At 47.8% G+C, this 107,095-nt stretch overlaps 7 protein-coding genes and 1 long non-coding RNA gene across 14 annotated transcripts; 3 read left to right on the forward strand and 5 right to left on the reverse strand.

Annotated features, from left to right (window-relative positions):
* Nucleotides 1–2,667: 2,667 nt before the first annotated feature.
* Nucleotides 2,668–24,257, reverse strand: C2H14orf93 (chromosome 2 C14orf93 homolog). 2 transcript variants are annotated; one of them, XM_036841246.1, is made up of 7 exons: nt 24,234–24,257; nt 12,029–13,046; nt 9,628–9,948; nt 5,122–5,183; nt 4,650–4,753; nt 3,702–3,814; nt 2,668–3,412 (listed from the first exon to the last, which is right to left on the reverse strand). In XM_036841246.1, the coding sequence occupies exons 2-7, from the start codon at nt 12,626–12,628 to the stop codon at nt 2,993–2,995; spliced, it is 1,620 nt and encodes a 539-aa protein (XP_036697141.1). In that variant the 5' UTR covers nt 12,629–13,046; nt 24,234–24,257; the 3' UTR covers nt 2,668–2,992. The 2 variants fall into 2 exon arrangements, with proteins under 2 accessions (XP_036697141.1, XP_036697144.1); XM_036841249.1 differs by lacking the exon at nt 24,234–24,257 and having other exon boundaries at nt 12,029–13,204.
* Nucleotides 24,258–36,179: 11,922 nt separating this feature from the next.
* PSMB5 (proteasome 20S subunit beta 5) lies at nt 36,180–42,148 on the reverse strand. The gene is made up of 3 exons (XM_036844439.1): nt 41,597–42,148; nt 40,558–40,864; nt 36,180–36,687 (listed from the first exon to the last, which is right to left on the reverse strand). The coding sequence occupies exons 1-3, from the start codon at nt 41,792–41,794 to the stop codon at nt 36,401–36,403; spliced, it is 792 nt and encodes a 263-aa protein (XP_036700334.1). The 5' UTR covers nt 41,795–42,148; the 3' UTR covers nt 36,180–36,400.
* A 4,866-nt stretch (nt 42,149–47,014) lies between these two features.
* On the forward strand, nt 47,015–48,187 carry PSMB11 (proteasome subunit beta 11). Its single transcript, XM_036844749.1, has one exon. It carries the CDS (start codon nt 47,110–47,112, stop codon nt 47,983–47,985), a length of 876 nt encoding a protein of 291 aa, XP_036700644.1. The 5' UTR covers nt 47,015–47,109; the 3' UTR covers nt 47,986–48,187.
* A 3,655-nt stretch (nt 48,188–51,842) lies between these two features.
* On the reverse strand, nt 51,843–62,198 carry CDH24 (cadherin 24). Its single transcript, XM_036842028.1, is given in 23 exon segments — nt 51,843–51,930; nt 52,021–53,037; nt 53,561–53,809; nt 54,170–54,281; nt 54,365–54,486; nt 56,868–57,023; nt 58,226–58,280; nt 58,282–58,335; nt 58,337–58,447; nt 58,450–58,478; nt 58,841–58,871; nt 58,873–58,932; nt 58,934–59,028; nt 59,198–59,225; nt 59,227–59,274; nt 59,276–59,317; nt 59,319–59,368; nt 59,449–59,568; nt 59,760–60,054; nt 60,235–60,318; nt 60,321–60,389; nt 60,392–60,541; nt 62,000–62,198. Coding segments are annotated over 22 exon segments (2,535 nt in total). The 5' UTR covers nt 62,075–62,198; the 3' UTR covers nt 51,843–51,930; nt 52,021–52,537.
* Nucleotides 62,199–62,292: 94 nt separating this feature from the next.
* Nucleotides 62,293–67,644, forward strand: LOC118889591. The gene is made up of 4 exons (XR_005018579.1): nt 62,293–62,565; nt 65,324–65,433; nt 66,851–66,975; nt 67,606–67,644. It is a non-coding gene; the product is annotated as an uncharacterized LOC118889591 (long non-coding RNA).
* On the reverse strand, nt 63,610–95,936 carry ACIN1 (apoptotic chromatin condensation inducer 1). 3 transcript variants are annotated; one of them, XM_036841427.1, is made up of 19 exons: nt 95,576–95,936; nt 94,097–94,162; nt 91,997–92,108; nt 91,455–91,574; nt 84,227–84,315; nt 81,709–82,971; nt 80,983–81,198; nt 80,371–80,486; nt 72,769–72,910; nt 69,269–69,311; nt 68,227–68,357; nt 67,980–68,096; nt 66,827–66,968; nt 66,341–66,486; nt 65,848–65,955; nt 65,600–65,707; nt 65,042–65,366; nt 64,831–64,931; nt 63,610–64,102 (listed from the first exon to the last, which is right to left on the reverse strand). In XM_036841427.1, exons 1-19 carry the CDS (start codon nt 95,885–95,887, stop codon nt 63,776–63,778), a joined length of 3,984 nt encoding a protein of 1,327 aa, XP_036697322.1. In that variant the 5' UTR covers nt 95,888–95,936; the 3' UTR covers nt 63,610–63,775. The 3 variants fall into 3 exon arrangements, with proteins under 3 accessions (XP_036697322.1, XP_036697321.1, XP_036697323.1); XM_036841426.1 differs by having other exon boundaries at nt 67,980–68,132; nt 68,227–68,360; nt 95,576–95,927; XM_036841428.1 differs by lacking the exon at nt 91,455–91,574 and having other exon boundaries at nt 67,980–68,132; nt 68,227–68,360; nt 95,576–95,925.
* C2H14orf119 (chromosome 2 C14orf119 homolog) lies at nt 95,689–98,792 on the forward strand. Of its 4 annotated transcripts, none has more exons than XM_036841432.1 (2): nt 95,689–95,760; nt 97,635–98,792. In XM_036841432.1, the coding sequence occupies exon 2, from the start codon at nt 97,636–97,638 to the stop codon at nt 98,062–98,064; it is 429 nt and encodes a 142-aa protein (XP_036697327.1). In that variant the 5' UTR covers nt 95,689–95,760; nt 97,635; the 3' UTR covers nt 98,065–98,792. The 4 variants fall into 4 exon arrangements, with proteins under 4 accessions (XP_036697327.1, XP_036697328.1, XP_036697326.1 ...); XM_036841433.1 differs by lacking the exon at nt 95,689–95,760 and adding an exon at nt 96,009–96,222; XM_036841431.1 differs by lacking the exon at nt 95,689–95,760 and adding an exon at nt 96,232–96,611.
* A 177-nt stretch (nt 98,793–98,969) lies between these two features.
* LMLN2 (leishmanolysin like peptidase 2) lies at nt 98,970–106,510 on the reverse strand. Its single transcript, XM_036842029.1, is given in 20 exon segments — nt 98,970–99,180; nt 99,828–100,008; nt 100,181–100,268; nt 100,271–100,316; nt 100,318–100,421; nt 100,794–100,897; nt 100,900–101,065; nt 101,171–101,267; nt 101,336–101,408; nt 101,593–101,752; nt 101,828–101,886; nt 101,889–101,957; nt 102,100–102,184; nt 102,388–102,510; nt 103,200–103,367; nt 103,573–103,624; nt 103,716–103,809; nt 103,934–104,166; nt 104,168–104,188; nt 106,401–106,510. Coding segments are annotated over 20 exon segments (2,244 nt in total).
* Between the last annotated feature and the right edge of the window lie 585 nt (nt 106,511–107,095).

Below are 107,095 nucleotides of genomic sequence, written 5' to 3' on the forward strand. Positions count from 1 at the left end.
CAAATATTTCAGGTGACTGGGGATAGAAGGCCCGGTTTTAGAGCTAGCGAACGCCTCGCCCTTGGTTGGCCCACAGTAGTTGGTGATAAAGAATAAGTACTAACTTAAAAGGGAGAAAAAGAAAATGTCATTTAGAGGAGATAGCAAGTGAAAATGATCAAGGTGGAAAAGGAAAAGAGGCTGATCGTGGCCATGCTAGAAGGATCAAGAATAAGGAAAAGAGGAAGCCATGGCTGAAGCTGAACATGCCTAATTAAATATCAGCCAACTGATTTTGCCCAGACTAGCACATGGCGGGGGAGAGGGGAATGGAGAAAGAAATGACTCCTTTGTATTTAGATAGTAAATTCGTATGAAAATTATACGCAAACAAATCATGCATATTATTTTCATCTCAACATTTTGAACACCTTTATAATTTAGTGTAGCCTTAGGGAATGGGGGAGGAAAGGAGGTTAATATCTTTGGGGAAATTAATTTGGCACAAACTATTTGGCTTCTCTGTCCTAGCTGCATTGTCTCCCTGACCTCATCTCTCCTGAGAATCAACCTCTCTGTTTCCCAGGTCAGGCCTACAGCTTTTCCCTGATCCAGAGGAGAGTTTACTCTCAGATTGGAAGCAGGGAGGACTGAAAGCATTAGTAACCAAGGGGAGCTATCAGGTTGCATCCAGAACCTGCTGTGAGCTATGTCTTCAGAATCAACCATAATGTTCTCCCTCCTTTCCTGTTTCCACATGGGGAAGGAGAACTCGGATTCTTCCTTCCAATTACTTACATCCTCTAATATTTGGGAACTTTGCTCCTTTGGGGTTAAAGTGGGAGAGTAAATCTTCTGAAAAGTTGAGATGCTGTTAAAGGAGGCGCATCCAGGAGTTGGTAGTGGCAGCAATGGGCACAGTTGGGATCAACAACCTGTGTTTTCAGGGGATTAACAGGAAGGAGACGAAAGTGAAGGGGGTGTGGTGCACTGACAGCGCATGCTCCAGTAGTGCTCACGCCCTCTGGGTAGCCACTCCATAGTCTGAACTGGAGCTGGGAGCTCCACAGGCCCTATTCTCCATTCCCAGGACCTTAATTAGCCTCTGTGTACACAGGTGACTCCCAAATCCATATTTCTAGCCCAGACATTCTTGGACTTAAAAACTCAGCTGACGAATAGCATCTCCACTTGGTTGTCTCAAAGGCACACAACACCCTGACCTCACCTTCCCTGCCTCCCAAAACTGGCTCCTCCAGCATTTCCTGAGTAAATGGCATCATTAACCACTTAGCTACTTAAGCCAGAAACCTGAACATCAACCCTATGTCCTCCTCCCTTAACCTCAAATCCAAGCAAGTCCTATCAGCAAGTCCTATCAATTCTGCTTCCAAAATATCTTTCAAATCTGTCCTTCCCTCATCATCACCACTACATATATATATATATATATATCTATATATATATATATATATCTATATATCTATATATATATCTATATATATCAGGCCATCATCTTTTCTCTCCTGGACCACTGCAAAAGTCTCCCTGCCAAGGCTTTCTCCCTCTCATCCATCTTGAACCCTGAGGTCAAGTTATTCTTCAAAAACACAAAACTGATCATCTTATTTCCCTGTTTAAAACCTGTCAGCGATTTCTCACTGTCCTTTAACTAAGTCTATACTCTTTAAGGTATTTTACAGAGTCTGTCTATCTCTCCAGCCTCTTCTCTCAGCAACATCCCTTCCCCAAATGGTTCTGCAGTAGAACTGCACCTTGTCTGTGCTCTCTCTTGCCTCTGGACTTTTGTACTTGCTATTCCCTAGGTTTGGAACGCTCTCTTGGCTTCCCCTTCCCTCCTGGTTAACTTCTCCCCCTCCCCGTCTTTCAAGCATCAGTTTAAACACTCTCCGCGAAGACTTTTCAGACCGCCAGAGTAAGTTAGTTACCCCTGTGGTACATAGCCATGGTAGCTACCTTCCCCCATCATCACACTTATCACAGTTCATTTCATTGCCTACTTAAATGCCTGGCTTCCTGACTAGACAATAAAACTTCTGATCAGTATCTAACCTGTTCAACAGTTTATCCATAGCACCTAGCACAGTACCTGACACCTAGTAAGCAATCAATATTTGTTGTATGATTGACTGAGTGACGAGAAAGCCATGTTTACTTCTCAATCCATCCAAAAAGGCACAAATTTTGTGTGTGTATATATATTCTGCATGTGTGCTTGTGTGCGCACACACACATACACACACACACTCACCTTCCTCAAAATACAGCTTGGCTGACAGGACTAAGAAATAGCTACCAAGCCACGTATACTGCTTGGTCACACGGTGGGAAAGCAGCTACTGGTGAGACAGGGGAACTCTTTAAGCCTTAACTTCCTCATGTGTACAATGGGAATAATAAAATCTTCCTTATATAATTCAATAAACAATAGCTATTACATCTAGATCCCAATCCCCAAATACGGATGGAGCCTGTGTTCTGCTCAGAAGAATGAAGCCCATGACTGAAACTGTCCACCAGGTGGCAGTATTACCCTGGCCTGGTCCTGTGCTGCTTCCACTGCAGAGCAAGACCAGCAGTCAGGGGAAGAAGTAGAAGGTATAACCAAGCGCCGCTTCCCTAGAGCTTTGAGTGAAACCAGAAGAAAAAACAACTCAGAGACCAGGGCATACGTCAAGAAGGCCTCCTGTTTCTTGGACCCATCCTCCTCCTTGTCTCATCCCAGGCTCCTCCGAGGCACTGTTATGCTTAGGAATAAGCATTTTCTGGCCTGTCGTTCACAGCAGGGGGAGTTTTTCCCCCTTGGAGATAAGTCCTTTTATCCCACCAGAGCTGCCAGCTTCCACTTCCAGTGGAGACTGTGTTGAGAAGAGAGGCAGATTTGCTTTCTCAGACTGCAGAAGACATCTCGTTATTCTGGGAAGCCCTGTGGCCACCCATTTTGAGGACATGGGAAGAGGCGGATGCCAGAGTTATTCTTGGTTTATAGATTTCACTCATCCTTTTCCACCTTGATTTCAATGAACGAGTTCAAGTCAGGACAGCAGGTTTTGTGGGGTTGGTCAAAAGATGGGGAGACAGGTCCATTCTCATCACCTCCCTCATCCTCCTCCTCTTGGAAATTAGGATTGTAAAGTTCTGGTGGAAGGAGCTGGGCCTCAGCAGAAGGTAAGCGGTCTGAGGGAGGTCCGTACACACGGTTGGCTTTGGTGCCATGCTTAGAGTTGGCATCCAGGTGGTAGCAGAGCTGCGTGAGGCGCTGGGCCCGGAAACGGGGAGGCCGGGCTACCCAGACACCTGGCTCGTTAAGGCTGTCCTCTTCATCTGACATCAGCTCCTCTGTCACATCCTTCCACAGGCGTTGGTCCTCAGGGCCAAAATGCCTCATGATGCTGGATCGGTTGGCAAAAAGCTAAGGTAGGAGCCCAGGACAGAGATTAGGAAGAGCAACAAACCATGCATTAGGTTTGGGGAAAGGGTTTGGGTGGAAGGGAGGCTGTGTAAAATCTGTGCCTGAGAGAACCAAGTTCTCAAGAGAACCCAAGTCAGATCTTAGAACTGGCTCCCTTCCTCCTCCTCCTCTGCTCCATTCCTGGATCTCAACTCTTTTCTCAGATGCCACGTCCCCTGGCCCTTCCCACTGTGACTTATTTATTAGAGTTTAGAGTTTAGCATCTTGAAAGGAAAGACTAGAAACCTACCCGATATCTGCGACTTCGAAGTTTCTTCTCCTCTTTTTCTTTTAGGCCTTTAAAGGGGTTCAGGGAGTTGCGGTACTCACGCCTCTTAGTAAGGAAGTAGGCTACACAGGCTCCTGGTGGGGAGGGAGAAGGCAGGCAGCAAAAAGCAGGGTCCTCAGCCCTTTTTTTTGCCCTAATACTACTGGATGGGAGAGGGGTGAACCACTGTTTAGACGATGGGCTTTCTGGGTATGTCCATCAGCATCTATTCATTCCTCTCTGGTTTAGCTCCCTCTGCCCCTCTCCGTCTCCAACAGGAACTCCTCCCACTATAAAAAGACAACTCCAGGGAGGGAGGGAGACGCAAGAGGGAAGAGATATGGGAACATATGTATATGTATAGCTGATTCACTTTGTTATACAGCAGAAACTAACACACCATTGTAAAGCAATTATACTCCAATAAAGATATTAAAAAAAAAAAAATACAACTCCAATGCTTCTGTAACTCCCTTCCCCCACTCCCAGTTAAACCTACCCCCATTCTACTCAGCTGGCAGCAGATTACAAGTACTTTTTCAGCAGAAGCTTTCTTAGTGCTACAGACAAATAACAGAAGAGCAAGGAAAGTAGAAAACCCAGGACATAATATTTAGGGACAAAAGGGCAGGGCTGGATTCTGACCTCCTTTTCATAACACCCTAGATTCAGGCTCTGCATGTAAGTGTCATGCATGATGGTGTTCTGGCCCTTTCCTTCTCCCATTTTCATTTCAGACTGAGTAGGGGAATAAAAAGGCAATTAGAGACAATCCTGTGTATATTGTGGGTGAAAAGAATAACCAAAACCAATTTTTTTAAGTCCTCTATTTTCAAAACCACCTAAATCATCTCCATATGCCTCTTCTCCTCTGGCCAGGAACAGGGGATGAAGAAAGGATGGGACGGGAGTTAACTTAGTTTTTCTTACCTTTCAGCTCCTTGTCAGTGTAATTGTGGGGACTGGTTACCAGCTCCTGCTTGAGCTTTTCCAGAAGGAACTTCACTACTGAAATATTCCAAGAGGACTTGATGCTACCACAAGAGAAGAGAGTGAATAAGGCAGTCAGCATTTTATTTTATTTATTTATTTTTTGGCTGCACCACGTGGCTTGTGGGATCTTAGTTCCCCAACCAGGGATGGAACCCGTGCCCCCTGTAGTGGGAGGGTAGAGTTTTAACCACTGGATCGTCAGGGAAGTCCCTCGTCATCATTTTAAAAGCTAGACAGAGATTCCCAGCACTAATCAACTTCGTGGCAAAGTCCTCCATGGCCTAAGACAGTATACAAGGGGCAATGGTGAGATGGAAGCCTTAGCCTCACTGTTATACTGGAGCAGCCCCCTCTATTTCCCTCTCCTTGGCAAAGTTCCTTATGATCTTTTCCCTCAAGAGGATCGTACCTTTCAGACCCATTGAATCTCTTGTCATTGGTGATGTGGTTATGCACATTGTGGACCAATTTCTAGGGGAAACAAACAAACAAACACAGAATCAAGCCAGGAGCAAATATGATGAAACCCTCCTCTGGTCCCTAGGCACTGTCCCTATGGGGTTCTCTGCCTGAATGCTGCCCATAGTCTAGGTACCATTTCTGTTGATGTCCTTTCTTAGCCATAGAGCCGATCCAAGTTAGTATTTCTAATGAACCCTCCCTTTCTTTCCTTTTCATTTAATTTGTGTGGAGTCTCCAGGATTACCCCTGGTCTTACTTCTGCTCCCAGGGAATATGATCACTACAGTAGAGGGTTTCAAACACTTCCACAAACATACTCCTAATAGCAAGGAGAGAGCAAATATACATCAGGGCTACTGCAAGTGGACATTTCTTTTTTTTTTAATTTTAATTTTATTTATTTATTTTTGGCTGTGTTGGGTCTTCGTTGCTGCACGCGAGCTTTCTCTAGCTGCAGTGAGCGGGGGCTACTCTTTGTTGTGGTGCACGGGCTTCTCATTGCGGTGACTTCTCTTGTTGCGGAGCACGGGCTCTAGGCGTGCGGGCTTCAGTAGTTGTAGCACGCGGGCTGCAGAGCGCAGGCTCAGTAGTTGTGGCGCATGGGCTTAGGTGCTCTGCAGCATGTGGGATCTTCCCGGACCAGGGATCGAACCCATGTCCCCTTCATTGGCAGGCGGATTCTTAACCACTGTGCCACCAGGGAAGTTGCTACCTTTGCTTATACTCCTTTAATGATGGGTTCTCACTAGTTTTTGACTCAGCTACTATTGAACATCTCTAATTGTTAAAAAATTTTGCCTCAGGGGCTTCCCTGGTGGCGCAGTGGTTAAGAATCCACCTGCCAATGCAGGGGACACGGGTTGGAGCTCTGGTCCAGGAAGATCCCACATGCCGCGGAGCAACTAAGCCCAAGCGCCATAACTACTGAGCCTGCGCTCTAGAGCCTGCGAGCCACAACTACTGAGCCCACGTGCCACAACTACTGAAGCCCGTGCGCCTAGAGCCCGTGCTCCGCAACGAGAAGCCACTGCAATGAGAAGACCATGCACCGCAATGAAGAGTAGCCCAAGCTCATTGCAACTAGAGAAAGCCCGCGCACAGCAACCAAGAGCCAGTGCAGCCAAAAATAAATAAATAAACAAATTTTTAAAAAAATTTGCCTTAGATGCTCCAAAATCTGACCCCAGTTTTGCCCTAACAGCACCTGAAGTATTTGAAGACAGCTTCCATGTACTCCCCAAGTCTTTTCTTATCCCGTCTAAACACCAAGTCCTTCAACCATTCCTCATGACATAGTTGTCAGACAGACTCCTCATGAAACTATGTGCCTCTCTGGTTTGCCAGTGTCCCTCTTAAAACATGGCACCTGGAACTGAATCTAACTCATCTGTTGAGGTCTGGCCAAAGGGAGCATTACTTCCCCAAGTAGAACTCTATACTTCTAGGAATGAAACTCAAGATGCTGTACCTCTCTTAGCAAGCCCATCCCTACTCTCAGTGTCACAGGGCTCATTCATAGTGAGCTTGTAGTCAACTCAAGTCCATTTTTCACATGGATTACTGTCTCCACCATTCTGCAACTGTTTTTTGTGTTTTTTAAAATTTTATTTATTTGTTTATTTATTTATGGCTGTGTTGGGTCTTCGTTTCTGTGCGAGGGCTCTCTCCAGTTGCGGCAAGCAGGGGCCACTCTTCATCGCGGTGCGCGGGCCTCTCACTATCGCGGCCTCTCCTGTTGCGGAGCACAGGCTCCAGATGCGCAGGCTCAGTAATTGTGGTTCACGGGCCCAGCTGCTCATGGCATGTGGGATCTTCCCAGACCAGGGCTCGAACTCGTGTCCCCTGCACTGGCAGGCAGACTCTCAACCACTGCGCTACCAGGGAAGCCCTTTTTTTTTTTTTAAACTTTAATGTAGGATTTTACATTTCTTCCTATTAAATTTAGTTTTGTTGTTTCTCATTATATTTTCAGCCCAAGGTCCTTCAGTCAATGGAAATTACCCAGTCCCAAACTGATGGGATGCTGATCTCAGGATTTCAGCTTCATATTAAAAAATGCCCAATTTACACTCCTACCCCTATGGCTGACTGACCATATCAACTTAGGAAATTACTGTTAACTCTTTATGGCTAGGGTCTCCACTCTGTAAAAAAGACTGTTGTACTAGCTTCATATTTGATATAGTTATTTTACCTCTTAGTAGTCCAAACTTGAAAAATCACAAAAGATGGGTAAATGCTTCAGAAAGAATTTGAAAGAGTTGCAGAAAAAAAGAAAAGAGAAAAAAGTAGGGTGGGGGAGTTGCATAGCTTCCAATTCAAGTGGCTTGGAAGAGATCAGCTGATAAAAATCCAACCAAGCTTGAAGTGGAAAGGGAAAATACTCTAGACAATAATAAGCATTAAGACTGTAAAGGCTGCTGGCTCACCTACCTCCTGAGTGAGCTAAAAATGAATAATTTCCCCAATGGGTGGCTGGGATCTGCAGCAGTCCAAGGAATTAAGATTCCGATTTGGTTCTTTTGGATCCCTAGCAGCAACCCACAGCAGCTTCATCAGATTGGAGAGATGCCTCTCTCATTCCTTCCCAGAGCTAAAGGTTGGAACAGTGAAGATCTGCAACTATCCCTCTCCCTCTAAACCCACAGACTAACACAAGAACGTTTTATATCTTTCTCTGTGACGGGCAGCAAGACTCCCTGACTGGTCCTCTCGCTCCTCTTCAAGCACTATAACACAGAGCAGGATGACTGAGAATGCTGTCCTCCCAGAAGGTCCAATGCTGAGCTCTCCAAAGGGCAGGAAGAAGCCAGGCCTCATCACTAGACCTCTCGCTGGAGGCAGTAGGCACTAGAGGAATGGGACTGATCAAAAGTCCTGATTTTATGCAAATTTTAACTATCACACATTTATTCACAATTTAAGCACTATGAATTTTTGGGAAATCCCTTGAAATGTACTTCTAGGTATAAGCCTCCATTTCTATCACTGGCAACAACAGTGCCCTCTTGGGCCAGAAATCCATGACAGAGCAACTAAACCTAGTCCTTGTTCTTTTTTTTTTTTTTCTTTTAATATTATTTATTTGGCTGCACCTGGTCTTAGCTGCGGCACACGGGATCTTCATGCGGCATGCGGGATCTTTAGTTGTGGCATGCAGGATCTTTTTTTTTTTTTTTTAGTTGCGGCATGCAAACTCTTAGTTGCAGCATGTGGGATCTAGTTCCCTGACCAGGGATCGAACCCAGGCCCCTTGCTTTGGGAGCACGGAGTCTTAGCCACTGGACCACCAGGAAAGTCCCCCTATTCCCTGTTCTTGATAAGTGACATGTCACTGAACATAACCAAAATTTGAAATGAAGGTTAGAAACCAGTTGATACTGATTATGAATTGTGTCTTCTGGAAGGGAAAAAAAAAAAAAGAATCTGTCAATGTAAAAACAAATCAAATGAAAGGCAGAGTAAGAGTAGGATCTCTTAGAAAAAGAAAGAAGTAATATGAATAAAGGAGGTATAAATGGTAGTCAGCTGTTTTCAATCTTTACTAAGACTGTAACAAGGAGAAATGAGTTCTGTACTATGAGGAGATTTTGCTGGATGTCAGTGGTGACCTCCACTCCTAACCAGAACCCTCAAGTTACCTCATCAGCCATTATCCAGAGAATGGAGGCCCATTACCGTCAGTGGGAACACGATATGGCTAAAGAACATCCCCATAGTTATCAGAAAGATGTTTTGGGTGACAGAGCTGATCCAAAGGTCTGCGGTCACCCTAAAACAGGGTTTCTCAACCTCGGCACTATTGACATTTTAGGCTGGATAATGGGGGTGTTGGGGGAGACATCCTGTACACTGTAGGATGTTTAGTGACGTTCCTAGGGCTCCGAGCCACTGCAAGTTTTCAGGCAGAACTGGATCATATCAGTACCTTCCCTGCCAAGTGCTCTGAGAATCACTAGAATCTCCAAACCTTTTATACCTGAGCTGAGTGTCTAGTGGCCCTCTGCATCTTTGGGGTATGGGACCACCTCAGGACACCTTGGCCTTTCTGCCCAAGGGGACCCTTGCTACTTATCCTGAACACTGGTAATTTGCAGGCAGTTTCCAGTGCTACTCTGCTGCAGTCAATCTGCTTAACCCCTTAAGGATCTCCCCATCAGGATTATGAGATCACCAGGAGATATAATTATATAATTATATATATGATATAATTCCCTTATCTTTAAATGGAAGATATCAATCTATCTGGAAAAACCTAAAGAAGTTCCACTGATAGCAGAGGGGCTGCCTGTCCCTGGGCTAGGGAAGAGTCAGTCTCCTTCTTGCCCCTCCCACTCCAGCAGGCTTCAGGATACCATTCATTCGATATGGGACGTTTAAAATCAACCCACATTTCCCTCTTCACTTATCTCTCCAGACTGAAGAAAAATGTGTAGAAATTGAGCTCACTCACAGAGAGGACCAGATCCCGCTTGCGCCTGGAGTTCTTCTGCCCACTCCCTCTGGTCCTGCATGGGGAAGCAGTAAATCCTAGAGAGTGTCTCAGCTCCCCAGTTCCCCCAGGGCCTGATTCTTCCAAAGCACCTTCCAGGGCAGCAGCAGCACTAAGCATGTCCTCGGGGCGGGGCGGTGGCAGCTTGGTTCCACTTTCCGGCCCTGTCTCTGAGGTTGTCTGCTGGATCGCCAGTTGTGTGGCTGGTGAAAGCTGCTTGGCATAAGCAGGGGCCAGCACCCGCTGCACTGCACCCTCAGAGGCCACATAATCATCCACCAGCTAAGAACATAAAAAAGAATAGCTTATTAGCCAGCCAGGCTTACGGGAACCTGATCAACCATCATTCATTGGCCAAGTATAATGAACAGGGAGTGTGGGCAAATATTTCTGTGGGTACAGGGCCTCTCATGTTGGGTCATTACCATAGGACTGATTATACAGAGAAGGCATGTTTCTGATGCTTTGTGAGTAGTCATTTATGCTTTGTGCTTGAGTATAGGAAATGTAGCTAGGTAAGTGTTTTGCCTGAAAGGAGTTGAGGGAGGAAGTGATGACAAGAAAGGAAAACCAAGCAAGAGAAGGAGCGAGAAAATAAAATATCAATAAAAAGGAGAAATATGGGAGCAAAGGAGGGAGATATAAAGTCAGAAATCTCTAGAGAGGCTAGCTAGCACTGCCTCCCCGACCCCGCCCTTTTCCCTTTGCGGGGCCAGTGTGTGCCCTCACCTTGATCCTGCCCTGGCCACATCCGACTGTCACTGCCCTGACACCTGCTTGCCTGCCTGTGCCCTCCTCACTCAAGGACATACAGGGTAGGGGAAGGAACGAGGGAGGAAGGGGGAGAGAGAGAGAGAGAGGAAAGAAGAAAGGAGGGGGATTTTTGCAGCCAAGAAAACAAAACAGTGAAAGTGGGGGAAAAAAAACACAGAAAGAAGTGGGGGAGGAGGCTGAGATTTATAGACCTGTGAGCTGCTTTCTGTGCTGTGAAATCTAATTCCATCCTGTCGGCTTGGAAGCCTTCCCTGCCAGAAAGAACCACAGCTCAGGGCACTGCCTGGCCTGGTACCTCCTTGCCTCCTCCCACCTTCCCAGCTCCTGCTCCAACAGTCCCAAACCAAGGACAGTCCCTGGCGGGGCACAGACTGGGGCGAGCCGCGGGGCCATCACCCACGCACGTGGCTAGGCCTCGGGGGAGCAGTGACCAGTTGCAGTGTGACACAACTGGTCACATTCCTCAGATCCAGCAGATGGGCTGGGAGTCTCATCCCTCCCATCAACCCTGTGTGTTCTGCTGCTCTACACTTTCCTGGGTGTCTGGCCTCGTCGTGGCGGGGAGGAGGAAAAGAGACAGTGCAGAGGGAGGACGCTCTGGAGGAGAGGGTGGAGGAGAGCTGACAGACCTCCCACTGTCTCTCAAGTGGCAACACATCTGTTAGTTTCCCATCTCTGAGATCTCTAGAGTTGCTCCATCTCCTTTCCATACTTCCATGTGTGAAACTACTTCTGCAGTTTTTACTCTCCTCAGCCAGGATTTTCCTGCTCATATGGCCCTGAGCAGTAAAGAAGCTGAAATAGCACAGTGTACTTCTTTGTCTTTTCCTGCTCACAAAATAGGCCCGCTCGCTTCCCTCTTTCTCCCTACATGTTATTATCCCCTTACTGTTGACTCTCAACTCTCATTTCTGTTCCTCATTTTTATTTCCTCTCCTCTACCTCCCTCCCACCTTACCTCATTTTCTCTCTCTTGCATCAATTCTCCTTCCATTTAGATTCACCTTTCTCCTCTGCTCTTGTTTTCCACTTTTTCTCCTTCCCTTCATTTCCGCCTGCCTCCTTCCCTCTCTACACCTGTCAGCTATTATCTTTGTCCTCTCCCTCCCACTTTCCCTTCTCTCTCTCTCCCCGCCTCTGCCTCTCTCTCCTCACATCCCCAACTCTCTCCTAGTCCTGAATTCCTCTTGGCAAGCGGAGGGCCCGTGATCAAATATGAATGCGCCGTCTGTGCTCAGCAGGCATCCTCGCCAGGAGAGGCAGAACCCACGGAGCAGCCAAGGCAGCTGTGGAGAAGGTGCCATGCAGAGCGACAGAGAGGGAGGGCAGTACCACTGCCCCGACACCACTCACGCCAGAAAATGACCTTCTGCCGGAGAGGCCACGGTACCAAAAAAAAAAAAAAAAAAACCCAAAAACAAAAACCAGGAGGGCTGACTCTCCCTGCCGGCAAAGGAAACTGGGTACCGTGCTGTTTTGTCACAGACACAACCGAAAGAAAGGCTGAAGGACGGAGAGAAGAGAAGAGAAAGAGGCCGGGAAGAGCACAGAAGCGCAGCCCCGCTAGTGTCCTGCGCTGCGTACTCACGGGGTCGAGCATCGGAGGCCCCTCGCCTGCAGCCAGGGCACATCCCGGGAGCCGTACGTCTCTCTGAGCGGCCGGGAAGCCCAAGGGCCCAGGCCCCCCAGCTGAGGCCGCTCCCAGCTGCCGCAGCTCCTCGATCACCACCTGCACGCCGCTGCCCACGCTGTCACACTCCTCTTCCCCGGCCGGCACGGCCCTGTCTGCCTCTCCGGGGCTCTCCTTGAGGGGCCCGGGCTCCTCGGGCGGGGAGCCGTGAGCCCGGCTCTCGCTGTCTTCATCGGGGACGGGCACCTTCCCTTGCCTCAGCTCACCCACTTCCTCCTGGAGACGTTTTAACAATTCGTTGTTGGCCCTGGCGAGACCCAGCGCAGCCTCAGCCAGACCCACGGCCTTATCCACCCGCTGGTAGATAATATGCAGGAGCTGCTCTGAACTCTGGACGGCCAGGCCGTGTCCGGTGACCGTGATCGGGGTGCTGGGAGGAGGGTTCCCGCCCTGACAGCCTGTGCTGCCCCCGCTGGTCTCACTCTTACAGGCACAGCAGCAGCATCTGGCCTCGCCGCCACTGGGAGGGGAGAAGAGAATGGTAGCGCTGAAGGACATGGTGGCAGAGGCAGGAAGGCCCGTGCTCACGCTGCTGGACTGCTCCAAAAGCGTCCCCAGTCGACCGGACCGCACGAAGCTCTGGCCTCTTTGGATTCACTCTCCTTTTTCATGGAGGGTGGTCGGAGCAGCCTGGGCCCCCGGGGCTGGGTTCTGTGAAGGAGGAGTGGGCTAGCCCTGAAGGCGCACACAGTCCATGGCTGTCTCTCCTCGGGCTGTGGAGCAGAGGGCCTTCTTCTCTGTGCAGATCCTGTGCTGCCCTAGCTCAGCACACTGGGGGTCACACTCACCCCTTCCCAAAAGGGTGGGCCTACAAAGGCCTTCGGGAGGAACACAGTTTCAGAGGGTGGAAGGCATGGAATTCCCCACCACTCCAAGCTAAGGAACAGAGATGGGACTCAAAAGGACCCACGGGCATCTGGAAAGATCAGAATATTAAGGAAGAAAATGTAGATCTGTCTTCTCTGTCTCTCTATCTTGCCTGTAAAAACAGTACTGCATTTTACTGCTTTGACATCATTCCTTAAGGAGTTCAGAACACTTCATGTAGGTTAATCTCATCCACACAACAGCTCTAGGAAACACACGTTAACCCAGGGCCAGAGAAGAGACATGCAGAGAACTTATATATCTTTTTCAAGGTAAGGGGAAGACAGCAGAATCCAGTTATGGCTACTTTCAGTTTAGTGTGTGTGTGTTTGAACTGATACCACTTTTTGTTGACATAAAAAATCATGATTCGGGCTTCCATGGTGGCGCAGTGGTTGAGAATCTGCCTGCCAATGCAGGGGACACGTGTTCGAGCCCTGGTCTGGGAAGATCCCATATGCCGCGGAGCAGCTGGGCCCGTGAGCCACAACTGCTGAGCCTGTGCGTCTGGAGCCTGTGCTCCGCAACAAGAGAGGCCGCGATAGTGAGAGGCCCGCGCACCGCGATGAAGAGTGGCCCCCGCTCGCCGCAACTGGAGAAAGCCCTCGCACAGAAACGAAGACCCAACACAGCCAAAAATAAATAAATAAATAAATTATTATTAAAAAAAAAAAATCATGATTCTACCGTCTCTATAATTTGCATACAGATGCATTCAGAGTAAGACTCCTAAACAAGGAAAAGGCCAATCAATGCAGCCCCCAACATGTTGCCAACTTCACACTATTATATCATTAATGTTTTGGGGGTGGGCAGGGAAATGAAAGGAAAAGCTGGATAGGAGAGTTGAGCTGCAGTAACCAGGGCTGCACAGCCCCCTACTCTCACACTTTGTACACCTGGGCCTACAGCCTCTTCCATAGAAACTAGCTGTTCTGAATCCTCCAGCTGGAAGCCTAGAGAAATCACTTCTGGGGCCCCTCAACTCCACTTCTCATGCTGCTTAAGGGAGAGGCAGAGCTGAATGGGATTGTCTAAGTAGCTACATGCTGCCACTCTACCCACACAACCAGCCCCCAAAAGGAGAGACCAGAATATCAATGATAAGCCAAACTGCCTCTCTTTTAAATCACTGTAGTTAAGCAACTAAGCTACTTCAGGAGGAAAAAAAAAGCGTGGGAGGGTTGGTTTGTACAACCGAGAACACTCCAAGGAACTTCATATTGTCATTTTCTAAATGACACTTGATTACAGAAAAAAGAAACTTTCTGCCTGAAGCTCCCTAAGTGACAAAATCTTAAGTGTGTTTACAATTTCCTCAAGAGATACATTTCTATCTTACCCTGTAAATTATATCATAACATCACAATTAAAAGGAGAGGAGGAGATTAGGAGAATTTTCCACATTCCGAGATTTGGTTTGTTTGTTTGTTTGTTTTGAGTCAGCAATCTCATTTCAGAAACAGGCAATATCAATGCCTCTGAGGTACTAAAATGTAAATCTGACAATGCATTTTAATTACATTTGGTTATTAAAGAATAGTCTTTAATTTGCTTTTTCTACCCTTTATATCGAAGAAATGCTTTTCTGTGCTAGATATTCACATCTTGTAAGAACTTAAATCCATTTACTGCTTCTTTATCACTAGAGTCACTGGAAGGCATAGTTAAACCTAAAAAACTAAAGGTTAGGACTTCCCTGGTGGCACAGTGGTTAAGAATCCACCAGCCGATGCAGGGGACAAGGGTTCGAGCCCTGGTCCAGGAAGATTGCACATGGCGCGGAGCAACAAAGCCTGTGCGCCACAACTACTGAGCCTGCGTGCCACAACTACTGAAGCCCGCGTGCCTAGAGCCCATGCTCTGCAACAAGAGAAGCTACCACAATGAGAAGCCCATGCACTGCAACAAAGAGTAGCCCCCGCTCTCCACAACTAGAGAAAAGCCTACTCGCAGCAACGAAGACCCAACGCCGCCAAAAATAAATACAACAAACAAACAAAAACAACAACAACAAAAAATAAAGGTTAAAGCCAAATTAAAACGAAAGGTTAAAGGAAAGCACTAAGCGATTCCCAGGTCAATTTGTGGATGAATCATTAATATATCCTTTTCTTTCCTAAATAAGGTCCTACATGCTCCAGCGGGGTTTTTAACTTTTTTAAAACCAACATCATGCAGAGTTTAATCTGAAACATGGATGTTGTGAGAAAAAGAAAATTATGTAAACAGTAATATACCACTTGGGTTCAGGATTTGTACAACAAGAAATTAAGACCTGTCACTTATATAATACTGTACATCAACTATACTTCAGTTAAAAAAACTGTTTTTTAATAAATAAATAAATAATGTATAAAATAAACTACAAGGATATACTGTACAACACAGGGAATGTAGCCAATATTTTATAATAACTATAAATGGAGTGCAACCTCTAAAAATTGTGTATCACTATATTGTACATTTGTAACATATAATTTACATTAACTATACTTCAATTTTTAAAAATTAAAAAAAAAAAGAAATGAAGATGCATCATGTTGGGACTCCGAGTGGGTACACTTCCTGGGATCAAATTGACAACTGCAACGCTCTTGCCCCCAAAACTCACTCTTTCTTGCAGGAGGACTTTACCCCTGCCAGCGTTGTGCCTGCCTTGAGCCCCTCCCTCCCCTTAAATGGTCTTTCTTAGGTAATCTTCCCAAAACAGCACTAAAATGGGCTGTGTGAACTTGGGCATATAATTCCCTTTTCTGAGCCCCAGTGTTCTCATCTCTGCCTACTTTGAGTGTTTTTGTGAAGACTGTATATAATATATATAAAGGCACCTACAGAATACTGGCACACAGTCAGTCCTCCACACATAACAGCTAGATTCCTGAAACCTTTTGTGTTCCCATCCTGGACATCCATCCTGACGTCCTAATCTTGAAAAAAAAAAAAAATACAATGGCTTGAAATAGAATTTGGGGAGTTTCCCCTCTAAATTTAATATCACATTTCTAAGAAAAAATGAATTCAAGTCTACAAAGACGCATTTATCAGTACAAAACCTTTTGTGATGCAAATTAGAAAGGTATAGAGAAAACAGAGTATTTGTAATTTACTTACCATCATGACCTGGTTTAGACTAAGGATAATTTCAACTCTGCTAGTTTTTAATGCTAAATATATTTTCATATTTGTGTTGACATAAAATATCACGATACTATCTGCTCTATAATTTTGTCCCTCAATTTCTTTCTGCTTTTCGACTTTGTGTATTACCTAACTATGTCCATTTTACAATGTCACATTCAGGGCAACAAATAGGTGTTTTCTTGAATTAATCTGTCTACAAAAACCTGGTACAGTGCAATGTAACATAATGGGCATTCAAATAACTCTTTTGGGGTTCCTATGGATATTACTGCTGACTTAGTTTCCCTGGCTCCTGCTAGAGTCTGCCACATAAGCTCTAAGACACTGAAATAAAAGCATGAGGAGGGCTTCCCTGGTGGCGCAGTGGTTAAGAACCCGCCTGCTAATGCAGGGGACGCGGGTTCGAGCCCTGGTCCGGGAAGATCCCACATGCTGCGGAGCAACTAAGCCCGCGAGCCACAACTACTGAGCCCGCGTGCTACAACTACTGAAGCCCACACACCTAGGCCCGTGCTCCACAACAAGAGAAGCCACCACAATGAGAAGCCTGCACACCGCAACGAAGAGTAGCCCCCACTCGCCGCAACTAGAGAAAGCCTGTGTGCAGCAACAAAGACCCAACGCAGCCAAAAATAAATAAATAAATAAATTAAAAAAAAAAAAAAAAAAAAAAGCATGAGGAAACTGGAGTTGGCAGGTATTAAAGGAACATTTCACATTATGATATTTACTAACCAGACACCAATTCAAATGCTGGATAAATTATTAAAAACAAAACACTAATATCATTAGCTACATATATCCCCATTAGAGATGAGCAAGTTAAAAACAAAAAAAAAAAATGTGTTTCTAAAAATTCTCTATAAGCAAGGCCATGCTAAAGGATGAGTCACCAAAATGGATTGCCACCTCCAAGTACTCAAGTGGAGGGAAGACAAAGTCCCTACACACAAGGAGCTTACAGTGCCTGTGAGAATAGAATGTCTAAAGAACGAGTCAAAATATACACGCGCCTAAAAATATGGTACAGACTAAAAAAATCTTGAGGAGTTAGTTCAAAATAATAGAAAGATCAACAGAATGAAATCATGTGGAAGGGGGCTTATTGAAGAAAAACCTACAACTGAGCCTTGAGCAAGATATAGGATGAACTGGGAGGGTGGTAAGAAGACGTGATAGATAAGTGAGAGGAAAAAAACAAACATAACAGAATTAACAGGGTACATGTGAGAGATCAGAGCAAAAGGGCTTATATAAAAGGTACAGAAACCTGACAGAGGACTTTGAAAATCAAGTTAAGGAAACTCTTAGAGCAGGGGTCCGCAAACCTTTCTCTGTAAAGGACTAGATAGTAAATAACTTAGGCTTTGCAGGCCATGTGGTTTCTGTCACAACTATTCAACTCTGCCACTGTAGCACAAAGCAGCCATGGGCAATACATAAACATGAGCATGGCTGTGTTCCAATAAAACTTTATTTATGGACACAGAAATGTCACAAATTACATTTAATATTTACATTAAAAAATATAAAAGCCATTCTTAGCTCATGGGCCATACAAAAACAGGTGGCAGGCCAGACCTAAGATTACAGGCTATAGTTTGCTGACCCCTGTCTTAGATAACTAAAGTGGAACAGTTAGAGGTTAGGAGACCGTTTAATCCTGGAGAGAAGTGATGAGAATCAGCGTTGTGGATATGAAGGTTCAACATCCTGGAGGAAGGACTGATCATATTTCTTAACTTAATAAATGTGGGGGATAGAGATTGGTTAAAGACAGCTTCAAGATTATAAACCTGAGGGTCAGAAGATGGTACCACTGACAGAATGATAGAAATGAGGAAGCTGAGAGGAGGCACCAGCATGTTTGAGAAGATGCGTATTTATACAACATGTTAAATTTCAAACTGATGGCAGCATCTTTAAATGGAATGTTCTGAAAGCAACTGGCTAGGACTGAAAAACAAAAACAAGAGGAAGGTCAGAGCTGGAATGCAGATTTGGAAACTTTAGCAGGAGGTTATATTTGAACCTCAGAGAATGAATGAGCTCTCCAAGGAGTAAATACAAAGTCCTTGGCAAAGGCCAAGGACAGCACTTCAAGCCAATCCTTGCAAGAGGCTTCATTAAAAGAGAAGAATGGTCAGTAAGGTGGGAGGAAAAGAGTGTTATGAAAGCCAAAGTAGAGTGTCAAGGGACTTCCCTGGTGGCACAGTGGTTAAGAATCCGCCTGCCAACGTAGGGAACAAGGGTTCGAGCCCTGGTCTGGGAAGATCCCACATTGCCACAGAGCAACTAAGCCTGTGCACCACAACTACTGAGGCTGCACTCTAGAGCCCGTGAGCCACAACTACTGAGCCCGCACTCTAGAGCCCGTGAGCCACAACTACTGAGCCCGCGTGCAGCAACTACTGAAGCCCGCGCACCTGGAGCCTGTGCTCCGCAACAAGAGAAGCCACTGCAATGAGAAATGAGAAGCCTGTGCACCACAACAAAGAGTAGCCGCCGCTCACCGCATCTAGAGAAAGCCCACTCACAGCAACGAAGACCCAACGCAGCCAAAAATAAATAAGTAAATTTATTAAAAAGAAAAAAAGTGGGGCTTCCCTTGTGGCGCAGTGGTTGGGAATCTGCCTGCCAATGCGGAGGACACGGGTTCGAGCCCTGGTCTGGGAAGATTCCACGTGCCACGGAGCAACTGGGCCCGTGAGCCACGGCTGCTGAGCCTGCGCGTCTGGAGCCTCTGCCCCGCAACGGGAGAGGCCGCGATGGTGAGGGGCCAGCTCACCACGATGAGGAGTGGCCCCCGCTTGCCACAACTAGAGAAAGCCCTCGCACAGAAACGAAGACCCAACACAGCCAAAAAAATATATAAAAAAATAAATAAATAAAACAATCTTATAAAAAAAAAAAGTGGATCCAATCAACTGTGACAAGTGCAGCAGAATGGTTAAAAAAGATGCAAATTAAGGAAATACATTTTATTTGTCTGTGACGGTCACTGGCAATGACCAGAGAGGTATTTTTTGTAGTGAAAGTAATACTATGCAGTAGACGAAAGAGAACGTGATGGAGAGAAAATGGAAGCAAGACATGAAGTCAAGTTTTCTAGAGTTTAGTTATGAAAGGAAGGAAATAGGAAGTCAGAAAGGGCACTAGAGCCTCAGTATGTTTAAAAAGCAGAAAGAAAAAGGCCAGTGAAAAAGGAAAGGATGAACATATTAGGAAAGGATTTAAGTTTTCTTCTAGCAAGGATTCGCGCAATGTGAGAAGGAAGGAAAGCAAGCTTTTCCGTGAGACTGCAGAGAAGAAAAAGATGAACTCAGGGGCCAAGATTCATTGATGTGGAGAGAGCAAGACAAAGATATATGCTATTGAGACACTCTTTTTACTTTACAGACTTTTCTCAGTCTGAATAATTCAAACCGATAAAAGAACTTTATTATAGATAGTGCTGCATTATCTGTTGCTACAACCTGCTAAATTCTTCTTGTCTAACACTCCAGACCTACCATAATTAATCATTCTTGCTTTTTTCTATCACTATTTTAAGGTTCTAAAGCCCATTTAACCCTGCCAACATTATTAACATAGCTAAACTTTATTATGGTCTCTTTATTTTACCTCTCAAAATGTATAACTGTTTAATATAATAGCCCATGAAGCAATCCATGGAATGTCTGGCAAAGCAACAGTTAACTGGAGTAAATTATTCAGGCAGTGTCTATACCATTATTATTAAACATTAATACTGTCAACTTTCGCAACTTCAGATTGCTGATTTATTCTAAAACCAAGAGTTTGCATTCTTGTTCAAGAAAGAAAAAACAGGAATAAACTAAGATTGACCACCACTGAATAACATACATGCCTTTTGCAAAATGCTATCAACTTTTAGAATTGAATGTTAAGAAAAAGATCTTCAATCCTATGATGAGTTGCCAACACAAAATGACAGCAGCTGTCAAACTTAAGTTGACATAAAATCTGTGTGTTTGGGGTTCATTCTGTATTGGTCTAATTTTAATACATGTGAAAGGAGCCTAGAAAATGTACTTTTCAAAAATTTTGTGTTTTTTAAAATAAATATTTAGATAAAGAAGAAAGCAAACTCATCTTCTTTAGACAGACAGCTCAGGGTGAGACTGTCCATAATCTTAACTATCCCTTTCCTCCCAAGACATGTATTTTTGTTAGAACTAAATATATCATACCCTTGGCAGCTCCCCTGCTTGCTTCAACCCATTCTGAGTTTGAATTTTCTGCATGACTGAGTTCACCTCCAAACTATGAAAAATAAAAGTTTTCCCACTGTTTAATAGGTGTGTAGGATATGGTATCACTCAGATGATATATGTTTTTATAATGGGCCCTTGACTCATTCCGGGTCATGCTAGCAATGGACTTCCTTAAATGTGATTACTGAAAGCATAGCAATTGATACCATAATCTTCATTTTAAGAAATAAAAAAGGAAAATGGCCACTTAAAGTTCCTGCTGTGCCGGTCAGCCCTTCTACCCCACTTGAAGGTGCAAAATGGCTCACCGGATAGAAGGTCCTCTCAAAACCTATTTCTATCAGACATGAGCTCCTTATCACACAAGAGTAGGTAAGTAAATACCAAAAAACAGTATTTTTCTACATTTTTAAAGACTGACCCACCTAAGGATCTACAAGAAAAACAAAATCTAAGACCTCGTTTCTAGGGGTAAAAAAGATGTAGACCCAGAGGGCAGAATGAGGTCCTAAGAAAAGGATCCCACGTAATCCGAAAATTCCAAGTATGTTTGTATAGTAGTACCAGAGTTTTTAACCCAGTATAGCACTGTCCTTTTTCTTTACATGTGCTAAAATGCAACTTGGTGAGATTAAAATTACCGGTTTAAGGTTTTCATATCCATGTGCCTGACGTAAATGACTCTTCCTGCATTTCTGGAGAAACTGAAAAATGAAAAACTAGCTCCTAAAGCTGTATCGTGTGCCCAGCGAGCCCTCGGTAAATGTTAGCTGATTAAATATTAGTCAAAGATGACAAAGTGGGCACGAGGGACAGCAGAACAATTTCCGAAGAGAGCGTGTGTTTCAGCCACAGGCAGGGTGAACACAGCGGCGCAAGGGAGAACAGAGCTGAGCTCCGCCCTCGAGGCCGCAAGGAACAGGGCGACCCGCCACTGAGCCCCCCGGTAGACTGTGCCCTGGGTGTCCTGGGAAAGGGGTGTTCCTCAGAAGGCCGCAGACAGCAGATTGGCCGAGGCGCGGCCGGGGATCTCGCTGGGTCACCGTGGGTAGACTACGTGGCCAAAAAAGCTCGAAGGGCTTGGGGGGAGTATGGCGGGAGAGTTCCCGCGGCGATCCCGCTTTGGCGGCCCCAAGCGTGTCCCACCGCGTGTGCCCCGCGCGCCGCGCCACCTGACTGAGCGGCGCCAAGAAGGGCGCGCGGGCGGCCAGAGACGACCGAGGCGCGGCTCGTGTACCCGGCCAGCGCGCGCGCACGCAGGGAGGCCCCGCCCCGCCAGTCTCCGGGCTCCCGGTGATTGGCGGTTGGACGATGAGGCGGAGCAGGGCTGGGACGTTATTGGCCGCAATCCACAATCACTCAACAAGCCAGGGAGGGGAGGGGCCTCTTCAGGGAGGGACACGACTGCGAGGCTTTTTGAAAGCCGTTAGACGCCATCTTTAGCTTGCTTTTTTTTTTTGTTTACTCGCTTTTGTTCTCTGCTGCTCACAAAGCTGCGTGTACACGATTATAGGTACAGTGGCCACAAGTCGGCCTCATACGTTTGGTGGCAGAAGGCTTTTCGTTCCTGCCGGCCTCAGCTGCAGATCTTTCAGCAAGGTGGCAGCTGCCCTTACTTCAAAGAAGTTTTCATCTCGAGGGGCCCCGCGGATTCCCAAGCAAAACCAACCGAGTTTAGCTTTGCTTTGGTAGGAGGGCCAAGCCAACGATATATTCGTGGGAGGAATTTTGTTTCTTACAAAGAAATTCAAAGCAAGGACATTGGCTCTGAGCCTAAAATCCTACTAAAAATCAAATAGCATAGGAAGACAGGGGCTTGGGCTGTGTATACTGCTCTAGAAGAACTCTCTGTTTTCCGAGAAGGTAAAAAGTATACGTGAAGACCTGCAGTGAGGCGAAAAAGATTAAGAGCAAAACTCCATTAAAAATTCCCAACATTGCTGCCATTACAAAGGTCACTAGACTGACTAGATTTCAAAGATACGCAGGCCTAAACTTGTGGAATGATCCACATTTGAGACTGATCTGACTTGTATTGTTAGGGAATAAAAATGCACTCAATACAGATAAACGCAGAGAGCCCACACGGGCTACTTTCATTATAGTGAATGTCAAGACCTGTACAAACAGTTTAATCGCCGTTGTTAGGTGTCCTAAATACTGCTTGAAACTGAGTGGGACGCGAGGTGGGGAATGGAACTGTATTATCACACAGGTTTTGTTGTCCTGAAATTTGAACTCTACAGTGGATCTTTTTTAATCTCCTGGTCGCTACTTCACTTGTGACATTCCAGTTTCTCCCTCATCACCCCATATACCTCCTATGCTTTCACTCCAATCTGCCAATAGAGATTTGACTATAAATATTTTCCGTATGACTCCTAATAGGAGACAGTGGTTCTGTAACAGAATAAAGTGAGAATACGTCTCCTGCAACCGGAGGTGCTGTTCTGAGCCCGTTGTTCTCTAATTCTTACACTTCTCTCCGTGGCATGGGGAGAAGGCTTTTCATTTTAAAAATCCGACATGATAACCAAAATGCATTTCTTATCCCTCCCATATATTATTTGCCTTTGCCTCCTCTTGGCGCCTCCCCCATCACCACCACCATGAACAGTTTTTGAGAATTGGACTTGACTGGATTATTTTCCTGATATTTTGCCAGCTGTGAAGCTTTTCAAACAAATCCCAACCTATCAACGACCATTTTGTCAAAAAGCCAAGAGAGAACTTCCCTTCTGAACACACCAACCAAACCACACATAAAGGCCAAAATATACACAGCTGTACATTTAAGAACGTGAGACAATAAAAAGCAAAACCACTTAGGCAAAACAGTCACTAAAGAAGGCTTTAAACCACAGACTTAATAAATTGCCTACCCTCATTTGCCACATGGACTGCATATTCCTTGGCAATTATTTAATTATTCACTAATCTGATACTTTAGAAGAAGAGCAGAAAATACAGTAAATGCACATGGAATGAAAATGCCTAAGTAATTCTATGCATAGGATTTCTTCTAAGCTTTAATTTGCACATGAAATCCTGTCTAGATCACATTTGGGAACACAACAGAAAAAAATCTACATCCTAGGGGCTACTTTGCACACAAAAAACCAAAGGCAATCGCTTTTGAAAACAAAATCTGATATGGCACATATACACATACTGTACATATACACAAAGCACAAAACCCCAAGATAAATCTTTACGAAATTATTTGCTTAAAGAAACACACACACACAGTGTTCTCATGAAAAATGTGTGTAAGACACACTGTAAGAAGGGCTTTGACCCCCCTCCCCCGCCGGGAAATGAGTGTCACAATTATAAAATCCAAACATTTTTAACCTATTGGCCTTGGACAATTGCCACATTCAAGCCACTTGGTTTTGGTTCTGGGGGAGGGTGTGTAAAACGCACGCAAACAGCTTTGTGAGGGAGTCTCAAATCTCCGCTTCCTTCGACGTTGCCTGTGGCAGAAATTTACATTATCCCTTCATCCCGCTTAAAAAAAGAAACCTACACTTCCCAAGAGGCTAAATTTTTTAAATTCCCCTGACCATAAAAATTTACCAGTTCTTAAAATGTGATAGCAAAAAGAAAAAAAATCTCTATAAATTTGGCTGCAAACAGTTGTACACGGCCATCCTGCTTCTCAACTTCTTGGTATATTTAAAACCTTGACCAGGAAGAAGAAAGAGGAAGAGAGACAGAAAAAGAAATGGGGAAAAGCGCACATTCCCCTTAGCAACAGTTTCCTCACCCCAGCATTGCCACAGATCTCTATTTTAAAAAAAAATTTGAAAACACACACAAGATTAAGGAGAAAAAAAATGGAAAAAGGATACCCGAAGGTCGTATGGCTCTTTGTATTCGTGTGTGTGCAAAAAGAAGGACTCGCGGAGCCAGAGCCGGCAAGCCCCGCCCCTCCCCGGACGCCTGCCCGGATTGGCCGCTGGCGGCCGCTGGGCGCCCAACCCGCGAGCACACGCGCAGCGCCCGAGGCGCGGGCCCAGGGGGCCCCCAAGGGCCGCCCGACCGCCGACCCTGGCCCCCTTCCGCTCGGACCCTGGCGGCCCGGTTGGCACCTATACCCTTCCCCACCTCTCTCCCCTTCCTTTCACTTTCTCACCCTCCTCTCACCCTTTCCCATGTTTGTTCCTCAGTAAAACCAGGCCTTCGTTACCAGCATAAAAAACCGGTGAGCGAGCACCTTCTGACAATTTGCTAAAGTTGGTTAACTAGTCAGTAAAATTCTAGTTTGGGATTAAGCATCAAGCACTCGGAGCGTGGGCCGAGCTCATGATTTCCAGGTGGAACGTCTCTGGGTCACGTCTGTTGCTTAACCCTCCCACCTTTAAATGAACATTCATGCAACTGCGTGACATCTTTCAGGTGAAAGACAAAGTAGTCTTACACTTTGGGCGAGGATTTTTGCTCAGACTTCGTCCCCAATTTTTTCTCTATTTGGCTAACACTACATTCTCAAGAACCTACAATGGTCCCCCTTTACCTCCTGCATGAAGACCTGGTTGCTTGTACCTGGATTTTAAACCACTCATAATCTGGCCGCAGGCCTCTGTTTGTACTTATTTCCCACTGCCCTCACTCCCGTATTATTCCTTTGCTCAAGCGGTTTCATCTGCCTGGAGTAATGCGTGTCTCCTCTTCTCTGACTAGTCAGTTTTGAAACACTCTTCAGCTATTTCAGTCAACACAGACCACTTCCTTCTCTCAACTATCAGCATGAACTTCATGTTTACTCAGGTTAGTGCTTAACTCTACCTTGATTGTTTCCCATATTTCAGTAATTTCACACTAGTAAATTGTTTGAGATCACAGATCATATCTTAAACTTCTTTTTTTCCATTCAGGAGCTATTTTTTAAATTTTTACTGCAGCAGCTGGCATAATTATAGACATTTAGTAAACACTGAAAAAAAATCATTTATAATTGAGTGAATTTTTTTTCTAGCTAAACACACACAGATTTTGAAACTCAGATCCCACAACAAGAATTTGCCTTCTTCAGTAACAGTTCATGAGCACTTACTGTGCAGGGACTGCTGTGAACACTTTACATGTATTTACTTATTTAATCGCCACAGTAGTGGGGAGGTACTCATTATCCTCACTTTATAGATGAGGCTAAGACAGAAAGAGGTATAATAATTTGACTAAGGTTATACAGCTAGTAAGAGGTAGACCTGGAACTTGAACCCAGAAAATTTAGCTCCATAGCGCAAGTTCTTAACCGTTATGCCTCACTGGCTCAAAGCACAGCTTTAAAAAATATTGTTATGTGATTTCATCCTCACAACATTCCACAAGACAGCTGGCCTGAACGCTTCTAAAATATCAATGTAATGAAGTCACACACAAAGATGAGGGGACTGTTCTAAATTAAAGGACAACAGGGGACCTCCCTGGTGGTCCAGTGGGTAAGACTCCGCGCTCCCTTCGCAGGGGGCTGGGTTCGATCCCTGGTCGGGGAACTTGATCCCACATGCATGCTGCAACTAAGGAGCCCGCCTGCCACAACTAAACATGCCACAACGAAGATCCTGTGTGCTGCAACTAAGACCCGGCACAGCCAAAATAAATAAATATTTAAAAAATAATAATAATAAAAATAAATTAAAGGACAATAAAGAGACATAACAACTAAATGCAAAATATGATCCTTGATTGAATCGGGGTTAGGAAAAAAAAACTATAATGGACATTATCAAGATAACTGGGGAAAATCGAATGTGGGAAATGAAATATATGAAACTAGATAATGTGATTATATCAGTATTAAACAGGCAGGTTATTGGCATCCCAATTTTACAGGAAACAGGATCAGAGAGAGGTTACTACAAGGTCTCATTGCCCCAAGCCGGCTGTCTTATTCAGCCCCCCAGTGCTGAAATATCTCCTCCATTCACTTGTTGGTTCTCAAAGTCTAGGATGTTCTTGGTAGGATCTGCTTCTCAGCAGAAAGGGCTGTTGCCTCCAAGTGTTTTTTTCACCCTAGCAGCACCCTGGCTTATATGGCAACCCAGGCAGCAGCTTTGCCTGTTACATGAAAATGAGGTGGCAGTGCTTATATTCTTAAGGGTTATAGACTTCCTGTGTTTCCTTTCCCGTGTTTTCCATTATTAAAAAATAATAATAATACGGGACTTCCCTGGTGGTGCAGTGGTTAAGAATCTGCTTGCCAACGCAGGGGACACGGGTTTGATCCCTTGTTCGGGAAGATCCCACATGCCGTGGAGCAACTAAGCCCGTGTGCCACAACTACTGAGGCTGCGCTCTAGAGCCTGGGAGCCACAACAACTGAGCCTGCATGCCGCAACTACTGAAGCCCGCGCCCCTAGAGCCTGTGTTATGCAACAAGAGAAGCCACCGCAATGAGAAGCCCGCACACCGCAACGAAGAGTAGCCCCCGCTCACCGCAACTAGGGAAAGCCCGCACGCAACAACAAAGACCCAACGCAGCCAAAATAAATAAATAAATAAAATAATAATAATAATATAAGCCAGGAAAATCATTAGAAAAGTAAACTTTTTACCTTTTTTTTTTTTTCCTTTTTAGCTGCACTGTGTGTCATGCGGGATCTTAGTTCCCTGAGCAGGGATCAAACCCGTGCCCCCTGCAGTGGAAGCATGGAGTCTTAACCACTGGACCACCAGAGAAGTCCCAGGAAAACATTCACTTTTGATAGGAATATATTAGGACATCTCATATCCTCAGGTGTACAGGTGATCATTTTCAAAAACGTTAGGATGAAGGGAAAACAAAACTGTTAATGACAATTATAATCAACATTTATTGAGGGTTTACTTGGTGCCAGCCACTCTATTTCATGTACTCAAGCCTATAAGTACGATTATATTGCCTCTTTTACTAATGAGAAAACTAAGACTCAGAGAGGGAGGGTGACTTCCCTCAAGGTCATTAAGCTCATTAAATGGTGGAGTCAGAACTTGAATCCAGGTCTTCTGACTCCAGGACCTGTGCTCTTGACCATTCATTAGTCTCTGCCTAAATTGCAATCCACTCTGCCTTGCGATGTTATACTCTTTTGCTCTCTTGTTCTGAGTCCACGAAAGAGAAGCCTGTCTTCCCTCTGATTATCAGTAGAATGTTCACAACCCCCATACAACATCTCTTGGGATATATCTTTAATTATGAGTCCATTTCTACAAAGGTCAGAGTTAAGATGGAAAAGCCATTTCTTTTCTTTCTTTCTTTCTATTTTTTTTTTTTGGTCACGCCATGCGGCATCCACGCCCCTGCAGTGGAAGCTCAGAGTCTTAACCACTGGACCACCAGGGAAGTCCTGTCATTTCTTTTTCTTTTAATTTTTTTCCTTATTGTCACAGGGGAATCTTTGGTAGAAAGTTTGAGTAAACCATTTTTGTGCTCTTAGGTAATGAGAATAGGGAGAAAATGCACCTTTTTCACCTAATTACAATTTAAAATTCTAAAGCATTTGAGATTTCAAATGTTAAACTTCACAGATGACTTGTCAATTGAGGAAAAGCTACTTATTTAGCTTTGAATCAAACAGATCTCTTTAGTATTTTAAGCTGTTTCTGTTCAGTGAGATCCCAAAGGGGCCTCTCCACACAGTGAAATCTAACTTCCCCTGGCATGAGGCCAGGAAGCTGTTTCTGACAGTCATTCATTACCACACCCAAGAGCATTTTAGAACAGTAGTGGAAGGAAATCCCAGAGCCAGTTGGGACTGTGTCCTCAGAGACACTGGTGAGGGAAGTGTCTGAGAGAGTTGAGATTTGGAGAAATGAGAGAGGTTACAGAAAGGTGGAAGATAATGCAAAGGAAAAGAGCAGGAAGAGAGGCAGGTAGCAGGGAATAGTACTCAAGGAAGAGTGAAGAAAGGAGTTTATGCTGTAGCAGGAGTGAGGGCTGATTAGATTTTAAAAGAAAAAAGTTATGGATTTAATGATTTATTGAATGCAAAATAAATTGTATAAACAGCTGGGAAGTTTTTCTTTAAAGACCTGCAAATAAAGAATAAATTAAAATGCAATAAAATAAAAAATTAAAGATAGGTAAATGCAAAGTAAAAGGAGGAAGAGGAAAAGAAAGATGCCAGCTTATATAGGTAGAAGAAATGACGGAATTTGAAAAACCAACATTTGCAACCACCAATGCAAAAGTTGATTCAGGAAGGATCATCAGTGGATGCTAAAACCAATGGGTGCAAGACTATGGGAGTACAGGATTTTCCCATGATTTCAAATAATCACTCTACTTATTATTAGTTTACTAATTAATTACAAAGGGCAAATAATGTACCTTTATTTCTTCTTTTTTATAAATTTATTTATTTATTTTTTATTTTTGGCTGTGTTGGTTCTTCGTTGCTGTGCAGGGGCTTTCTCTAGCTGCGGTGAGCGGGGGCTACTCTTCATTGTGGTGCATGGGCTTCTCATTGCGGTGGCTTCTCTTGTCGTGGAGCACGGGCTCTAGGCGTATGGGCTCAGTAATTGTGGCGCAGGGGCTTAGTTGCTCCGCGGCATGTGGGATCTTCCCGGACCAGGGCTCACACCCGTGTCCCCTGCATTGGCAGGCGGATTCTTAACCACTGTGCCATCAAGGAAGTCCCCAAATGGAGAAACCTAGCAGGCAAAACTTCAGCGTCATCTATAATGTAACAAACTGACATTATGTGTCTCCAGCAGCAGTGCAATGGGAAGTATACAATATCACCTAGGCAATATTCTTGCTAAAAATGTTTAACTTGAATCTAATCATGAGGAAAGAATCAGACAAATCCAGATTTCACAGGACATATTATGGTCTGTGCTCTTCAAAGTATAAATGTCATAAGAGACACACACACAAATATGAGGACCTATTCTAAATTAAAGGCAACTGAAATGACACGACAGTTAAATGTGATGTGTGAGCCTTGATTGAATCCTGGATCAGGAAAAAATATATATAATGTACATTACTGGGACAGTTGGTGAATTTGAATACAGACAGGGTATTAGATAATACGATCATAGTAATGTTAAATTTCTTGTTGTGATAACAGTACTGTGGTTTTGTAAGGGAATATCTTAGTTCTTAGGAAACATATTTAAGGGTCAAATGTCATGATCTCTGTAACTTACTTTCAAATGATTCAGTAAAATAAATATTAATAAATAAATGGATGTATACATATAAAGTAAATGTGGCAAAATGATAACAATTAGTGAACATATGTGAAGGGTAAGTGGGTATTCATTGTACTATTCTTTCAACTTCTCTGAAGTTTTCAAGCATTTCAAAAAATTTTAAATATAGATAAAATTGTTTGCTTTAGATATTTAGATTCAGCCCTTTCTCAAGACAAGGTTAGGGTCTTAAGGTCCCTGGAATTCTCTGATTTATTTTAGGACTCCATTATAATTCTTCAGAAAATTCTAAAGCACATGTTAATGAACACCACCTAGGATGTCAAAACATTTTGTTTAAACCGGTGGAAGAAAGACAAGTGGCAGCAATTCTAGATTTTGAAGGAAACCAAAACCCAAAGAAAGGTGGCTTGTCTCCATTTTTGGGTGTGGGGCTTGGTGGCACAACTTCCTCTCTTTCACCATTAGTCCTTCCCTTATAAAGAACAAGTCACTCATGCACCTGACATCCAGGAACCAGGCTTGGGTATTGGCTAAGCCTCTGTCCATGGATTGACGAGAAAGCAAAATAAAACAAAATATGGTAAGGGAGATAACCTACAGAGCTACACCTGGAGCTCAGTTCTTCAAGGGCTGATCGTATTTTGTGTGAGACTAATCCTGCCATTTGAAGAGAAAGAGAGCAGGACTGCAGAATCCAGGCAAGGTGGGGATGCTTGTCAAAACTGCCTTTTGGGGCTTCCCTGGTGGCGCAGTGGTTGAGAATCTGCCTGCCAATGCAGGGGACACGGGTTCGAGCCCTGGTCTGGGAAGATCCCACATGCCGCGGAGCAACTAGGCCCGTGAGCCACAACTACTGAGCCTGTGCGTCTGGAGCCTGTGCGCCACAAGAGAGGCCGCGACAGTGAGAGGCCCGTGCACCGTGATGAAGACTGGCCCCTGCTCGCCGCAACTAGAGAAAGCCCTCGCACAGAAACAAAGACCCAACACACCCAAAAATAAATAAATAAATAATTTAAAAACAAAAAAACAAAAAAAACTGCCTTTTATGACACTTAGTTGTAGTTATTTATAAGCAGGGGGGGTGGCAAAACATTTTTTAAAGATTCATAAAGCAAGTAATTTTAATTTGTCTTAATTTAAAAATTAATATAACGTTTCATAGTATGTTTCAGAGGAGCAAACAGCATCTTGAAATGCAACAATAATAGGGAGTCACAATGCTGAGAAGGGTAAGAATCACTGGCGTTAAGACACCATAGTGAAATCCTTCATTCATTTATTCATTAAAAATACATTTATTATCTCTACCGAGTAGCCTGCAGCACGCTAGACATTGGGGAATAAACAAAAAGTGTAGTAGAGTTAAGTGTTTAACTGAAAAGGAAGACAGGTATCATAAAACAATCAGAGACCTTACACAGATGCTCATGGATGTAGCCCATGCAGCCGAGGACCACACCTGGGCTCTACTGACTCAAGGCTGATCCACCTTTATGTGCATTTTCCCTCTTTGGGACTTACTTAGAGATGTGGGACCATGCTTAATCTGTTGTTCTGGTTTAAACTGCTCCATTGCTTTCTTTTCTAAAGATTAAGCTTTGAGTGCAGCCTCAAGACTCAAGGGAAGCAGAGTGATTATGAGCCCTCCCACAGAACCCTGGTGCTCAATGGATTCCCTCTAATCAGACAACAATGCACATCACCACTCCAGATGAACTACCATGAAAAAAGGGTCGATGTATTCTGTGAAACTCTATGCATGGGGAAGCTAAGAATGTCTGATGTCCTTGGGATAGTGATGATATTGAGGCGAGGCTAGGAAAAGAGCTGCAGTAGGTACAAAAATATCCCTTTGACTTTGGTCCCTTGTGGGCTACACACATTCCTACGTGGACCTACTTATTTCCTTCTTACCAGAAGCACCTGCTATTCCTGTCTCCCTGGGAACTTGTGGCCCCCCTCTCGCCATTTGAACAGCCTCGGTCCTGACCTGTGAGCATGTATGTGTGAGGTGTGTGGCCAGGGGGTCTGAAAGTGAGGGGAGAGAGGACCTCTTTGTGAGTCAAAAAGTAAAATGTTAAAAGGTACTGAATCTGTGATCCTGCCTCACTTACCCTCCTGCTCTTATGAGAGGGGTTTCTGCTTTTCTGTCTTCCTGGCTGGGTTGAGAAAAGGTGGTTCTGAGAGAGCTCAAACCTTCTTTCCCACCTTGCACAAGCAGAGTAGACAGAGAGAGATTCTTGCAGAATGTAAGTGACTGTGACAGTACAGGGGCAGCACACAGAGGCACGTGTTCAGTATGTATGGCTGGAGAAATTATCTGTCTCCAGGGGGACATGTTTCACTGTGCATTAGCTTCTCGCTGCTTCCTTCTTCCCGATTTCTCTGCCCACTCTCTCTATCACTTGTCCTTCTGAGTCTCCCTTCCCACTCCCTGACCCACACCCCCATTCACAGTCCAGCTCTGCCCATCAACGTCTCCATCCATCTTCTCTGCCACGACCTGTCTCCCTCTCCTCTTTGCTCAATCTCACTCTTGCTGTCCAGGAGTCGCTTTTCTGTCTCATTTGTCTCTTGTTTTCTCTAGCTCACTTTCTCATATTCCATCTGTGTTTCCCTCTGTAATACCAGTTTTTTGGGTACCCTGAAGCTAGCAATAACCTTTTCTTGTTACATTAGTGTCCATAAGCAGCACTTGGTTTATTGATTGATTAGTTTTTATTTAAATTCTGTGGAGGAAAGAGAAGGGAATTTTTATCAAGTGAGAACAGAGAGAAAACATGAAATCAACAGAGACACAACAGAAAGAAGGTGCATCCTGAGAAGATGGGGGTGGGGCTGATATAGGGGGAGGCATCAGAAGGCGTTGAACCCACGATGTCTAATTTCCTTTCACATAAACTGGTTCAGATCTTCACGGCTGATGACAGCTAAGTCTGGATTATAAAGTGTGAAGTGCCAAGTTAGGCTTGGCACCTGACTCAGAGGCAGAGCTTCAGGGAGAAATGAGTTGGGTTAAATAAACCCAAGAAGCTGACGTGGGTAGAATTTCTTCTGCCTGACCCATTAACAACTGCGAATGGGACATTTTAGAAATGGTTTTTATGGAAATGCTTCAGTGGGGCATAGCCCTGAGAAGCAAGAACTTGGCTCTGAGGCCAGGCCTGGGGTGCACCGCAGGGATGTGGAGTCAGCTGATGCAGGAGTGGGGGGGCGGCCTGGGTCAGGCAGGAGGTGGCGACAGCTGCTCATCAGGGCAGTTGTGACTGCTGTGTTTGCTCTCTCGTCTTGCCCGCTATAATTAAAGCTTTCCCAATACGATTCTGGCTTCCTAAAGGGAAACTAGAATTTAAAAAACAAACAAGAAAAAGTACCCCAAAATAGCAGAGATGCTTAGTTGCAATATACATGTTTTATTTTATTTTTTTAAATAAATTTATTATTATTAAAAAATTTTTTTGGCTGCGTTGGGTCTTTGTTGCTGCACGTGGGCTTTCTCTAGTTGCGGCAAGCGGGAGCTATTCTTCGTTGCAGTGCATGGGCTTCAGTAGTTGTGGCGCACGGGCTCAGTAGTTGTGGCACACGGGTTTAGTTGCTCCGCGGCATATGGGATCTTCCCGGACCAGGGCTCGAACCCGTGTGAACCCGTGTTTCCTGCATTGGCAGGCGGATGCTTAACCACTGCGCCACCAGGGAAGCCCCCATACATATGTTTTAAATCATAAAGCTGTTAATCCTGTCTTGAGGTCACTGCTGCTGGTCAGTTTCAAAGCATCTAATCTACTGGTAAAGCCCTGGCAGGAGGGGCTCTTAACAAAACAATCAAAACTAACAGAAAATGAAATACCTAATTGTATTCACCAAATTAGATACGCTCATGTGAATTCATCACTGACCCAACCATCCTCCTTCTTCTGAGACTAGGGAAATGCTTCCCCAGTTTCCCTCCACCTTTTTTCACCTTACTCCCTTTCCATCCCCCCTCTTGCCTCACTCCCCGGAGAGTCCACATAGAACCTGTGGACCATAACAAATCAGTTGTTTTATTTCCCCTCAAAGGATGTAACTTTCCATTCCCCAAATGGCTTTGACAGTTTTCTCATTTGCTAGCTGAGGAGGATATCAAGAGACATTGACCTTCTGGTTTTGCCTAAAGAGGGAACACTCAGTAACTATTATGCTTCAGTGTCTGATTTAACTGTGACCTTCCTCCCTCCTCCTCATGTCCTCGTCTACCTTTTCACCTTCCCTCATGAACATTCTACTCACCCCACAGGGCACCGCTGCTCCCTGTAGCCCTCCCTTGCCTGGTTTGGAGATGCTATAAGGCACATCTGTCTTCAACCCCACAGCATTCCCTGCCAGCAAGAGGAAGCATGGGGCCTCTAGGAGTGTTTTGCTCCCTGTTTAACCAGATTAGTCCCATCACCTACCCTGAGGAGTCAGATTTGGGTGTTACTGAGCTATCTGTGGAAGGAGAAATTGTCAGACATCACTTAAAAAGCCCTGGCCCTTGGATGCCTGGGAACTGCAGAGAGAAATTAATCTTCTGGCTATTTAAGGCAATTTCTTTTCCATCATCCTTTGTCAAGAGGACTGCACTGGGAAATTAATCTGATGGGAGTCCCTGAACTGGTACACTCCACTCAACAGCATCTCTCCAGTGCTGTGCAGTATCCGTCATCCCCGCACAGGCAGAGACACACATCACTGCAAAGCCAACTCCCCACCATTCCCAGCAGCAAGAAACTGCAATTGCAGAGTGAGTGTCACTGGGCCTGGAGACTTGCAGTTTTCCTCTATCTCTGCTCTTTCTTTCCAGAAAACCTACCACAGATTGATCTCTTCCATTAAGCCACTCTTTCTTTTATCCAAAATGCAGGAAGTCAGAGAAGCAGGGATATGCCAGAACACAGGACTCTAGGATATGCATTTTTTTGCCTGAACATAAGGACTCAGCCAGTGCAGAATAGGTGTTTACACTGAATAGCTAGACCACTGCAAAGTCAGGTGTGAGACAGCAACAAGGCAAGGGCAGCATTGCTTCATGACTATCTCTTCTCTCCAGACTGAATTTTCTTTCATGGGAAAAGAGCCCAGGGAGTCTCATGCTCTCTGGGGGTCAATGTAAAAGAATTCCAATCTTCAACTCTCTTTTCATCCTCAAGGTTATTTCCCAGGGCAGTTGTTTTCAAATTGTGTTCCTTGGGGTTCCAAGAAGTTGCAGGGAGTATGCGTGGGGGGCCGGGGGGGTGGCGATGTGGGAAGTGGCTGGAGGGGTAAGCTCAATGGTTGAGGCGCTGGGCCCTTCAACTCTACTTCAATCTGATTTGATTTCTTTCAGGGGCTTGGATTTCTCCTAAGAGTTCATTTTTTAAAAAGAGTTCTGATTTTGTAAAAGGTCTGCAAACGACTGTCCTAAGTGAGAGGAAGATGACCGTCTCTGCCTCTTGCAGCTAAGCATCTGCCGACGGCTGCGCAGAAGGGAGCTGTAGCGTGGCTCCTGCCTGCTTTGACTGTAGAGCAGGTCTAGGTCCACGCTGGCAGCTCCTCCGCTCCAGGGGCTCTGGAGGCACCTTTCAGCAAAATGAATCTCCTTAGGCACGAGAGTCATTTGTTTTCCAAACTCCCTTCTCTGGTCTCACTAATTCCCAATTTCCCTGCATTTCACAAATGCAATTAACAAGCCTCCATCAGTTCCTGGCCGACAGCCCTCATCAGTCAATACGGAGACTGCAGGAGGCTGAAGGGGGAGGGAAGGTGCAAGAAGGGAAGGTTGCTGCAGTATGGGGGAGAAGAGGCTTTACCCCTCTATTTCTGTGGATAACCCTTCTCAGCCCCTCGGCCTCTAAAGACGACACTGTATTGTCACCCTCACCAACCACTTTCTTCCTTCTTGCCAACTAATACAAAGCAGTGTTTATGCCCTCCTCTCCCATTTCTTAAAAGTTTCTCCCATCAACCTCCTCTATCTCCTCTATGTCCTATGTCTTCTCTTTAACAGAAGGCCTTGCCATCTGCTGCCACCATAGCTTGGGAAGCCCCTCAGCGCTGGGTGTGATAAATCAGCCATCTCTCTGCTCTCAGCAGGGCCTCTTCCCCACCCACACGTTCCAGTGAAAATTTTGTGCCGCTTCCTGCCCAGGAGGCTGTAAGTCCACCATCATCTCCGTCTGTCTCCCACACTGGCACACACTGGGGGGCCAGGACAGGGATCACCAGGCTGGTGGTCACTACTGCTTTCACACACACCTCTTTGTCCTCTCTTCTCCCAGGGTCAAAGCCTCCCCTTCCCAACTGGCTTACCCTCTCCACCTTTCTGCTCTGCATGTAGCATCAGCCTCCCCTCCCCCACCACAGGAGGAGAGCTTTTTTCCTCCGCAGCTCGGCCTGGTACAGCCCTGTGCATCTTTCCACCTCATCAACTTTTCATCTCTTTGCAAACAGAATCAGGAAGTCTCTCCCTTCTCCCTCCCTCTCCTTCTCCTTTGTTATTAGCTTCATGAGTGGGGACGTTAATGTATTCACTAGACAATGTCTTCACACCACTGTTTCCTGTAATTACAGTCACTTCCCTCCCACTGTCCCGGCTTATTTGACTGTAAAGTGCTTGGAGGGGGGACAGTGTGGAGAAAAGACACAACACAGGCTGAGATCGAGTAGTGTAATGTTAACATCCAAGAAAATAAAACAAAGAATTACCTCTGCAGTAACTCATTAACAACGGATAACACATGGAGGTCAATGCACCAGAGATTAAAAAAAAATGATGGATACAATCAGGGACCCCTCCACTACAGGATGGGGAGCTGTACCCATATTACCAACAACAGTCACCCCAAGCAAGGCAAGCAGCCACATCTGCCCTCCTTCAGGGGGTAGATCCACTATACTTGTCATGTAGATCAGCTACATTGTCACTGGAGACTCGGATCCAGCCATCCTCCCGGACATGGTAGAGGTTGACGGAACCTCCTGAGTAGGCATCTCTGTAGGTGGCTTGGTAGATGGCTCGACGGGCCAGATCATAGGCCTCTTCCACCTCCAGGTCATAGGAGTAACCCCTATCCATGACCCCATAAGCATACACAGAGCCAGAACCTACAGAGAAGGTGGCCCCCGAGATCCGGTTTCCTTCACTGTCCACGTAGTACAGGCCTGGAAAGAGAGATGAGGTTAGTAAGAAAAAAATGATCACCCCTTTTGACATCTGATTCATCCTCCAAGGCAACAGTTCTCCATTCCTGTTGAAACCCAGGGGAGACCAACAGAAATACAACAAAATAACACTTCTATAAAATTACTTAAAAAAAAAAGGTGAAGGGGCTTCCCTGGTGGCGCAGTGGTTGAGAATCTGCCTGCCAATGCAGGGGACACGGGTTCGAGCCCTGGTCCGGGAAGATCCCACATGCTGCGGAGCAACTAAGCCCGTGCGCCGCAACTACTGAGCCTGCGTGTCTGGAGCCTGTGCTCCGCAACAAGAGAGGCCGCGATAGTGAGGCCCGCGCATCGTGATGAAGAGTGGCCCCCGCTTGCTGCAACTAGAGAAAGCCCTTGCACAGAAACGAAGACCCAACACAGCCAAAAATAAATAATAAATAAATTTTTTTAAAAAAGTGAAGAAATCAAATTAAATTTTAAGACTTCAGGATTCTACACATACCATCCCATCTTACCTCACATTACAGTAACTGCCTTGTCTGTCTTCTCTGTACAACCAAAAAGCAAGTATAATTCAAATGACTTAGGTTTCAAGCACAGAACTTCAGGCGCTGCGAGAGGTAATATTTAAGACAATCCTGGGATTTCCCTGGTGGTCCCGTGGTTAACACTCTGCACTTCCAATGCAGTAAGTGCAGGTTCGATCCCTGGTTGGGGAACTAGGATCCCACAGGCTGTGCAGCCAAAAAATGAAGGAAAAAAACAAAAACAGAAAGACAATCCCAACCCTCAGAGTTTAGACTATCTGGAGCGCAAGGCATACATCACACAGTAAGAGAATAAAGCCTATAATTTTAAATCATATTGTAAAGACCTGCACTGTCCAGTATGGTAGCCACTAGCCACAGGTGACTACTGAGCATTTGAAATGAAGCTAGTACCACATGCTGGAGTAATAATATTTTGGATCTATTGGGTTAAATAAAATATATTATTAAAATTAATTTTCCTTTTTATTTTTAAAAATGTGGCTACTGTAACATTTAAAATTACATGTATGGCTCATACTATATTTCTATTGGACAGTGCTGGTACAGTGGTAGGCCAGGTCAACCGCCTATTTTTTTAATTTTAATTTTTTAAATTAATTTTTTTTTGGCTGTGCTGAGCGGCTTATGGGATCTTAGTTCCCCAAACCCAGGCCCTTGGCAGTGAAAGCGCACAGTCCTAACCACCAGATTGCCAGGGAATTCCCCCAAGCACCAATTTTATAAAGTTTTATTGGAACATAGCCACAGCCATTTGTGTATATATTGTCTATGCCTCCTTTTTTGCTAAAACAATGGAGCTATGTAGTTGAGACAAAGATCATATAGCCTGCAAGCCTAGACTATTTACTTATATTTGGCCCTTTATGAAAAAGTTAGCCAACCTCTGGTATAGACAAAAGTTTAGACAAAGATGTAGTAAAATTTTTATCATTTCCATCTGCCCACTGGGCCTCTCCAGCTGGATGCCTTTGTCACCAAATTCATATTTAAATTTCCTGTCCTCAAATACTTTCAGTGGTTCTCCATTACCTACCAAACTCATCCGTCTTCTGCCCTACCAATCCACTTCCTTCTGTATTTTCAAGTTCTGTCAATGCATCACTAATCTTCTTCCTATTTCAGTGGTTCTCAACACTCACTATGCATCAGAATCATCTAAGGAAGTTGTTTTTTTTTTTTTGCCACAGCAAGCGGCTTGCAGGATCTTAGTTTCTGGATCAGGGATCAAACCCAGGCCCCGGCTGTGAAAGTGCTGAGTCCTAGCCACTGGACCACCAGGGAACTCCCAGGAAGTTTTTTAAAAAGATGCCTAGGACTTACCCCAGGTATTCTTTTTCAATTGGTCTGGGTGGGGGACAAGCACGGGGCTAGATTCTTAAGTCTTCAGGTGATTATGATACAAGCCAGGTTGAAAAGCCCTGCCCTTATCAGTTTTCAGGTTCCGATGGTTCTAACATGGAGCCCGTCCTCAAGTCCCATTGCCACTACCTTGCCTAGTCAGCTCACCATCTGGTTCCAGTTGCTTCACAATTAAACTAGACTTTAGTTCCAATTAAATTAGATGTCCAGTTACTTCCCCCAAAATCTCATGCTCCTTCCCTGTCTTCTTTTGTTCATTCTGTTTCCTTTCTCTCATTTTCACATCCAGGAAAATGAGTCCTCCCCAATTCCCCCCATCAGAAGCAATCCCCCCCACCCCCCAAATTCCTTCAGCATTTTATTGGTTCTCTTTAAAGTGGAATTCATCTCATTCAGCCCTGCATTAAGTAATCTGTGATCCTTTCTCAGTCAGCTTGAGGCCAGGGGCTGACTCATCCTGAATGGGACAGCTTGTCAGGAAGGCTTCTTGAGATGGTACAATTTAGGTTATGCTATGACTTCCTGTGTTTTCCTTGCTAGCCAGTTTCTGTACTCTCTTAACTGTTTTCCACCACCTGGGACCAATCCAATAGCTAAGGATTCAAAACAACATTTCTGAAATGCTACCCTAGACCACACAAGATGTATGGAACTGTTCTTTCACACTTTTCAAAGAGAAAAGTGTTTCAGTTTCCAAAGTAACAAACTGAGCTCCTCTATCACATGCACTTTTAAATCTCTCCTCATTCATCCTCTATTGAGTAATGAACTAATATTCTCCAAAGCAAATGAAAAAGTGGTGGGTCTCCTACAGTTGTTCAAAAGAGAAAAACTAGGCATTTACAAAGCAGGTAAATGAGGGAATTCCCTGGTGGTCCAGTGGTTAGGACTCAGTGCTTTCACTGGTCAGGAATCCCTGACAGTTCAATTCCTCCTAGTCAGGGATCCCGAAAGCAGTGCAGTCAAAAAAAAAAAAAGGGGGGGGGGGCGGGGGGAGGTAAATGAATGAAGCAAAGCCAATAGGAGGAAAGATTAACTATTTTCAAGCACCAACGGGGAAAAGTAAACAGAAAGTGACTAGCTGTATCCCAGCTTAACTAAAGGGACATTCAAAATTGGCTGAAGAAGAACTGATATCAGATACAAGACTGAATTTCCTGTCAAGGTTTTTATATACTAGAAAGAAAAATAGGCTAAGGAATTTCTTTTCAGAGATGACAACAGAACCTAGGTGATTATATCAAGCAAAGAAAGGAGATGAGCCCCAAAGGGCCCCCCTTCTAGGCCAAAGACTCTCTTCAGGAAAAAAGGGAAGAGAAATGACTAACTTTTGAGTAGGTACTTAGTTTCGCTGTCCAATATGGTAGACACCAGCGACATGTGGCTGTTGAGCACCTGAAATGGGGCTAATGACACATGCCGAAATGATAATATTTTAGTTATTTTGGATTAAGAGAACTGTTAAAATTAATTTCACCCATTTCTTTTCACTTTTTAAATACATCCATTAGAAAATGTAAAATTACATGTGCAGTTCACATTGTATTTCTATCAGATGGCACTGACTAGAGTTTTTATGTCTATTAGCTGATTTAATTCTTAAATACAACTCTTTGCAGGTCTTATCATTTTACAGGAGAGGCCAGAAGGAAACACATTATGTGTCAGACACTACATGCTTGACATGTATTACCTCATGGAACCTATGTAACAGACGATGAAACAGTCTAAGAAAATAAGCAACCTGCCCAAGGTCAGAGGGGTGGTCAATGACACAGCTGATCTACTTCCCTGCCCCTTCCTACACTACAGCCCTTCCTTGAACAAACAGACGAAACGACTGAGAACTAACCAACACATCCCCAGCACTGACATACGCTCTTTCATTCATCTGTTCATCCAACCCCTCCTCTCTGTAGTGCCAGCCCAAGAATCACATGGTTGCAGCTTAACTCACCAGGGCCTCTCTTATCCCAGCCACAGATCATGGTGCCCATGGACAGCCCCATGCCTTTATACTGATACACCATGTTGGCAAGCAGCTTGGAGGCAGCTGCTACCGAGATGCGTTCCTTGTTTCGAAGCTCATAGATTCGACACTGCCGAGCCAACAGCCGCTCCCAAAAGCTGCAATCCGCTGCACCCCCAGCCATAGTACCCAGCAGGTAGGGGTTGATCTCTATCACCTTCTTTACTGTCTGGGAGGCAATGTAGGCACCTGCTGTGGCCCGGGAGTCTGCTGCAACAATGACTCCATGGCGAAACTGTTAAGATCAGAGGAAACACAAAACAGGCCACATGAGACCACAAAACATCATCTTTGACATTTCTTTATGCATCAGTGCAAACCCAGAACATCTCTGTCTCTGCCGTTTTATACTTCACAACATACTTTCCCTCATATTAATGTCACTAGAGTTTCACATCAATCCCTTGACATGGGATTACCTTCAGTATTACCTTCACTTGATGGCTGAGGAATGAGATCGAATGACCTACCCTAGATCATACAGCCAGTTATTGCAAAGCTGGGCCAGGAATCCCAATTGTCTGGCTCCTAGTACAGTGCTTCCTCCCACCAACCTTCCTCCTCAAGCCATAACGTTTCGGTAACCCTGGCCTATCGGGGCTACTCAGTTTCTAAAACCTTTGGTGGTTAGAACAGCCTTCCCTCTGCCAGTGTTCACTGCTGCTGCGTCCTTTCCTGGACAGGAGCACCCTGGGGTCGCCTAGGTATCAACCCAAGCAGCCTCGGGCTCCTTCTCCCACTTACCACACGCCCCGCCCTTCCAGCCCCGTCACCCCCCACTCCGGCCAGAGCGAGAACCGAGGCCTCTCGGGGCAGTGAGACAGCGAAACCGCCGGGGTTGGGGTGAGAGGCCCGAGCCTCCGTCTGGGTTTCGTGGCCGCGACCACCGCGGGTTCCGGACTAGCTGGGAGGTCGGGAAGGGCGCGGGCGCGCGCAACTCTGCCCGGCGCGACGGCTGGGTCCGCACCTTGAAGGCCAGGGTGGTGGTTCCATGAAGTATTTCGATTCTCGGCTCCTCTGGGACACCCCAGCTGGGCGCGACCAGGCTCAGCCCATCGCTGGGACTCCCTGGACCCAGGTCCAGCAGATCCGCACGACCCCCGAGCCCGAAAAACCCGCGCCGGTTCACGGGTAACGGCCTCTCCAACACGCTAGCCAGCGCCATGTCTAGTAAGGGCAAAGGGAACTGCCTGCCAGAACGCCTAGCAAAGAGCGGCCGGGCAACGCCTCGTCGTCACAGCTTCACTCCCTATTAAATCTATCACAGGGAGCAACCATTTTAACTCCTGGCAACCACGCCTCCAAACACAGGAGCCAGACGCGAGTGATTATTTTCACCGAGGAGGAAAAAATAAATGGCTTCACTCCTCTTAAATTACAAAGGGATGTGGCTGCCATCTTGATTTTGGTCACGTAAACAACACGGGATTAGATTAACCTCAAATTCATAGGAAGCAATCGCGAACGTCCAGGTCGAGGGAGGGAAGTGGGGCCGGCCATCTTTCAGAAGGGCGTGACTGGATGAAAACCTGTTCTAAACCGGTAGCGGTAAATCAGCCCCGCCCCGCCCCGCCTGGTGTCCAAGCAACACTTACATCACTACTGCTTCAGCAGTCTGTTAACGCGACTGAAGTTGCCATTTTGTGTAAGGGTACTCTCTAATACTGGGTAAAGTAATGATCTACGCTGAGGCCATTTTCCTATGAAGTTAGTAAAACCACAGTAGTTTGTGCTAAAAAGCGCAACACAATAAGAGCGCTATACCGCTTGTTTGATAACATCAGTCGCCACGCTAGCCACGTTCTTTAACAGTAACCAATTTTTAAGATTCAGTGTTGTCTTTACTCCCACCCTCTGGTGGAAATTCTACTAAGTAATGAATTGACCAAAAGGCAGATAGAAGAATAAAGAAGGAAAAGCAAAGGGCCCAGTTAATCCACAGACTGGGTTCGCAATTCAGCTCCTGAATAACTGAGTCAATAGTAATTTACCATTTCAGAGCCCGGAGGAGAGTTGAGGCTCCATAAAGATGTACAAAGAGGTTTTCTGACTTAAGCTAGCTAAGACAAGCTCTTATTCAGGAATGTGCTGGATTTCATTTTCTCTCCCTCTCTTCACCCACCTTCATTTTTCAACCCTTTTGGGAACCATAACAAGCAAGGAACTGGGCAAGTGTATGAAATGTTGCCTCCTGCTTTATGGTTCTATGAAGTCAGCATCTGCCCTTCCTTGTTGGATTCCAGCAGCAACGTCCATCAATATCTAAATTCCTGGGCTTCCCTGGTGGCGCAGTGGTTGAGAATCCGCCTGCCAATGCAGGGAACACGAGTTCGATCCCTGGTCCGGGAAGATCCCCATGCTGTGGAGCAACTGAGCACATGCGCCACAACTACTGAGGCTGTGCTCTAGAGCCCGTGAGCCACAACTACTGAGCCCACGTGCCGCAACTACTGAAGCATGCGCCTAGAGCCTGTGCTCTGCAACAACAGAAGCCACCTCAATGAGAAGCCCGTGCACCACAACGAAGAGTAGCCCCCACTCACCGCAACTAGAGAAAGCCCGTGTGCAGCAACGAACACCCAACACAGCCAAAAATAAATAAATTTATTTAAAAAAAAAAATCTAAATTCCTCTTTCCTCCGATGCCCAACTCAGCCCCTCCTCCTCCCAACAGACTCTGAGAGTGTTGTATTTTTAATGCTGAAATTTGGCAACTCTTTCCAAACTCAACCATCAGAATGTAATGAAGCAGAAGATCTTTCTGTGGGTCTCACACTTGGATGGTGTGGAAAATGCAGAGTGCCTCTGTTTACTGAGCATGTATTATTTTGCAGTCACTCCTGCAATGCAACTAATCCTCCTGACTTCTCTCAGTGGTTCTTTCACTCTGCCACTAATGCTGTCTGCCTCTCTTAAGGCACTTTCACATTTTACCTGGTTATAAATATACATTTATCTCCCACTGGATTGTGAGCTTTTAAAGACAGGCATTTCTCGGGAATCCCCTGGCGGTCCAGTGGTTAGGACTCCACACTTTCAGCGCCAGGGGCCCAGGTTCAATCCCTGGTCAGGGAACTAAGATCCCACAAGCTGTGCAGCATGGCCAAAAAAACCCAGCAACTGTAAAGACAGGCATTTCTCTACTATTTATCTCTGTGCCCACTGTGTGCTTAATACACGTTTGCAAAATGAACACATGAAGAATGACAATAATGTTCTTCCAGTCACAGAGGCTTGAAGCCCTGGCTCATCTTGACAACTCCCCTTCCTTTACTCCGCGTCCACTAGGTTGCCAAGTCCTGTTCATTCTCCCTCTACAGTGCTTCTCACATTCTTTTTCACTGCAACTGATACCGCCTTTGGCTTCTTATCTCCTCACTCCCGAATTTCTGAAATATTCTCCTGATTTTTCTGGGTACAAACTATGTCTCTAGTTTATCCTGCGCAGCACCAGATTGATTTTCCTGAAACATCATCTTGATCTTATCATTTGCCTGCTTAAAAATGGTCTGTAAGGTTCAGCTCCTCAGCATGCATTCAAGGCCTTCCATAATCTGTTCCCAATTTACCTTACATTAGTTCTCTGCTCCAAGGTCCCACTCAGGGAGACCTCAAAGAGGAGAGGTACAAATGATCAGTGCTGCTGTTGGTGGGAATATAAATTGGTGCAGTCACTATGGAGAATAGTATGGAGGTTCCTCAAAAAAAAAAAATTAAAAATAGAACTACCATATGACCTAGTAATCCCATGTCTGGGTATTTATCCAAAGGAAATGAAATCACTATCTCGTAGAGATAGCTGCACCCTAATGTTCATTGCAGCATTATTCACAGTTGCCAAGACATGGAAACAATATCCATCATCAATGGATGAATGCATAAAGTGTTTTATAAGTGGTGGAACATTATTCAGCCATAAAAAAGAAGGAAATCCTGCCATCTGTGACAACTTGGATGAAACTTGAGGGCATTATGCTAAGTGCAAGAAGTCAGATGGAGAAAAACAAATACTGTATGGTCTTTCTTATATGTAGAGTCTAACAAAGCCAAACTTTTAGAAACAGATAGTAGATTGGTGGTTGCCAGAGGCTCAGGGTTGGAGAAAATGAGATGTTGGTCAAAAGCGTACAAACTTCCAGTCATAAGAGGAATAAGTTCTGGGAATCTAATGTACAGCACAGCAACTATAGTTAACAATACTCTTGTATACTTGAAAGTTGCCAAGAGAGTAGATCGTAAATGTTCTTATCATAACAACAACAAAAATGGTAATCAAGTAAGGTGAAGGATTTAACTAACCTTATTGTGTAAACATTTTGCAGTACACAGACACACACACAGAGGTATCAAATCATCATATTGTATACCTTAAACTTACGCAATGTTATATGTCCATTGTATCTCAATAAAGCAGGGGTTGGGGGAAGAAAACAATGATAAGTGCTATAGTTCAGAGGTGAGAGAGTTTGGTATAGATTGGAGTGAGGTTGGGGGTCCAGGAAGGCTTTGCCAAGGAGGTCTGGATCATTTCCTTAAATATCACTTAGATCCCCTTTCTTCTCAAACTCACAGCCTCTCTCCTCTCTCAGCCTGAATCTGGAAAGGATTTTCAGAATAGGTGGTACTTAAGCCAGACTTGGAAAGATAGGATTCAAAAAGAAGAAGGGGAGGTGGGAGATGTGTTAGGAATTGCATGAAAAGAGGTTGTGGTGGATGGATTAGGATTGGACCACAGTGGGCCTTAAATGCCAGCCTGGGGTGGACTTGATCTTGTAACCCTTCAATGTTTCTTAGTAGAGGAGACATGGGATTTGCGTGATACCTTAGGAAATCATGTCAGTGTGGAGGATAAGGTTAGAGGGGGAGACTGGTGGGTGGCCAGCTCCTGGGCCACTCACCTGCGCAGATCTGACTTAATAATGGCCTGACTTAGAGATGTGGCGATCCAGCCATATATAGTCTAAGACTTAGTTGTTAGTAAGAGGAGACGTTCTTATCTCTTCAGTAAGATTCCCATGTGGTCCTACACCAAGGAAGAAAGAAGGACTAGTTGGACCTTTGTGTGACTTCCTGGTTTCTCCAGTCTTCCCCTGACATGTTACACTTGCCCTTAGTACTGAGACTCCAGGAAACTATGATGCCACAGCCTCAGCATTATGATGTCTGGAGGGTCCGGGCTCTTTCCTTTGCATGTACGTCTGTTTCTTTGAATAAACCCCTTCCCATGGCACCTCTCTGAGCCGTAATGTTTAGTAAAACATACTCCATATGACAAGTAGCTGTAGCTTGTCACTCTGCCCCAATCTACTTTATGTTTCTGAAGGGCCAGCTGTCAGGGTCCACCCTTGGTTGATCTAAGACTTAGACTCAGCATTACGGCATCAAAGTCCGTTGTTTCTCCTGCCTTGGAACCACAAACCAGTCTCTTGCCATTGAGAACTATTGGGCAGAAGGGAGACCGATAGAGCCTTTCAGCTACATCCTCAGAACTTTAACACCAGTCAGAGAAGCTATACTGCCAGAGAACTTTCAGTAGTGCCACGTTTGTATGCAGATGGAAGTTCATGTTCACCCCCAAAGCAGAGAAAGATCTCCAGGTTCTAGTTCCCCTTCACCTGGCCCCTCAGTACTCTGCCTTTCTGAAGCTATCTGAGCACCCCATACCAGGCTCTCCTGCTCTTGTCTCTTTTGTCCTTACCCCAGTCCCTTTCTCTTTCCTCACCTTGACCATGAGGTGAACCTGTGAGCTCAGCGTCATAGCTCCCCGACCCCGCACCCCGGAAGAGAGAACCCAGCATTAGGGACTCCTGCCACGGTGGGTCCATGGCAATCTATTCCGTTTTGTTTTGTTTTGTTGGCCAAACCGCGCAGCTTGTGGGATCCCAGCTCCCCGACCAGGGATCGAACCCGGGCCACAACAGTGAAAGCCCGGCATCCCAACCACTAGGCCACCGGGGAACGCCCATGGCAATCTCTTCTGACTGTGCCATTGCGCTGACTTGTCTCCACCTTTCCCTAGGCTGGGAGCCCTTTCAGGGCAGGGGCAGGGCCTTATTCACCTTTGCGCGCCCAGTGCCCCCCACAGGAAAACCCAGAGGAACCCAGCTCTGCTCCTTCCACTGGCGCCCCCTTTCCTTTTCGGTTACCCAGCCACCACCCAACTCCAGGTGCTTGGAGGATGACAGACAGGAGACTCCTTGGATGACGCTTGGCTGTGTCACGGGCAGCGTCTCCCCAGCGCTGGAGACTCTACTGGCCTCGTTCTGTCTCCCCTGAGCAGTCCTCTGAGGGACAGGGCACTGCTCCATCGGCCAGTCCCAAAGCCTGGTTTGGGGTTAGGGAGAAGGGAAGCCACAGATCACACGCCTTCCCAGCTGGTTCTGGCTGCAGCCCAGCTCGTCCTTGCTGTCTCTCTTCCTCCGCCTGACTCAGCTCACAAATCCCTGCCTTGCTCCTTCCAACCTCCGCTGGACCCCAGGGATGGCTCTGCAGGATGTGTGCAAGTGGCAGGCCCCCGACACCCGAGAAGCCTCACCTCACCTGCCTCAGGCTGGTGGCTGGGCTGTGCCCCAGGGCTGGGACCCTCAAACCTTCCTGCAGATCCATGGCCCCAGGCTGGCCCATGGTACCACCACCCTGGCTTTCCGCTTCCGCCATGGAGTCATCGCCGCGGCTGACACGCGGTCCTCCTGTGGCGACTACGTGGCCTGTCCAGCCTCACGCAAGGTCATCCCTGTGCATCGGCACCTCCTGGGCACCACCTCTGGCACCTCGGCCGACTGCGTCACATGGTACCGGGTGCTACGGCGGGAGCTGCGGCTGCGGGAACTGAGGGAGGGTCAGCTGCCCAGCGTGGCCGGCGCCGCCAGACTCTTATCAGTCATGATGTCGCGCTATCGGGGGCTGGATCTGTGCGTGGCCACTGCCCTGTGCGGCTGGGACCGTTCCGGCCCTGCCCTCTTCTACGTCTACAGCGACGGCACCTGCCTGCAGGGGGACATCTTCTCGGTGGGCTCTGGATCTCCCTATGCCTATGGTGTGCTAGATGGCGGCTACCGCTATGACATGAGCACCCAGGAAGCCTACGCCCTGGCCCGCCGCGCTGTGGCCCATGCCACCCACCGTGATGCCTACTCGGGGGGCTCCGTGGACCTCTTCCACGTGCGGGAGAGTGGATGGGAATATGTGTCCCGCAACGATGCCTGGGTGCTGTACTCGGAACTGCGGGAGCTCCCAGGGCCGGGGCCAGAGCAGGAACGGGAGGAGGAGGCCACCCCGGACAGAGCCGGTGAAGGCGGAGGACCGTCTGTGGCGCCAGCCCCGGGGGACTTGAGGATGCCCGCAGAGACACTGTGAGCAGCAGCAGGACCTGGAGGGTCCAGCCCAGGGAGTGGGTGGCAGATGGGACCGTGGGGGGGCAGACTCACGGTGTCTGGCTCCTGCTCTTGTGGGTTGCGGCTTCATTTGTTCCAAGTCTCCATCCCTTTCTCCTCCTGGAGCCATTGACGGCTCTCTCCGACATGTTCCTGTTGGCGCCCAATAGATTGATCCAGCCTCCTTCTCAGCACCGAGTCCTCTTTCAGCAAGTACTTATTGCGCACCGGCTGCACGCCAGATGCTGTGCTAGGTGCTAGACCCTCTTTTCTTGCCACCCTCCTTTCTGCTTTTTCCCATCCTATCCCCAGTCTCTCTTCCTCTCGTTTTAGTTCTTAGCTCAGCTTCAGAGTCTTTGCCACTTTCTCACCTTGGTAAGTGGAGATGGCTGGAGGGGAATGAGGTGGGGACAGTAGCCCAGAGGGCCCAGGCTGGAAGGGACAGGGACAGTGCAGCATGCACACCTGGGGGTGGTGATGGGCTTCCCACATCTGCTTTTCTTCTCCGCCCCCCTCCCCGACTTGACCCTAATGACTATGAGGCAAACTCCTTTACTGAATGCAGTTTTCATGATAACTCTTTGAGGTAAAAGTGATCCTCACTTGACAGAAGAGGAAACAGGTTCAGAGGGTCATGTGAGCTGCCCTAGATCACACAGTCAGTGCAGAGATGATGCTGGGATCCTGGCCTTCCGCTCCAAGGCTGTGCTTGTTCAACTCAGTTTCTCTCCCAGGGCCTCTTCCTGCCAGGCGCCTGGGGAGTGATGTGGGGAAGAGAGCAGCTGGGCTGTGCCCCTGCCTGGTGGCCAGGGAAGGAGGAACCCAGAGGAGCCCGAGGGCCTGGAGGGCTGAGCCCAGGAAGCAGCCCACACTGAGCCCCCTCTACCCCCACCCCACCCCCGCTTGTCAGGGCCCGAGCCATCCATCGCCCCAGGCACTCCCCCCCTCCCCTGCACCCTGGCTTCCAGGCATGTCATGGCCGTTGCCCGACTTCTCCTCCCGCTGTCCCTTTGCCTTCTCTCCAGCCTCTCTTTCCAGGAGCTCCCTCTGGGCATGAAGAAAAGAGAGAAGCGGCTGTGCTGGCTTAGCACAGCCTTTCCCACCCCTCCTGTCCCCTTGCCGCTCCCTTGTAAGCCCTGACTTGGCGATGCAGGCTGACAGCTCCAGGAGGGATGCCGCCCCGCCCTCCCCTCCCCAGGCCAAGTGAGGGAGGAAAGCAGGGTCAGCCTAGGAGGTGGCACCTGAAGGTTCCTGAACCTTCTTTCTCTATCCCACTCCTACAGCTTCCATCCCAAGATGAACAGTACCTTTCCTCCCTCCTGGACACCCCTCCTCCCAGCCTCCAGGCCAGTCGTGAGCCCCAAGCCTGCACCTCAGGCTAAGAATTCCTCCAGGCAGGAGCTGGCCAGACAGAGGAGCCCCAGAAGGCTCTGGCTTTCGGGGGATGATGGGAGAGGAGGGAAGAAAGCTGAGGGAGTCCCAGGAGGGAAAGCAGTAGGGAAGAGGGGGGGAAATGGTCAGCGGGAGGGGGGCCGCAGAAAGGTGCTCAGTACAGGAGGACTAGCCTTTGAGCCAGGGTCTGGGAATTTGGCTGGTGGCCTCCATAGCAATTCTTCATCCCTCACCCACTCCTCAGCCTCAGGAGAGGAGGTGCAGGACACTGGGAATGATCACTAGAGGTCAGGGACCCCTAGGCCAGCTTGGTCCTGGAGGAGCACAGGAGGAAGGGCAGCTTTTGCCCAGGGTTCAAGTGTTTGATTGACTCAGACATAAGAGGGGGCACCTCCACATGCAGAGGTGAGCGTGGGTCTGTGACCTGTTGTATGTGAGTGATCCAGGATAGGCGATGCACGTGCAGTTCCTATGTGCAGAGACAGGAAACAGGCTGGAAGTTATCAGGGAGAAAGACGGGCCTTATCACTTCTTTTGGGGAAAAGAGGTCCAGCGTGGGGTGGGGCAGGCTCACCCCACTGGTTCGATACTTCTGCATCCTCCCACCCCTGTCCTGAAGCCCCAGGGGTGAGAAAAGGCAGGGAGGGAGGGGCGGGCTAGCTTGGGGTTGCCACTTGAGCCCAGCCCAAGGCTCCCTGGGAACCACATGCGGCTCACCCCCTGGAACACTCTGTGCCCCTCCCCTTCTCATTAATCAGGGAAGGAGGATTAAACCCAGATAGGGAGGGCATAACAGGGGGGGAGCCCCACTCTTCTTGTGTCTCCTTCTCCCATCACCTCTGCCCTTCTCTCTCTCCTCTTTTCCTTCCATGGTTCTGCCCTTCTTCACTCCCTTTGACAGATTCTGTCTTTCCAATGGTGAGGTATTTAAGACCAGAGATAAGCCCGAGGGTCTAGCTGAAAAGCCAGTTTCCCTACATTGTTGTTTTCCTTGAAGCTTAATGAGCTGGGGAGGACCTCAGGAGGGTGTTAAGGAGGGCTGGGAGAGCAGGCAAAGGCCTGCATCCCACTTCAATGCACCCCTCACTACCCAGGGGCGGCCCACGAGTCAATCCCTCCTTTTCTCCACTTACTCCTGAAGGCCTGATGCAGACATCAGGGGAGACCAAGGGGTGGATCTAGCCCTGAACAGGAAGACTTGTTCTTCTGGCGCCCTGCTTGGAGTGCTGCCTCCTAATCGTCTCCTTCAGGGGCAGACAGTCTGCTCTCACTCAGGCCTTCAGGCAGGCAGGGGCCCGGTTCCAGCCTTCAGCAGAGTCAATGACAATGCCAGCCTTCAGCAGAGTCAGTGACAATGCCAGCATCGGAGCAGGGTCCTTGTCCTCCCACCGCCTGGTTGCCCTAACCAAACGGCATGGAAGGTACAAGAAGGCATCTTCCCATGAAAGCAGCCGTCCCTGATTATCAGCACTCCGCACTTGGAGGGGAAGGTCACAAGGACCTATCCTGACCCATCTACTTGAGTCCCCAGGAGCCCTGCCTGGAGTTATGAGGCGTGGGTGCTAATTCTGGTTGCCGGGTGGACCCCTTCTCTGCTTAGGGAGTGCATGGTGAGAGATGCTGGCCACCCGCTGGGCTCCTACCCCAGCTGACTTTGATTCAGCCCTTCGAACAGCCCGCCTCCCTGGTCCCTCTCCCTCCTCTTTGTGCCCACAAAGAGTAAGACCAGAGACTGGGAAGAATTAAAGGTGGGGCAGCAGGCCCTAGATCCACTGTGACTGTGCCACCTCGCCCTGGGCCACCCTTTCTCCAACTGGGACCACAGGCCCCAGGAGGCACTGACTTGCCCCCCTCTGCTGTTCCCCACCCATACTTATTCCTAGTCTAGAACTCCTCTTCCTCTCAGTCTTTTATAGCTCCCCCTTTTCTCCACTTTCTCCTTCTCACTTTCCCCTCTGGCCAATCTCCACATCTTAATTTCCTTGGACAGTTTGAGACCAACAGAGAACCCAGAGGTCGTGGGGGTAGAGGTACATGTCATTATCTCCTTCGTCCCTGAATGGTATCAACCCAAAGCCTCCTCTATTAAAGGGACTTGAAGCGACTGTCCCCCAAAGGAGAAAGGAGAAGGAGCCGAGGGGGGGGCTTAGGCCTCTCCTCCAGCCCTTTTGGCACAGTGAAGCTCTTACAGACACCTGAGTGCAGAAAGGAAAGCAGGACTCCAGCTTTACAAAATAAAGTGTTTGTTTATTATGAAATTAGAGATGGAGGCCCCTCCCCTTCCTCCCTCTTCCCCTTCCCCAGCTGCCTCCCTCTTTCCTGCCCATCCCTCCCCCTGGGGCCTGGGAAGCACACAAGACAATGCCCAGGGCTAGGATGCCCAGGGCCGGCTGACAGCTGGGCAGAGCTCCAGGGAGGCGGCCACGTTGGGGGCTGGAGCTCTTGCCCTGGGAGGTGGGTTGGCTCCCTCTCTCTGCTGGAGGCCAGTGGAGCCAGGATGAGGCCATGAGTGATGGATGGAACCATGCGGGCAGGTCTGCAACGACAGGAGAGCCCGAGTGAGAGGTGGGGCGTGGGGGAGGGCTTTGGGCCACCCCCGTGCTCCACATAGTCTAGGGACACTGACCTGGGGCAGAACATCCCCTGCAGGAGGGTGGGCAGCAGTGGTTGGAAGTTTCTCTTTGTTTCTGGGATGGACAACGGAAGAAACCAAAAAGCCAGTCACAGGGACCCACAGAGAATGCGGGCAGATGTGGGCAGGAGACAGACAGAGAGCATGTGTGCGGGCACGGGAGACAGAGAGAGCCGTGAGTGACAGATTTAGAATGGGGGAGACCAAAACAGAGCCACAAGAAAGTGGAATCACAGTGAGAGAACGGAGAGATTCAGAGTCTGAGCCGCACAAGGCAGACCCAGACAGGTGGAGTGTCAGAGACAGAGACAGAGATCCCTGGAGAGAGACGAACAGACGACTCAGGACGAGGGAGGTAGGGAGGAGGTTGCCCTGGGGAAGTGGGGAGGAGGGACACGGGGATCGGGGAGGCCTGGGGACCCCTGGGCTGCTGCCGCCTGCCTGGACCCCGGGGGCTCACTCAGAGGGCCTGTGCGCCGCCCCGCCGCGGCGGGCAGGGCCAGGCCGGCTCTCAGGGGGCCGGGGGCTCCTTGGCCCCGTAGAGCTCGGCCAGGGTGCGGAAGAGCGGCCCCCAGTCGTCCAGTGGCTCAGCGGGGCCCGGGGCGCCGCCGATCTCGCTGCCGGAGCCCAGGGAGCTGAGGGAGCCGCAGGAGGAGCCCCGGCCCTCGTAGCCGTACACCTGCACCGAGTCGTAGGGTGGGACGCTGGGGTCGTCATCCGCCCCGCGCAGCCGCAGCGCCAGCAGCTGCGCCACGTCGGCGGGGCCGGGGGGCCGGGGCTGGCGCGGCGCCCTGGCCCAGGGCAGCACATCTCGGCGCGCGGGCTGGCCGGGAGCCGGCGGGGCGGCCCCGTCGGGGTTTTGCAGGGCGCTGATGTCGAAGGCCTCCGTGTCCTCCTCGCCGCCGCCCTCGTCGTCGTAGGTGATGATGTTCTCACGCACGTCCTCCTCCTCCAGCACCATCAGGGCTTCCTGCTTCTGGCGTCGCAGGGCCACGAAGAGCACCACCAGGGCTGGGGGAGAGGCGCACACGGGCCGCTGAGCCGGCAGGGCCAGGCACGGGGCAGCCTGGTTCCAATCAGAACGGCCTAGGGGTGGCAAGCCCTGGGTTTGACATCTGGCAAAGCTCGTTTGAATCCTGACTTCAACCCTTTACTCGCTGTGTGACCATGGAAAGTTGCTTAACTTCTCTGAACCTCTTTCGCCCTTAGATTGCTTGTGTGGAAAAGAGGGAAAACATTTACCCCTTAGCGTTGTTGAAAGGATGAAATACCAAGTGCTGTGCCCAACGCCACACGGGGCCCAGAGTCAGGGCTCAATAAACAGTTTTTATGGCTCATGACTGTCATTAGATTGACAGGCCAGGGATATGAGGCCAGAGCTTTTCTCTCGGATGCATGAGGCAGTGGGAAAATCCAGGCATGAGGGTTCCTTCAAGACCCAGGATGGATTTCCCTATGTCCAGTGTCCTCGTTCCTCTCCACACACCCTGCAGGCCTGGACCCCACATTTACGTCCCACTGTGGCCTGACTCACCAAGCAGGGTGCCCACACAGGTGATGATGGCGAGCAGGGCCCCGGTGCTGAGCCCAGCAGGTGAGAGCTGAGCCTCGGGCCGGCAGGATGCCACGGAGCCATCAGGCCGGCAGCGGCACACGCTGACAGTCACTGTGGCAGTACTGCTCAGTGCCGGCTGCCCCCAGTCCCACAGTTCGATGGGGACCAGGTAGGGGGCCTGGCGGGGCGGAGCCGGGCGAGAGGGCAGCAGCAGGCTGGCAGAGCCATCTGTGGGAGAGGAAGGTGTTGGGTCACCTCCTGGGACACCTTCCCAGTAAGGTCGGTGCAGCCCATGGAGACAGCTTTCTGTGGGGAAGGTTTGCAAAGAGCAAAACCACATCCACCCTGTGTTTTTTTTTTGTTTAGCCCCACTGTGCATGTGGCTTGCAGGATCTCAGTTCCCCAAGCAGGGATTGAACCCAGGCCACGGCAGTGAAAGCCCAGAATCCTAACCACTAGGCCACCAGGGAACTCCCCAAACCACATCCACCTTCTGTTGGGTGGAGGGCCCAGGTAGGCGGGCAGGGCTGGGGGTGGTAGAGGAGAGGAGGGAAGCAGGCATGGGCACGGTTGTAGGAGGCTACCCACCTCGGTTGTCTCGTACAGTGAAGTTGGCATCGGGGTCCAGAGGACCTTGAAGGGAGATACGGCTATTGTTGCCAACTTCATCTCTGTCCAGGGCCCTGATGACCTGAATCAGCTGGGAGGAAGAAAAGAAGCCGTGCATGGAGTGGGCAGCTGGAGAGGTCTTGAGGTCCCAACCCCTCTGCCCCAGCGGCTCACCTGGCCGGGGGCTGCAGATTCACACACAAAGGTGTCGTAGGGCTCAGCCAGCTGGGGAGCATTGTCATTCTCATCCAGGGTCTGGACGGCCACTTGCACCCGGGAGGCCTGTGCGGAGCTGTCTGAAGCCAGAACACAAACACATACATCCCATGCAAGCACACACATCACAGTTACACACAACACACGGGGTGTGTGGGCATGGATGCCACACATAGCACATAGCATGCATGTGGGACACATGAGATCATGCATGCAATATGCAAGTAGCAAGCAATGTTGTGAAATGAATGGAACAAGTGCATACAACAGCCATGTGGTACCTAAGATATGTGCAATATATATACCATATACACTCAACAGGAGTGTAGCACCCGTAACATACATATACAATAACCCACATGCAGGGTACATGTGCCATAAAGAAAAGGTAGACAGAGGATGCATACCAGATGCACACAGACAGTAGCCATGAAAGATACAAACACACTCATACCATCCATTTGATACACACTCAGTGTTTTAAAACAAATGCAACGTACATGAAGTGAATGTTCGATATATACAGTGAATGTAGTATCACGACCCCCAGGACGCAGAGAATGCGTTTTCATGCACAAAACCGGTGGACGGACACACAAACACACACACACACACACACACACACACACACCATCAGAGGTCTGGGAGGCTGTGGTGTAGCAACGAGTATCACTTAGAGTTGACCTTGGGGAGGGAGGAGCTACGTGATACTCAGGGGCAGAGCCAGGCCAGCCTGGGTACCATAGCCAGACACAGGCCCCCTCGTCATTGGGTGGCTCCCACCATTACCCTGCCTTGCTCCTCACTGCCAATGGCGTCCAAGAGAAAATGGAAATTGTGCCTCCCTGCCTGCCCCAGTGTTCACCTAGGCTAAACGTCTTGGTTTCTTTAGTCTTTTCCCCAAGTTGAGGGAGAGCTGGCTGGCTCTTGGGAAGGTGCTGAGCTGACAGCCTGGGCTGTCAGAGGAGCGGACTGCCTGGCTAAAGGGCCTGGGATACCCTGAGATGGGATGGGGCTGGGGTCCATTCCTTCGCTGCAGTTAAGGCCCAGGGCCTGCTAGTCAGTATTGGGATTTCTAGGGGTGGGGAGCAGGATTTGGCAGGAGATGAGAAGACACTGAGGGGAATACACACACACACACACACACACACACACACACACACACGCAGGGCTACGTATACAAGGGCAGCCACAAACACACTACATATACCACAAATACACACAGGGATGTTTGCACGGACAGACACGCATGCACCACCACACAGCTGCATGGTCATAAACATAAACCTATCTACATACAATTCGACACATATGAGAGGCAGTATGGCAGAGGAGATAACAGCTGAGATTCTGCAGCCTGACTGGGACTGAGGCCCCACCACTTAATGTCTGTGTGACCTTGGGAAGTTACTTAACTTCTCTTTGCCCGAGTTTCCTCCCTTTAAAATGGGGGAAAAAAATCGTACCTTCTTCATAAAGTTGTGGTGATGATTAAATGAATTAATCCATATTTGGTACTTAGAACAGTGTCCGATACACAATAAATAGTAAATTATCACTATCTGTCCACAAACACACACATGCACAAAACAATATATACAAACAGCTATTTGTATCTATCACTATACACATCCAATTACACATATGCACAAATAATATAAATACAATTCTATACACCCAACTACATACACATACATGCAGCTATAGATGTATACTCACAAACATATGTGTATGTATGTATATGTATTTTCCACACGTATGGAATCATACACATGTAAGTACACACCCACGCGTACACACACATACAGCTCTTCACTGACATGTACAAGTATGTACGCACACAGTGACAACTCCCCTAAACAGGGCACAGACAGCAAACGTAGGAGACCCTGAGGCATGAGCAGGCGTGGTGAGGAGAGCTTCATAGAAGGGAGGGAGGTCTAAGGCTGAACCACACTGCTGGTGACCGGTGACTGACATGGGCAGTGCATGGAGCTGGTCCCTCTCCCCACCCTTGAGAGCTCCCGGCAGGGCTTCCCAGAGAGGGGCTCCTGGCCCCCCCCCCCCCCCCACCCCGGCCCCGGTCAGCTCCCAGAGGAGGGGCCCAGCCCCTCCCTGACGCCCCTTCAGCCTGAAGCAGAGAGTGGGCCAGGCAGGGTCTCCCAGGGTGCAGGAAGCTATTCAAGGTTAGGTTTATTTCCGGGTTGGGGAAAGTCAGGTATGGGAGCCAACTGAAGGTGAGGGGAAATGCTCAGGCAGACCCACTGTGCCAGCCCAGCCAGGAGACCAGAGGGCCTGCCTGGTGGTGATGATGCAGGCTGGGGACCCAATGGCTGTACGCTGGGTGAGGGTGTGATGGCACTAGCCGCCCTCCCCCACCCCCATACGTCCCCAGGGACGGCCCCTCTGCTGGGAGGCTGCTGCCTCCTCCCGGGTCTCCCGGGGGCCCAGGACTCCTCACCGGCTTCTGTGGCCAGCACCGTGAGGTTGTGCCAGACACGAGCCTCGCGGTCCAGAGGCACTGCCGTGCGGATGGTACCGTCTTCAGGCTCGATGGAGAAGCAGTGCTCCGGGTCCGAGTGGGGGAGGATGGAGTATCTGGGGAGATGGAGCGGGGCTGGGGGCTGATCTGGGGCAGGGCCAGAGCTTGCAGCTACCCCCTCCCTCCCTCTGTTCACTTTGCTGGGCCTCATGGCTCAGCTGGGCAGAGGGCCTGAGCTGGCAGAGACGCACACCCAGCGCCATAGTGCACGTTAGGGTCCCCTCAAAAGACAAATATCCCCGGGGAGTCATCAGCATTAAACACCTGTCCTAACATGCCGGGGACTGGGTTTCATGGGCATGCAGGGAGAGAGACAGAGGTGACGTCGGGTAAACACTGCTCTGTCTTTCCGACTTCTGCGGCTCTGTTCTGGGGACCAGGGACCCAAGTTCCAGCCCTGCTCTGCCTCAGGCCAGCTGTGTGACCTTGGGCAAATCTTTTAACCTGTTTCCTCAACTACAAAATGGGAATGACTCCCTCAGTGCTATGACAGGCATGCTGGCTGGGGCGGTGGAAAGAGTGGGTCTTCTTGGGGCCGACAAGTCCGGATCTGAATCCCAGCACTGCTACTTACTGACTGTGCGACCTTGGGCAAATTACTCAACCTCTCGGGACGAAGCCTCTAAAGCAGGGGTCCCCAAACCCCGGGCTGTGGACCAGTACTGGTCCATGGCCTGTTAGGAACTGAGCCGCACAGCAGGAGGTGAGCAGCGGGCAAGCGAGCGAAGCTTCATCTGCCGCTCCCCATCATCGCTCGCGTTACCGCCTGAACCATTCCCAACGCCCCCCACTCCCCTCCATCCGTGGAAAAATTATCTTGCACAAAAAACCGGTTCCCTGCTGCCAAGGAGGTCGGGGACCGCAGCTCTAAAGCAACCGGAGCTGATACGGTACTCCCCTTATCTACTATCCGACTCTCATAGGTTGTTGGGAGAAGGAAATGTTATCAAGCGGTTGGTAAAATGTGAAGCGCTGAGCCAGTGATCAATAGCCATGGCCATCAATGATCCATCGCACTCATCAGATGGAGATTCCATCTGCTCGCACTGCCACTGGGAGAGCGCTACTATCATCCACCCAGAGGGATGGGTGGAGAGTGTGGGAGGGGTTAGCAAGGTCCTCCAGCCCTCCCCTGGCCCCAGGCCTGCAGCGAGGGAGACTTCTGCCAGGAGGGTGAGCGTGATTTGCAGTAAAGGGGGGCACATCCTCGGCGGGAACAGCCTGCTGCTGAGTCCTGGCCCTGAGCCCGCCTGCCACCCCCAGCTCACCTGATTGGCTGGCCCGGGAGTCCAGGTCAGCGGCTGACACCTGGCCCACCAGGGTCCCGGGAGAGACTGTTCTTTTCGGGGACTGCCAGGCGGTAGGCAGCCTGGGTGAAAGCGGGGGTGGTGTTCTGGGGCTCCCTGCACAGCCACGCGCACTGAGGCCACGTCCTTGAAGGGCCTCGCCGCAGGTAGGCTGGGTCGTATGAGCGTGTTGGTCGCATCCACACGGAAGGAGAGTAGGAGCGACGGGTCTCGAAGTCTAGGGCTGTGGTGAGGGAGACGGAGTGACTGAGGCAAGGTTGCGAAACCCAGGAGGGTGGGCACCAGAGGGGCAGTGGCCCTCGGTGGTCGGGGTGGGGTGGGGCGCAGGTTACTCGGTCAGAACTCTAGGTCTGCCCCAGTTGCCATCACAGGACTTGCTCTGTGCAAAGCCCTGAGCCAGTTACTCCCCTGTTCTGGGCCTTAGGCTCTCATCTGAAAAATGAGGAGATGACCATAATCTCTAAGCTCCAACACAGGGATCCCGAGCGAGGCCTGTCCTAGCCCAGTTAGAAGCGTGTCCAGTGGGGCAGGAGAGGCAGGTGTGAGCGGGGTCCGCAGCGCTGGCAGACGGGAGGCTAACCTTGCGGACAGTGAGGAGCCCATCTCGACCCCGGGTGGTCTGTGCTGATGCTGAAGGCCTCGGACCCCTCCCCATCCAGATGCTGTATTGCCATGAGGGGCGTTGTCCCCCAGGTCTGGGTCCTGGGCCGCAGCCGGCCCACCAGTGGTGCCCGGGCCCCAGCGTCTCCATCAAGGAGAAACTTGTACAGGGCCTTGGGGTGGATGAGGAGACGTTATGAGAGAGGGTCCCCGGCGCCTCTCTCCCTCCCCCAGCACGTCCTTCTCCCAGGCCTGGCTGGGGAGGGGTGGGGGAGGCTTCTCCAAGGCTGTAGGGCTGGGGGTGGTCAAAGGGGCGGCTCAGGCGGGGCACTTGTCCCTTACTCTGAGGGAACTTGGGGGGGTTGTCGTTGGACATCGCTGAGGGTGACCGTCACCGTAGTGTGCCCGACAGCCCCCCCATGTGGCCCCGCCCATGTCCTTGGCCTGAATCACCACCAAGAAACTCCTCCTGTGTCTCGCGGTCCATGTTGGGGATGGCGGTCCGCACCACTCCTAGGGGGAGAAGAGACGATAAGTCAGGGGTGTGCCTGTCCCCACGGCCGCCCTACTCGCCTCCCAAGCTCTATCCTCACCAGTCTGGGGGTCCACAGAGAAGAAAGGCAGTCCATCCAGCACAGTGTACACCAGCTTGGCGCTGTTCCCGTAGCTGGGGTCATCGGCATCGTGAGCAGTCACCTGGATCACTGATGTCCCTGTGGGGGACCCCGGCACACCTCTCAGCCGGGGCAGAGCCAAGTGGGGAAGAAGGGTAGATGGGCGGGACCCAGACATGAGCGGGGCTGAATTGCAGGAGGTGGGTTCTGGGGCAGAAAGCAGTGGGGGAAGGAGAGGTGAGGGCACTCTAGGAGATGGGATCCGGGATGTCCAGACCTGGGGTACTCACCGACATTGGACATCTCGGGCACTGTGGCGTGGTAGGGCCCAAGGGGAAAGATGGGTGGATTGTCATTGATGTCTTGCACCTTGATAATGAACTCCGATGGGGGCTCCAGGGGTCGGTTGGAGGCTCGGTCCACAGCTTGGGCCAGTAGAACGTACTGTGCCTTCTCCTCCCGGTCCAGGCTTTTGGTGACATGGATATTGCCTGTGGCCTCGTCAATCACAAATACAGTGCCTGCCCCCTCTCCGGTCAGCAGGTACTTGGTGCGGCCCTCACCCCTGTCCACATCTGAGTGCAGCTGTAGGGATCGGGGAAACATGGCAGCGGGTTCCAAGCATAGGGACAGAAAGTTAGAGTCTAAATCTAGGATTGGGTGGAGTGTTGGGTGTCCTGAGGGACCAAGGTCATTGCAGAAGTGATGAAGTTGCAGGGCAGGGCCTTGAGGGTCAGGGTAGACATGGGAGGGGTTGATCCTTACCTTGCCAATAAGGACAGGCTCTGGTCCAGCATATTCCTCAATGACAAAGAACTGGTTCCACACCCAGCTCCGTCGGGTCCGAAGCTAGTGCTGGTCCTGGGCCCCCCCCAGGACCCTGCCCAAGCACGGGCTGGGGCTGCCAGGCGCCCCCATGCAGGCTCCAGCCACCCAGCCAGGCCAGCAGGAGCCTCACCAGGCCCCACATATTTGGCTCAGCCAGGGCTCTGTTCACTGCTCCCGGGTGTGCTGAGGCAGAGCTGGCTGGGGAAGAGGGGCAGAGCTTTGGGGCTGCCCCATGGATCCACACCTGCAGGATGGGCAGCTGTTACGGTTAAGAAAACCCTTAAACCTCCCCTCCCAAAGTAGATGCGGAAGATCACACCTCCAAGGAACCAGACGCCCCACTGCCCAGAAACCAGGCTAAGACAGAGAGCAGGACAGTCTGATCTTCCTCCACCCAGGCTCTGCCCGTATTCACCTCCAGCCCTCCAAGCTGATACATCTCCTGCCACTCAACTCTGAGTAGAGAGCTTGGAAGAATAATAGGAGAGGGGATGCTGGGAGGGCTTGGAACCCCAAACTGGCCCCTGTGCTCCCAGGGTGGGCATGCAGCTTGGGGCTGGATGAGATGGGGGCTACCAGGGAAAGGGCTTAAAATCCAGGGATTGGGATTCATGGAAGTGTGGTCTCAGGGTGCCTAGGTCAGGCTGAGATGACAAGGAGGGCAGCCTCAGACAGGGTTGAGAGCCTGTGAAAGTCCGTCCTCCACAGGAACCCCGCCTCTCCAGAACCTGCCCCCGGCACACAGCTAGCTGAAGTCCTTGAAGGGGGACTGGGCTCCTGAGGCAGAGTGGGGGACCAGAGCTGAAAGAAGAGGGGTGGTAGAGGCTGAAGACTGGGGAGGGGGAGCAGAGGCAGACCCAGAGGCTAGAGACACAGCGTGATTAAGGGTGAGACCAAGATTCAGGGACTGTCAAGAGACAGAGACAGAATGGCAGCAAGAGACAGGAGGAACGAGATCAAAGGAGGTAGCCTGGGTGCCTGAAAGGCAGATTGGAGTCACGGGTACCAGGCTTGAGAATGGGTGGAAGAGGGGGCAGACGGGCTTTCAGTACGTGTGATGAGCAGGAAGGGGCAGCTTTAGCTGCCGGGGTCAGACCAGGCCACCCCGGTGCGGAACTTCATTCTGGGAGAAGGGGCAGCCAGGAGGGGCTGTGGGAAGGAAGCTAGAGGACCCTTCCCACCACTGTCTCCTCCCTCTCCTCCAAGGGGGACCCCTCAGGTGGCTGTGGCTGCGCCCCTCCTCCCCTAGAGCAGACATACACCTGACAGTCCTTTCCTTCCCGAGGGAAGAGGGAAGCCGGGGGCCAGAGAGGGAGGCGGGACGAAGAGAAGGAAGGCGATAGAGGACTGGGAAACAGGATAGCGGGAAGGGAAGGGAAGAGGAGAGCAGAGGGAAGGAACGGGGAAGGAAAGGAAAGAGGGAAAAAGAAAAGACAGGAGAGGAGAGAAAGGTGGAGGAAGAAAAAGGCAAAGAGGAAGAGGAGATGGAGCAAGACAGGGCAAGAGGGAGACAGAAGGGGTGGGGAGCCAGGCAAGGGGCAGAAAAGGCAAACAGGCAGAGAGAAGGCAGGATGAAGAGAAATCGAGGGAGAGGAAGATGGGAAAAAGAGGGAGAGAGGTGCGAGGGAAGAAGGGAAAGCGGTAGAGCGCGGGAGAAGGGAGCCGGCAGTGGGCTCCCAGCCCGCGGAGCCGCACCGCTCACCGCTCTGAAGACACCCGCAGGCTGCGGGCCCCCTGCTGCCCCTCCGAGGATTCCCAACCGCGGGCTCCAGTGCATGCGCCCTTACCTGGCAAGTCCAAGGGGCCCAGCCCGGTGGGGAGCGCCCCCCCCGCCCCCGTCGCCGGGTCCCGGGGGCGCAGCCCCGAGCCGATCGGAGCGGGCGCCGCGGCTCCGCTGCAGGTCTGAGCGGCCCCGGCTGGAACAAGGGAGCGAGACGGAGGGGGCGGGGGCAGGAGGCTCCGCCTGCGGAGGAGCTAGGCGCCTCCGCGCCGCGCGGGAGAGCCCAGCCTCCGACCCTCCCCGGCCAGCCCGGGCCGCGCAGCGGGGGGCGGGGGCGGTGCCTGCTGCCCGCCCCCTCGGCGCTGCCGGGCGCATACAGATGCGGTGCCCCTCCCGGGCCGGGCCCGCAGCGCCTGGAGGGGCACTCGGGCGGGAGGGCTTCTAGGCCACGGCGCCAGGCCGTTTCCGAAGAGCTAGAGGAGAAGGCGCACCCGGGAGCGCGAAGCGGCCCGCACGCCCCCCGCAGCCGGGCGAAGGGCGAGCGCACGGTGAGCAGGGGAATCTGGAGCCCACTGCGGAGGCCCGGCTCGCCGTCCCAGGCCCGGCCTTGGAGGCTGCTGTGGACCCCGGCCGTGAGGCGGCGGCATTTTGGGAACCTGTGCAGGGAAGGGTAGCGGGCCGGCTGGGGGTCTTAAGCACAGCAGAAGGGTCCAGGGAGTCCGCGGGCTGGGCCCAGGGAACAAACAGGTCAGGGACCGAGGCGACATCGGCGGGAGGGCACGGAGCCTTTTTGGGAAGCTCGTTTACAGGAGCCTACTGAGCGAGCGGCTGCCGCCCTCTGGTGGCAGTTATGGGAGGCACCTTGAAGGTGGTGAGCAGGTGACCAAATGCCTCTAGCACAGCACCGGGACACCCCTTTTCCCAGGGCGTCTTTCCCTCGGCCCTCCAGTGAGGAAGATCCACAGCTGTGTGTGGCCAGAGCCGAGGCAGGGATGGAGGGAGGGTGGGAAGTCCCTGCTCCGGGTAGCAGCAGCCTAAGTTAAGTGTATGGAATGCAAGCAATGCTGGTTGCACTGCATGCTGCAGCCTCCTCTTCAGCATGGCTCTCACCCAGGCCCTGCCCAAGGAAAGCCACTCAATCACACTAGTTAAAACTAAGTCAGATTTTTATTATTTTCCATAGACCACATCATTTAATAATAAAAAAAATAAAAATAAAAATTGAACAAAAGGAAAAGGTGGATATAAAGTGGAACCGGTGGGCAGGAGGCATGGGCTGCAGGACCAAAGAGACTGGGAACTGCAGGGGCCCTGGGACTCAGGAGGAGATGCTGATTCAGCTCATAGGTGACCCAGTCCTGGCCCCGGCTGTTCCCAAAAGGGGGGTGCAAGTACCAAAGGAGGTGGTGAGCAGGATGGAGGAAAAACAAGAGAGAGGTTTGGGGCTCCTGGCTGTTCCCCACCTCTGGGCCAACCACCTCCCTCCCTAACATAGCTCTTCCCTCTCACAGACTTAATGGGAAATGAGAGGGAGGAGAGGGCTAAGTCCCAAGAAACAGATTACGGGTTAGGGTGGGAAGATGCCCACTGCTCCATTTGGTATGTGGGGACAGGTGGCAGCCAGACTTCAGCACTGGGCAAAAGGTGTGAAAGACCCCTGGTTCCAGGGTGGTGGAGATTGTACCTATCCCTCTGTGGCCTTGAACCCCCCTGGGGCAGGGTGGCCGATGCCTGCAGCTCTCCCTAGTGTTCTCCTGGCTAGCGGCGCCCACCCCGGTCCCGCACAGGCGTGCTCCGACTCCGGCTCCTGCTGTGGCGCTTGGTGTCCCTGCGGTCCCTCTCCCTGCCTCGTTCCCGGTCCCTGTCCCTCTCCCGATCTCGATCTCCCCTGTCCCGCTCCCTGTCCCTCTCCCTCTCCCTGTCCCTCTCCCGGCTGTGCTCTCGCCGCTTCTCTCGCTCCAGCTGTCGGGTCCGTTCCCGCTCCGCCTCCTTCTCCCGCTCCTTCTGCTCTTCTTCTTCTTGCTCCTTTCGCCGCTTCTCCCGCTCCTTGGCCCGTTCAGCCCGCTCTGCCTCCTTCTGAACAATCTGTAGCAGGCAGGGAAGGCAGAGAACAGGAATCTCAGCCCTGCTCACGTGAGTCTCACCTGGTCTCCCTGCACCTGGACCCTGCACTCTTAGCTCGGGACCACTGTCAGCCTTGCTGTTATGCAGGAAGGGGGAGGGCCTCAGCAGTCACATCTGTCCTTGTCTCAGAGCCCCAAGCCCTCCTCCCAGTCTTCATCTTTTATGCCCACGACAGGTAGTGGCACCATCCATGCCTGGCCTCTGGTATTTCCTAAGCCAACTAGATGTGAACAAATCTCTATTCTCTCTAGTGGAGTAGCATAAGCCTACAATTCCCAAAAGGCCCACCACAAAGAAACGTAGATTTAAAAAGCTAAAACCCCTAGAAATTAGAAAGAGAAACGGCTGAGTTTATTAAACACAGATTTCTCAGCTAACTAAAGTCAACTTCCAAGAAGCACGGTTGGCACCGCCAGCTTCCTGGGACACACACAGAGTTCCCATCTCGTGTCTACCTCTATCCTTTTGGGTCTGGCTTCTCTATGGCCCACTCAATCAACTGGGTCTTAAAACTGCCTCTTTCTGTGATGCTTAGCTTCTGCCTTATTATTCTAAGCCAATACCTGGGCCTATTCACTCTCGTAGTCACACGACTCTCCCCTTGCTCACTCCCAAGCCTTGATGCAGCTTGGCAGGTGGTTCCTCCTGAGCTTGAGAGTGCCTCTCAAGGCAGGAAGGTGGGCGCTCACCTGGCTGTCAGTCAGTGGGAGCCAATAGATGCAGGGAGCTGCCTTGGTCTTACGGAAAAGGTCGTCCAGCAGCTTGGCAGGTGGTTCCTCCTGAGCTTTCTCTGAGGTGGAAGAAAGTGAGTCAGACTTGATACATATAACTGTGCCCCATCCCATCTGGGTCCCTTTCCCACCTACTATTGAGTATGTGTGCCCCCCCATAGCTAAGTACCTTTCTTCTCACTCTTCTTTTCTTTAGACTTTGCGCGTTCCTTGCGGCGGCGGTCACGGGACCGTGATCGGGAACGGGGCCCTTCTCGAACTTTGTCCCGATCCCATTCACGCTCTGATCGAGTTCGCTCCCGCCGCTCCATCTCCCGTTCCCGCTCTGCCCACTGTTCCCGCACCGCCCGCTCCTGCTCCCGCTGCTCTGCCCTGGGGTGCTGTGGCGGCTGGGCTGGGGGCGGGGGCGGGGGGTGCAGCGGCCGTGGTACCCCCTGCTCCTCTGTCTTAGCTTCAGAGGGACGGTCCACCAAGAGGCCTCGGTGATAATCCAGCTGCGGGTAGAGGAGGGACAAGGACAGTCAGGATGAAGATGACATCACTCCCACCAAAGGAGCCCAGGTACCAGTGAACAGACTTTGGAGCCCCATGGTTCAACTGAAGGAACCAAAGAGGAGGGAAAAGGAATCTCAGTGACCGCAGGTTTGGCCGGGATCTCAGCTGGAATCTAGCAGATAGCAGCCTCCCCTGCCCCTACCCCCCTCCTTCCTTTCCCTTGGTTTCTTACCTCATCTTGCTCAGCATAGTCAGCACAGAGGAATTTGGGGTTGGACTGGGGCCATTTGACCCCATGTAGAGCTGTGCGGGTGGCAACTGCTTCCTCTACTGTCGAGTACTGACAGAGGGAGGGAGAAGGCAGAGGGTCATAACAGGCCTTGAACCCCTCCCACTTGCCACAGTGCCCTCAAATCTGCCCATGATGGTCACAAAAGGAAATACAGGCCACAACCTAGAGAATCAGCTTCTTCCCCTCACCGTTACAAAGCAGTGAGATTTGATCTTGTCAATCCAGAAAGCCTCTTCTACCAGAGTTCCCGTACGTCCCAACAATTCCTTCAGTTGGCCTAAAGTGAAGGGACGAACCTGCCAATGAAAACGAAATTTCAGGGTCTTAAAGAAGGCAAGAACTATACTCATGTAACTAGTCTGAAGATTTCCCACACCACTGTCACAGGAGTATAGCGTCCAAGTCTGGGTGAGGCCAGAGAGGTTAGGAACCCTCCATCAGGAATGTGAGAAGAGTGGTAACACTGACTGAGACATCATGGGCCAGGCTCTCTACAAATTCTCAAGACAACCCTGCAGGGTGATACTTTTTTCTCCCCATTTTTCAGATGAGACAGGCTGTGAGGTTAAATAACTCACTCAATGAGTGAGTAACCAGCAGATCCCGGAGTTGAACCTAAGAAACACGAGTCCAAAGCTCAGACTCTAAACCAAGCTGCACTGTGGGAAAAAAATGACTTACCAAATTGGAGATGTGGACGATGTTACTGATCTTGCCCCGGGGTGGGGAGGGCACTTGAGCAGTCCGGACTGGGTCATCAATTGTAATGGAAACTCCCGACTTCTGCTGGCTAATGGAACGTCGAGTTAAGGTATCTCCTAAAGTCACTATCAAATAGAGCACAAGAATGACTTTGAGCAGGGAGCAATGCTGGCTCTTTCACCTCCAGCAGGACTTTAGAATTCCCTACCGGCAGTCACTGTCCCATCTAAATGTGCTGAGCACCTGCACTGTGCCAGGTACGGTCCAGGCGGATCTCCTCATTATGGAGATGCAAAAATTAAACAGATTCAAACCTAGCCCTCAAGCAGCTTGATAACTAGAAGACATGTGTAAAATACTAGAACACAAGGCAGAAAACATTAAACGCTTTAAATAAAAGAGGTCCAAATAAAGTGCTCTGGGAATTCAGGGGGCCGCATGTTTCACTCGTAATGCTGCACCTACCTTTCTTTACTTCATGCTCCACAGGTGGGGGCAAGGCCACCTCTACTGAGACCTGGGGAGGTACAGGCGCTTCTGCTTCAGGCTCCTTCTCTTCTTCCTCCTCTTCCCTCTGCCCATTCTCCTGGCCCTCGGAAGGCACCACCTGTAAGGTATCAGATAACAGATGGATTCTTTTTTTTAAAAAAAAAATTTATTTATTTATTATTTATTTATTTGGCTGTCCCGGGTCTTAGTTGCGGCATGTGGGATCTAGTTCCCTGACCAGGGATCAAACCCAGGCCCCCTGCACTGGGAGCGTGGAGTCCTAGCCACTGGACCACCAGGGAAGTCCCTACAGAGGGATTCTTGAACACCAAACAGGTACATTCTTTTCAGTTTCTGGTTTCTCGGGGAGAGATGGTGGGAAGTCAACCTAACATGCTTCTTCCACTAGGGAGGAGATTTCATTATTAGGTTCACCTCCACCAGATCCTGGGATTTGTAGTGCCTCAACTCTGCCATGAGGAAAACTAAGGCAGGAATTGGCAAATTTTTTCTGTAGAGGGCAAGATATTAAACATTTTAGACTCTGTGAGCCATACGGTTGCAATTACTTAACTCTGATATAGCACTTGAGCAGCCGGAGACAAGAGTAAATGAACTGGGCTTCCCTGGTGGCGCAGTGGTTAAGAATCCGCCTGCCAATGCCGGGGACATGGGTTCGAGCCCTGGTCTGGGGGATCCCACACGCCGCGGAGTAACTAAGCCCGTGCGCCACAACTACTGAGCCTGCGCTCTAGAGCCCATGAGACGCGACTACTGAGCCCACGTGCCACAACTACTGAAGCCCGTGCGCCTAGAGCCCGTGCTCTGCAGCAAGAGAAGCCGCCGCAATGAGAAGCCCGCGTACCGCAACGAAGACCCAACGCAGCCAAAAATAAACAAAACAAAAAAAAAGAGTAAGTGAACTGGTGTGGCTGTGTTCTTACAGAACTTTATTACAGGCTACAGGTTAGATCTGGTACCCTGCTGACCCCTACCCTACAAGGGCCAACTAACCCAACCCTCTGCACAGATGGCAGACTTCCCTTCTAGGACTCCGCCTTAGCTCCTCACTCAGTTGCCCACTCTGCATCCATGGCCCCCTCCCCCAAAGTGGGTGCAGGAGCCTTACCTGAGTGACGGTCCGGCATATTTTCAGCCCCTTGTCATGGGTCCCATCGTCACCATTACGCTCTGTCTCATCCTCAGAGATTCGGGAGTCGTCAGCATGAAGATCCACAACAGCCTCCTGCCCCGCCAGGGGTTTGATGTCGGGGATGAGGCTCTGGGACACAGATACCCCCCACCCCGTTATACTGGGCCCATGTCTACTCCCACGTCATGTCTCATCCTCCCTTCCCCGGCCCCTCCCACCTCACCTTGAGTGAGTCGGTGGTGATACTGATGGAGGGTTTCTTCTGTGTGGTGGCCGTGCTGGCTCCCCAACGCCGCTTCCGACTAGGCTGGCCCCCCTCTGTGTCACTGTTTCCAGCTGGCACCCCCTTGGTAGCTGCTGTCCCCAAGAAATAGGACCCCACAGTTAGATGCTCTCAGGCCCTCTGCTGGTTCACACCACAACACCCACAGAGAGCCTTCGACTGGAATTTTAGTAAAAGGTTAACTTAAGGAAACCACATTTGGGGACTGGGGAAACCATGCTTCAGAGTAAACAATAATAAGGCCTGGAGCCACTTCCTGAAAGATGAAAACTACTGATCTCTGAAGGCAACAAGGGAGAGCTAACTAGGCTGGTAAGCGATTTAAACTTTTAGTGGTAGAAAAATCTCAAGTACTGGGGAAGACAGATTGAGGACGACATGGGAATGAGAAAAACAAGACTATGTGATACTAAAATCCAAATTAATTTAATTTTAGATCATGATGTGACCTGGTCATGCTTTAGGTTATTTTCACACTCACTACAGATTGATATATTTAAGTCATAAAGACCTATTACACTTTTGTCAACTTGGAGTTCCTCATTGGGAAAATGTTAAAGATGTTACTGTTTGAGGTGTGGGCACTCTCATTTTCTCAGATGCTCTCTTAGAATAAAGCATAAACTGGTAAGCATTTTATAGGAATCCCTCAAACCCACTCCTGGTTCTGAGGGTTCAGACATCTGAAATAATAAAAGCAGGAGGACTAGATAAGAAACGGTAAGACATCTCACGGTGTATCTCATTAGGGTTAAGAAAGAAGTGTGACTGGGGAAAAATAACAAGGATTGTTTGTGAAGTTATGAATTTTAAAATGGAACACTACCTATGCCAAAAAGATGTAGATTTGCTGGGTGGAGGTGGTGGGATGGCAGGGGGTGACACACGAATGCCACTGACAGAGAATGGGAATCTACTTCTTTATCAACTCTGATTTTTATGGTATTCCGGACCTGTATCAGGGATTTGGGGCTAGACTTACAGACAACGGAGATCTTCCTCTTGAATGATTTGGGCAGCGAGCTCTGTATAGAGAAGAAAAGGGGAAAAAAGAGAAAGAGACACACCCCACAGAGAGGGGGGAAAGAGGTTAGATGGGGCAGTCTTAGCATAGGCTCCAAAGACACAGAGAGAGAGAGACACAGAGACAGACAGAGACCAAAACAGAAGCGGCAAACGGCAAAAACGAAGCAGAATCAATGCAAGTTAGAGAAAAAAATAAAACCAAACATCACAGCAGGGAAAAGTCATCTAGTCCATACCACACCTATGTATTAGCTTAACCAGAAATAAGCTGGAAGAAGAATTTCAGTAGCCTCCCAGCCCTTTAAAAGCATTGGTCATGCCCTCTTCCACTGTCTCTACTGGTCGAGAGGATGCAAAGCCCAACAAGCTATGTCCAGAGCTGGGGTCACCTAGTCCTTCTAAGGTCTTCCTTGCTAACTCGAGGAAAACACGAGGAAACAAGGAAAACCAACTTTGGGATGGCACTTTGACAACATAACCCTCCTCCTCTTCTCAATGCCCAGCCTGACATCCACTGACATTGGCTCTGAGTGGCTTGGACAGCAGACCGTTAAGACTGCCCGGATGCCCACCACACTGTGGAAAACGGCAGCACCACACTCACTGGAGGTGAGCCTCCTGGGCCAAGTGCCAGCAGAAAGAATTTAAAGGTGTCTTTGGTAAAGACAAGTTTTTATGCAGGGCAGACTGTCCCTAGGGAGTTTCAGACTTTCTGACCACTGCACGGAGCTCTAGCAGAGCCTTACTGTTTCTTCTCCAAACAGGGCTTATGCCTTAGGGGCTCTGCCAAGGACCAGAAACTTCCAAACTTGCTTTTGAGCAAGTTTCTGCCCCAAACACTCAGTGGGAGAAAGACTGTGGACAGAGCAAAAAGAGGAAGAGAGAGAGCAAAAAAGGGAATAGAGCATTTTTAGATTTAAGTGCTTATTTCTGGAAAAACTAAGACCTACCACCCTTCTAAAGGGTAGGGCAGGAACCCTCTTGATGAAATCCCTTTTCCCCATCCACCCCCCAGCCCCGTTTGTGTCGTCTAACCAAGTCTCCTTGGTCTCCGTTAAGGGCCAGCCTGACCCCTAGCCAGGCCGCTCTCGATGGGTAAGTTAGTGAGAAAAAAAAAGTCTTAATTAAAACAGGAAAAACATGAACCAAATAAATAAACAAATCCAATAAAGAAATCAGAAAAAAAGATAAAGAAAAAAATTAAAATAAAAGATTAAAAAAAGAGGAGGAAGAAGAAAATAAAGAGGAAAATAAACTAGGAATATGACAAATGTTCCAGGTACCATCTCACACCTGGGATCTTCAGTTCAGCCAATCGCACCTCACTGTGTACTGTATCTAGTCAACCGCCGGTCCAATCAGAATGAGCCCTCCCTGCTAGGCGCTGTGCAATTGGTGGGGGGTTGGGTTGGCAAAAAAGGTGGGCGCACGGCGTGGTGGTCAGCACGGCACTGCCAGAGTCCTCCCAGGGGCGCAGGGGGGGCGGGAGGGAAACGTGTGGGGGGACGCTGCCCAGTTTCCATGATGTCAAGACAGTTCACTGGTGGTGGCCAGGCTCAGCGAGGGGTACAGGGGGAAAGGGGGCAGAGACATCAGTCCCGGCCCTGTAGGGGCATCATCTTGCAGTCCCTGATGAGATGGCCTGTAAGTAGCAGAAATGGTCCTGGCCTTTTATCGTGAGAGGCAGGACCCTATGTCCATCAGTGGCAAGCTGCAGCAACACCACCACCCAATGCTTGGAATCCAGGTGATGACTCCAGAGTCCCTTTCTCCTCTGCCTGTAACTGGGGAGGGGGTCCTCTCACCGAGTGGGATCATGGAGCCTCTGTTGAAGGCAGCCTGGGGGTAGTAGGTGGGTAGCCCCAGGACCTGGCACACATTCAGCAGCAAGGTCAGAATACTTTTCTTCTGAGAGTGGTGTGTGGCATCTCCTCAGGGACTCCAGCTGAGACAGCGGTTCCAGTCAGGTGGGTGGATGAGCCCCTGCCTCCAGGGATGGAGGAGAAGTTGGAGCAACCAACATATGCTGCCCTTCACCATGGACAACAGGGACCAAAGGAAAGTCCATCTGATGAGCAAGTGGTGATACACGGCTGGGCTGTCATCAGCCTTAAATCTCTGGGCTCAGACCCTAGACTTCTCTGCAGGGTTCCTAGTCGTCACAGCTTAAGCCGAGAGCCCCACTCAGTATTTTACAGCATGGCACTGTGATCACAAACATTGACTTTTTAGGAGGTCTTGGCGCCCTAGATAGGGATCCCAACAGTCTGTAGCAAATAAGGCAACCCACAGTCCTCAAAAGGGCAAGGGCGTGTGGGCAGGCGCCCCAGCACTGACACAAGCTCTTCTTGGGGTGTCCCAAAGAGGGAGATGATGCAAGTCCACCCCTTTCCAAATGCTTTTTGCTTTCTCAATACAAGTCTCTCCAGAACAGTGCTCTTCTTGGCCCCCTGATGTAAGCAAGGCAGGGAGGCAAAAGGGGGCCCATCACAGGATCCCATACACATGCCCCCCTCTGGCCAAGACACCTGGATAGCAGACTCGGCTGACTGGGCAGCTCAGTAGCAGCGGGTGGGTCCAGAGGAAGAGGCGGCATCAGCGATTGGCCAGTTGGGCAGGGTTATATTTTACGGGCGGATTACCGTACATGAGGTACTTGGACAAAGTTTTACGGGGAAGAAGGACCTTGTAATAAATAATATTCTGCACATCAAATCACGTTCACCGGCCCCCACCCCCGCAACACACACCGAAGAAAGGCTACACACACAACAGTCCCTCCCACCCTATTACCCTACTCCCAAACCCAGCTAATTCTTGCTCTAATTACTTTAAGAGCCAAGAAGACTTCGCTGGCTCTGATGGGGGGAGCCCCCTGAATTGGGCTCAGGACACAAGATAAGATATATGACAAAAAAGTAAGTAGAGGGGTCACAAAAATGGGGAAGGGGCCTTTGGGATAACCCCAGGGGCTGGCTTCTAAGTAGCTACATCTCTGCAATGAGACCACTAGGGGGCAGATGAGGAACAAAAATTCCTCAGCATGGTGGTCAGCTGAGAACCACCATGGCCCACTAGATGGCGCTGATCTCCAACACACTTTTAAAAAGGAGGGAAAGCTAGAGGGGTTACCACAGGGAGAAGCTAGAGAAGGGAGCCGGGAAAGCTGAGCCTGGGTCTTAAAGGGCCATTAACTGACTTTCCCGCTGGTTACAAACTTCCCCACCTGCACTACTTCCTCAACAAGAAAAGGGGAATAAAGGAGCCCTGTTCCCATCACAAGGGGTCTCCCTTGCTAAACCAGCGAATTCTCCCTTGGCCCTATCCTGATCCAAGTCTTTGCCTAGTCCCTTCTTTAAGCTATCTCACTGTGTACGAGGGATCACCAGAGTGCTCTATTCTTTCCCCCAGGTCCACTCCTGCCCACCCACCCCAGCAGGCGGCTTGGATATTTACCTCTTTCTTCTCCTCATCCTCGGCACTGCCCTCTGGGCGGTCATCATTGCTGACTTGGTCTGCAATAGGCATGGGGGGCTCTGGAACCTCATTTTCAGGTCTGTTTTCACTTGCGTCCATGGTCACTTCCTTCTCCTCCTCACTGTCAGTATGGGGAGAGGTTGGGAAGGAAGGGCAGGAAAGAACCAAGGGGAAGAGAGAGCAAGACGTTAGGTTTTGGGTCAAGGAAACCCCCATGCCTCATCACTTGGGTGGGATTGGGAGGGCTGCTTTTTGGATCAGACTAGAGACCTTGTCCCCCCAGGAAAACCAGGAAGCGGTTTCCCTAGGGGGAAGAGCACAGATCACAGCAACCACATTCACCCACTGCCCAGATGGGATAAAGCTGTGATGTGTGGGGTCAGGGCTCCAATGTTCTTAGATAATTCACCAGAGTACCCCTATATGAAGAGGAGAAATATCCCTCTCTGCAAAGTCCCTCAAAAGTAACTGTGATTTGCCCACAACCCCGTGGCCTCCCTAGACCTGGGCGCAGACACCTTTACTTAACCAAACTGCATGAGAAACTAAGGGAAGCCTGATTCCTTAAAAAGAGGAGAAAGAACAGCCAGGGCTGTGGCAGATGATCCCAACCTTGGTTTTAATCAACTGCTTAGTAAGTAAAAGCCTACTGACCCTCAGGGTCTGCAGACACCAGGAATGGAGAAATGGTGGGGGTGAGGGCTGCAGGGAGAGGAAGGCTGGCGAGGGTTCAGGCTTCAACAGGGACCCTCTCTAATCCAAAAGGAAAAACAAAAACTGCCAGACAGAGTATGAAAGCTCAGAGAAGCACCGGGCCACTTTTACCTGCTCAGAGGTGTAGGATTTGTTCTTACATTCGGCCTTCGCCCAGTTTCTCCCACTCCCTTATTCCAACTTCCAAGAGATAAAGAGAGCAGGCCTCCCAGTCAGGACACACCCTCCCCTACACCACGCATCCTCCCCTCACAAACGCTGAACCCACTCCCCCACCCCTCTGAATCACACAAGTTAGCTCCCATTGCAGGCAACGATCGCAGAGGTTCACTTCAGATAAACTATCTTCCCATCTTCTTTTTTCTGTCTTCATCCTGAACTTCTATCTCTAATCTCATCCCCACTACCACCCAAACACTGAGGGGTAAAAAAATCAAATCAAGATGATCAGGGGCCTAAGTCTCAAGAGAGGGGAAAGCAAGCCTCCCCAGGCTGATAATCACCAGAAAATTCGGCATTCTCGACAGGCTGCCTGACACTCAGAGGTCAGAACAGCCTCCCCAGAGCAGGCAGGGAGGGATGCATGGGAAGGGGGGGAGGAGAAAATCGGAAATGTGCCCCCAGCTAATAGGCTCCCACAGAAACACGAGATTCAACTGCCTAAATCTAAAGAAAAGTCTTATCCAAAAAATACCTATTTCCCACACAGAGAGGGCAAGTGGGGCCAATTAGAAACCGGGCAGGAAGGACAAAGGGGGAAAGCAGAATGACTGAAAACAAATCAAAACGGAAAGACGGAATGAAAGCCACGGGGAAGAGAAGGGTGATGAGAGGGGCTAGAGCGGTGGGGAAAAGGGATACATGGAAATGTGAAGCTCTCACCCTTCTTTGCTTTCTGATAACATGATTTTTTTTCTCCCCCTGGAAGTGCTGTTTATCCCTTTCTGGAATGGAAGAAATAACAAAAACCAAACAAAAAAATCCTAAAAAATTAAAAAAAAAAACCAAAACACCTTCCTTGTCCCAAGATCCCACCACCTCCTCCCCAACCACCCGATCCAGAGAGAGAAAATCGAGATGCAGCAACTGGGGATCCAAAAAATGGTAAATGGAAGGGGAGGTGGTGGTGGCGGTGAGGGGAGGCTAAAATAGATCTGGCTTTTAAGAGATAAGCGTTAAGTCCTCACGGCAAACCCCGAATTCAGCTGGACTGGTCTCTCTGGAGAAGGAGGAGGAAGAGGGCCAGGCTGCTGGTAGTGGCTGGCTCTATTGTATTGGCGGAGCGGCGGCGATCAGCCGGAGACATGCAGGGGAGCCATCTTGCCACTTACCCAGCAGCCCGTGTGTGCGGATGGGGGAGGGCCCTGCTGCGGCAGGGGAGGGGAGAGGAGGGAGCGAGGGCGCCGAGCGAGCAAGGCTCTTATCCTCTGGCAGGCCACAAGGAGCTCACTGCTGGCTCAAAAGGCCTGGCCTTTTTCCTTCTTTTCTCAGGTTACAACGGCTACCGAGGCCTAACCCCACAGGGAGAGGGTGCTCTCTCCTCCTCTTCCACGGGGGCGGGGGAGGGGGCTGGGTGGAGAGGACACACAAAGTTACAGCTGCTTGCTTGGAAGATTCCAGGGAATTTAAGGAAAGGAAACAGCAGAGCTGGGAGTGAAAAATGATAAGAAGGAAGATAACAAAGCCAAAGTTGCAAAGAGACAGAGGGGAGGGTCACGAGCAATTTTGTATGTGCCCACCTTCCTCTACCTGAGAAGCCAGGCATAGAACACTGAAACCAGATCAGCTGGTTCAAGGCGGGGAGGTGGGATGAGATTTGGCACTATCCAATCACTGTATGGTAACTGGTTGCTCACCGGGAGCAATGACCACGTGTTACTACTCCAACCCGTCCTTTCTTCAGGGAGATGGAAGGAGTGGATAAGGAGGAAGTTCCATTTTGAATTACCAGTAGAGGAGGGGAGAGGTGTCTCTGAAGAGAAGACAGACAACTTTGTTTCACAGAGTCTTTAATAAGGTCACCCTGCCCCAGGGTCTGCAGGAGCCAGAAAGGAAAAGGATAAACAGGGCAAGGGGACCTTGGGTAGCTGAAGCATGAAGGCCACTTACTTCTTGGAGCAAGGGCTCCAAAATGAGGGCTCTGAAGTAGATAAGAAACTGAAATGAGAGGACTGTTATTGGGGACAGGGGTGGTGGTGGTGGGGTGTGTGCAGATCTGCTGGGCAGAAAGTGGGAACTAAATGGAAATTTCTTATCAGGGGCATCTTCAGACTAACGTAAAATGGGAAGCTGCCTCTACCCATTCAAAAAAGCACTCAGTAGATGCTCAAAATGCCCATTTGTTGACTGCAAAGGTGCTCCTTTTGTATCCCAGTGGCAGTAAAGGTTTAACACTAAGACAAGCTTTTGTGTACTTAACCAAAAACTTAGTATTATCTCATTTGTAATACCAGAACGTTTAGTCAAAACTGAAATTTCCTCCCTGCTGCTTAAAATCTTAAACTTACACATCAACTGCAAGCTAATAAAGCAGTCACGTTTATACATCACGCTACAGTTCCTTTTCACTGAGTGGTCCCTGGCTGCTCAGTAAGGTTGAGAGCTCTGGAGTCAAACTGGCTAGGTCTCAGTCCAGGCCGCGGCCCCAACCCGCACACAAGTAGCATAATACTGGGCAAGTTCCCGATCCCCTCTGTGTATCAGTTTCTTAATCTGTAAAGTGGGGGTAATAACAATACCTAACTCATCGAACAGTGTGATAAGGGTTTGCTCTTAGGAGTCTGGCTTGGAAGACACCCCAAGTCAAGGTAAGGATATGCATAAAACCCATGTACGTTTAATAGGCCATTATCTCATTTGATGACACCTATGGAGCTTTTTTTTTTGAGCATCCTCAAAGAGTAGACTGAACTTTCTCTGATGTAAAGGCACTAATTGGTTTGACAGGTTCTCAGCAACGCCCTCATCACTGTCTAGTACCTGCTGGTTTACTTGCCCCTCACCTCTACCCTGCAGAGTTCCTCAAGGTCAGAGACTGCATCCCTTGACCCCTAGCCTGGGGCCTAACACAAAGAAACGCTCAGTAAATATTTCCCAATTAGGCTGTCATTGGGGGTACCAAGTGGATATTTTAGTAAATCCTTGATGAATTAAAGGTTTTCTTCTTAAGAAGTATTTTTGGATAGAATTCCCACAGACACCGTTATCCTACAGAGAAATGTTACCTTCAAACATCCTCAAATACATGTTCCCTGTCCATCAATTGTCCTAAAATACGTTCAGCTGCCAATATGTCTCTCCAAAAGTGGCATCCCTGGAGGAAGAATTTTCTTTCAACTGGAAATTCTATCTCGTTTTTTTCAAGAATAAGAATTTTATGACGTTATTCTTGGCCTTCTTAAGACACAGTGAGTTTGTGCTGTCTATTTCCCCATGATCAAACCTGTGGGACCTAAGAATTCCCAAAACTTTATTTTCATAAGAAAAAGAGGAAGCCTCGAAATTATCCCAAAAGGGGACTCAATCTACTTGCAGGACTACTCCCAAAGCCTTCTTAGCTATGCGTCAGAGCCCCACGCAGCTTTTCTTTGTAGTCCCTTTTATGCAAAAGGCATCTCCTTTCCCGCTATTTAAATTCTTCCACAAATATTTCTGATACCTTTGAAAAAATAAGTGAAACTGCATGGGGATTAGGGGTGGGTGATAGCTACCCAAAATTAAACAGTGCACAAAGCATTTGTAGCCCAATAGAAAAGGAGAGAACTCCTTAGGGGCTAATAACATCCCATTAGAGTTCACATCTGAATAGGAATGAGATTCAGAAAAACTAATGGAAAGGGAAATTTCTATAGACATATATGTTTGAACTTTAGTTACTATAGAAAATTCACAAGGAGCTGAGGACCTGATGTGAAATTTAATAAGAAACAGTGGGATCTGACTACCCTTAAGCAGCGAGATTTAAACATAGAATACCCTCAGGAGCATACTAGTCCCAAGATAACCGAGGTCGGTATGGTTTTAGAGGGTGTGTCCTTAGATACCAACTTCTCAGTGAGCAAACTCTATTGATAACAATAAATTCTACTTTTTAAAAATTATGCATCATTTGGCATACTGGCACTGTAGGTCCCCTGAGGAGTATCAATTACACTGTCATACTGGCTTAAAGGACCATTTCCTTCCTCCTACTCAGGTGAAAGGACAAATAAGCATAGTGCCAAGAGCCCAACACTGCTATTGCCTGCAAGGTTTGTGTACACAGGAAGGTTGTATTTAGAAAAGTTGGGGTTTGAATTAACTATTACTGGATGATACAGTTGCCTAGACAAAGTTTTTCCTTTCCCTTTCTTTTTTATTTTTTCCTCTATTTTTTTTTAATGTAAAAAGAGAGTACCATTATTTTCTGCTGTATGAGGAAATTTTTGTTGTATCTATAAGCAGGCAGAGGACTAGATTCTGGAACAGGGCTCAAGTGAAACAGAACTGAGGGCTCACAAATTCCTGACCCAAGAAATGAAAAAGATACTTTACCTCATAAACCTAGAATTCCTCAGGGCACAATCAGAATCACAATGGATTTAACCAAGCACAGCAAAAAAAATTTAGGCAATCTCTTCCAAGTGGTGAGAGGTCCTTGAAGTCTAATTTTTTTTTTTTAACACTTTACTGAATCAACAGGCCCCCAGCTCTGCTTTTTAAAAGTCATGTGACTTCTTGTTGAGATAGAGAGGAAAACCAAGATTAAGCCACAAATGGTCTTTTCCATTTGGCACTCACTGTTGATCCCACTTTTAAAATTGGCCAGGGCTCCAGAGATCACCAGTTTGAACACTAGCACTCTAGAGGGGTGAAAGACCAGGAGGAGTGTTGTGAATCAGTTTAGTACAGCCTCCAGAAATGTAGGCAAACTTCTCAAAGATTCATTTGAGAATTGAAAAACTGGATTCACCAAATCCAGTGCCAGAAGAGCCTATGGGTTTTGGGCATCTCATTTTGTTAGGCTGCTGAATAGACCATGTGGAAGGTAGGCAGAAGGAAAGCAAGTAAGAGGGATGTGTGTGAGCCACTTCTGAGCTCAGACTGCATTTCTAACCTATGGGCTGCTCCACCGAAGCTTGCCTAGGCAACAATGGACAATCTCAATATTTGCCCAAGGTGCCACTTGCTATCACCTTGCCAGAATCAATGTGACTAGATGACCTCAGTCATAAATGAAGATCAAAGCCACATTTACCTGAGGAGAAAAACTCTGTATATGACTCCAAGGTTCATTTGCCCTGGACTTGCATGCGAAAATCCATTAAATAAAGGGGCTTCAAAACAGCATAAAGTGCCACTCTGTTGCCAGGATCTCAGAGACCCACAGGATTTTAGGACAAGCAAGGAGCTTTTCAGAAAATTACTTGCTTCTCAAGGTGCACAGGAGGCACTTCCTCAGCCCCAATTAGTAGCAGGTTGTCAACATCTACTTTGAAACTGCCATTACAGAAAAGACATGCTATACTCCCATGGGATGGGGGAGGGAAAGGCAGACATTATCTCTGATTGATGGATAGGGAAGGGAAGGTGTCACCCCATTTCCTCATCGATGGTGTAGCTGGGGAATCCTGAACACCTTCCAGAATCCGCTGGTTTTTCACTTTAAGGTCCTAGAAGAAAAACCCTTTTCCAAAGGATAATGTACCCATTCCAAAATGGAAAAACAAAAACTTTTTTCATAAGGCAATAGAGTGAACTTTTAGCTTTCAAACCAAAAATGTAATGGCCACAAGATGGCAGCAGAGGCAAGAATATTAGAATAGACAGTAGCAAGGCAAAAGCTATAATAATGAGTACATAATTATTGTTAAAGTCTCAAGAAAATGAGATAATAAACCATGTCACTGCCCACTACCCTCCAAAATCAGAGGCAAAAGATAGTCTGAAGCTCTAAGAAGAATATAAATTATTAGATGTACATAAAGGGAAAAATCATATTGATAGTATTAGTGTTAAAATGCCATTAAAACAATCATGGAACAAAGTTAGGCCAGCTGTCTACACAGGACATTCACTAAAGTAGTACAGGATTCCTGATGTCTAAAAGCTAAGCAATCTTATTTCCACAATGCTTTTCTTTTTCACCTCCCATGAGACTTTGAAGCCAGGAATTTTGGTTCAATGGCTTCTTAATTTGTAACACCTAGCTCAGAAGAATGAATGACATACATGTTCAATTACAAATTTAATTTGATATGACAGTATTTTTCTAGGACTACACATAAGGAATAAAAAATTCACGTTAACTGCATAAATGGTAAAATCAATCCAAGGGTCTTGGAATAAACTTCTGACTTGATATGGACTTCATATTTTGCTGTATTGTACGCTGTGGGAGATAACTAGAATAGACTGTGCTTAATAAAATGATAGCTTATAACCAGAGAAAATAAAAAAACTAAAAAACAGCACTCTCCTGTAAGCTGCTCTGTAGATCCTCAACATCCTTTATTAAACTGTGTTCCCAGGCTCACATGTAGCTGGTAAATGTGAGTTAAAGACTGAGTTAAAATGCCTGAGTCAATTCCCTTACACAGTCTTGAGTTTACAAAAAGAAGCCTCTGCTGCCTCCTTCTTAAAGGAAGACTGTTTTGGTCAGATGATTCCAGATATGGGGCTCCTTTTGCTCTCACCACCACTTTTCAGACTACTTTAAGAGTTCTGGTGGCAACTCGCAACATAGTAACTGAAGTCTAGCCTTAGTCCAGATAAAGCTCTGCCTTCACATTCTATAATGAAACTAGGACTTAGCCAAAGAACCCTAGGGAGCCAAGAACTAGCCCACAAACTGGGAGTGTTATCCCCCAGTTGAGAGAGATCACTTACACAGTGTGATGAATCCTTTCTGATTCTGGTAGGTGGGAGGTCGGAGTCTCTGAGGTCTGGGGTTGTGTGGCAGCTGGCGGCTCTGCCTCTTCAGCTTCACACTTCTTTGGGCTCCCCTGTCAGGACAAACACAGCAAAACAAACATAGCAACGTACTTAAATCTGCTTGGTTCCTCTTTAACGTGGAGCTGGTAAAAGGCAGAGCACAACATACACAGTACCAGCTCCAAACATAACCCTATTTATCTTCATTATTTCATTTTAGAAAGTAGAATGGAATACTGCTTACAGAATTTCTATGCCAAAAATCATTTTATTAGAATTCTTGAGAGAACTGAAAAAAGGCTTCCTTTTGGGCAGAAAAAAGGGAGATGTTCTGAGGAAGAACTGACCTTGAGAGCCCTGAAGATGAGAACCCTGCTGCTCAGCCTCATGAAGAACTTTCATGAACCAGGGATTTGGAAATAAAAGTAGACTCTAACAGGTTTCCCCAACCTTCTCCATTCCTATTGAACCTTATCCAGACTGCACTTTCAGTTTTATAGCTAAGACAAAAGGGAAAATCATGCTTAATCCTCCGTCTCCCTCTAAGGAAGGGGCATAATACCCTACCCGCTCAGGCTGTAACCTCTGGGTCACATGCTTTTCAGCTGGCTCAGGTTGGCTCATACGCCTCACTCGGATAGACGTTGAGGTGGAAGTCCTCTCCTTTGGCTCAAGGACCTGCAGCTGTGGCAATGGTGGAGTTGCAACCTCCTGACCAGAAGAGGGATCTTTGGTTTCAGTGTAGCTGGTGCTGCTGTCCCTGGAGACTCCAGGGCTCAGAGACTAAAGAAATGAAACACATAAGGCAAATTATTTTATATGCCATATATTCAGTAGACCACTGAGTTTTCCAACTTAATACTTTAATACTTTGGATCTTTTTATTCCAAGATTTTATTTAAATCTTTCCCTAGGTTTATTCCTGTTTGACTTATTGACCTCCCTGACTTCCTAGATTACTCAACAAATTGTTTATTAACTCCCAACTAGGTGCTGGGTACTGGGATACACACGTAAAAAGGCACGTCCATACCCTTAAGAAGTTTATAGTCTAGCAGAGGAAATGGGTATGGATTCAGCTTTCTTTGCAATCAAAGGGAATCAAATTGAAAAAGGACCCAACTTAGGAATCAATGAGTTGAAAGTGAGACTCTGAAATGAGAAGAAAGTAATCACTGAACTGGGGACTTAAAGGAAGCTTTTCTGCTGGAAATCATGATAGGTTCTCCAGGGGTTGAAAAACACTGCAGTACAGACAGAACATCAATGCACCCAGGATTCTCCCACACTTACTTTTCTGCTGTTGCTTGACGCTGAACGTGAACGAGAACGGGAACGGGAACGGGACCTGGACTCTGATGTTGACCTGGAGCCCATCTTGGGTCTACCACGAGGGTTGGAATGGGTACCTGCCTGAGATACATCTCTCTGCTTGGATCTTGGAGATGAATGAGACTGAGAGCCTGAGCTGTCAGGAGAGCGAGATCTTGATCTAGAACTGGAGGATGAAGATGAGGAGGATCGGCTAGAGGATGAGTCAGCTGACCGTTTCAATCTGTGGCTTGGGACAAGGGTATGAGAAGCCCTCCTGCCTTCCTTCTGTTCCAAAGATTCCTCCGTGATCCCTTTGGCCAGTGTGAATTCCTCGATTTTTAGAGGGAGTGGTTGAGCTGATTTTTCTGATTCAGTTTCAAGACCCTTCTGGGTTGAGGATTCAGCTTGTGTGCTTTTCTGGACTAGAGGCAGGACACTCTCCTCTGGCACTTTCTCTACTGGAGATTCTACTTTGGTGTCTGCAGGGCTTGACAAAGGAGACAGAGCTCCCACCAACTGCACAGTATGCTGAGACAGTAAGAGCTCCCTGGCCTCAGCATCTGTATTAGGAGGAGACAACTGAATCAGGACAGGAGGGGCTGGGCCTTCCATGGGTTCTATTTCTTCTTCACTCTGGAGTTGTGTATTAGGTGGTGGAGAAGATGCTTCCTTGGTAAGTAAAGGTGGGGGAGTCTCCTCCTCACTGGCAGTTTGCTCTGGTTGTAGCACAACAGGGGCCTTCTCCAGATCTTCAGTCAATCGAGGAGGGGAAGGGGACTTGGATTTTTCCTCCAAGCTTTTTGAAGGTTTTATTTCTCTTTCTTCTTCCTCAAGGGGAGAAGAAGCTGTTTTCATCTCTTTCTCCTGCTGATGTCTGGCCAGATGACTTCTTCTGGCCTCTTCCTGGGACCTTGTAACTCTCCCTCCTCTCTCTAACCCCTCCTGTTCCTGGGATCTTATAGTTTGGGGTCTCTCATCCATTACCTCCTCCACTTTTACACTGGGCATCTCTTCCCCCTCTTCTTCCTTAAACTGTTTCAGGACTGGTGCATCCCTAGATTTTTGTCCCTCATCATCGTCTTCCTCCTCTTCCTCCTCTTCTTCCTCTTCCTCGTCCTCTTCTTCTTCCTCCTCAGTTTTCAAATTTCGATCTGCTCTGAGCCTCAGATTTCTGGAAGGTGTTTCTTGATCCTCTTCCTCCTCAGCAGCCTGGATGCACTCAGAGAGTTTAGCTGCTCTTGCCTGAAAGAAAAAATATTCAATGGTTCCAAGTATATTTGCTCACTATCAACAGAGGAGACGAAGTATCTCGCAAGACACACACAGGACGAAGAAACTCAATGATATATGCTTTCAGCAACACAGAAAACAAATGTGACAAGAGACACGCGTGACTAGTATGGGCTCTTACAGGAATCAAAACAGAGTGACCAAAAGGAATACAATAATGAAACTGCTAGTACTTCATCTGTTAGCTTCAAGCTTTAAAAATAAATATAGGGCTTCCCTGGTGGCGCAGTGGTTAAGAATCCGCCTGCCAATGCAGGGGACACAGGTTCGAGCCCTGGTCTGGGAAGATCCCACATGCCGCGGAGCAGCTGGGCCCATGAGCCACAACTACTGAGCCTGCGCATCTGGAGCCTGTGCTCCGCAATAACAGAGGCCGCGACAGTGAGAGGCCTGCGCACCGCGATGAAGAGTGGCCCCCGCTTGCCGCAACTGGAGAAAGCCCTTGCACAGAAATGAAGACCCAACACAGCCAAAAATAAATAAATAAATTAATAAATTAAAAAAAAAAAAAAAAGAGGAAGCCTCACTTCCGTAGTGACTCTTAAAAATAAATAAATAAATAAATACATAAATATAAACTGAACATCTAGAAAGGGTGTGGGGAGGGCGGGGCGGGGCGGGGCGGAACTGACCTATTATCAATAAATGTGATTATTCTGATCATCTTTGGGGTATATTTAATTTTTTCCCATTTTTTCTTTTCCACAGTTGTAATTACACTATACATATACTTTTGTATACTGTTCACTTAACACTGTATCATACAGCTTTAAGGTTTTAATTGAATAATGAATTATATCTTTTCTAATAATGTGCTGCCTTAGGAATACAGACCAGCCTGCTAACTTTCACAGTTATTTTTTTATATATTCGTTTAGAAATTCGAAGGCCAGGGACTTCCCTGGCAGTCCAGGGGTTAAGACACCACGCTTCCAAATGCAGGGGGCGTGGGTTCAATCCCTGGTCAGGGAACTAAGATCCCACATGCTCACAGCATAGCCAAAAAAAAAAATCCGAAGGCCAGAACAGATATAAATTAGAAAACAAAAAACAAGAAAAATGATTACGAAGAGAAAGAAGATGACTGTACGGAAAGCTAGAGAGATACCAACTCTGAAATAGTTTGAGGAAAAAAAGAGGAGGAGGAGGAGATATCCAAGGCAGTAACCAAAGAGGTGAAGGATGCTTTCAGAGGTAACTGAGTTACCTGTCTGACTCTGGATGATCGTCTTTCTCCTTTCCTTGGTTTCTCATCATCAGATTCACCTTTCTCTTCGGAAACAGAGGCGCTTTTTCCTATCAAATGAAAGAAAACCAAGTCAGACTCATAACATGAACATTCATTCAAGACTGCTTTCTAAAATTCAATCGATCAAAGCATATGAGCTGCTCAATACGTATCTGTATTCATCTCTCTGACTTCTATGTGGAAGAAAAGACTATATAACGCCCTAAGGGTCAGGGTCATGTTAATAATTCCTGCTATGCACATCTGGAATGTTTTTAATATCACAAAGCCAATTCACATATTATAAATAATTCAAATAAATGTAAAATAACTACCAGGAGCTTCAAATTGTCTAGCACAAAGTACGTTTATTTCTGTAAAATGTTTTATCACTGAATCAAAGCCCAAGACTTCACTGTGTGCAGTGTCCATTTTTTTGGACTGCCTATTGACACCACTAGTTTTGACCAAAACATCATGATTAATATACCAGTTTGTAAAACAATAATCTCATGATATAAGTACTTAAGAGAAACGATTTTCAGGGCTCATGGCTTCAGAAATGGGCCTTCTCAATTGTTTTATATATGGAGCTCAAGGTGAGATTATTTTAAAGAAAAATAAGCTCTACTATTAAACGAAAGCTTGTGGACTTCCCTGGCAGTTCAGTGGTTAAGACTACATGCTTACACTGCAGGGGGCACAGGTTGGTCATTCCAAGTAACAACTCCATGTAAAACTGGAAAAAATGTTCACTTACATTCCATGAAGGAAGGTAACCGTGGGTAAATCACTTAAATAGTTTGGGTCTCAGTGTCCTGACTGGGAAAATGGAAGGGATGGACTCGAAGACCTCTATGTTTCCTACCAGTATTAAAATATTACACAGAGTAGCAATGCAAATATTGATGTGAACCAGTTTAGAAAACAGCCTAAAGATAATTATATTTCAGATACATACAATACAGTACAAAAGGTTTAAATGATCCACAAAAACCTGTGCCACCCTAACAGTATTTAAACTAGTGCAAATAAAGCAGATGATGTGAGCTCTAATCCAAGGTCCTCTCTTATTTCTTTATTCCAGCAATCTAAACTGAACTAGTCCCTGCTTCTGTAACTAAAAGAAGAAAAGAAACTTACAAAATGAACTAGAAGACTGCACATATTTCATAAAACTTTACTCCATGATCACCTGATTAACAGGATCTTTGAATATATAACATTTCATATCTGGGTTAGAGAATAAAGACCTGCATTACAGGTGTGTGTACAGGAACTAGGGTTAGGATATTCAGTGACAGGTCAGATTCTTCAGCAAAGATTTAAAGAGTAACCTGTAAGATATTAATAAATAATGTGGTGCTTATAATAATCAATAATTTCATAATTAAATGACCTGGAATAGGTTAAATTACAAAATGAGGAAAATCAAAAGAAAACCTTTTCCACGAATTTCAGGAAAAGCTCCTTGGCATGTATCAAAATAACGGAAAGAAGCCGACTTATTGTAGTTTAGCAAAAAAGAAAAAAAAAGGCAGAGGATGGAGGGAGGGATGAACAGGCAGAGCAAAGAGGAGTTTTAGGGCAGTGAAAATACCCTGGTATGATACTCTAATGATGGATACATGTCATTATACATTTGTCCAAACCCACAGAATGTACAACATCAAGAATGAACCCTAAGGTAAACTATAGACTTTGGGTGATTATGATGTGTCAGTGTATGTTCACCCATCGTAAAAAATGTACCACTCTGGTGCAGGATGTTGATATTAAGAGAGGTTATGCATATGTGGGGGCAGAGGGCATATGAGAAATCTCTGTACCTTTATGATTTTGCTGTGAACCTAAAACTGCTCTAAAAAAATAATGTCTTAAAAAAAAAATCACTATCCAGATGCTCAAGAATTAAAAAAAAAGAAGAGGCTTCCCTGGTGGTGCAGTGGTTAGGAATCTGCCTGCCAAAGCAGGGGGCACGGGTTCGCACCCTGGTTGGGGAAGTTCCCACATGCCACGGAGCAACTAAGCCCGTGCGCCACAACTACTGAGCCTGCGAGCCACAACTACTGAGCCCGCGCTCCGCAACAAGAGAAGCCACTGCAATGAGAAGCACGCACATCACAATGATGAGTAGCCCCAGCTCGCCGCAACTAGAGAAAGCCCGCGTGCAGCAACAAAGACCCAACGCAGCCAAAAATAAATAAAATAAATAAAAAAAAAAAAAAAAGAAGAAAAAGTTAACCAGGTTGGAGGGAAGGTAAAGATTTGAAAATTGCAGATATCTTAAGCTTATACATAGGCAAAGAAAAGACTGGAAAATTATATAGCAAAATATCAACTGTGGTTATTTTCATTTGTGGGACTTCTGGTGATTTAAAAACCTGTTTAATGGGCCTATATGGGAAAAGAATCTAAAAAAGAGTGGATATATATGTATAAGTGATTCACTTTACTGTACACCTGAAACTAATGCAACATTATAAATCAACAATATGCCAATAAAAATTTTAAAAAATTAAAAAATTAGGGAATTCTCTGGTGGTCTATTGGTAAGGACTCGGTGCTTTCACTGCCGGGGCCCGGGTTCGATCCCTGGTAGGGGAACTAAGATCCCATGAGCTGCACAGCGCAGCCAAATAAAACAAACAAACAAAAACCTGTTTTTTCCAGTTTTTCCAAAAATTTTCTAATGAATACACACTACTTTTTGTAATAAGAAAACAAATATTTTTAAAACGATAAAATCCTATACCCTGGAGGGAAAACCTACAGAAGAGATTCTCTGATACGCCTCAAATACTATGAATAGCTAAAATTCACAGGCCTAGCCAACCCAAGTACTTGCTTTTACCACTGCAAGTTCTATATAAGAAACATTCTCTTTGTTGTTTTATTTTCAACTTAAAAGCAAGTGTTACAAGCACATATACCAAAGATGCTTTGCAGTGAATAACAAAGCACATATATGCTCTGAATAAATAAATGTCATTTTAAGGGGGGAAAAAAGGCATATACAAAGTTTACCAGAGATAAATGTGCTAAACAGATCAAATAAGAGTTCTGGAGCTGTGATTTTAAAATTAGGTATGCACAAGCAAATAGCCTTTATCTCCATCAATTATAAACTGTATGCTATTCTATTAGATCATAATGTTATTTTGATACTGTAGAACTGCAATGATAGGATTCTAGATGATCCCTCCTCTAGAAGCACTTGCCTAATAAGTCATCAAAGAGATGTGGAAAAAATGGGAAGGGCTGGTCAGAAAGTTCTGGACATCACTGTTTTGCAAAAAAAAAATGACAACTGGAGGGGAACCTCAGACATGAAAACAAGAGCCTAGTAAGCAATATAAAATATAAGAAAGAGATGAGGAATTTCTTCCAGCTCCTTGTAAGGAGCTGATGTGATGCAGACAAGGTTCTGGGAAAGGTGCCATCTTCTATTATGTGCACATGGCCACATGAGTGTCTTCAGCCAGATGTTAATAATATGTGCAGAAACTGAGCACCTTTAGCAAGGAATGGTACGAATACTGGTAACAGGTTAATAAATGTATTTCAGGAGTTAAAAAGCAAGTCAGGGTGAATGTAAGATTTCTAAGATTCCAAAGCCAGAAGCCTTCAGGAGAGCAAAGGCAGTGTAGAATGTATTAGAGTGAAGAATGGGGCCTTCCCTAGTGGTCCAGTGGTTAAGACTCTGCGCTCCCCCAACGTAGGGGGCACAGGTTCGATCCCTGATCAGAGGATCCTGGATGCTGCACAACTTGGCAAAAAAAACCCCAAAAAACAAAAACAACAAACTGAAGAATGTTTAAGGGTCACATAGGAAGGTAGTTTCTTCATCCTGGAAAACAAATCCCTGGGTAGGATTTGCAGGATCCAGGTTAGGTAGCTACAGAGATCAGAGCAAAGCCTGTGGCCAGAGGGTATCCTTGGGTATGAATAAGCAGCAGAAATTAAGAGAATGGAGACCTGGCAATGATACCAACCCTAAATCTGACTCATGTTAGCTGTATAAGTAACTTACCTAACATTTCTTTATAATCTCAGCATCCAGATTTAACACAAGAAACAGGAATGAGGGCTAAATGCTCTGTAAGCCAAAGGCTGGCTAAGATCCCCTGGGGCTATACCTTTGTTAATCAGTCTGTATTCTGAATATCCATTTTTTAATGTCTTTGTATCTTTCCTCCTAATTTTCCTAGAGTGGGCTCTTTTTGAAAAAATTAACTGAAGATAATAAGGACTTCTGTATACCCAGTCATGATCTAGGAGGCAATTTCTGACTATGGAGGGTGAATACTGACTCCCAACATCTTAGAAAAATCTGAAGAAAGTGATGGAAAGATAAGAAGTCAAGAAGGAGAGCCAGTGGCCCCGCTTGCCGCAACTAGAGAAAGCCCTTGCACAGAAACGAAGACCCAACACAGCCAAAAATAAATAAATAAATAAATAAATAATAAAAATAAAGGAATTCCTTTAAAAAAAAAAAAAGGAGAGCCAGGCAAGATTTTATAAACCAATCTTTCCTTCCTATTTGGGATTGTGACTACAGCACATTAATGCGAGGTTGCTGGAATATAAGCCAAGGATCTTGATTAACTATAATGCTGAAAAACTATTCTTTCATTTAGTCATTCATAAACTGAGCTGATCAACAGAACTACCAGGGGACTTTAAAAAAATGTAAGGTCTCAGGACTTACATTCTTTGAGATTCTTGGGGCAGGGCCCAGGAATTCACATTCTTAAAAAAAATAATATGCAGGGGCTTCCCTGGTGGCACAGCGGTTAAGAATCCACCTGCCAATGCAGGGGACACGGGTTTGAGCCCTGGTCCGGGAAGATCCCACATGCCGCAGAGCAACTAAGCCCGTGCGCCGCAACTACTGAGCTGTGCTCTAGAGCCCGCAAGCCACAACTACTGAAGCCCACGTGCCTAGAGCCTGTGCTCCACAAGAGAAGCCACCGCAACGAGAAGCCTGCGCGCAGCAATGAGGACCCAATGCAGCCAAAATAAATAAAATAAATAAATAAATTTATTAAAAAAAAAAAATCTTCAGGTGCCACTGTTGATTACCAAAATATGTTACTAGGAACCTTACTTTAATCAAAATCTTACTAAATAAGGAACCCCAAACATCCAAAGCTAACAAATAAGCTGGAAGCCTAATAGTTTATGAGCCTATGGCAGACTGACGCTGTACACCTGAAAAAAATCTAATTTCTGGGTAAACTCCAGGCATTACTACCGATCCAACCAAGCACTGCTAGAACTCCAAACTACCACTCCATTTAGGACTTTGACCAAATTTTATGCCACATCTGTTACGAAATTCACATTCTAGCCAAGATCAGAAGTAGGAAAGTTTATGGATAGAGTACACCGAAGAGGACACACAGCAATTTGTTGTATTCTACAATTTACTACATTCATTTCTTATTTATTTTTCACCTCTTTCCTTTCACCTGTTTTTTTTCCCCTCCTCCATCAATTACAACCATAGGCATAGTCCTGCTGAAGACACAAAGCACTGAAGAGACTACTGGCCACCTTCTTCAATCTAAATCTTTACTTGCTTTTGAAACCTTGTATCTCTTTCAGGACATTCCTCATTTTCACTTCAAGTTACATTTAGAACAGAGAGAGGCTCTCTTTCAAGAGTTCCTTATCAAATCATATTGCTATCAAGAATTTTCAATGGTTCCCCCATTACCTTTAAAATTAAATACCATCTTCCTTCCTACCTCTGTGCCTTTGTTCCTTCCTAAAAATACCCTCTTGTCTTCTCTGCCAACTCAAATCCTACGTATTTCTAAGGGTCACTCAAATCCTACACCTCCTTCATGAGGCTCTCTCTAATCTCTCTAGTCCTCAGAGAATTTTTACTCTTTGGAATTCCAGTGGTACATGTGTCCGTACTATTTGTATGTCACTTAAAACATACCATCTTCCATTGTTAGTTTTATGTGCAGTTGTCTTCTCTCTAATAGATTTTACAATGTGCTGACTCCCCACATACTCTAGCACAGAGACATGTATACAGCAGGAAATCTATACATAACTTTTTGGCTTATTTTTATTTAAGAAGAAACACTGACAACTAATTTATAAAAGAGTTTTCCCCTTCCACCTGGCTTTACAATCAGGGAAAAAAAGAGTGCTAAGACCAAAATGGATCAATTGGTGGTTTGCTGTTTTTATTTTGAAGAGAAAAGAGATCTCTAAAATAAATTATTTCTCTCCCATCATTAAATATCTCCTAAAAATCTGCTTTCCGGAGAGAGTTCTATATTAACCAGAAGAGCTAGCAACTTCTATACATTCTATAAGTATTAAATATGGAGTGATCACCTACCCCATGACCCCTAACATTAATAATCATTCAAAATACTTGTTAATTTACACACTGGTTTACTTTATCTACCTACTATTCACGTCTTATATGCATGTTCTCCTAAAGGCATACTGTTTCGACAGGTAGTTCCTAGAAGACAAAGGCTGCATTTACAGACTTTTGCTTGAGATACTATGCAAAAGTGGGTGCTTAATATTTTTTTAAATGTGAAAAAATTAATCTTACCTGAACCAATTCCACACACTGGGTTTGAGTTCCCCGTAATATGCTCAAATAATACTCTGCACTGCCTCTCACAGTACACAGCATAACTCCAGTTAATTATGTAATAATTTGTTTAATGTCCACCTCCTCACTAGACTGTATGTTTCATTATGATAGAGACTTGTCTTTTTCTCTAGTATATTCCTGGTGCCTAGCACATGCCTGGCATACAACAGGCAAGTTTTTACTTGTAAAAACTTGCTGAATGAATTAATAAACTGCAGATGCCCATTTGGGGGGATGACTGGATGTGTAACACACAATATATACAATTGGTGAAGAGATGAAAAAGAATTGTGACTGCTGCTAAATTCAGAAGCAGAGGAAGTTAGAGAGGTATACAGATGAGAAGAAAAATCAGACTGCCTCATAAAATACTCTGAGAGGTCAACACAACATAGAGGTGAACGCAGACTTCAAAAAGGACATAATTTCCATGAAAAACAGATGTCAAATAACACTGTCACAGAATTGCCCTGGGACTTTAATGGAGGCTTAGCATGAAAGGAGGTGTAACTACCTCCCCCCACCAACTACGCAGGATTGACAGAACAGCGCAGTGGGGAGGGAGATACGTACTGGGTGAGTGTCTGCTGAGCTCCAGCTCTGGTCTCTCCAGGCTGCTCTGAAAGTCAGGAGGCAGCAGGGAAGCCACTCCCTCGGGATGGATCATCTCGTCCTCCGACTCAGCTGAAGCTTCTGCAAAGTACAGATTGGGTCGGGGCAGGGAGGGAGTGAAGGGCTCAGCATGTGGGAATATGTAGAGGAGTGAAGGAGGTCAGGCAAAGTCACGGATACAGAGTATATACTAAAAAGAGCATTGTACATAGAGAAAAACTCCCTAAGATAAGGCTCTAGTTCATCTGAAGGGTAGCTTAATTTACTTATAACTCTTCTTGTTGGCAGGAATCCTCTTCTAGTCAAGACAGTCAAATTAAGTGTCTTCTTCCCTGACAAAAGGTAAATAGTAACTCACTTGGCTCCATAAACTACCAAAGCAAATAACTGGCAGTCTCAGCCTGACTTATATTCCTGAAACTGCCTAGTGAAACAGGCCCATCTACTCAGTGAAAGGAATAAGCAGGAAGAACTCCTTGTAAGAAGTGACAGCCTGGGCTTACCTTCAAGTTCTGCAGCTTCTCGAGCTTCACGTTCCAGACGCTGCCTAAGCAGCTCCTGCTGCTTTTCCAGATACTGCTTTATGAAACTGTTCTGGCTCATTTCCTCGCCAATCTGTGTAGAAGACATGGAAAAAGATAGTCTAGGAAAACAAACCAGGAAAAGGCAAGGTACAAAATTCCATGGAGCAAAGGAATGCCCCTTATATTTGGACCAAAGAAAGATATGGAAAATGTTGGAGGGCCCTTTTCTAAGCTACTCCTAAGTTGAGGACCAAAATATACAGCCCTATGATTCACAAAAGATGGCAAAAAGAGGAACTGCACACATAATTTTTTATTTTAAATATTCAGTTCCCAGCCAAAGAGTGATATACAAATAATTTAAAAAAATGAAAATTCCTATAAAATTATGCCTTTTAGACTAAATTTTTAGATAATCTAAATTATATAATCTAAATTTTCCTTTTAATAATATCAAAAACTGAAGGAAAAAAATACTGGTTCATACTAATTCATCTTTTGTTCACACAAAAGATCAACCTCCACCTATCCAGGAAACATTTTGTTAAACATCTCCAAAATTCAACTACCAGACTTAAAAGCCTGAAAGCAAGAGACTAAGAAAAGGGATTCAGCATTTAGACAGAGTTCTAACTCCATTTTCTTTGGGTGAGAAGAAATCTTTGATAACAATTTTTAAAATCCAGGAGCTTAATTCCTTTTTCCATTTTTTTCTGCAACACAGACTCCCATGTCACTCTTCTGCCCTTCAGCTTTCTCTTCACAAGTCCTCTTCCCAAGAAGTTTCTTGCTTAGCAAGTCCTATTAGAACTCCAGAAAAAGGAAAAAATCTGAATAAATACTTTCTATGTCATTAGTCATCTTTCCTAAGCGTAGTAAATGTTTTTTTCCCCTAAAATAGAGATGAGTCTCTTGGTAGTCAGTGGACACTGATAAAGTGTGGGTTACAAGTATTAGAGAATGTATGTATTTGTTGCAAAAAACCTATGTTAATAAAACCAAAACTTCAAAGTTGAAAATGTAATGGGCAAAAAGAATAGAATGGTAAAGTGATTAACTTACGCAGTTTCTTATGCTTGTTAAAATACTTAACTAAACCTCTGTAAGCCAGTTAGATTATACTTTCAGCTTCATGAGCTAATAACAAGGCAGTAGGAAAGCTCTCTTGTTTTTCCACTGTATCTTGGGACTTCATCTAGTACTGGAGCTGCACACCACTGCACTAACAAAGACCTGGATTTTTCCTTTAAGTGCATGACACAATATAATGAGGGGATGTTAAAAGCTGAAAAGAATCTTAGGAGACTACATAGCCTAAGACTTTTTTTTTGAAACTGGGAATGATTTCTTCCAAAGAAATCTTATGCAGAAACTCAATATTCAAAGCAGACAGAAGTAGATCTAATCTAGTTTAAGAGGGGAATGTGAACCCCTGCTCATTTGGGAAGAAATTTTCTCTAGGAAGCCTCCAAAAGCAGCTCCACAAGATCCCAACAGAGTAGTTATAAAACTATGGATCTAGTCCAACTCTTTCTCATCTTACACACAGGGAAACTGAGGAAACCAAGGCCTCCAAAGGTTAAGTTTCTTGCCCAAAGTAACAGCAATTAATGACGTTTAGGAGTAACTGCACAGTTAATATTAAAACTAGTAATGGTGGATGATTTCCAAAGGACTGAATTCTTGGAAAATCTATGTCAACACAAGAACTCTTCCTGATCAGCAAGTATTTTCCTATACTGCCCTGCTGATTGTCTACTCATATCTACATTCAAAGACATCAACTACTTTTTCCAAATCGATGTCAAACAAATGCCTTCAGATCCTTGTACTCCACTTAATCAACTAGAGCCACATCTTTCTGCACACACCATTTCAAGAATCAGAAATTAACTAACAGCTCTTCTGAGTCTTGAATTCTTTATTAGAATTCAACTGTCCTAGGATGAAAACATTTTCAACCCAGGGAACTGAGGAAAATATTGGTGACAAATCAAGCATCAAATATACAACATCATGTCCTTCTATGTCTCCGTGCATCCAAAGAGCCCCCCCCTTCTAGTGAACCTTCTTTCTTACCTGGGAATTTGGCTGGAATGCAGCATGGGGTGTTGAGTGTTTCTGTAAATTTTCTAGCATTAGAGCCTGGTATAGAGAAGGGCAAGAGTCAGAAACCAGGGGAAAAAAAAAAAACAAAACCCTCCCCCCAATCTCTTCATCAAAGGCAATGACTAACCGTACACACTTAAACTGTACTCCTTTTCCACGGACCTAAAAGCCCTTTACTAATGCCGTCCTCGTTCGTCTTCAGAAGACCCTTAAAGGTAGCCATGGTTACTGCTCCCAAATGTACAGATGTAAAATGCAGGCATACTGGGAAAATCTGGCTATGCAATAAAATCAGTGACAGTGACAGAACCAGTACTACAATCCCTATTATCTTCTGCACTTCTGACTAGTGTCCCTTCTAAATCTGGTCCTTCACTTCAAATATTCAAACCAGGTTCAAATACATGAAACTAACATGGTTTGGGCCTGACTGAATTCCTTGGTCAGTTACCCAGGACTAGATCTACTTGAGTGAACTTGTATCGTTTCCAAAAGAGTGGCACCTAGATTTACCAAATTTATAAAAATTTCAGAGGAGGCTACAGAACAAAATGACCACAGACTCCATAAACTGTGTTCTGATCCAATCCCTCCACACACGGAACTGTCAGCTTCAGTCTGTCAGCTTCAGTGTAAGCAACGGTTTGCCAACTTAACCCTTGAGCCAACCCGGCCCGAATCTGTACTACTCTTCACGTATCCTAACTAACCCTAATTAAAACCAAGAAATCCTCACCTTCCCTCCGCTTACACCAAACCTATACACACCAATCCATCTATCTACCTTTGACAATCCCACCCTAATCTACTCAAACCGATTCAAAACCCCAACATATACTAGCCCGCCTCACCTCTCTCATCAATATTCACCAAACTCTTATCCACCCGAATTGCTTCTGGACGCCCTATAAATTATACACCCCTCCCTAACCAAGTCCCTTCCGATCAAGGTTTCTCTTCATCTCACCTCCTAATCTAATCAAGCAGACATTTTTGCCCTACCCCAATTCTATTCTTTGTGATACCGATACCAACCCCTCATCCCCTCTGCCCAACTATACACCTAACTCCGACCTAGCCCATCTCGCCCCCCTCAGGCCAGCAACGCCGGTGGTTGTAGTGGGATTTAACTCCTTCTGCAGCGCATGCGCCGAAACCACAGACACAAACAAGGAGGGGGTGGGGGAGGAGGAAGGAGCTTAAGACACTCCGGGAGAGTAGCGCGCACCCTCCCATTTTGGGCTCGCGCCGCTACCGTTAAGGCGGGAACCGGCGCTATTTCCACTCCAGCGCGAGCCTCCCCAACCACCGTGCGCGCGGATCCGGAGGCTGGCGCTGGCGGCCTGAGCGAGCTCGCGCCGAGCTCGGACACTGCGCCTGCGCCGCGGCAGAGACTCGGCTCTACCGGGTCCGCTCCGATCCGACACCCCGGCAACGCCGTCTCCTCACCCCTTTGAGCCGCTTGACCAGGGCACTCTTCTGCCCGCTCTTGGCTAGGCCTCGCTGCTCCAGTGCGGCCTTCAGGTCGGTCACCCGCAGCGCCTGAAGAGGCTTCCCGTCCAGAGTCACCTCCTCCAGCTCCGCCATCTTGCGTGAGGTACTCGGGTCCGTCCCGACGGCTTCGGGCATCTTCGGTAATTTCCGCCAACGCCCTTCGAACGTACCGAGTTGGCCCCGCCCACTTCCATAGTCAACCCCTCGATTACCACTCAGAACTCCCCGGGTTCCTCCGGAAATGCTCGGGTGTTTCCGTCTCCACATCGGCACCAATTGGTTCTTTCCATCCTCCTAGTCGCTCCCCCTCCCTCATCCTGCTTTCAGAGCTCGGTTGTCTTCGTCTACCGACGCTTTGAATCGAATCTGTTCGGAAGCTCTCGACTCTGGCATAACCATAATCGGAATTATTCGGCTATCTCCGGACCTAAGGCTGAGACGCTGTGGCGCTTGGGTGTTTGGGGCTGGTCCGGGACCGGAAGTGCGTGGGCTTCCCGGCTGGCCCTCCTTAGGGTTTTCAGGAAACCTGGAAGCGGCGGCGATAGTTGGAGTCTAAACACTCTTGTGACGGTCTCCGGGTGCCCTGTGAGAGGAAAGGGGAGGTAAGCCGGGTAGAAGTACCTCCCTGGGCCGGGTCAGACTCGGTGTTTACGGGCTACCCTTAGTAGGGCAAGCCTCCCGCTCCCCTACGGAAACAGCTGCCGCCTCCCATCCTCCGAATCCCCGCCACTCCCATCTAAGGCTACGTTGCTCTTTGGGACCACGGAATGCCAGGCTCCGTAGCCTCCAGAGTGGCAAGTGGCAGCACCGTGTGTTTCGACCCAGCCTGTGAACTAATTCGTGATAATTGAACTTGAGCTTGCCGTGGAAGCCATGTCGCAAGACTCGGGATAAGTTAGCCCTTTCCCCGAGTGAGAGAATAAAATTCCTTTAGGCGGAATTGCTTCTCGTAGGGCCACTGTGAAAAGGCAACCTCGGCTGGACCGTTTTGGTACTGAACTGATGTTAATTGCTTCGGGGTTCCTTTCTTTGTCACTACAGATACTCCAACTTAGAGCAGAAGAAACACAAACAGTAAAATAGATCGTAAACAAGTAGTTTGTTTTCCTTGTTAGAGATTCAAATTGTGGGATTTGAAAACTATTCAAGTTGGCTGACCTTCCAGTTGCATTAGTGATGCGAAGCAATGGCAAGTCATCAATAGGTATTATATTAAACATGAAGGAAAATTGTTGAGGCATGAATTGTCACACAGCTACAACAGTATAAGTTGTTAGATTCCCTAAGCCAACAAACCAACTAGACTGTTTTTTCATTACTGAATAAACACTTGACTTCTGTTTTTCTTACTTTGTTATCTTAGTTTGGACAAGGCGCCTTCACTAACTATGCTCTTTAATTTTTCCTGGTGCTCTACAGGAAATATAAGAAAATAATGGAGTTATGAAGTTCTTGGCATATTTCAGAGGCTACACGCACATTGCGGAGAAGGCTCTTTCGTCATATATGATGTTTTCCCTTTCTTTTTTTTCCTTCTGTTGATAGCTCTGGAATAATTAGCATCTAGGCCCTGACCAGCTGCTTGGTAAATTAAAAAATGTGTACCTTTTTTTCATGTTAGGGAAGATGTGTTGGACCAATATTAATCGTTGGTTTTTTTTCTTTACTGAATCTGGAACATAGAATTAGGCGGCAAAGAATGAACAAGGAATGCTTTGGTTATTTTTGGATTGTTTATAAGAATGATGGAGGGAGGCAGTGGTTGGGAAGGGTAATGGGTTTGAAAACGAGAGAGGAAGGTGGGCAAATAATGAAATGAGGTTATTCTTGAGTACCTTGTCTAAGTTGGATAATAACCTAAATAAAGGACCCTGTTGTTTTTCTGTAAACCAAATTGGTGAAAAGTAATTTTCTTTGTAGACGTTGATTGAGTGTGATAAGATTCTGTGTTGTTGGGAAGCTGTAGTTTGGTTGCTCTATCCAGAGAGTATATAACAGTGCTCTTATGTTTCAGGATGCCACTGGGATCATCTTCCTCTTCGATGCCGCTATCCTTCCCTTCTCCCTTACCCTCGGTACCAGACAATATTTCTAACTCTTCCCCTCCCCCAATGTCTTACATCACTTCCCAGGAGATGAAGTGTATTCTTCACTGGTTTGCCAGCTGGTCAGGTCCTCAGCGTGAACGTTTCCTACAGGACCTGGTAGCTAAGGCAGTACCGGGAAAATTGCAGCCACTGCTGGAAAGTCTGGAGCAGCTTAGCGTGTCTGGAGCAAACCGACCACCTTGTATCTTTGAGTGCCAGCTACGTCTTTGGGATCAGTGGTTTCGAGGTTGGGCTGAGCAGGAGCGCAATGAATTTGTCAGGCAGCTGGAGGTCAGTGAGCCAGACTTCGTGGCAAAGTTTTACCAAGCAGTGGCTGCTACCGCTGGTAAAGACTGATAGGCCTTAAAATCAAAGAAGATAACCAGAGCTAATGGAGCCGAGGCCACAACTTTACCATGAGAGCTTCAAATGTATCACTTAAAGGCCTGGGGATGGTGTCCCGATCAGCTGACTGAACTCGCTGACCAGTACAGGCCTGGTGATTTCAACAGCCGATCAGCTGGACTCCTAGTGTGAATGTTTTCCATCTAAGCAAATCCAGGTCAGCAGTCTTTCTCCTAGCTTACTTCTTTCCAAGAGATGTCAAACCCTCAAGAATTTAAAGACTTCTTTTACAACTATAACCGAAAGGAATCTACACATTATAACTCAAGCCTACTGCTGGCCCATAGGGGTATAAAGTAGAGCCCTTGTACTCCAGAAACAAGAGAGAAGGACAATAAAAGGTCATGTTTTTATAATTTAGCTGGATTCAGATGGCTGCTTTCACCACTGTTACCAAATTCTGGCATAATTATGTGATATCCCAACTACTAGCTTTCCTAGTGATGATTTAGTAAAATTATGGAAAAATCAGGAGATGGAGATAATTAGCTGCTCCTTCCTCCACAGTGATGTTTGTTTGAATCCAAGTAGCAATGACTTTTTTCTAAAGTATATGTGACATCCTTGGAGCTGGTATCAGATGTTCCTATTCTATAAGTTTGCTTTACAATAATATGAAAACAAGTGACATTCTTTACAGGTTGAAGGGTTTATTTTTTGTATCAAAATAAAGAACAAATTTTCAGAACCATAAGTCTCTACCTTTTTTTCATTGCAAGGCTAGTGTAATGTTGATACACAGAGAAGGAGGCATTCTGAGAAAAGTAGAACTTAAGTATAGACAATAGATCGACTTTCCATCCAGTTTCTCCTAAGAAATCATCTCTGCCCTAACCTGTGTCATGCTGTGGGTAACATCACTCCTCCCTCATTCCTCCAACTGGGCCCCCTGTTGCGCCTTGGGGCTCTAGTGAATGGTAAGGGGCAGAAGGTCCCACCTGAAGAGTAGCTCGTTTCTGATAAGCCATGGTTCCCAGTGCAACCACCAGGATAAGCGACATTAGGCAGAGTCCCATGGACAGACCGAGGTGGGTCATGGAAGGATTATGGTCTGAGGTAACTAGAAACCTAGGGATGTAAGGGTAATATTTGGCCTGGAATAATGCCTAGGCCTAGGAGGTGAAGTGCCCTACCTTTATTTTAGTACCTATAACTCATTCATCATCCAAACAGTAAGCTGAACGGGAAATCAATAAGGGGATATAGAACCTGAAAGGAAGAAGACCAAGATCCAAGACTGCCAGCAACTTAAATTGTTGGAAGGAGGTCTAACTTGGCAGTGAGGGAAATGGCTTAGGGGAAGAGTTAAGACTATAGTGTTTAGGCAAGTTGCCTGGGTAGTGCTTAAGAAAGAGAATTCCCTGGCCGTCCAATGGTTAGGATTCTGTGCTTCCACTACAGGGGTCCCAGGTTAGATCCATGGTCAGGGAACTAAGATCTCGCAGGCTGCACGGTGCGGCCAAAAAGAAAAAAAAAAATCATTAAAAAGAAAAGAAGGGGACTAGGAGCGCCCTATGTCCTAGAGATAGGTGAACTCTATTATTGCTGGGGAGAGAGGTGTCCCATGGTGATAGGCACCATGTTAGGGATCCTTGTTTTCTGAAATATTAACTCTGTATAGGACAGTGTATGTATGAATGAGTGCTTAATATAATTTCAAATATCTGGATTCCAGGAATTTGAAAGAAAACTCCTTGGAATGTTATCTTACTTACTTGCTGTATTCTATGGTAAAGGTGGCTCCTCCATAATATACTTCTAGAGGTTTCTTCCGGAGGGTCAGGGTCAGGGCCCTGTGCAGCATACCAACTGAAGGCCCTTGGCAGCCAGGGGATTTCCACATATGCACAGTGAAGACCAGACTGGTGGTAATCAAGAGACTGTGGAAATAGCACCAAATGCACGTTTGGATCTCTTAATGGAAGTATAGTCCCTGGAAGAGTATATCTCATGAAACAGGTGCAGGCTTGGGACTGGGATGAACAGAAGGTCTTTAGAGGAGGGTTATCAAGTTAAGGACTTGAACATTCTCCTTGGCCCACTGTATAAATCCTTAGCCTGAACCATTGATTTACCCGCCAGTGCTCACCAGAGCCTTGTAGAACTGCTTCAGTTAGCTCTTCGCCCTCTTCCTTCCCCAGGGAGTGGCCTGGGGGGTGGGGGGGCCAGCTAATCCTAAAGACAGCTGAAATAATAGGTCAGGTTGAAAGACTTACAGGTAGGCAAGTAATATTGATAGCATCGGTACCTTCATTTGTCTAACACAGCCAACCCCGGGGACAGAAGAGATGGCCATTGTTCCCAGGTATCTGCAAGGAAGTATGTAGCAGGGTATAGTTATAGCCTCAGTCACCTGCTCAAGCCCTCCTTCTAAGGAAAATATACATTCTAAATCAGATTCATGGACTCAGTAAAAAATAAATGAACATCAATAAAGAAGCTACAGGGATATATTGTACAGCACAAGGTATAGAGCCAATATTTTATAATAACTTTAAATGGAGTATAATCTATAAAAATATTGAATCACTATGTTGTACACCTGAAACTAATATCATATTGTAAATCAACCATACTCCAATAATAAAAAATGAACATCAAAACACATTGGATGGTACTACCATAAGAGCACTTCCAAATTTTTGCCAGTGTGCTACAGCTATTCCACTTCTGATACCCACCTGAACAGCCTTTCCTGGAAGGCATGGGACCCAGGGTGATCCCTCCACCTGCACCTTGTACACTCCCCTCTCTGTGCACTGAGGTAAGTAGCAGTGGCCAGGGGGTTTGCTTCCTTGAGGTGTGGGATCTGAGAGGGATGCCTGATCTTGTCCCCAGGAAGCAGCTGTGAAGTGAGGTTGGCAAGGAAGCAACAACTATGGGGATGGTAGATCTCCCCATGGGGATTTTCCGCCCCAGGTGGGAATCCATTTTCCTTCCTCCAGCATTCACTCTGAAGGGCAGGGCAGAAGGTAGAAGAGTGTTTGTCCAGATGCCTTAGAAGGAGACTCCTCTCCAGCCCCACTCGGTTTCATTCCCCATTCTCTAGTCTACCCACCCCATTGGCCAAGAGCTTATACCTGCATCAGCCTTCCAGCGTGAGGTCTGAGGAGCAGCTTCCCTTGTCCAGGTGCAGGTAGTGCCAGCCCAGTCCGCTGCGTGTGGGGGATGGTAGAGTGACAGTAGGATCACTGACTGCTGTGCAGCCCCTCAGCACACACACCTGCCAGTACAGAAGAAGTCTGAGGTGCCATTCCCACAGGTGGTCACCAGGCCAAATTCCAGGCCAGACCCTGCTTAAGAGATAGAAGAGCCCTCAGAAGAAATGAAGCCCCCAGACCCGTCAGGGCCAGCCATGCTCACAGCTTCAATTACACTTTAGCAGCAGATAATCCCTTCCAACCTCTCTCACTGACCCCAAGCTGACTCGGGTCATGAGTGCCCTCTGCAATTCTCTCTTATTTCTCACCCCAGCCCCACACAGCTCCTCTGCAGTGCTGTGGTTGACCTGGTACCAGCCTGAGTCTTTGAAGGCAGCAAGAGTGATCGGGTCAAGCCGAGTGCGCTGGGCACCATCGTAGGTAGCAGTCATTATACAGTTCTGGAGTAGTCAGGCCTCCCAGTGTGAAGACAAAGGGCCCTTTGGGAGGAGATAGCTGGTGCCACCTGACCGTTCCCTCTTCCTTCCATCACCCCAAGGTGTTCTCATCCTCACCTCTTCTTCCAAGGGAGCGCCCAGTGAAACCCCTAGCAGTCCCAAGTGTTTGGCCAGGCTGTGGTGAGAAGCAGCTGTCCCCACTCATCTCGCCTTGTCACTTGTTGACTTGTAGAACAGTTCTCGCTGAGTATAGAAAGGGAAGAAGGCATCTGAGGAGAGGGAGACCTCAGAAGGGTGAGGAAGAGTTGAAAGGAAGAAGTTGGTGAGAGAGCAGTGGTTCCCTCTGGTTGATGCTCTGAGGAGACATTGCCCTCATTCCTCTCATCTACCGCTGGGTCCTGAAGGGCAATCCCTCCACTTCTCGAAGAGCTGTCCAGAGAAACCCAGGGCATGGAGCAGTTCGTGGAGTGTGGCCTGAGGAGAAATGACTGCAGAGTGAAGGGGACCGCAGCAGGACGGACTGCACTCTCTCGCCCCTCTGCCCAATCAGCTCTTCTTAGAGCTTGAGGCACCTTCTATTCCACCCTGAGGAGGTCCTTCCACTTCATGGGAAGCTGAGTGACCTGTGCTCCCTCCCCAACCTGTTTGCTTTTTCCTATTCATCATGCAGCAGTCACCATGACCATGTCACTGTAGCTGAGGCTGGGGCTGGTGAGATGGGCACAGAAGACAATCGTACCAGCAAGGGGCCTGTCTTCTGAGTCCAGCTGGCAGCAGGCAGCGTAGGCTACGATAGAGGGCTGTGGATGGGCCAGGACAAGGTGAGGGCGGAAAGGAGGGGACTGGGGTAACGCAGAAGTCTTCCTGAAAATGGAGGCCCAGGAAACTTGGCAGGGGTGGTACCAAGGGATGGCTTGGAGGTTTTTCAGCCCCCAACCAAACTTCATCAGCATGCCCCAAGTTACCCCAAAGAAGCACAATTATTTTGGTGGGGGGGGGGCTGTGCCACGCGGCTTGTGGGATTTTATTTATCTATTTTTAAATCTTTTATTTATTTAACTTTATTTATTTTTGGCTGCATTGGGTTTTCGTTGCTGCGCAGGCTTTCTCTAGTTGCGGTGAGCGGGGGCTACTCTTCGTCCCGGCGCGCGGGCTTCTCATTGCGGTGGCTTCTCTTGTTGCAGAGCAAGGGCTCTAGGGCGCGCGGGCTTCAGTAGTTGTGGCGCATGGGCTCAGTAGTTGTGGCTCGCGGGCTCTAGAGCGCAGGCTCAGTAGTTGTGACGCACGGGCTGAGTTGCTCCGCGGCATGTGGGATCTTCCCAGACCAGGGATCGAATCCGTGTCCCCTGCGTTGGCAGGCGGATTCTTAACCACTGCGCCACCAGGGAAGTCCAATTTAATAAAAACTGCTTGTATGCTCCCTACCCTTTCCCATGACATTTAAGATTGAGAAGCAGAGCCGGGCAAAGGGATTTGATTTGAATCTCACCTCTTGGTGGCACTTGGAAGTGTGGGCAACCCACACATACAGGAGAAAATCAGTGTTTTGGACACCAGACCCACCTGGCTGGATCAGCTGTGAGGGTTCCTGCTCTGGCCACAAGGCATAACCACGGAGATGGGCATCAGGGATGTGACAGTGAGTGAAATGTCGCATCTGGCTTAGTGGACGGTTAGTATAGGGAGTCTTCTCCCCTGCTCCCCTCCTCCAGTCTCTGATTTAATAAATTGTCAGGGGGAGAGGGGGCTCAGGGATCTGCACTGTTAAGAAGCACATTAAGTCATTCTGATGCTGGTGGTCTTGTAGAGATCTAGGCAAGCTAGAGATCTTCAGATCCCCAAATCTGCTAAGTCATTCTCACCTTGGCCCCCAAGCAACTCTGTCCTTGGTATCCTGGTTTCAAGAGGCTGCACCTGGCAAGAATGAATACCTGTAGGTGAGCTGGAGACAATTCTGGGTATCCCTGAAGAGGTATTGTATACACTCTCAATGACATGAACTCACCTGTGGTAGTTTGGGGTGTCTGGGTCTCCCCAGGCAGCATGGCAGTACTGTGCAGGGTCTCGACGCAGAAGCAGGGGTCCTTGCCTTGGAGGGGCTTAACAAGATGAGAGATCAGTTTCACTTCAACATCCTAGACGTCAGTTTCTTTTCTGTGTGGTCTTGCTGCACTAGCTCTCTCTGCCCCTCAGTCCTCCCGAGCCCTCTGCTCTCCCACTCACCTGCTAGGACACCCTGGAGCCGCTAAGCAGCCTCTCTCCCTGCCGCCAGGGCTTGGGATCCCCCTCTCACCCTGCCTCCCTCAGGACCCCAAGCTCCCTCTGGTACAGGATCTCCGATATGGCAGGTTTGGATTCGGAGGGGTGGAGGATCCTGGGAGCCAGGGAGGGTGAGGGAGGAAGAGCGGAAATTTGGGGGAAGTTGGGAGAAAGGGGGCCTGAGAAAGCTCAAACATCTGTGTCTTGTCATGTAGACACCTGCTTGTGGCAGCCCCCCAGGGGAAGCAGCGGCAGCAGCAACGTCTCGCAAACATATTTCCATAGGCTGCCCTGGATCCAGCCTTTTGCTCCCTTTGTCCCCGCCTTACTTATTCCTGGCTTTCCTCTCTTGACCATCTCTCTCCAAATCTCCTCCACCATGCTTGCGTTATTCTGTCAATATTTGAGTGTTGTTGAGTAAATCTATAGTTCCTGCCAAGAGGTCCGATGTGAACTACAAGGGCCAAAGCTGCAGCCCCCCAGCTCTCCTCCCTGGGGTGCCAGAAGTAGAGAGCTGGAGCGGGGCAGTATTCACTCCTGAGGCCTCAACTGACCTTTCCAAAGAGAAGCCTGCCTCATCCATGAAGGAACTCTCCTATCCCTCTTCCATCTCAGCCTAATTCTTCTGCCATTCTGAGTGGACAACCTTGGAACCTTCTCAGAACTAAAAACCTGGTGTTAACATAATGGTGTGTGTGTTGTGGGGGGGCATTCTTTGCTTCACAGATGCCTGCCTATCTCATTGGAGGTGGACAAACAAGGCTTTTGCACTCCACTAGCCCCCATGTCAGAACTGGGTGAACTCTAAACTGCAAGGCTTTTTTTTTTTTTTTAAATTATTAGCACCTTTAATTAATTAATTAATTAATTATTTATTTATTTGGCTGTGTTGGGTCTTCGTTTCTGTGCGAGGGCTTCCTCTAGTTGCGGCAAGCGGGGGCCACTTTTCATTGCGGTGCGCAGGTCTCTCACTATCGCGGCCTCTCTTGTTGCGGAGCACAGGCTCCAGACGCGCAGGCTCAGCAGTTGTGGCTCACGGGCCTAGTTGCTCCGCGGCATGTGGGATCTTCCCAGACCAGGACTCGAACCCGTGTCCCCTGCATTGGCAGGCAGACTCTCAACCACTGCGCCACCAGGGAAGCCCTAAACTGCAAGGCTTTTAAGCATCTCTTCCACCTGTGTAGGGCACTTAGGCGCTCACCATTTAAACACGTGTGCGTTGGCTAACACCTCCTATGAGAGGCTCCTGCGTTAGTTCATTCTGTGAGGCTTCACAGAAGCCGCTTATAGGCACGTCAGGAGGAGAAGTAAACTCTGAAAATTGACATTAATAGAAGATCTTCAAAGATGTTCTGATCGAGCTCTTAGAACTCCCTTTGTTTTCTCTGCTCATGCTGTGCTTTCACATCCTGTTTCCCCTGCCTGGATACCCTCCTTCCCTGCCTGTCTGGCTAATTCCTACCTTCCCTGTAATTACTCTGGGAAGCCTTTCTTAACACCTGCTGCCCAAATTCCACACCGGCCAGAGGCGGGAGGGGCCTCTCCTCTGCCTCCTAACAGAAAGCTTGTCATCCTCTGCTGTAACTGTAGCTCCGAGGCTCCCCCTCCACATCCCACAGTCCCTCAAGCCTGTTTCCCACCCATCTTTGTATCCACGGCACTCAGCACAGCCCAGAGGACCTACTCACCAGTTTGTGGGTGAAGGAACAGAGCTTAACCCCATTCTTTAGCTTTTGAAGATGCAGGTCGGGGGTGAAGTGACGTAAGGGAACAGAGCTCGTTAGTAATGCACAAGGACTAGAGTTTAGAGGACTGCTGACTTCCAGGGGGCGGGGGGCTTTGGGAGGGCTGGGTCTTACGCTTTTACACACTAGGGCTGTGGCTGGAACTACCCCTTGCAAGGGAGGCCTCCAAACTCTGGAGCCAAACCAACTCTGCTACTTTGTATCAGTGTAACTTGCGCCCAATGCCTCAGTGTTCCCACTTGCAAAAGGCGGGTGACCGTACTTAACCTGATAGGGTTGTTATGAGAAAGTGAAGATTTGTAAAGTGCCAAGAACAGTGTCTAGACCATGGTAAATACTAAGTCAAGAGGATGTATTCCACAGACACTTTCAACTCAGCGAGGAATTATTCTGCTCTTACCAACATGTGTTAGAGGACATACTAAGAGGACTTTTATTCTTTTTCTAAGACAAACCCAGTCTTTTTCTCCAAGTGTCAGAGCCTTTTTTTTTTTTCCTGGCTGGGCCGGCCCAGTCTGGGGAAAACCCTCCCGGTCAGGGCTTGCCCAAGGGATTGGAGGTCTGTGAGGCTGGCTTGAGGTTTTCTGGGCCCCATCCTTCACCTCTCTTAATGTTTCGCTGCCCCCTTGTGGCCTTACTGGGATAGGGCGTGCCCCTGCCGGGGTAGGGGTTCATCCTAACCTCACACCAGCTTGCAGAACTTCAGACCTTCTAGCAGAAGCAGCACAAGAAACACCTCGTGTTCCTTTGGCTGGAATACCTCTTTCCTGCCTTTGCCAGGCAAATCCTTCCTCATCTTTCGAGATCCAGCTGAGAGGTTTATCTGCCTGTTGAGACTTTTCTTTACTCCCCTCAGGCAGAGTTTGCATATCCTCTGTTCTCCGAGAGCATTTCTTTCACATCTTTGAAGTAGCACTTATTACATTCTCCTGACATTTTTTAAAACAAATAAATTTATTTATTTATTTAATTTTTGCTTGTGTTGGGTCTTCGTTGCTGCGAGTGGGCTTTCTCTAGTTGCGGCGAGCGGGGGCTACTCTTCCTTGCGGTGCGTGGGCTTCTCATTGCTGTGGCTTCTCTTGTTGCGGAGCACAGGCTCTAGGCACGCGGGCTTCAGTAGTTGCAGCACGTGGGCTCAGTAGTTGTGGCGCACGGGCTTAGTTGCTCCGCGGCATGTGGGATCTTCCTGGACCAGGGCTCGATCCCGTGTCCCCTGCTTTGGGAGGTGGATTCTTAACCACTGCGCCACCAGGGAAGCCCCTGACATTTATTTTTGTGCTTGTTTCCCTACCAGACCATGGGCAGGGCCTGAGTCTGATTCATCTCTGCCTCTCAGAAGAAATATGAAGTAGGTACAGAGGGATAACGGAGGTGAGAAGAT

The sequence above is a fragment of the Balaenoptera musculus genome, chromosome 2 (genome assembly GCF_009873245.2).
Source record: "Balaenoptera musculus isolate JJ_BM4_2016_0621 chromosome 2, mBalMus1.pri.v3, whole genome shotgun sequence".
Taxonomy (NCBI): Eukaryota; Metazoa; Chordata; class Mammalia; order Artiodactyla; family Balaenopteridae; genus Balaenoptera; species Balaenoptera musculus.

Bases quoted from the DNA above. Each gene is read 5' to 3' on its own strand.
- C2H14orf93 (XM_036841246.1), bottom strand. From the start codon at position 12,628: ATGTCCTTCAGCGCTACCATTCTCTTCTCCCCTCCCAGTGGCGGCGAG. The intron at 4,754-5,121 runs GTACGATCCTCT...CTCTTGTGGTAG, and splicing joins AGATTCAATGGGTCTGAAAG to CATCAAGTCCTCTTGGAATA. The intron at 3,815-4,649 runs GTAAGAAAAACT...CCTCCCCACCAG, and splicing joins CACTGACAAGGAGCTGAAAG to GAGCCTGTGTAGCCTACTTC.
- PSMB5 (XM_036844439.1), bottom strand. From the start codon at position 41,794: ATGGCGCTGGCTAGCGTGTTGGAGAGGCCGTTACCCGTGAACCGGCGC. The intron at 40,865-41,596 runs GTGCGGACCCAG...TGATCTTAACAG, and splicing joins CCACCACCCTGGCCTTCAAG to TTTCGCCATGGAGTCATTGT. The intron at 36,688-40,557 runs GTGAGTTAAGCT...CTCTCTTTCCAG, and splicing joins CTGGGATAAGAGAGGCCCTG to GCCTGTACTACGTGGACAGT.
- PSMB11 (XM_036844749.1), top strand. From the start codon at position 47,110: ATGGCTCTGCAGGATGTGTGCAAGTGGCAGGCCCCCGACACCCGAGAA.
- ACIN1 (XM_036841426.1), bottom strand. From the start codon at position 95,887: ATGTGGAGACGGAAACACCCGAGCATTTCCGGAGGAACCCGGGGAGTT. The intron at 91,575-91,996 runs GTAAGCCCAGGC...TGTACTTTGCAG, and splicing joins AGAAGCTGCAGAACTTGAAG to AAGCTTCAGCTGAGTCGGAG. The intron at 84,316-91,454 runs GTACGTATCTCC...TTCATTTGATAG, and splicing joins GCTCAGCAGACACTCACCCA to GAAAAAGCGCCTCTGTTTCC.
- C2H14orf119 (XM_036841432.1), top strand. From the start codon at position 97,636: ATGCCACTGGGATCATCTTCCTCTTCGATGCCGCTATCCTTCCCTTCT.